Below are 131,503 nucleotides of genomic sequence, written 5' to 3' on the forward strand. Positions count from 1 at the left end.
AAAGAACCTGAAATAAAAGAAAAAGCAGAGTGAGAAAGATCACTTTTTTAACAAACTTGCACTCAACAAAGTGAGCAGAAAAGATCCCTCTTTGTTTACTTGGCTATAAAAGACAGCACAAAACCAACTCTCAGCACATTAGGATTTTGTATATATAAGCCAATCTAGGCTTTAAAATGTACGGTGCCATGTATTTTCACATCAAGCAATATGTCTCATGAAAGACCCAATTTCACACTGCATGTGGAAATCGTTGCTTATTTTCTCAATGCTCTTCGGAATAATCAGCTGAATTCATCCTTTAGTTAGGAAGCAATGGAAATGGACAGATGGACAAGTCTCAGAAAGGCATTATACTCTACAGAAAAAAGGAAACATAACTGTCTAACTGAGCTAATTATGTGAAGATTTTGAACGTGAAAGGTTATGGATAGGTTGTAGTGCTAGTAAGTATTTGCTGAAATGCGGAGGAATAATCTGGGGATGTCCTGTATAGCTTGGTGATGGTTTGGTAGTTCAGCTGCCATTTGTTGAGCACCCAGACCTCATTCTGGCTTATACTTGTAACTATTATTGATCACTGATGCCAATAAATCTCCAGTTACCTGCACAGATGACGCCGGCATCTTCCTGATGAAGGCAGTTGGTGATGAGCCATCCATCATGGGAGCACTGCCAGAGCAGAGCCTCGTTCCCTCGGCACTGCACTTCATCCAGCAGGATGTCTCCTATGCCCTCACCAAACTGGGCTGCCCCCACGGCACCAGTGGCCTGGCCACATCCGAGCTGAGCACAGACCACGTTGGCATCGTCCATGTCCCAGGAGTCATCGCAAACTGTTCCCCAAGCTCCATTGTAAAATATTTCAACGCGGCCCTGGCATCTGTTCTGCCCATCCACTAGCCTCAGGCTCAGTTCTTTGGAAGACAGAAAGAAATTAGGTCAACTGTTAGAGTGGCTGCCATCTCTATGGGACCATGAGGCAACCAGAGGAAATGCTCTACAGCAGCTTTCCAAGGAGCGTGTCCTCAAGGAAAGTGTGCTCCATTCTCTTCTGCTCACCAGTCTCGAGTTCCTGAGATCACAGACCTGATTTTAAAGCATCACCCAAGGATGAGGCATCCGAGTGTCCCTGTGGCAGTCACATTCAATTAGAGTTATACTGACACAAAGACATCATCATCTGGTGGGGACTCCAGCATAGCATATTGTGTTTCTCCTGGCCACCAGTGAATTAAATACGGAAGCCAATACTAAGAATGTAATAGCAGAAAGCCACTGCCTACAGTATTTCACTTTTCACCTTACTGTAAGGAACAGATTTGTCAACCCTCGTGTGTCCAAAGCAATAATTTTGACCCAGGCTGTGTCAAAACTGCCACCTGTGTGCACCATGCGCTTACCAAAGCTCCTACCTGCTTGCTCGCGTCCTCTTTCAATGCACTGTACTTTGTCTAAGACCTTCCAGTGGAATGCAAAAGAATAATTATTTGTTCTATGCATTTTTTTTCCAACAGTAATTAAAATACAACACAATATATGCTTTTTACATTGCATTAAATACACACCCAAGATATTTGAATGGCATCACCCGCCCTTCAGTCCTACTAACTCTCAAGATATCTACCAGTTACAATGGGCTTTGCTACAAGCTACAAAATGTGCAATATTGATTTTAAAGGGAGGTAGGGTAGAACAGCATTAGGCACAGTACCTGACCCCTGGAGATGCCCTCCAAGCAGAAGCAGCATGCACACGATGGCCAGAGTGCAACCCATTTTGCCTGGGATCCCCATCGTGCTGATAAAACCTGGTTCAGAATTTATAAGCATGAAGATTTAAAGGGGTGTGTTCTGCAGCTTGACCAGCCTGATTTTATTAAAGTAAATCAGTGCTTTCATACAACAGGGATACTTCTAACTTTTAAAAACATTCTCTCGATTTTTTTTGGCAGGACTTTGTTTATAGTAGCTTGATTTTTCGATCACCTTATCATTTCAATCCCTTCTCTGCACATATTGGCTAAACACTCCCCTTCACGGACCCAACGGCTCAAGAAGAACCAGCTTCGTGCAGCCAGGGAGAAAATCAGTGAAACCAAGCAAAAAGTGCTGGCAGATTTTCTTCACGTCTCCATTTTTCCCTTGTCCCAAAGTGGAGACAGGTGGCTGCTGTGTTCCCATCCTCTCACATCTACACCAGATGTCCACAGCTCTGCGGCTCTGCTCAGAGCACCAATGGAGACTGTGCCCTCCATGCTCCTACAGCCTGCATTACTACAGCAGTGAACTGCATTATCTGCTGGAAAAAATAGGATTTCTTTTAAAATGTAGTCAGTCATCCCTTCAGACTGTATTTTAGTAGTTAATGGGCATTTTGGCTATTAATTTTCATTTTGCTCTAGCCTCTGTCCTACCCAGCCTTTGGGAAGCACTTCATGTGTTCCCTGGATTAAACACTTCAGGCCTGGCAAAGAGAAGAGCACTTGTCTTCCTCCACATCACGTTCCTTACAGACATCCAACAAACTCTTACGAAACAAAGGCGGCTTGTTCCACACTGGCACGGCTCACAGTGAGTGTTTTCCTGACACACGCTGGGGCAGCTTCCAAAAACGCGCTTTCTAGGCTGCCCAGGAGATCGAAGAGAAAGGGGAGCAGCAGGTTTGGCTGTCCTCCTGCATCTGGGGTTCACAGTCAGGTGTCTGAGCCTGTGGCAAGCAACAAGCAGAAGTGACAAGGGAGATATGGAATAACAAGATCTCGACAGGTATTAGAAAGTTATCTGCAGTGCTTTCAAGAATGGAGAACAGGGTAAAGGCAAGAAAGGAAAAAGTCATATGGGACATCTTCTAAAAACATAGGGACTGATACAGAGACCCCAACCTGATACATGGGCTTATGTGCAGCCTCTGAAGCTACCAGGCAGCACTCATCTGACTGCAGCTGTTTAAAAAATATATGTTTTATCTGCCCTGATTAGTTACTCACACGTCTGCATAAAACTGCCTTACACTTGGCAAGTTTGCATGAGTACATCTGAGGACAACACAGCCAGAGGACGTCACTGGGGGAGTCTGCTGCAGCCACCGTGCCAAGGTGGCAGCACCAAAGAACTGTTCTTTGAGGAGCAAAGGGATACCTCTGGATCAGCCACCCTTGTCCTTGCTGGTGACCTCAACTTGCCAGATGTTAACAGGAATTACCACACAGCTGTGGTAATGGAGCTTCCAGGAGATTCCTAAAATTCCTTGATGATAAGTTCTTGGTACAGGTACTGAGGGAGCCAACTAGGAAAGCTGTCCCCCTGAATTTGTGGTTTGTAAACAGAAAGGTTCTTATGGGAGAAGTGATAACTTGTGGCTATCTTAGCCATCGCGACCAAGTAACTGAGTTTAAATTTTGCTGTGTAAGATGGGGGTTGGGGAAAGGCTTTGCCCCAGAGGGCAGTGGGCATGGAACAGCTGCCCAGGGCATGGCCCCGAGCTGCTGGAGCCCAGGGAATACTGAGGCACCACTGTCAGATATAGGGTTTGGGTGGTCCTGTGTGGAGCCAGGGGTTGGGCTGAATGCTCACTGTGGACTCCTTTCTACTTGGGGTATTCTATGATTCTACAACCCAGCCCTCATAAAGAAAGAGAAGGAATGGAGAAGCTCTCTCTCCAAAGATAAATTTCTGAAAAATGAAAGAATAAACAAGAGAGAGAAGGCAACAGCCATTCAAACTTGTCTTCTTCAGAACAGTGGTAATGCAATTCATTCCTACTTTACAGCTTGTGACTAATTCACTCCTTTGAAAAAGAACAAGGAAAAAGCTGTTTGGATGGGTACAAAGAGGTTCAGGGCAAAAGAAGTGATCCAAGTGTTATTCCAAAAAATGAAAAACAGATGTCACTCCCAGTGCCCTCGCTGGGCTTCCTCAGTTTAGCATGATTTTGTAAAAATATGTTTTTCATGTCATAGTTCTTGAGCCTGAAATAGAAAGTCTCCCAAAATACACAAACTGCTGTGAGAATTTCAGTACCGCCTGGGTTTCTTTTCAGCTGGATATAAACTGCCCAAATAAATCAAAGTAAAAGCAAGTTTTTATTGAAATAAAGAATGAATAAATCAGGAAAACTGGCTATCCCTGTAGCAGAAGATATTTGACAGAAATTGTGCAAAAATTCCTGTTTGGATTCAGAGATGCTCACCAGCAAAAGGCTGCAATTCTTATTCTGAACTCACCACAGAAAGGGCAGCAGTGGGAGTCTAAAGAAACACATTTGCTGTTTTCTCTGAGTTTTTGAAGTGTGGTGTGCAACTGAGAAGCCCAGCAGCAGTGGCTGTCTGCCTGATCTCCAGCTCAGGGCAAATTCTAGTATAACCCTGCTTAAAAAAGCTCTGTTGGAGTCTGCTAGAGTTATTTCAAACAGTCAAGTGGAAATGATTGCTGCAGTATATTCATTTAGTCATTTAATTGGAATTTAGTGTAAGTGTTCCATCTGGGGTATTAAAAGAATACCTGATTGGAACCACGAAATAAAGGTTAATTGCTTATTTCAGGCTGGTGTCAATGGTATCTGTGGGCTTGTGTGGAGAGGCATGGGGAGAGAGTAATAAAAACAAGAAAACTGTGGTTCTCACCCATATCCTGCAAAAGCAAACTAGCTCTCCTAAGTCTCAATCTACAGAACTTGGGGATTTGTTACTAACAACTGGATCTGTTTGTTAGCTGTGGGATCCAGAAACAAAACAACATTTATTTATACCCTTTTATAAATATTTTCATAATACGTCCCTGGGAAGAAGGCCTGCAGAGTCGTATTATCTTCTCCATACTCCAAAATTAGAATAGAAAGATAAACAGGAGAGCAAAGTACGGGAAATTTAGCATACAAACAAGCAAATGAGTTTTGTTCCTGGGCTTTGCTTTAACCCCACGACTGGTCACATAGGTTCCATGATTGCGCTGGGAAAATTACACTGGCAGGAACCCAGATTGCTGTGGCTCCATCCTCTCTCCATGAAATACCATGAAGTACCACTTTGGGAGTTGTTATGTGCTTATCAGGTCTACATGCACTTCTAGTGACATGAGATGTACCTACGTGGTGTAATTCGTTACCTTCTCCCAGCTCAGATCACACTGCAGATGTTGACACTCATATTTCAGCACAGTGCTGCAAAAACGTTTACATGGTGCTGAGGTTGTTGGTTGAGTGAATGAGAACAGACTGCATGATTGAGTACATGCCATTGAGTGACAGAGACAAGGAAAAAATAAAAATACCAAAGTCAGACAGTTATTCAGAGCAAAAGCCTGCCAGATGATGGTTGGTTGGTCTTCTCTGAAGGAGGAGCAAACTGCCATCTCCAGGGAGCTCATCTGAACAAAGGCAGCACCGGATTGTGGTAGCACTGACCCACACAAAGCAGACAACCAACACCCCCAAAGAGGTCAAATGAACAGTTTTAGTTTGCATTTTGGTTTTAATTCCTTGTATTTTCAACTAAGACATAAAAGGCAAAAGTCCCAAACCTTGCTTTTCATGTTTTCATGCACCAGTGGTAAATGCTTATGTAGGATTTGGCTGTTTCAGCGTGTTTCAGTCTGATTTACGAATGTGTGCTACGCACTCAGAAGGGCTGGGTAAGTCCAGAGAAATCACACTCCTCAAAAAACAAAGTAAACAGTTGTGGGGAAAAAAAGAAGTTAAATATTTTTGTAGTTTGATTGGCATCCAAAAGTGTTTAAAAAAAATGAACAAGGTTATTTCTTCTGGAAAGCAGGTGTGAGATTTCTTTTGATGTTAAAATGACATTTTGGTGAGACCTTAAAAGACCTCTGATTGAAGTTCGATCTCTTGAATGAGATTTACAGTTTTGCTTGGTTTAGGCTGTATCCAAAAGCCACTGAGTCAGAGGGAGTTGACAAGATTTTAGATCAGATTGTGCAGTTCAAAGGTTGACAACACCTTTAACAGCTCAGTGTTTTTTAATTTGGATTTCGTTGATGCAGAGAACAGAAAATGGAATGGAAAAGCATCAACATAATGCACCTAAAGAGAAAGGTGAGAGAATTTATTCTCATGGCCAAGAAAGAGAGGTCAAGAACTAAACAGGCTTGAAAAGCAAGAGTGAAAATTGAGAGGAAGCATTTTGAAAAGCTTTTCCACAGTGATGTCAGTTTGAAGTGTGAGCCTTGTTTAGCAAGAGGAGAGATTGCCTAGGCCAAATGGAGTTTTGGAAGATTTGGGCAAAATCTGTCAGGAAGACTTTGGGGTGGTGACGATGAGGGTAATACTCAAAGACTAGATCAGCCATCTGCTTTGGAGGGAACACTGGGATGAGGGCTGATAATTCCCCTCAAGGCCCCAGAACGACGTGGATGATGTAGTGTTTGTGTGTGATACTCAGGAAGGAGAAAGTACTGGAAAACCAAAAGAGGGTATTTCTGCATCAGACATCACCAGCCTATTCTCTGGCTTCCTAAGGGCAGAAATTATCTGTAAACTTCCATGTTCTTGGCAAGTTTTTGTCCAACAGACCACAGTCCTCAACACAACAAATTATTCATTTGTATTTTAATCACATGGATATTAATTTGAAACCAAAAGAGTGAATTATTCCTTTGTAAACATTCCTTCCTTTGATTTTAGGTGACGCTCCTTGTGCAACAGATTTCAGCTTAAAAATCTCTGCATTTTATAAATAAGCACAGATCGATTATTGTTTCAGTGAAATTTTCAGCGTTAAAAACAATGCTTCCAACAATTAGAACAGGGTACAGCTACAACACCAAATGGCATATTTCTTCTCCCAGAACTAAGTCTTCCTTTCTTTCAATAAACCTTGAAATATTTGTTATTGCCTCATTCATGTTTTTTCTCCAGCTGGCATTATTTTAAGGTATCTGATGAACTTTCTCGGGAGAATGTGAGGAGATAATTAAAGAGGAGAAAAACGGTAAAATGACTGCACCAAGCAAATCGTGCAATGATTGTTGAAATTATTCTTAAATCATTTAAGAGGAATTAAGACTACAAAGTTATTTTGGAGCTTGCAACAGGCTAGAATTCACTCCATCTTGGCTTCTTACAAATGGCACGTATGTGATTGCTGTCAGTGAAGCATTTTGGTGGCTCACAGTATGAGATTGTCTCGTAATTGGCCTTTGTTTCACATTATCCTCTGTAAAAGTGGTTTCTTCATTGCAGGCCTCAGAAGAAAGCCGGCAAGAACGAAGACAACGATGGCCAGGACAGCAACAGCAGCAGTGAGAGGCCCGAGCACATTACCCGCAGTGGGAACCGTGTTGGGAGGAGGCACGGAAACATCCAGTCCTGTGAGGGAAGAGAGGAGTGTTTGGTGTTGTGGTGTCAAGGAGCAGGGCACAAAGAGCTGCTGTGCTAAAAGGGATGCTTCCTAGATCACAGCCAGAAGTTCTAATTTCATTGCCCTTTGAACAGGAGTTTTGGTAGCAAGGACGACAACTAAGCAAGCTTCATGAGCAGAAGACAACTGAAGGAATTAAACATTTCTGAATAGATCTGGGAACGTGCTTCTCAGGAAGCAGAGCTGGCAATCAGTTTACACCATCAGATTGGAGCTAATTAGTCCAATGGAATTATGGCACTACCTTGGGTTACTCTTTTGGGACAGCCAAAGCAGCTATCATTTTTCATGCATGCAGATGAAAATAGTTTGCAAGATGTTGAAAGAAGAAGGATGTTGAAGACAGGGTTCTATGTTCTTGACTTAATATCTGGCAACTCTACCTGCAGCAGAGAGATTGAAACTTTATGATCTTCTATGGCCTTTCCAACCTAACCCATTCTATGATTCCACAATTCTGTGATTCTATGATTCTACGATTCTGTGACAATCGAGCCAAACAATCCCTTCCTGTTTACGGTGAAGTTAACACAAGCAGATTTCAAGGACAGATGTCAGAAACAAATAGAGCTATGGCTTTTTCACTTGAGCAACTAAGTAAGGCTTAAAATAAGAACGAGATAAATTTACTTGACTTTACCAGTATTCCTGCTCTGAGCATCTCCTTCTCGAAGCTTTAGCGGTCCGACAATGACGTCTACTTTCTCGTGGGCAGGACTTGCCTCTCTCTTGGAGCGTCTCAGGCAGCCCTGGTAGCAGCGGGAGGAGTAGTCGCCCAGCCGGCACACCGCCAGCTCGCACCGCAGGTAGACCGACGCGTGGCGGTGGATGAACTCAAAGGCATTGAACTTGAAGCGAGCAAAGTGGCTGTAGGGGGAGTAGTACGAGGCATAGGAAGAATCTCTGATGCATCTAGAAAGAAATAAAGAGAATTAGTCTTTATGGATTTACACGTGGATTCCTTCAAAAATACAGCAAATTAGAACGCAGCCAGGTGCTGAGAACAAAAATAATGCAACTTTTAGACTGTGTCTAAGTATACCTAAGTCCTGTGAAGAAGCTAGAGAGGGAAGTATGCCAAGCGGTGAAGAGGGGAGAATGGGCTCCTTGCTCAATGTCAGTTCTATGTGAGGCACAACGAATGGGCCTGACACTTGACGTGGTTCTGCTGGATTTACTAAAATATGAATGCCTATGATGATAGATTTCTGCTCCCAGTTTTCACCATCTCATCCATCCATCCCACTGCTCACTGAGTTTTGCATATAAGGACAAGGACAAAGCCAGCCAAACAAAATATTAGTAAGGTTTAAGTTTCATTTCTTAGGCCTAGGTTGTAAAAAGAATAAAAAAAATCAGAGAACTCTTTTGACAGTGCATTGATAAGAAGACCCAAACCAGTTCTCACTGTCTCTATTCTTTTAAAATAAATGCAGGAAGGACATTACCACTACACATCTAAAGACTTGCAAAAGCTCTTACCCATCCTTGATTATATCGTAGGCCAGAGTGTTAAAATCATGAGAATCGGGTGATGCCACACATGTGTCCACAAACATCATCAGATTTGGGTCAGAGCTGTGAAGGTAAGCTTGAAGGTACAAATTTTGGTTCAGATCAATGTAGTATGGAGAGTCACGCACTGGCCGCAAGAATGATGAGGAATCATAAAACGTAATGTTTACAGCATATCTTCCAAACTGATTTTCATTCACATCCACAGTATCGTCAGCAACATACATCACTTGCATCCATGTGTTTTGTAGCATTTTGCAACTGATGTGTAACAGAAGATCCTTTTTCCTCTTTATTATGTGCCCAGAAGAGATAACTTTGATCACGTTGGAATAGTTGATTGTATCATTGCTTTCCTGTAATGTAATTTAAAAAGAGGAATTGAATTTCTTACACATCCTGTATTCTAAGCTTTGATAAAGTAATATGCAATTAAAAGGGTAGTTTCATCTTAAGCTCTTTGAACTAAGCTTGGTGTTGGTTATTTCTGCTGAGATGTAAATAAACTTGCTGGTATTTAATTAAGCAGAAATTAGTGGAGAAAAACTTCTGAATTCACAGCAGAGCCAACTTGTTGCACTTCTGTACACTGACCATGAAATGCACAATCACCCCAAATCTGCACGGCACTTACAATGATGATTTTCCTCCCTGAAAAGTCATTTCTATTAAGCATGAAGATTCCATGAGGCAAGGAATGCTGAAGCAATTAAACCTACAGGTTTCATTGCATTTCTTAGCACCGAGGACCACAGCAGTCCTTTCAGGACTCATTTCAGTGTGCCCTGCAGTTCAGTGCAGGGCTGTAAGCTTACCTCTCTCGTCGTCCCACAGCTGTCGTAGGGAATGTTGAACACAACCTCACGTGATGTGAGCATTGGTTCACAGCCAGTGTCATTCAGGGTGACCCCCTCTGCATTGTAGCCCTGGGACTGGAGATAGTCCCTGCTAACCACTGCGTGCATGTAGTCTGGCAAGCACGTAAGGGCTGGTGGAAGAAGAAGGTAAGATACATTTGTGAATTAGGCAACTGGTTAATGATCAAAGGGCACAACTGAATCAAATGCTGATTTTTACTTAAAGCAGCTCACATTAGAATCCAGAATATTTTGCACACATCACTTCCTTTCCCTTACAACTTTAAATACCTGCACATGTTTATTTTACGAAACGACATGTTTTATTTTAAGAATCTATTACAGGCCTGTCTGTTGAGCAGCGGTGTCTATTCTGAACAGGAACTTACCGATGTTGTGATCTGCTGGAATGGAGGAGTAGTGGGCTTGAAACCCTCTAGATGTGTATCTTGAATCGCTGTGAAAGCGAACGCTCATCAGGTTTGAAGATGACGTGTACGTGCGAAAGGAACCGGCACAAATTCTCCCAAGAAGTGGAGAAGAGTGTGGGGGCCCATCATAGACTTCAATGTAGTCATACTGGCACCTGCTGCTCTGCATCCTGAGAAACAAGCATCAGCACCTGTCAGAGTGTTCTAGAAGCTCGGGCTGACCTGATGAAAGCCTTCAGCACTTGAAGCTTTTGGGGCAGAGGTTTTATTCATTGTGCATGTAGTTGCAAGCAGAAAACACCTCACTGATCCAATCTGTTCAAGTCTTCCAAATGCTGGAAGACACTCTTCAAGTTGGGAAAATGTCTCAAATATACTTTCAAACTCTTCAAGTAAGTTTTGGCTTTGTTATCTGCCTGGGGAATCAATGATTTACTTACTCAATATCTCTAAATGTGAGCATAACACGGAAATTATTCTGTACTTGTATTTCCCACACACAGTCAGCGTTGTTTGGATAATTTCCAGGGTGGTTTGGGCTCTGCAGCATCCCAGAGGAATTTGAAATTAAGCCACCACAAAAGTAAGGTGCTGCAAAAGGAAGTGGAAGAGAATTTACTCGCAGTAACCTTTACAAAACGTAACTTTTGCTTAAAGTAACTACTCTACAGCTGCTGAAAAGCAGCTCTCCTGCTGGCTTCAGGTCATATTCAGTATGTTTCAAATCTAAACAAATATTTGGTTTTGCTGCAGGTTTACTTTCACATTGCTGGTTCGTTGTCACATCTGTAGTGTCAGATCACCATCTTCAGGCTGCTCTGATCTCTTCTTCCTGAAGTCAAGGTCTGGTTCTGGGAGGGGCCATGAGAATCAACATGGAAACACCTTCCTGAACAGACAGCATCCCCTCACACGGAAATAAGCACTCCAAGCAGCTGGGCAAGGCCTTAAATGAATTATCTCTTGCTTTGCCCATGAGGGTGGCTACAAAATGCCAGCATGAATGTGTTCTTACATAAAACACACAGATAAGCCATACAGCTTCCTTATAGGAAGGTGGGCATAAGCTCTGAACTTAATTCTTACAGCATGCAACATGCAAAAGGCAATTCTCCATTTTGTTTTCTGTGAATGCTCAAGTTCTGAATTCTGCTTCTCACTGCAGAAAGAGCAGGACGAAGGCAATGGCAGCTGTACAGCCAAACAGGACCCAATGTGCAACACTTGACTGATAAACTGCCTGCAGCTGTGAATGCAAATGGTGAACATTTCGAGTAAAACCGTATCAATTTGAAAAATACTATGTGAGCACTGTATAAAAATCATCACACTAAATAAAGGGTATGACACACACACAACTAATGTCAGTAGAGTAGCAGTGTGCTTGCAGTCTTGGCATGCCTTGATGTCAGTGCACTTTGGTTTGTTAGCTCTGAACAAAACAACATGAACACCTTGGCAATACCAGTCCATGGTTTGGTCCAACCAAAGAGCTCAACAAAATGCAAAAGATGAGAGCCACGGGAGAGTCTTACCTGCATCTGGTGCTGGGGTGCTCACAGCAGCTGTGGGGGAAGAATAGGAGCCACGGGTGAGCTGTGATGCTCAGATGAAGGAGCACCAGGATGGGGCATTGGATGGAAGGGATGGAGCTCAACGAGGCGCTCATGGAGCTGGATCTCCATCACCCACATACCTGCACAGATGACACTGGCATCCTCCATGTGCGCACAGTTGTGCACAGCCCAGCCACCATGCCGGCAGTGCAGCAGGGAGGTCTCGTCCCCACGACACTGCACGTTGTCCAGCAGGATGCGGCCTGTGCCAGCACCAAAGTGAGCGCTGCCCGGGGCGGCGATGGCAGGCCCACAGCCCAGCTGACGGCACACCACCTGCGCATCCCTCACGCTCCAAAAATCGTCACACACTGTGCCCCAGCGCTGCCCGTCCTGCACCTCCACGCGGCCCTCGCAGGCATGTCGGCCGCTGGCCAGCCGCACACGGGCGCCTGGGGTGTGGAACATTGAACACAGTCAGGGTATGTCAGAATTCCCCAGCAGAACCCATCTCCAAGGAGCTCCCATTCCACGGCACGCTCATCATGCAGAACATTTCCACAAAAGACTTATGGAAATATTTATCCATGGAAGGGGCACACACTCCATGACCCTCTTCTGCAGTGTCCCCAGCTGCCAGCAGTTTCCTTGCCCAATAGATCCTGGCCCCAAGACACAGGCTTCCAAACTACTAGCTCCTCCTCATGCTCTGCTTGCATCCTCCTTGCAGATTTGACTGCCAAGAACGCTTAACTGGAATGCATTCAAGACTAGACTGGATGTGGCTCTGGGTAGCCTGGTCTGGTGATAGGTGACCCTACATATAGCAGAGGGGTTGGAACTAGATGATCACTGTGGACCTTTTCAAACCAGGCCATTCTGTGATTGTATGACATGAGAGGTCCAGGGCAGGAAGATCACCTCCATTGCTAACTGGTGTGGGAAGAGACATCGGGGACACAAAGAGGCACAGTGGGTGACAGTGGGCACACTTACCTGCAGTGCTGTATTCCTCCGGAAAGCTTGTTTCTCTCAGCAATATTTCTGGAACAGGGGAACTTGTCTCTGTGGTGGCGGTCACTGCTACAAATACAGAAGATAATACCAGCCACAAGAGGATAAGTGGAATGATGGGAATGCCCAATATAGGGTACAGACAGAGTCCGCCAGGAATGAAATCAGGACAAATTATTATTCCATAATATTCCAGCTTGACAGAAGTTAATTTATAAATGCATAAAATGGGTGCAATTTACAGAAAACACTTTGGAATAGTAAAATGTTGCAGTACCTGAACAGACAACACTAGCATCCTCATGGTGGCGGCAGTTGTGTCTCCCCCATCCAATGTGACTGCAGTGCTGCAAGGCCAGCTCATTTCCCTGGCACCGCACGTTGTCCAGCAGGATGCTGCCTGAGCCTTGGCCAAAGTAAGCACTGCCCGGAGCTGCAATGGCCTGGCCACATCCCAGCTGCCTGCACACAACCTGGGCATCAGCGAGGTCCCAGAGATCATCACAAACCGTTCCCAGCTGGCCTTCATAATACAGCTCTACGCGGCCCTCACATCTGTGCTGTCCATTGACCAGGTGGAGACCGGTTCCTATGGGAGAGAGGGAGTTGAGCACAAACACAGTTGGATGAGTTAGCTGGGAAGGACCTGTAGAAGCTGCTTATCTCATCTACCTGCCCCGGGGTACCACCATTCCCCTTGGGTGCCTGTCTGGCCTAGTATTAGCCATCGGTGTGGACAGGGATGGTGGTGGAGGAAGAGACCATATTTTCTTTCTTCCCATGGCTGGGAGATAGATATCCTCCAATGCAATTGAGTTTAGGAAATTGGATTGAGGGCATGAAGGTGCTTGGTGAGTGGTGCTGGGCAGTTACCTGCTGTGCTGTTCTCCAGTGGGGAGGTCGTCTCTGGAATTGGGGCACTTGTCTCCACTGCGGAGGTGACCGGTATGGTGGCACTCAGTCCTGCAAACAGAGAGAATAAAATCACTCACGTCAGCATTGTCTGTATGATGGGCATGTCTCATGTAGGCTACAGACCCCTCAGGAATGGGATTGGGTCTAATTACCCTTTGTTACATTCCACCTTGACAGAAGATAATGGAGAGAATGGGGGTGGTAACAGCCTGTTTGAAATCATCATTAAATTGCAAGTGGTATTTGGAGATGGTGATGGCAGGGAAGGGCACAGCTGTAGCACCTGCCCTAAGGCCCAGACATTTTGAGCCAACTGAGGCTGGAGCTCTCTCCTACAGCTTCCTGCCCTGGAGATGTGGGACTGTGGGACTGTGGGACTGTGGGACTGTGGGCAGCTGCAGGGCTTGTCCCCATCACCACCACTCCTGCAGTAGCTCAGCTCCTTTGTGGGAGCAGCTGTTTGCTGCTTGGGGCAGAGTGTGCTGCAGGGCCAGGGAGGCATGACTCACCCATTGAATGGGGCCAGTCTGTCGTATTCGGTGGACCTACAGGTGCCAGGTAAGAAAAACATGTCACTTGGTACAGCTCTAAAGACTGCATCCATACAGCAGTAGAGATATCACGGTAAGTCATATTGCTGTCTTGGAGGAAGGATGACTGAATAACACTACACTCAAATCAATTGAAAGCATAAATTGGGGCCATTTATTGAAAACACTTTGGAATAGTAAAATGTCCCAGTACCTGCACAGACAACACCAGCATCCTCATGGTGGCGGCAGTTGTGTCTCCCCCATCCAATGTGACTGCAGTGCTGCAAGGCCAGCTCATTTCCCTGGCACCGCACGTCATCCAGCAGGATGCTGCCTGAGCCTTGGCCAAAGTAAGCACTGCCCGGAGCTGCAATGGCCTGGCCACATCCCAGCTGCCTGCACACAACCTGGGCATCAGCGAGGTCCCAGAGATCATCACAAACCGTTCCCAGCTGGCCTTCATAATACAGCTCTACGCGGCCCTCACATCTGTGCTGTCCATTGACCAGGTGGAGACCGGTTCCTATGGGAGAGAGGGAGTTGAGCACAAACACAATTGGATGAGTTAGCTGGGAAGGGCCTGTAGAAGCTGCTTATCTCATCTACCTGCCCCGGGGTACCACCATTCCCCTTGGGTGCCTGTCTGGTGTAGTATTAGCCATCGGCGTGGACTGAGATGATGGAGGAAGAGACCACAATTTTTCTTCCCCTGGCTAGGAAATATCCTCCAGTGCAATCAGGTGTGGGAAGGAATATTGAGGGGATGAGGTAGCTTGGTGAGCGACACTGGGCAGAGTTACCTGCTGTGCTGAAGTCCATGGGCAAGCTCGTCCCCAGCACTGTAGTTGTTGCCCATGTCGTGCTTGGTGTTCTGTCGGTCGTTGGCACTTCAGTACTTGTCTCCAGAGCAGTGCTAGTCTGTGGTGTGGTTGTCATTTCTAGTGTGGTGCTCCACTGTGACATGCTGGTTGCTAACAGTCCTGTGCTGGGCATTGCTGCTGTGGAAGTCTCTTCAGCCAGTGTAGTGGACGTTGGCCATGAAGTTGTCAAATCCAGAATGGACGTCATTGGTGCTGTGGTGTGGGTTACAGCGGTTGATTCTAATGTGGAGCTTGTCTCTGACAGCCACATTGTGGGCAGTGTTGGGGGTTCAGTGGAGCTCCATTCTGTGAATATAAATAAAGGACAGTTGCCATATGAAGAAGTGTATCTGAGTAATGAGTATGACTGTGTGTAAGCTAGAAACCCGGCTCCACACGAATGAAAGACGGACAAATTACTCCACCAGCATGCTCTATCTTGACAGAAGTCAACAGAAAGAATGGAGGCAGGTGAGCGACATGCTTTAAAATTATTACTAAATTGAAACTGGTATTTACAAATGGTGATGGCAGGGAAGGGCACTGCCGTGGCACACTGCTGCGTGGGACACCAAAGGTCAGGGGAAACCAGAGCTCTCCTCTAAATACTCCTGACAACTATAGATGCCATGTAGGAAATAAATGTCACTTACAAGTGCACTAAACAAAACATGCACATGGAAATAGAGATATCACAGCATGGGGTTTTTTTTTATATCTCAGAAGTATGTCTGAGTAACCCTACATCCAAATGCACCTGTTGTATGCACTTTATAGAAAAAGATTTTGGAGAAGTAGAAATGTCCCAGTACCCGAACAGACAACACCAGCATCCTCATAGTGGCGGCAGTTGTGTCTCCCCCATCCAATGTGACTGCAGTGCTGCAAGGCCAGCTCATTTCCCTGGCACCGCACGTCATCCAGCAGGATGCTGCCTGAGCCTTGGCCAAAGTAAGCACTGCCCGGAGCTGCAATGGCCTGGCCACATCCCAGCTGCCTGCACACAACCTGGGCATCAGCGAGGTCCCAGAGATCATCACAGACCGTTCCCAGCCGGCCTTCATGATACAGCTCTACGCGGCCCTCACATCTGTGCCGCCCATTGACCAGGTGGAGACTGGTTCCTATGGGAGAGAGGGAGTTGAGCACAAACACAGTTGGATGAGTTAGCTGGGAAGGACCTGTAGAAGCTGCTTATGTCATCTTCCTGCCCCAGGATACCACCATTCCCCTTGGGTGCCTGTCTGGTGTAGTATTAGCCATCGGCGTGGACTGAGATGGTGGAGGGACAGACAGTATTTTCTTCCTCCCTGCCTTACCTGAAAGTCAGCTAAATGTATTTCATGCAAAATTTCTACAGAAGACTAAGTGGGATAAGATCAAACTATTTTTGTAAGAAATGAAATTATTTGATCATAGGAAAAGCACAAGTAAGCGAGTAAAAGAAAGAAAATGAATTTCAATATCAGAATGAAATCCTAGGAATATTCAAGTAAGAAAAATAGCACTAAAATTTTTTGCTCTGTTGATAGGAAGAAAATAACATGCTTTAGAAACATGTGTTTATGTAGTTCTTTATTGCCTTCCAAATGTTTTCTGGTAAGAAGAGGGAGATGGAGCAATTTGCATTGAATCCCAGATAAGTTTAGAAAGTACGACAAGACTTTTCTTCCCCCAACCTGTGTCTTACCAGAAGCGTGTATGAGTAGCATTTCTATGTGCTGTGGAAAGAATGTTGAACTGGTGGCAGAGGCAAAGCTCAAAGTGGCTCAGGGAAATTGCTGAGGTTTCAGGGACACAGCAAAATGCAAGGACATCCACTACCACTTCTTCCTAAACCTATTCTCATTGGGTAACCACAGTGGTGGCATAGAAAAATTACCAGGCAAACAATTTGGAATTCAGAAGCCATTCCATACTACTGATGTGCGACATTAAGGACACTAAGCAGTGTGCTAGTTCACTTAAAATGACATCAGAATAAGACCAAATTAATTCTTCTGAAAAAAGAGTGGGATTTTACAGAAAAAAATAGTCATTCTTACCTCTTCTCCCTCGTTTATGGAATTTATATGGAACATGTCTTCCTGTAAAATTGCAAGGGAATTTTAAAGATCTAGAGTCCACATATCACAACTAAATCCTGTATTTTTTAGGAAAGTTCAAAAAACTGGACAATGAACACAATGGAATTATAAGCATTTCAGTAGGAATCCACTGGCTTTTACTTTCTTACATGAAGAAATGCTGAATAACTTTTCATGAACACACCTAGATAGCTGCTCTTAAAATAGATCTATTCATGTGAAACCCATCTGCTTTTCAGTTTGATTTAGCTTTTCCATAATTCAGACATCCTGCATAAACAGCCTGAAAATATCAATTCCTAGATCCATTTTTGATGAGTTTATTAAAATGTAAGTAAGTCCCCAAATAAGTATTGTAATATACTATCTCCAGGATTTATACTTCGGAAATCAAACTAGCAAGCTGCATTTGCCAGGATTTTCCTATCTGTCAAATCTATGTGTTGCTCGTTACTTGACACAAAGTCATCCAAAGCAAAAGAATCTTGAGAAGTTACCAGCTCCAGGATTTCTTCACTTGATCTAATTCACTGCTGATGGACTAGAGGAGCTGTCAAGACAATGCCCAAACTAAATATTTCCCTATTTATGCACTGTTAACTGTCAGTTCAAAGTGAGGAGCCACACATTTGGCCCTTGATTTCTATGGATCTCAATTGTTTCAAGCATTTACTTGGAGATGCACATTTATAAACCATACTTATAGAATTTCTTCAAACTGGAGAAGCAAACCTGGGGAGAAACAAACTTGGCATTAGGAAATTAAAAGTGATCTGAAATGATTTTACTTTCATTCAAGCAAAATAATTTGCTGGGAATCTAATCAGATACAATGCATCCTGCTTTGCACTTCAGAGGTGTCAAAACTGGAAAAGTCTTCAAAGCTACAAATGCAGCTCTTGCTGTGACCCAGGAGACAGAGGCAGGGCTGGGGAATGAAGGCAAGAGCAGAGAGAACAGAAAAAGAGACTGAGAGAAAGATGGCAAGGAGAGGACAGAAAGGACAGATAAAGAAAACTGGATGAGGGCAATATAAATTGCTATAATGATACTTTTATAACTACTTATCTAGCTATAACTAGAAAAATTACCTGCAGTTATTGTAGGTTATACACATTATTATTTACCTCAAAGGTACCTACATCACTTAGGAGACAGTAACTGTCGTGTAAGGAAAAAAGGTCCAAAAATTTTTTGAATGAAAGTCATTTCATGTCTTTGATTGTTGTAATCCATCACACAGTGATAGACTATGAAAACTAATCTCTTTCATATTTCGTTAAATTGTACATAAGGTGAAGATTCAAATAACTCAAGCAATATTTTACATGTAACCTATGTAGTCACATATATATTCTACAATAAGTATCTATTTTAGTAAAATATAAATAAATTCTTCCATAATTCCTAGGTCAAATTTCGGTAACGGGGAGAACCACACATACATTATATAGTCATAGAAGCAACTCTAACAATGATTCAAGGCACTGAGACAAGGACTGTCCCATGGGTGCAGAATGCACTCCGCTAGAAGATTTAAATAAATATTACAATTTAATATAATTAGGGACAGTTTTGTTCTACTAGAATTGCTAACATGCACTCAATTTCACCTTTAATCTTTTTCCCAAGTTAATACCAGCATGACTATCATTTTTGTCAACAGAATCAACAATCTTTATATCTCACATTTTCTATGTGCCTTAGAACAAGTCTAAGTGGTTTACCTGATCTGGCCTCCAGAACTGCTGCACCAAGCAAAAGGAAGCACATCAATATCATAGTGGTACCCATCTCATCAAGAGCTGTTGATGGAAAGAACCATCAGGATATATACTCTCTATTTCTGAAGGGGAGTGGCTTTATAGATCTCTTTTTCTACAGGAGGATGGTAAAATAAGCATGGCATGATAGTCTGAAGTAAAAATATGTTTGACTTGTTATTCAATATTTTGTCACATCCTGGTTTCTTCTTGAAGATAGTATCTCAAGAGTAACATTTTCCACTGCTTGGAAGAAAATATTTATGCTACTATGAGTTGTACAATCACCTCGTTGTACAAACAAAATGAGCTCTTATCCAAAGATGATTTTGATCTTGATTTTGGCTGATGAATCTCGTGTTTTTCTTTTATGATGACAAATCTTGGCAAGTCTGAGGAAGGTAGTGGGATCCTGAAATTCAAATGGGATTATCTCCAAGAAGGTTGTTAGAGAACTTCATACCTTGGTTCCAGCTACTGAGACAAGTTCCCCGGGAAGCCATCAATGGGGTACAGATTTGACATACTTTAAATATGATAAAATAGCATCATGATCAAGAACAAGTGGGAGTCTCTGAACATAACCCACCAGAACTGGCTGTTGCTAAATATAAAGTGAAGATGACCAACAGACACCTCATCTAGACACTTGGGTCCTACCAGCATTGCTAGCTTTACCTCAACTTCAGTGTTTCTACCTTCAGTATTAGAGCCAACAAGAAGGGGGCTGCAAGTGGCTGCAGGGTCTTGATGGTCAAAGAAGCCACTGGAGAGGCAACATGCTGGAGATACGAGGAAAGGAGAGGGGGCAATCAGTGATTCTGTGCTGAGCTGCCAGTTGCCAGGTGTTATAACAAGAGCAGACCTCAGAGAGGCATCAAGGCTTGCTTACTGATTTATTTTCTTGAGCACCTCAGCCATCAGCAGAGAGGATCTCACACCACTGTGAGTGACACATACTTTACCACACTATGTGGGCAACTTGCTCCAGATAACTAGTGAGGCTGTTCTGAGGCTTTAAGTGAATCACTGCGAGATATGTGAAGAACCTTGCAGCTCCAGCATGAGTATATTTGTTTTTGGAGTTTTAAGGTCATGCCAAATTCATACTCTGTTCACCATGAAACTGTTAATGGCAAGAAAACATGAAGAGAATCACGGTCAGCTGGTAACTTTTTGTGAAAACCAAGCAGAAAAATCAGTGGATTCTGAGCATATTTAACAAACTTATGTTTGTTCTAAAATTTGAAAAACGCATCCAAAGCTTTCCAAAGCATAAAATAATGTTGAATTCTCATTCATCATTCTCTTGTCAGAGTGGCTAGTAGTCTGACAACTATCCTAAGATCGAAGCGCCAAAATATCATTCTGCATTCGATTCTTACCTTTACAGCCATCAAGTCCTGAATGGCATTATCAGCAGTCAAAATCTGTGGCAAGGTTATTGTAATGCACAAATCTATTGCGTTCAAGGAGCCCAAGGGAAAAAAAAATGACCTGGAAGGTCTTTCCACAAAGGCCAGCATTATTGGAATGGAAGAAGGAAGTGCAAAACACAAGAGGCCAAAGATAAGGTTGGAAGCCTTGAAAGCAAACCTAAGAGAAGAGTAAATATATTTCTTCTTTATCCAAACAACCACATTCACACACGAATGAGGAAATGTACTCAGCACTTGGTATTCACAATTCATATTCTTCTGTTTTGACATTTTGACAAGAAGCTGAGAAAATACAGTACATTTGGCTGACCAATCCAACGTTGCAATCAGTGAAGCAAGAGTAAGTGATGGACAGCAATTCTCCAAACTCTTGTAATAACTGAAAAGGCGTAGGAGGAAGGGGAACACAAAAGTGATTCCCATATGGCTCAATGGAAAAAATACCCACTAAGCTGTCCAGGTAAATAAACAACACTGATCATTTATTTTTTCACTTCATTCTTCATTAATTAATTCTTTGTGACAAACGTCAAAGATCTACGTATTTCTAGAGCTCTTAATCATCAGACAATCAGCACAGTACAAATAGATAACTACTATGTTCAGATTATATTGAATTAATTCAGTTAAATACCGTAAAAAGGAGGTTTTCATCCTTCCCATTGGGTAGAAGGTCTCTAGCAATAATGTATTTTTGCTCTCTAGGACTTCTGGCAGCTTAAAGTGTTTCTCAGCATATTACTCTATGAAAGGACTTTGAAAACACTTTATGTTCTGCTGCCTGTTGTTAGGGAGCTTCTGTGGACATTTTGGCTTTTGTGATGTTCGGATGAAAACAACTGAAAGGACGTAGGACACTAATCAGTTTTCATCCATGACTACTCCAAGCATCTACACTGGAACGAGGGTGTCCACAGATTTCTACACAAAGGGGCAATAGTCTGAGTGTCTGTATTTTGATCCTGTGAGGCAGTTTAGTCAAATTTATCAGGTTCCTTGATGGCCTCTTGAACTCTGTTGCCTGTGTGACATGAAGCATGTCAATACAAATCAATTTGTGTTTGTTTTACAGTGAGGAGACAAGTGGATCAGAAAAGCTGAGTCATGTCCCTTGGGTTTACCAATAGAAGAGCTCCTGAATGCCATGGGTCAGGAGGTGGGAGGGAAGGTATTTAAGAAAAGTGCCATTCACTGAGCACGTTTACCTCAGAAAACGATTTTTTTCTTCCTCACCAAGCCTAGTTTTTTTGAATTCCACATTTCTACTTGTGGATCAAGGAAACTGTGGGGAGATTGGGACAATGGTTTTGGGACATCAAATAGTTGAGCAGTTTATTAGTGTTTTTCACAGCAACATTTAATATTGAAACCACTGCACTTGGTACTTCTACCCTGTATTCTGGTACAACCTTGATTTATCTTCATCTAGAAACCCTGGTACAGATGTAGCATGGGAAAACAATTCTGAAAAGCACAAGCATGTTGCTGATTGGAGGCATCAACATCCTGGGCCTAGGATATTTCTCCCAGTCTGATTACAGAGATACTCTGGGAATGTAAGATGTGGAAAAGGTGCCATCAGACTATGAAAAATTATGGGGTAGCACAACAGCAGTACAACAGCAGGAGCTGGTGCAAGAGAGAAAGTAGTAGGGGCAGAGAGGATGAGCAGAGAGTAGAAGAGAGCAAAGAGGATGGTCCTTTTCCTTGACTGCTTTGCCCTTCAAATGTGGTTGTAGGGTGGTAGGTAGAAAAGGGGAGGACCCTCCTCAGTCCTTGTTCCCCATGTGTGGGAAACAAAATGCACTTCCATTCTCTGTAGGCACTGGCAGTCCATCCTTGTTAGGTCCCTTCTCCACAGTGCATGGGGAGGTGAGGAGATGCCTGGGGTCACCTAGAAAAGGTAGGAAGAAATACTACAGGCTGAAATGACTGTTTCTGTCTATTCTTATCCTCCTCACCAGGACAAGATGTAATCTCAAGTATAAGTCACTATTTTGTCTTTGGCTCACCTCACAGGTAGTACTCATGCTGTTCCTAACAAGCTTTCCTCTGTCACTGCTTGCTAGAAAACAAAAAAGTCTAAAGAGGAGCATTTCTCAACTAAATACCAATGATCTTTTCACCTGTAGCAAGTGGGTTCTTCCCAATAGGTTCTTCCTTTATTAATGTTGTTATTATTTTGTTCTCACACAGGGATATGAGGCTGGTCACGCTTCCTTATGGCAACTTTCGTACATTCCCCTTGCCACTACAGGTTTGGAAATGCGTAATAGCAGGAGTACAGATTGCTCCTTGGCAAAGTCACTTTCTCAGAAACCATGTCCTTTAATCTGATAATGTATCAGCAGTGAGCTCAGACACATAGGCAGTGTATTTGCAAGACCAAAAAAAAAAAAGAAATATCTCTCTACAAATGCTTCCTCCCCTGTGTTTTTAAATTACACACTTACACAACAGGTCAGATTGTATTTATCTTCTACGCAAACATTTATAAATAGCCTACATTTTCTGAGAGAACCATATAAATGTGAAGAACCATTCCCCCCCAGTAAATTAACATTGTACAGGAACAATTCCTTATGTGCAATATCTGTGTATTTTATTCTATGGCTGATTACTGAGATTCTTTTCTCTAAAAGAAACGTTTTTCTTGGCTACTTATGGAGTTTCTAATACCAGTAGGACACCACACAAGTGTTCTATCTGCATGTAAGCAATGGCAAAAGAAATCAGTTCTTTCCCAAGCTGCTGAAATCGTTCTCCTGAAACACAACATCAACAAAACAGGAGCTCAGTTGAAATGCTCTGAAACATCCGAATTGCACCCTCCACCTGCAGACTCTTGGTCACCTCTCACATTATCTGGTAGGGGATGGGTTCTTGCATTTTGCGCTTCAGAAGAATTCCTCCCACTGTGAGGATGGCAGCTGCCAGCACAGCGGCGGCCACAGCCAGAGGAACGTGGGAGCTGGCAGCATTCACAGGGCTCTCGAGCTCTTCTCTCACCTGGGTGTTGGAGGGCAGCTCTGTGAGTGAGAGAGAAAGAGAGGGACTTACATTCGCCTCCTGAGCTAGTTCATTTGAAAGGTAAAGAGAAATTGATACAAAACGGATCTGATCGGATCTGCAATACGGATCTGAATGGAAAACAAATTATCAGGTGTTTAAGAAGTGATTCTGTGTCCATAGCAAACAAGCAAAGATTATGGCAAGAACTTAAAAAGTAGCTAAGAATGATTGAGCTGCAGTTGCCCTTGTTGACTGCAGGGAGTTGGACAAGATGGCTTTAAGGGTCCTTTCCAGCTCAAACAATTCTAGGAACTTGTAATAATTACACTCCAAGACCATACATGCTGTTTCCTAACAGTGGAAACACCATTTATAAGGAATGGGGAAACATTTTCAAGGGGACCTAAAGTGTGGTTGCTAATAAATAAGAGGTATACCAATCAGGCAGAAAAAAACATTGAAAATCTAATACAAATCCAGTAGGTAGATGAGCTACATCTCATTTCTCTTCTGGCAGAACTAAATCAATTGCTGCTTGACACGAAGAGAACAAATATTTGGCCTAAGTATAATAGAAAGGAAATTGTTTGTAAATACTATAAAATAACTTAATATACATTCAAAAAAATAGTCTTAAGAATTGTAATAGGGTTGTGCATAAGCCAGCAGAACTGGCTTTCTGAAATGACATGCAAACACACAGCAATATACAGAGCCCTACTTTGAATACAAGTTGTTTGCACTCACCAGCATTCCTGTTCTCACTGGGAGCCTCCTGAAGCTGAACAGGTCCGATGACAACGCTCACTTTTCCCTGGGAAGATCCTGCATTCCTCCTGAACCTGTTCACACAGCCTTGATAGCAGCGGGAAGAATAGTCACCAGAGCTGCACACCACCATCTCACACTGCAGGTAGACTGATGGGAAGCGGTTGACAAAGGAGAATGCATTAAAAGCAAACCGACTGACGCTTGGGTATGGTGAATAGTAAGAAGAGTAGGTAGGGTCTTTAACACACCTAGAGAGAGAGAAAACTAACAGATTAGATTTCACTGGGCATCTTTTCCTCATAAAGATCCCAGAGTTCTCACAGTTTATGCTATATTGCAATGATATCCCAACACCTATGATATTTATAAGAGGATATTACTGATTTTAGATTTAGTAAATACACTTTCTTTTGACGTTGTTAAAGGTCAAATGAATAAAAATTAACTGTAAAAAGACCAGAATCTATTTGACATGTGTCCTGGTTGAGTGCCCTTTCTGTTTCTGCTTGATGAATAAGCATTTTCACAGGTAGAATCAAAAGAAATCTCAACAAAAGGAAAACCTTCCTCATATTCACACAGCGTGTAAAAGGGAGGACACTCATCTCACATGCAGGAGGCACTACGTCACTGCCCTAGCTTCCTACAAGCAATAAACTTCCAGCCTAATGGTTGGTTTTTTGACTTTGGTAAGGTTACCAATAAGAACTCCTTCTCAGGAGGTAGAAAGATTCAAGTCCCACTAAGCACACAAGCAAAATAAATTAGCAAGAGTTTTTCTTTCCTGGAAGAAAATGTGACACCAAGAGCAACACTTTTATGCTTCTAGCTCTTTGTCTATTTAGCATTACTGACAAGAGAGCACAAATATTCCATTTCAAATTAAAAGGCAAATTTTGTATAAATTCAAGGAAACAGTATTTAAAAAACTTTGATTTTGGAGTACAGAAACAAAGAGCCATCGGCATTCCAGTATTTCATTCATCTATGTCAGAAACAAGTCTAGACCTCAGTTTCTACACTGCCTCCTGGAGTGAAACTGGAGCTTGACTGCTACTTCTCAATGGGATTTCAATTGCCACATTTAATTTTATTTAGTATGTGGCAGAAAGTGTTTATTAAAAGTGTATTTGTATTGAGAATGATAACCAATGCACACTGGTCCTAAGTTATATCTTTCACAAATGACTCACTTTAAGATCTCTGTATCCGAATACTTTCAAAATCATTCCTAAGAAAGTTCTTACCCACTTCTGATCAAGTCGTAGGTCAGTGTTCTAAAATTGTTAGGATCAGGTGATGCCACACACGTATCCACAAACAGCACCAGATTTGAGTCATTGCTGCGAAGAGAAGCTTGAAGGAACAAATTCTGATTCAGCTCAACATAGTAAGGAAACTTATACACTGGCAAAAGGAAAGAGGAGGAATTGTAGAATGCAACGTCCACTTCATATCTGCCATATTGGGTTTCATCAATGTTAGCAACACCACGGTCATTAGCAATGTACATTACTTGTACCCAGGTTTTCTGGAGCATTTTGCAGTTCACATGCAAGTAAAGGTCCTTTTTCCTCTTGATGGTGGAATCAGAAGCAAATACTCTTATCATATTGGAATAGGTGAAAGTCTCGTTGCTGCTCTGTTTGACACATTAGATGAGTGCAAGATTATTGCGCGTAGTTAGGTTCACACCGTGCAGTACAAACTGTATGTGTCAGATCCTACTATTACTCAGAAAGGATGTGTCATACTCAAAAACCTAAAGCATCTTATATGTGACTGTTCACTCTATCCTACACTTTCTTCTTTAAAGCATCACTAAAATACATACAGATATTACTTAAAATCTAAGAAGGACAAGCAGGAATGTTTAATCAACCTTAGCCTCCGGAAAGACATGCTTCTTTTGTGTGTTCTGAATACTTGTAGACAGCAATGCCCCATGCAATTCTTGACAGTTTTCCAACTGCATATTAAGTTTCTGTGCCCAGACCTGGAGATATGTCCAAAATACACTGACACTCACCTGTCTACGGGTACCACAGCTGTTGTATGGAATGTTGAATATAACCTGGGTTGATGTAATTCTTGGTCTACAAGAAGAGTCAGACAAGCTAGCATTCCACACAGAGTAACCCTGTGACTGGAGGTAGCTTCTCTCTACAACTGCACGCATGTGGGTTGGGAAGCAAAACAGGGCTAGGGCAGAAAATATGAATTATTAGTGAAGTGATGTAATTAATAATGTTCACATGATAAAGTTTCACCAAATGCAAAAGCTTCTACCATTTAGGGAAGCTATTTCATTTTTACACCTGACGCTTAGATGTGAATAATCTCTGACAAACTTCAGTTGACCTTCAGTTACTCTCCTAGTAAAAACAAGTAGTATACCATAGTATTTTGATGACACCTTGATCCAGTATCACCACTCATGCAAAAATGATAAGAGATGGGAGTCTTTTCTAAATAAGCATCCAAAAGCTAATGTGGAAGTGGTAGAAATAAATGTACACTGTTTGCAGAAACACCACTTGCTTAGGGAGGAGATCTAGGAACCATCGTCATGACTGGGTCCATTACATGGAAAGGAATGATCCCAGGGAGATCCTAGCTTCTGGCAGAGATAAGTGTCCAGGGACAGCAGGTGTAAGTATTGTAAGTATTGATGGCAACTATTTGTGCTTGGGGTGGCTGTTAGAAATTAGAAATGCATTAGAAAAATTCCCCCGCTAGACCGCAATGGAAGAGATCACTCAGAGAAGTTGTGGCTATGAAAATTTCATCCTTTGGTGATTTGCAACTGATCATTATGTTCAATCTTTCATGGGATAAGGAAGCACAGATGAGGTTATGTAGCAGCCTGTCCAATCTCATCTAGAGAAACTCCAACGACAGAGATGCTAGAGATTGATTCTTCTCACTGAAATTTTTTTTCTTCTACCAAGACAAGACCTCTAACCATGCAACTTGTAACTGTTGCCTCTCATCTCCTCCATGTGGCCCTCTTGAAAAGAGCTTCCATCCTCTTTGTAGCCACACTCTTAGCACAGGAATACTGTGATGAGGTCCTCCTATCTAACTCCTTCAGTCTTTCCTCCTAAGTCAAGTTCTCCACCCTTTGAACATCTATGTGACCACCTATGGACACCTCTCCAGTCTGTCTACATCACTTTAGAACTGGTGGGACAAGAGCTGAACACAGTACTCAGGCTGCTGCCTGACAAGCACTGAGTAGAGGGAAATGATCACATCTGAGTCTCTGCAGGTAAGACCCCTGGAGATGCAGCTCAGAGTCCAATTTCACTTTCATTGCTGCTTAAATTCATAATGGATGTGATCTGGTGCTGGTGATAGTCCTGCTAGTTGGAGTAGGGAAAATTCAAATATCCTTTCTAATGAATTTTTGTACAAGAAATTGTCCACAAGAATAGAAAAAACGTGAAAATAATGAGGTGATAAGAATAAAGATGAGTTTAGACTGACCATCATAAAAAAAACCATGTAAGTGGAACCAACTTGATACTTGAAGGTCTTTATAAAATGAAAAATTAATTATTGTCTGGAAGTAATCAGTTAATAACCACTTATGAAATTCAAGTAAGAATGTCATCTTTTTTAGGAGTGGTGCAAAAACATTAACAAATACTTTGGCAAATAACATCAGGGTATAAAAGCCTTTTGGCCAAGAAAATGTTATAAAGTGAACGGAAACTTACTGGTGTTCTGATCTGCTGGAAAGGAATGATAATCAGCATAAAACCCTCTATTTGAATATCTAGAGTCACTGTGAAATCTGACAGTCAGCATATTTGAAGAGGATGTGTACATGATGTTGTAACCAGAACAAATTCTTCCAAGCAGAGGAGAAGTACTTGGTGGACCATCATAGATCTCAATATAGTCATACTGGCATCCACCTTGCAGCCTGGGGAAGGAACACGAACATAGGGTAAAACATGAGCAGTGGGGTAAAATGCATTTGGTAAAGTTCAGTATTATAAATGCTGAATAAACAACAAACCAAGATACTGCACTGACACAATTTCAAGGTAATGTTTATGATACGCGTTTAAGTATTGGGAAAATGTTTGAGAACTGTGCTTTTAAGCTGAAATTTTTGCCCCATTTACTAGTCAGGAAACAAGCAATTTACTTACTGAATACTTCCAAACGTGAGCATAATGCGATAATTGTTCACGACTTGTATTTCCCACAAGCAATCTGCATTATCTGGATAATTTGAAGGATAAAAGGGACTCTGAATTGTTCCAGATGAATTGGAAAGGAAGCTACCACAGAAATATTTTTGAGCTGAAAAAAAGAGATGTAAATGAGATTCACTTAGATTTCCTTATCAACAAATTGATATACAGTAAACGTACACATACCAGAGCAAATGATGGCAAAGTGTCCAGATGAAATGAATGGATACACTCTTCTTAACAAGGCTAAGGTGTAATCATTACAGAGCTATGAAGCTACACTGCTAATTAGCATTTGGCAGGCTTAAAGCATAAACATGCATGAAAGAAAAGAACAGAAGCTGGCTAAAATGGCATAAAGCATATGAGAGATCAGGAAAGTGACAGATGCCAAAATATTCTCACAGGACAATCAGAGTAACGGAAGGGTAAAAGGTAGGATTTCACAAGTTAGTAGATATTGTGGAAAATTCAGAATTTTATTAAAGACTATAAAAGACAAAACTTTGAGATATGAAATATAAACGACAACCCATACAAAAATAAGCAAAAACAAATAAATAAATAAAAATCACATACATACCAGGTGTGCCGGATGGTGGTGAAGTAGAAACAAGGGTTGAGGTATTAGCACCTGTTGAGGCAGGAAGAGAAAGAAGCAAGTAAGGGACACTGAGAGAAAGGAGAGCACCAGGTTTGCTCCCAGCACTGGGGATGGCAGTGCTGCCCTGTCACGCTGCAATGCACAGCGTGGGGGTCTCGGCAGGGCCATCTCCCATAGGAGCACGGCAAAACACGGGCTGCAAACATGGCTCCACGACCTCCCCATGCCAGGCAAAGTAGGGCCAATTCATCTGCCCAAGTAGCAGGACTTGGGAAGGACAATCAATGGTACCTGAGCAGATCACGCTGGCATCCTCAGAGTGGTTACAGTTGTGCACGCCCCAGCCACGGCTCCTGCACTCAAAGAGGGACGACTCATTCCCCGTGCACTGCACATTGTCCAGGTAAATTGTGCCTGTGCCTTGTCCAAAATAGGCATTTCCTGGCGCTGAAACTGCAAAGCCACAGTCCAGCTGCCTGCACACAACTGTGGCATCACTGATGTCCCAGGAGTTGTCACAGACTGTGCCCCAACTCCCATTGTAGTAGACCTCAACGCGCCCCTCACAGCGGTTCCAGCCATTCACCAAGCTCAGAGAGGCATCTGGGAAAGGAGAAACAAGGAACACATGGGAAAACACTGCAGCACGCACGCATCTCTCCTTCACAGGGCAATTTCAACACCACACAAGTTCAAGGCCATGAAGATTGCTACTCTCAGCTGACCTAGGTTCCTCATTTCCATTACTCTCCTCTCCCATTCCTCTCTTCTGCATGTCTCGTGCTTGTTGAAAGGATGTAGGAGTTCTGGTGGATGGAAAGCTCAGCAAAATTCATTTCTGTTCCTTGGCTTTCAAAAGGGCCAAGCCTATTTTGTGGTGCACTAATCAAGCTGCAGTCATCCTGTCAAAAAGAACACTTGTCCCTCTACACTCAATGGAGGTGCAGCTGCACATCCTGTACCATGTGAAGCTTTGGGCTCTGAAGTTTAAGAAGGATATAAAAAAAAATGACAATGACCTAGAGGCATGGCTTAATTGATACAGAGAAGTCTTTTTTCCAATGCAAACTGTGATGCTGTCAGGTAAGACACAGCTCCAGAAGTGTTTACTGGGTATATTGTGTATTCAAATATTAACTCCAGCGAAATATCAGTAGTAGTCAGAAAGTCCTCAGTAATACTAAATATTGGTTTCTCACAAAGCCCAACCTACCTGAACACAGTTGTGATTTGCAAGTGTAAATTTGCCAACTGGGCTTTTATTGTCTCCAGGTTTTCTTTCTATGTGTATGAAAGCCTCAAGGACACATCTGGTAGAAAAATACAAGTCCTTGAGACTTCATGATACCATATATGATAGCAGCTGTATCTTACTACTGTGTTTCCATTACATGATATAAAGCAAAGCATTGCTGCTCCATGTGCATCTGCAAGTTGAACTCTGAAGTCTTTTAAAGCAGGTATGCACAGGCAAGAAACTACATTCCTCCTAAATTTCATACTAATAGACATGGATTTATACAAATAAAGCCATTAATATTTTCACAGCAGTACTTTTTGTTTTAATCTATGCTACAGGACACTACTGTAAAAGTCAGAATAGCATCAGTTCATTGCACTAAATTTACTTCAACGCGAATAATTGTTAATCACAAAGTTGATTCATATTTTTAATAAGAAAACAATGCTATCTAATTGCAGTCTGTTTTACATATACAATCTTTGAACACAGTATTAGCACATGAGATACGTGTATGAAATTGGTGAAGAGGACTAAGCCCCTCTTCACTACCTGTTTGTAAGGATGTTTTAAAAGATTTAAAGTAGTTTACCTGAGATGGCACACAGAATTGCTGTGCTTACGAGGAAAAGCAGGATCTTCTTTGTGCCCATCGTGCACAAGAGGTGCCAATGAAGCAGAGCATCAGAATTTATACCCCCCACCTGTGAAAGGGTGAGGCTCCCAAGGCCAACCTGTCCAAACACTGGATGATTATGAAATGTAGTTCAACAGTCGTGATCCAATTTATACCTGACTTCTTATCCGGTGTTTTATGACAAACAGATCTGTACAGCAACAGAACCTACTAAGAACAAAGTTCCCGTTTCCTGGAAAATTTGTTCTATCATCATTATTACAAATTAACTGTATCTTTGACTTTTGAGCATGTCCAGTATTACCTTTGGAACCAGACTGGTGAACTTAGGTATTCCTTTCTTCCTATCATCCCAGTTTGATTTCTTTGCTGCCTGTAGCTAAAGACTTAATTAGGCAGATTGCAACACATATTGCAAGGCCAGGCAGCAAACTCACGAGCAGAGATTCCAAACTCACAAGCGGGGATTCTATGTCATAAACATAGATGTTTATGTTTCTGATGGCTTCCTCTTGAAATTACAGGCTTGCTTCTCTGTTGGCTCTCAACAAACAGCACATAATACATGGGATTAAGTCACGTATCAAAAATAAGGTATTGCAAGTTATTTGTTAAATACCCTAACTGGTGCTCATTAGGAGTCTCTGCTGAGCTTGCTCTGATTTAGCAATATCTGCCCCAAATCTACCACTGTGCTCTTCTGTTGAATTTGTCAGCAATTCTTTGAATCATAAAGCTTATCAAAAGGGAAGGAAATAAGGCCTGATGAAAAATCCATAGTTCCATGGAAATGGTTTCATCAGTTGGTCAGTGTGAAGTCTTAAAGCAGTTTTAGACAGCTTTGGGAACAACTGCCCATAATCCTGCCCTGCTAATCTCTTAGCTGGAGTCATTATATTGCAGTTCTGTAGTTTTTCCTCCTCACATACAGGCCAGCTCGTTTGTTGGTCTAATATTCCATTCAGTGCACTTCACCCAAGCTTTACCTGTCTGCTCATTTTGACTACGGTACAAACAGCAAACAAATAACAGCTGAAATAATTCATGATTCCTGATGGTATATTCCAACTTTTCTCCTGCAGCAAAACAAGTCTTGTGTGTAGAAACAAAAGGAAATAACAAGTCCGCTTTCTGCAAGGTTCACACTGCTAGAAGAAAGGAAGAAAAGACAAAAGGGCAGGGTCCAGCAACAGAATCAGGAATTATCAAAGCAGCCACTGAGAAGAGCAAACAATTGGAGCACAATGGTAAATACGACTGATTGTATTCACGTACTGATAAAGAAATGTAAGCATGAACATTGCTATTCACAGCTCTGCCTTCCTGACAAAAGCAACAGCACCATGTGCTCAGCGGAGTGATGGCACATTGTGTTTGGGAAGGGGCTACAGGCTCTTATTCCTTCCTCTAAATTCCTGAGAAATGACCATGACATGGGGCATCTTCAGGGCTCTCTCCTGATGGGGGGCTCCCCTGTGCCCCCCTGCTTCCAAAATCCAGGTAAGCCCAATGCAGTGAAACCCACCTGGGGTGCTGATTCCAGTCTTGGGTTACCCAGCTTGTAAGAGATATGGACATAGTGGAGGGAGTCTACTGAAGATACTAAAATGATTAAGGAGCATCTGAAGACTGGAGCATCTGTCTTACAGGGAGAGAGTGAGATATTTGAGACTGTGCAGTCTGGAAAGAGAAAGCTCAGAGGGATTTCATTTGTTTGTATAAAGACCTGGTGGGGTGGAATAAAGACACAAGTGGACTCTTCTCAGTGATGCCTGGTGGGATGGCAAGAAGCAATGTGCATGAAGTATGGTAAATTCCATTTCAACATAAAGCATTTAGGTTTGATAACAGGTACTTTCGATTTACGTCTGCTGAAATGCCAGCATCCTCTGTTAAAAAAAAGAAAAAAATCTGGAGTTTATTCCTCCTTCCTACTGTACATATTGAAATCACAGCAGGAGGAAGTGTGATGTAAAATGAAGTACTATGAAGACTATAAAACACCCAATGTATTGCACTGCAGTCTTGATAACATATCAGCAGTTAGCTGCTGTTCTGACAGCAGAGCTCAGCTTTTGGCCAAGTGTCCTCAGAGTACTTCCACTTGGATTAAAGACAAAATGTTGCATTTTTTATGCAGTTAAATTAAGTATTCCTCAGGTTTTTGTTCTTAGCCTGTTTTACTCTGCCTCTATAACATGAGAAAAAAAATGTTAGCTGACAGTCTACAAAATAAAATATCAGAGTTCTTAGAAAGAGCAATATACAGATGAAATAAATCTGTCTGGGCTCTAAGTAAGTCTAGCATTTGGATAGTGCCTGGCTGGGTAGGTTCTCACATCCAGGAAAACAACTGGGAAAGCTACAGATCTTTCAAGCTGAGAGTTTGCTGCAATGTCCCATTTCTTGAATGCTGCTTTCCATTCTGAACTCGCTCTTTCTGCCTGTCAGGAAAGCATATAGGGAACTAACACACATTTATCACTTCCTTTTTCAGACATCGTGGTCTTTCAGTATTCAGAAGAAAGAAACCAACCATTCAGTAAGGTCACAGTAATTCCCAGCACCAGCTCACTTACAACGTATTGCTCAGCATTTATGCTACTTTTCAGCTTATAGAAACTGTTGAACACGAAAGTCGTTCTAGAGAAAGCTAAAATTAGCCTACTTACATCATTTTGTCTAAATGAGAGTAGCCATTCCGACTCCTTTGATGTCCTGTTTCTGTGTATTTTTAACTACCCTACATTTTTTTCTTGTTCTCACCACGTTAACAACAATAATGTAATTCCAAAGACCTTCCATGCCTTGTGAACTTCACAAAAGCCTTCAAAGTGAGTTATCTCACTGCAATACACCTTTATTAAGGACTTCCTCTTCATCCTATGTACCTCCCTTTGTCAGCATCTAAAAAAATTATCGTGTGACTAAACGTAAAAATGCAAAGAGAAAGACGAACTGGGTTGCTTAAAAAAAAATAATAATAATTACATGGGATACAAAAAAAGTGACTAATTCTTATTTTTAATGTGTTATTTGAAAATCAATTGCTAATAGAGTAAGAATTCCTTTTCGTTACCTGTCACAGTGAATTCTAGCCCCATGTCTTTATCACATCTTTGTCTCTATCACACACTTCTGCAGAGAAACACTTGTAGTTCTACATGGAAAAAAAGCATTGTATTTACTTCATGCTTTTAATCATAAAGAATCCAACAGGATTAAAGGTGTTGATTCCCTAAGATAATGAGTGCTCATTTTGATGATCAGCTCGACTTGTACAAGATGATTCCCAAACTTTCCTACTTGGTGGCTGGCACAGCACATATCTACGTTGTGCTGCCCAGAAAAGTCTCTTGCAGGAATTTAATCTTATTTCACAGGTTAAAAAGCAGAAGAAACAAAGAGCCATAATGGAAAAGTCAAGATTACTGGTTTGGGATATTCTCATCTGAAAGGTCTCCAGCATTTAAACACGTCCAACAAGCTCTGCAGGGATAACAAGGAAGGCTTCCATCCTTGCACATGCTGAATTTCAGCAAGACCACCAGATTTCTGCCAGGGAAGCAAGCCATTCCATCCATGCAAACAAATGGGTACCAGAGAATCCCACAAACAATCCAGCTGTATTATCGAAGGTAATGGGAAGTTCCATCAAGAAATTTGTCTGCTGCACTAAGGCTGAGCCAAAACACAGCTCCTTGCCAACACAAAATCCACACAGCTAACACTGTGGCAAGAATTGATTGAAATGTGCCACTGGGGAGGCTGCTCATAGCTAATGCTATTCAGTGCACAGGTCTCGTATGGTTGTGTCACTGAAGATTTTTTCCAGCTAAATGGGCAGATTGTTTCCACCAGTGCAGAACTGTGCTTTTCATCATTTGAGGAGTGCCATGCATGTGATATTCTGTGAGATAACAGGAGCGTTGGACTTACTGAATGATGGAAACACAACCATCTTGTTCCCCCCACCTTTCCCCTTCATTACTATACGTTATAAAAAAAATCTGTACACAAGGAAAAGATGTTAGTGAATTTTGCCACACTAGATAAAGTCAATTTTAATTATATGTTGCTGTATCATATATTGCACTACTTACAGTTTAACTGGGAGTCAGGATAAGTTGTTAAAATTAAACATTAGAATTGACAATGAAATTCTGCAAGTGTTTAAGCTACTTGCATAACTTTTCTGCCATGAATGGTCTCCTGAAAGCTTTGGAAATATTTAGCACAGCTAACTGTTTGCCTATCTCTCTTCAAAATCAAGCCATCAGTACTTTCCCAAAACCATTATGAAGATATTTGCTGAAATGCTTTTAGCTCAAGTGATGCCTTCCATTCATACTTTACAAAGAGGGTGCATTCTGAGGGCACCATATCTCAAAATCCACGCTGGAAAACTTCCAGAGGCCAATCCAGCCTATGCAATAGGCTCCTACAAAGCCCAGCTTAACTGGAGCATAACCATAGCAATGCCAAACAGTAGGTTTTGTTCTTTAGTATGAAGAGAAAACACAGGAGTGATCTTGGGTAGGCTGAGTAAGCAATGAAATCTGCCCAGATAGCTCCATGGTGTGCTTGCCTTCACATAATTAACAGCCAAGCATTATTTTGAAGGAGAGAGCTTAAAAGCCAGCTATAGCATAATGTATGGCCAAGGACAGGCCAGCCAAGTTCATCAGCTGATTCACACCAGGTGGCCCAAGTCTGCTGAAAAGGCTTCAGCTTTCAGACCCAGTCACTTTGCACCTTGCAGCTCTATCCTCATTAGATAAAGAGCATTGTATCACTCCATCTTGCCTAATAAAAAAGCAGAAGGGAAGGAAAGGCAATGGAGGAAGTGATTAAAATATCTTCCCATCGTTTTCACTAACATTCAGTTTTATTAGATTGATAGCAAGCTCAAGTATGATACAAGAACAGTGCAGATCAACAGAAGTGTTTAAAATATCCTAAAAGGACTCCAATACCTTGTATTTGGAAGTTGTATTTGGCAAGATTCTAATGCATCTTCTTCTCTATAGGACCTGTGTTTCTATCCTGAGAACTTCAGTCATGCAAAAGCCTTTGGCATTCACTTGTTCATGTGAATACTGTAGTACAATGAATCTACTCTGTCATCTCTCATAAGGATGCAAGAATTGTCCTTTAAAATAGGAAAAATACAATAGCCATTGATGAATTTCATTGTGCATTTTCTAGCTGCCACCCTATTGCAGTCATATTGGTGTAGTTTCAAACCAAAAGCCAAAGCTAAGAACAGTAATACAGGGTCTTACTGAACTAACAAAAAGCACTGAAAAAGAAATAAGTACTACAGTACTCCATCAGAAACATTCTGCAGAAAATTTCCCCCACTGCATGCAGTTGCACTGTATCAGCGGTAAGTCAAGACACTGCATGCTGATCTAGTTCTTAGTTTGAATGTGCTCCAAAACAGGAGGGCTGTACCAGTAATCCTTTGCCCATTTACAGCTCCTTCCCCCAGTTACACCCAAACTGCTTAATCTTACGTGCAATGAAAGGCTCCGCTTCTCTTTTAAATGTTGCAATAAAGGTATAAAAGTTCTATCGACTCAGGTGAGACTGCCCACTCGTGTCCATTTCCACTGCCTTGGCCACATTACTGAGCCAGCCCCCAGTGCACACAATCCAGTGCTATAAGACAAAAGCACACAATCCAGAGTTGAAGTCCACCCAATAATGAGAGCCATAATGACACACTCTTGATTGCTAACAGCATTGCAGTGCCTCTGGTGTCCTGTTTTGTGCCAAAGACACTGGAGGCACAGTGGGGGAGCAGGCGGGGGACAAGGAAGCACAAAATTTCTTGGGTAAACCAGATCGTCCAAAGATCTTTTTAGAAGCCTCCTCGTGATGGGCTGGCAGAGGCAGATCTCCTGATATCTCAGCCCAACGTGTTCCATCCAAATCATCTCTTCCTGCTGAGAAAACTAAAGACAATGAATTGCCACAAACCAGATTACAATGCAGGCACCCTGATATCTGAAAGTTAACCTCTTGACAAAGATGCTATTCTTCAAAAGGTTCCTCATTTTGGTAAGTAGGAATGTTTGGTAGATTGCTGGAGTTGCTTATCTTTAGTGAGAGCAAGTTTCAAGTTGTAGTAGTAACAGCAGCATAATTAGCATACTGTAACACACTGTTGTAACCTTGATCAAAGGGGTTTCTACGGCCAATTAACGTATTTGAGCATTATCATTCATGCTTGACTCTTAAAAAAGAGAATTTACAATTGGCCAAGTGTTTACTACCACCTTTTATACTCTTTTGATGGTTATATGATAGTTAAAAGATTTCCCTACAGTAACATCTGGATATTGTGACATTCAGATTGTGATAAGATAAACAAAATAGCTACTATAATTTGTGTTGGCACGGGCTGCCCAGAGAGGTGATGGAATAGCCATTCCTGGAGGTGTTCAGGCAGGAACCATGGGGATGTGGCACTGAGGGTCATGGTCAGTGGGCATGGTAGGGGTGGGTTGGACTTGAGGATCTGAGAGGTCTTTTCCAGCCTTCATGATTCCGTGATTCTTTGTAATATTATCCTGTATAACATCACTCCACACTGCTATCTACAGATTAATAGATGGTTGGTCTCCGATGAGCCATCCCTGGGAGGTGTAGCTGGACCACAGCATGTGGCTCTATTCTGTCCATGCAGCTGCAAGTGGGGCCCACCAGCCAAGCTGGGCATTGATTTCAAAAGGGATTTGGATCAACTGGAATGAACCCAATTGCAATGAGGCCGTGTTAGGAAATCTGACCTGAGATGCAAAACAAAGTTAGTTTCCAGAGGATGGAAGTCCGAAGGGAAGCCTTCAAATACATAATAGGCTGCTGAGAAGAGGAAGCAGACAATGTATGATGTCCATGCAAATATTACATAGGTAATGTAGCAAAGTCATTCATTAACAGCCTAAAAGATTATTCGGTATCCAGACAAGAATGAACTTCCAGGTGATGGGAGTCAAAAAGTTGCGGATGTCTGAGGGGCTGATTCAAGTTCAAAGAAACTGAGCTGTGTACAGATGATGAAACCCATCTCTAGTCCTGTATGCCAGGAAGACATTATCTGTGGTTGCAGGAATACCCCTAGCTAAAAACATTCTCCTCTGCTCTGCAGACAATAAACCAAATTGAGCAGAGGAAGCCCTTGAATGTGGTGGTATTGCTTGCAATGGCCCTCAGTGCTTACAGGGCTGGAACAAAACCCAACAGAGCAATTCCTTCTGCACAGCACTCCTCCTTTCTCTTGTGAAATGCTTTTCCTTCAAACAAATTAGAAGAAAAAAAGGAAACTCTTGGAGAATAAATAAATAGATTGTAAAAAAGAAATAAGATGTGCATCATAGCTTCAGCACAGTGTTGTCCTTTATGGGCACAAGCTGGAAGACAGTTACAAGTGACTGGTTCCATCTAGACACTGGGCAGCACTGCTGTACTGTGCCAGTGCCAGAGTCCTGACACAGGGACCAGAGAGGTTGTGGGATCTCCTCTTTAGAAACATCCAAACCCACATGGATGTGACACTGGGCACCCTGCTCTAGGTAAGGTAGAACAGTGGGGGGGGCCAGAGGGACTCCAGAGGTTTGGGACTTCAAACCAGTCACAGCATCCTGTAACTTCCTGTGTTTCCAGTCCAGACTATCCACTCTCCTTCCTTGCTGGACACATGAACTTACACGAGATACACATCTCTTGTCAGAGATGCTCAGCCACTAAAAACCTGAAGTCAACTCTTCTGATGCAAACTTTCAGTTCTCATTGCTGAGCACTCGGTACCCACTTCCACAAAAATCTGCTTTTCCCATCTTCTCTCCCTATCTTAAGCTTGATCTTTCCCCTATACTCAACTACAGCACTGGGATTTTTGGCTTCGATTCGCCCCCTTGTGGACTCACCTGAAAAGAGGTGCCCATAAACACCTATTTATACCCTGGGACTGCAGATGCAGAGCCAGCCCCATGGGCTGCTTCTCCTCTCTAAGCTTTTGGGCTCTTTGGGAAATGGGGATGGGGCGAGACACCGCAGCCTAAACCACAGCACCCACAAGGGTGCAAGACGTGAGGGCTATCAGCCATTACCATCCATATTTCATCAGTAACACCACCTCACAGTAAAAATGCCCTCCACCACCTCAGTTCTGTCGGTGGGGAAGCAGGGGCTGTGCTAATCCAGAAAGCAGCCATACCTCAGAGATGGGAGACAGAAGAAATGCAGCAACCCCACGTGTGCTCTCAGCCACAGAATATCCTTAAAGCAGCACGGTGGAAAACTTTGCTTCTCGGGCAAGGCCTGCACAAGTTGCCAGCTGGAAAGCATATGAGGTTACCTTGGAGCTCAGAAGAGGATGAATGAGTTGAATTAGTCGTAAATCACGGGGCCTACGCTCTGCATGCAAGAGGGCTTTGAAAGAAAGCAAGGGAGCATGTTACAAAAACACCAGTACAGGATCAGATTCACTGCTTGCTTTAAATAGTAGTTGAAAGTATAAAGCATGGGGAAAAAGAAAGCATTGAAAAAGAAAGCACTTCAGTGAACTGAAGTGATGAAAAAGCTGGAAGGGAGGAAGAGAAGGGAGATGGGTCTGGTTTTATTAGTAGCATAGTCCCTAATTATTCAGGATATGTAGTTTTATATGTTCGTGCTCAAAAAAACCAAACCTTATATGAAGTAATTCAGGTGTTTCCATAATCACTCATCTCACAACCTGCTTTGAAAAAAAAATAGTTCTGCTTAATGTCGTCTTTCATTGAAGCTGGCCCATTGGAGCCATGCCTGCACAACAGGGCACAGCTGAAGGAAGCAGCTGCCATTGCTGTGCACTAATCCCAGCGGCTGAGGCAGATGCATTCCCTTTTTGATACATCAAAATACACCATGGGAAGGTGGTAATTAATGCAAGCAGTATCTTTCTGGCGTGTTCATAGGGAGCAGTGATTGCCACTGCTGACATCCAGTGAAGCACAGAGCAGCAGCTGCATGCCTGTGCAATGCACTCTGCGTCCCTCACACCTCCACACTGCAAACATTCTGACAATCACTGCACTTTCCCTACACAAACACTGAGCAGAGAAGCAACAAAGAGCATACGTGATTTTGTTCTCCAGCAAATTAAGCAGTACTTCTGAGCTGCTAAAGTGAATTCTTCATGAAATCCAATTGATTTGACAGCAGTTCTTTAGCTCTGACCTCATTTTCTCTCTAATCAATTCCGAGTTATTATCTACTCGAAGAGAGAGGTTAGGACGACAGATGCTACTGTGCCACGACCACTGAAAAACAATGACACTGACCTTCACATTATCACAGAATCTTTCAGGCTGGAAAAGACCTCTCAAATCCCCAAGGCCAGCCCGACCCACCCCGCCATGCTCACTGCCCACGTCCCTCAGTGCCACATCCCCATGGTTCTGAAGCACCTCCAGGGACGGTGACCCCACCACTCCATGTGCAGCTGTGCCACTGCATCACCGCTCTTTCTGAGAAGAAATGTTTCTTAACATCCAACCTGGACCTCCCCTGGAGGTAATAATGCCTCTAAAAACCACTGCTCTGAACTGATGGGTACTGCTTGACCAATACAACTGCAGTTTTAATCACCTGTATTTTCTTGGATGTAATAATAACAAGTGCACGTTCTCACGTGCTACTCGCAGCGACAGACCTCTAGTAAAACAGAAAGATACTTTTAAAACCATTCTCATCTCCCTTAACGTAAAAGAGAATAGGCATTGTAAAAAAATACCTTCTGGTAGAGAAAACACAGGAGCTCAGTGTATCAGCCACTGAATCCAGACAATTGTTACTCATTATTATTATTATTATTATTATTTTTTAACAGCTCTGCAGACATCTCCCTTATGGAAGAAATGACTTTGCTGCACTGAAGACATCTGACTGCGGCCACATGTAGCAATGTACTCAGCATCAGAGATTCAGGAGCTCCGCTTTCCATTCAGACATTCCACAGCCTGGAGGCCTGATTTCCCTCATTTAGTCTCCAACACTTGCTGGAATTTCCAGGAAACGGGTATTTATGCAAACTGTGCCAGAGTTACTCCATACAAAGTATTTTCAATCATACTTTGGAAAGAACTGTGTGAAAACAGCAAAGAAAGAAAACTTTCCAGTCTACAACCCAGCAATACACCTGAATTTATGCAAGGACAAATGCCATTTTGTTGTCTCTATCAATAATCTTATTTAAATATTTATAAACCACTCAGAGATGTTTTTAAGGAACCTTAAGCTACAAATGGGGCTGAACACAAGAGGGAATTCTAAACCTTTGTGAGGATGTTCGTGCCTTGCTGGGGGTCGGAGGCAATTACAAAATATAAATACATAACAAAAGTAATGCACTGGCACAGGCTGCCTAGGGGAGTGGTGGAGTCACCATCCCTGGTTGTGTTCAAGAAACATGTAGATGTGGCACTGAAAGGTATGGTTGGTGGGCATGGAGGGGGTGGATAGTTGGACTAGATGATCTTAGTGGTCTTTTCCAACCTTAATTATTCTATGGTTCTATGAAAAAAAACCAACCAGCTGCATGAGAGAGACCAGCTGGCATCCCACTAGATGGAGCTGTGGCCTTGAGAACACCAGCTAGAAATGCGATGAAGCCTGTCATTAACCCCAGATGCACGAAAACCACTTACAGAAGTGTTTCTGTTTGCCCCGAGTTAAATTTGTGCCTCACAACAGTGTGCAAAGCACAGGCCCTAAGGATGCACTGCATTTGTTGTCAGTGCAAGGACATCAGCAACAAACTGATAGTAGGTAGGTTAGAAACCATGCTGAGGACAGCAACAGAGGGGATTCCTATTGAGAGAACAGCACCACTAGGAATAGAGAATCAACCCACTTTGTAAACGATGCAAACACTTGCTTTGAAATAAAAAAAGGCAGATAACTTGTTTGAATTACAACTTCCCAGCTTCAGGGCTTTGGAGCTTTAGAGTGGCTAATGGAGCGGGGAAGGTAGGTGGCATATTTTAACTTGCTTTTGCTGAGTTATTTGTGACCACACTACGCACATCTGCAAAGCTCACGGCTTCAACAGAAATCTCAAACATTAATAAACGTGGATAAAATGAACATCCATTGCAAACATGTTAAAAAAAACAAAAAAACAGCTCTGCAAGGTGTTCTACCTTGTATCAGAGATGCTAGGAAGTGCTGCAGGCTTTCAGCACTCAACAGATCTTTGGGCACGTGCATTTTTCCACAGTGAGCAAACTCCATGCCCACTGTAACCTGGGTGAGTCTGGGCAGGTACTGGCACGTGGAACTTACCAGCAACGATGCTGAAGAGTTTCACTAAGAAGTAGTTTAAAAAAAGAAGAGAGTGCTTAGGAATGGCAGTCAAAGAAAGTTGTTGACTGACCTCACATTTATTCTCTGAAATGCATATTTCAACAGGGAAAGGAAAAAGCTGCTTATCCTGTTGTTTACCCATGAGTAATTGTTTAATTTAGGTGACCTTGACAGCAAGATTACCTCTTTCACCTCTCAAGCCTCAAGAGCATCCAGAAATTTAGTTTTTATGTTAGAATAACGCCCAGTACCCTACTCAAAACCAGTTCTTACCAAACACACACCAGCAATCAGATTGTTAACAGAGGAGCCTGTTTTAAAGTGTCTCAGGGCAGCCAGATCTACAAAGCTTACAGACATCCCACCATCTGAGAGATGCTCTGTGAGCACAATTAATGCGATAGGCAAACACTGTTTCAGGCAGCATTCGAGTCATAATGAAAACCAAATAAGGAAAACAAGCTAACAGATGGAAGACAGGCAACACTGGAGAGCCAACATGATGCACATACCAAAAAGCACTTTGCTTTGTGATGATTAAAACGAGGACATCCTTAAGGCAGATGTGCTGTTCACAAACAGAACGCTCCTCAGGGAGATGCGAAATGAATCACTCACAAAAAAGTACTGTTGAAGTCTTTTAATAACACTAGGAAAATATCATAATATTAAAATCCTGCTCTCAAGGGGTTATTTCGGTTGGGATATCTGTGTTTATAAGCCAAACTTTTTACCCAGTTGTGTTTTACTTTAAACCAACTACTCCTTTACAATGGCATTTCCAGTTAAAACACAGCTAACCTATAAATACCTGAATACCACAGCACACACTGCGTGCGTGGGTTTTGTTTAAATCTTAGTGGAAATAATGGAAAATCTATTCAACACAGGGAAGCAAATGTCGATTTGTTAAGCGGGGAATGTAATAGCCAGTAAAGAGTACATTGCATATATAATACAGAAGGAAAAATTATCGTCTGGAGTATGTGAAATTACACGGATCTTTGCACCTTAAACCTATTAGAAGTTATTCTGTTGGCCAATACTAATCCGCTGAAGAAGCAGAACGTTGGTCAGAAGTCTAACGTTTCCTGTACCAGCACAGAGAGAATATAAGCAGTCCAACGCTGTTAAAAGAAAACATGAAATCCAGCTCATGTTTCTGGTTAGGGATCAATTTCTTCAGGAATTACTGTTAACATAACATCTTCGTTACCCCTGCGAACAACCATGTTCAAAGTACTGTCCTTTTTAATAATGTCACTGACATCAGAGGCTGAAGTTATCGACTGTCCATTGATGCTTATAATCACATCATTGTCCTTCAGGCCACCACTGAAAAGACAAAGGAACAAGGAATTACTGTTACGGCCATTTCATTATCCTTGCTGTACTTTTGACCAAATCCAAAAGGCACTGGCTATTTCCAATTTCCCACCTGACAGCAGTTGGACAGAGACTCAGCAGGCCCCCAAAAAGCAAACAATTTACGTAGCGGCGCACATCGCTTGGCAGCCATTCATCCTACCTTCCTATTTTAAACATACACAGATCTAGCTCAGTCACCAGAAGCATCTGAGTGCCTATAGAAGCCAGACCCAACCACCAGACAGACACCAACCAAATGGGACCAGCCCAGCGTGGCTCCCCTGCCCAGGGCTGCCCAGACTGCTACTGGAACCAACAAACGGGGTGCTGAGGGATATCATCAACCACAGTGTCTTGCCTGGTCTTGCACAACAATCTGGCTCCAAGTCACGGAAATATTAACCAAGAAACCAGATCAGACATGATTCAGCCCTTCAGCATAATCCGTTTTTGCAAAACCACAGACCAGTCATAGGCCTCTTCCGCCCGCAGAAAATGCCTTACATGAGTGCCTCTTGTAAGCAGGTTGCCTCGGCCAACGTTGTCAGCCTGCTAACAAATCTGGTTGCCTACTTTTAGCTGTGACTTTCAGCATTTTCCCCAGAAAATCCATCCCTGAGTGCCTCACACTGACTCAAATCCCACGTAAGTGCTGCAGACTCCCTTGAACATCTGTCCAAATGGAGCGTCTTGAGTTTGCCTTCAAACTACAAGGCTTTGCCACCTCACTGTTTTACTCTCTTACTCTCACCCTCTGCTAACTATTGCTATCGCTGCAACGTTTTTTCTGCACCTTCAGTTTGGACCTGCATGTCAGGGCAGTTGGTACATTTCATTTGTAATGGAGCAAACAGCCAACAGAAGTTTTGGTTCACATTATAGACACACACTGGTATTCTGCATAATCAACCTTGCTAACAGGAATTATCTACAAAAAGCAGCAATAATTTAAAAAAACAAGCTAGACAGCTAACGTTACATCTTGTATTGACAAAAAAGGGATCATCCAACCATCCCCCTGTGATAAAATATGGTGGCAACGAGCAGCTTTCTCCCCACATCTTTGGTTCTACATTTGCTTCTCTGGTGCCACAAATTCTGTCTTTCTTAAATGACCTCCAGTTTCAGAAAATGGACAATGTTTCCTATTTCCTGCTCTGGATTACTGAGCGATTTCATATTGACCAAACTCCAGAAGGTAGGTGCTGCCAGCATGAGCCAGCCAGCCCAGTCCCACTGACTGGAAGCCTTCAGCAAGGCACCCCATGAAGCATGGCACTGAGCAGCCTTTGAGGTTCTGAGCAGTGCTGAGTAACACTAGGAAAATATCAGTTGGCCAAACCCAAAAGCTCTTCCCAGCAGCGTGGCTCCTGGAAAGGCTTCACGGAGAGGAATGTTCCATGCCAAAAGAGGATCTCACCTCAAACAGAGGTGCACCAGGAGAGCTATTAGGTTTGCCATTAGCAAGCACAGAAGTGCCTGGGATAAGTCAGCCACATCCTTGCAAGGCAGGAGCAAAATCTCCCCCTTTGCCCTCACACAGCAGTGACCTGCAGGGCTGCAGGAGCCATCAGCTCCAACTCAGCCCTGGCATTGGGAGAGCAGAGGTTTTGGAATTGATAGCTGAGAAAAAAGAACAGAGCTTTCATGCTCCCTGACTCCTTGCCCTTTCAGCTGGGAACTCTGACAGGGCTTTGCAGCAACGTGCTGGCACATCTACATTATTGCTGATCAAGGAATGAATGAAAACCACAAACTGATTTCAAGCTGACAACCTAATAACTATCAGATGGTCACAATCCTGTTCATTTAGCTTAACCAGGACAGCCAGCTAAGCATGGAACATTCTCTCCTTCAGACAGTGGCAGTGGTTTTAAGAAAAAAAGCACTCCAACTTACGCTTCAGCTGGTGTTTCTGGAATTACATCAATAACATAGGCCCCAGAGACAACGTCAGGAAAGTCTTTATGGCGATCTTTCAGCTCTCTAGCTTTGCTGGAAAATGAAGAAGCATCCATAAGAATATCGTGCCAACAGGGGGGGGAGAAAACCATGGATTTTTATTCAGTTAACATTTGCCAGCTGGGATACTTTACACATTTTGATGTGACACCTCACAATTCATTTTAACCCTTAAAAGTATATCTAGAGTTATTACACTTTTCCATGCAAATGGCTTTTACTGCTCATTTCTGTCAGCAGAAAAGACCAGCTGTTTTAAAACTTGGACTTTAGTCCTAGAAGATTCAGAACACCTAAAAAAAACTTTCAGTTTTCAGTGCTTTGTCATGCTGCTGATCCTTAGGCATACTGAAATGCAAACTGCCTGCTTGCTCTACTACAGAAAGTAGTAGCAGTCCATATTCTGCAGCCTAGAACACACAACGTGTTTGTTGACCATTCCTATTACCATAACTTGCTCTTTTCTGATTTGAGTTTGAAAAAGCAAGTCTACACAGAAGCTTCATTTCACATTAAGGTATCTTAATCAAAATCATTTCATACAAATGAAGCTATGCAGGGAGCTGCTGTGACCCTCGACCACGGTGACAATAGATGGCAGCAATAGCAGTTGAGCCCCAGCACAAATTAACAATTGCTGCATCTTCTCTTCTGAAGTGCTAAGGGAAAAAAATCAAAAGGCAGGGAGTTGCTGGACAGCAGTTCATACAAGAGCCCATAGAAGAATCCAACTGTGTAATGGACGCAGCAACAGAAGGGAACAGCAACTGGGAGGGTTGGCACCAGCACTCTTCTGTAGATTGTTAGCTTGATCCAAACGCATGTGAAACGACCTCAGCTCAGCAGGATAAAAACCATTTTTCTACTTTTACTTACCTAGGAGTTAGTGACATCATTCGTATGCCAATGTACTTCTTTTTGGTTACAGCCTTTCCTACAAAAAGTAAAACAGGTCTTCATTAATTTCTCTTACCAAAAAGAGAGCCTTGGGGGCTGTTGGCTCTCTGTTGGATCACCAGTATTATATCCATCTCTTTAACAGCAGTGCAGTACATTACCTTTAGCTTGTCTGTCGTGGGATTCCGTTAGGAATTTCTTGATTTTATCAGAGGGAATAGCAAATGAGATCCCAGCCGTAACTTTCAGTGTGTTGATTCCAATGACTTCACCGTCCTGGGGAAATTAGGAATTGTTGTTAGCAAAGGTGAAACATACATCTCAAAGTGAAAGGGATTATTTCTTCTGAGCAATCACAAAGACAAAGGTGCAAAACAATTCTGTAGCTGGTCTTCAGTCTTCTGAAGTTCCTTTTCATAGAATCATAGAATTGCTCAGATTGGAAAAGACTCTGAAGACGATCAATTCTACCCACAGTTTCATCCCATTTCTCTGAATCACCTACTGATATGAAAAGTATTCTACAAGTTTTGGAAAAGCAAAAGCTCTTCCCGGCAGCGTGGCTCCTGGAAAAGCTCTCAAATGGAAGAGCATTCCATGCCAAGACGATTTCACCCCAAGCTCTGTACCAGCAGAGCCAGTGGGTTTCCCATTAGCAAGCACTGACGTGCTGGGGCTGAGACAGAAAAAGGCTCTGGATTGAAAGAGCTAACTGTCCAACCACAACTTTTAAATGGCAGGTTACTAGTGCTGCAGTTTTTTTGCAAGTCAAGTAGAAAAAAGTTGCCAAGTTTCCAACGCAGAACCTCTGAGAAGCATTTTCTCCCCGTCTGGGGCTGACAGAGCTCCTGCATGGCCAGCTGGTTTTGCACCAAGTGCAAACACCTCACATTTAAAATGCACTTATTACTTTTCTTGCAAAGTACAGGCAAATTACTTGGGCATTACAAGTACCCCAAACTATGCAAAGTGTAAACACCTAAATAGTGAAATCGTGGTGCAGTTTGTGATTTGACAACAAAAACACAGACAAGCGATTAGTAAGTGCCATGTGAATTTTGTGTAGTCAGGCAAATATCAAAAGCTCTGAATCACACTTGTGGTGCACTTGTTTTTGTTTTTGGACCAGAAAGTAACAGGTTTCACACTAAGCCAACAAAAACTCTTACCAGGTTTACTAAGGGTCCTCCGGAGTTTCCATACTGCAAACAAACATGGAAAGAGCAGATTTAATATCCACCTTTTAATTCACGGCTCAAGGAATTTTTGAAATGTTTTCGTAGCAATTTTTTCCATTTGCTATTAAAGATATGCAATTTACAAATCCAAACTGTTGGTTAACATGCACTTAACATCCCCCCTTTTGTGCAAACACTTCAATCATCCTTCTCTTGCTAGGGTAACCTATGGAAGCTGGGGCTTCTCATTGGTTTTAACAGTAGTGCACTAGCAGCATAGAAGACTGTAATACAGCTTGGGAGCTGCAAGCAAAGACCCCCTACAAGGCCAACAGTAGACAAAAACTATTGTTTTGCCTTAATGCTGAAACAAACTTGAGTCCTTAAGCTAAGCGTGGCTGCTTTCTAGAAAGCATGGCAGATTTTGAGCAGATACTTATTTGGCAGAGAATGCTGCCTCCTCCCTTGCAAGTGGTAAGAAGCCGAAGGGAAGGCAGCCATTAGACTTGGTGTGGTCCCTTTGGGATTTGGTTTAATAACAATCAGGCACTGCTGCACTGCAGATGTCCACATTTGCGAGGATGAAAGAAAAGCCAGCTCTGCTCACTGTACTTAAGGACTGCATTACTGGAGGAACTTTCAAAGCAACTATTCCAGAAATCTGAGAGCCCAACGGGCCGAAGCTCGAGGCAGGACCTACATTGATGATGGCATCTGTCTGAATGTAGTCCATATCGGAGTTGCGGAGCCCCAGCTCCTTCCCTCCGCGCTGCGTGGTGCTGACAATCCCTGTTGTCACCGTATTTTGGAGCGAAAATGGACTTCCAATGGCAACCACAAACTCTCCAGGCCTCAAGTCTCCAGACTGACCAAGCAGAAGGACTGGCAATTTACCCTACAAATGGAAATAAGAAGAAAAGAAACATTCATACGTCGTTAGGACATTACTATGCAGGCAGAACAGAACTGTTCTTTAACGGAGTAGAAGAAAAAAGACTGGAAGGGTGCTTTTGCCACAACAGGTACCCATTAAATCAAAACCAAATGAAGACCAAAGGAATATTTGTGTACTGCTGTACAAAGCAAACATTCGTTGATACCAGGAAGGAGTTGTTCCCAGCAGCTTCTTGAAGTAATTAGCCAACAGCTGTTGATGTAAAAATAATATATTCCTTAAGAGTGAATTCTAAAGGGAGTCATGAAAGCAACAGCCAGAGTGTATCAAACAAACATGTGTGTAGTTAAAAGCATTTCATATTCCCCTAAGACAAGAGCTAACGTTTCATCTATTGTTCAGTAGACAACTGGATTGCCTCCCACATATCTAGGTGTCCTCTGAAGATGTGAGGATTTAAAGACTTCCGAGTGTTTTTACGACAGTAAGGGATGCCGTTCTTTCCTTTCAAGATCTTATCTCTAAACATAAACTATCACATCATTAAACTTTTTTCCCCCCCAAGACAGAAAACATTCCTAAACCCAGCATCAACGCAGAGCGCCGCAATTTACAGCAATTAGAAAAGAAACGAATTAAAAAGCAATGGTTGGACCCAACACCCTTGTCAAGGCGGCAGATAAACTCAGCATCGTTTCTCCAGGCCATCTGAAGAGGACACAGCAGATGGTTCAAACAAGACCAGTAATGTCCCAGTGTCCCTTGAGAGCTGCTGATAATGGCAGGGAAGTCCCGCAGGCCTCCTGCTCACAGAGTAATTAAGGGCATTCTGAACGTGTTTCAAAGAAATGCTTTGCACTGATGTATCATCCGCTTGCACAACACTGCCTTGGGTTTGCTTCATGTTTTTAAAAGTCAGTCTACACTCTTTTAACGATGTTACATGTTTGTAACTCTTTCATGCTTAACCCTTTGTCTAAAGGATCCTGACCATTTCCAGGTACTTAACCGCGGCACCAGATCGTTTCCATCATTATCAGTGGATTAGGACATGCATCACTTGAGGCTTCAGTTTAAGCATCCTGCAGGAATAGAAAGGTACTGGACCCTAAAAGAAAACAGGAATCCCCCAAGACAGATCTTTTGCTTGGTAAACCTGAAGACAGGTTTCCTCCATGCCCATCCAACTGAAAAATCCTTTCCTTTGCACAACAAGCTCAGCCTCCCCCCTTCCTACCCCCCAAAAAAGGCATTAATACAAACTTCCAAAATAGGTGACTAATTCCAGATGCAGTGGATGCCCCATCTATGGATTAACTTAAACCAGTTTCGAAGAAATGGGTAGCGTATGCAGTTTTAATATAAAAGGTATCTTTAAGGTATTCCTGAGCTTTGTCCCTAAAATGAAGGTACAAATTGGCTTAATAATCACACTGCCATTGATCTCTTACTGGAAGCCAGCAGAGGTTGTCTTTTTAGCCTGTATTTATCCCAAAGCATGGGACTTACATGCCTAAAGTAGAGGGGTTTATAAAAGCAGACTGTGTGCTTACAGAGCAAAAAGGCAAGGCAGCATTTAGTATGTCCTGATTATTTGTAGATAGCCCAAGGTAGTGATGATAACTTTTCTTTAGAAGTCAATAAAAGCTGAATCACAGCTACACTTTGGCAAAAGAGAAAATATTACACATTTGATTTGGAAAACAAGAGCTAGCTCGTTAGTCAATTTTTGTCATCAGCAGCTTGAAAGACTGTACCAATAAATCACCCACAGGGACAAAAATCCACTGAGCAAAACTGAACCAAACGCACATCGCTTTGTATTTGTCACCTCTGGTTTCAACATCAAGTGTCCCAGGAGATGCAGTGTCCAAAAGTAAAAACAGGAGACAGCAGTTGTGTCCCTATGTGCTGCCACAAAAAGACAGGACTCACAGCTCCAAGATTCAACCAGCTTCATTCTGAGGATCCTTTATCCAACTGCGTTACAATTCCACCAGCACCACTATGCTCAGATGAACATATTGTTTTAATAAAGCCCATTGCCAAACCCCAGACAAGATCAGATGCTCTATGGAAACTCCATCTCTCGGTCTCAAGATGACAAGAAATAATTAGCCAACTGCTTGTTAAACAGAATGACTTGGAAGAGCAACAGAACAGGCAATGCAATAAAGAAGAGAGAGAGAGAGAGAGCAATCCCAAGCTTGCAACCAAGCAGCACCATCCCAGGTCAGCTGTGCTGAGCAGTTCATAACCTCAGAGCACAGCCCTGACTCCCCTAGCACAGGACAGCAGCAGCACGAGCTGTGCTGGAAGCACACAGCTCCATATGGGTATTGTTTGCACAGAGGGAGCACCCTGGCCCTTCCTTGCCTCCAGATGCTATTAAGCTGACGTAGCACGTGTTTCCAAGATGCCGTTGATCCAGAAGTGCATCTCTTTCTGGCACTGCTTTGCAAACAAAAAAAGACAAGTGGCCAATGCATGGAAAGCAGATGCTTTATAAAGAAGGAGGGCATTTAATCAGTAAACAAAATAGACAAGGGACTATGAAGAAAAATCTTTCATTAACAGAAACACCTGATTGGTCGCACGCAGAGTTAAGACTTAGACAATCTTTCTCAGTCACAAAAACAGTCAGAAAGCCAAAATTTTGGCAGCAGAAAGGCAAAACACGGAGCAGTCTCTGACTAACACAGTTATTTCTTATTGTGCTGAGTTTTCAAGCCTGTGCCTATACTAGTCGGGCCTCAGTTCAAAGCCCAGCGCTGCACGGATTGGCGTGGGCCATCTGTGTGATTCAGCACGCCTTCTGGAAAGAGTTAGGGCTAACCTTTCGTCTGCTAGCAGCAAAAACCTACTGCAAAAACTGCCTTGCTCTGCACATTGTGACATTCAGCTGTGGAAAATGTGCCCTCTGTGCAGCACATTTCTAGAGGCGATGTCGCCTAATGTAAAAATGCATTATGCCAAGTTAACCGTAAGTGACATTAACACAGTTGGTTTGCCATATTGTGTTCATCAACGCAACAGAACTGCTTCCTGTTTTATAGCCCCATGCCAACACACCAAAAGAACGAGGAGGATGCTGAGCACACTTGATAAAGAGCTACAGGACCCATGCTAAAAGAAAGACAGAGGGACTCACGCAGGTTTTCACAGAACCAAGGCTGGAAATGACTTCACAGATCTCTGAGCCCAACTTCAACCACCCCCACCATGCCCACTGCCCACATCCCTCAGTGCCACATCCCCACAGCTCTGGAACACCTCTGGGGATGGTGACCCCACTGCTCCCTGTGCAGCTGTGCCAGTGCATCACTGCTCTTTCTGATAAGAGCTTTTTCCTAACATCCAACCCGAACGTCCCCTGGCACAACTGGAAGCCATCACCTGTCCTTCCAAACATCATCTTATCGTGTTCTCTGCAAAATTAACAGCACTGCATGTAAATATTCCCATCAGCACCTCTGTAGGTACATGTCAGGGAGAACTGGTTACGACGAATATATCTACATCTATATATTTCCAATGGTTTTAAATTGGTGAGCTTGCTCCCTAACAGTGTGATGCAGCTGCAAATCATAATTGTCTTCACTCAGCTACGGATTTGCCACAGCAGTTAATTAAAAACATAGGCTAACCAGCATGCCCTGCAGTGCTTGAACACAGAGCCAGAAGCACCCAGCACCTAAACCCAGCTTTCCCAGTGACTCACTCCATGACCTTGGGCAACACATAACTTGCTTGCTCTCCCTCCATCTTTCATTAGATTAACCCTCAGGCGCCTGCTGATCGGCACTGACTCAACCAGGCAAATCTGCAAGCGCACAGAAATAGGACTAAACATGCAAACCCATAAGTGGCACATGACTCACTGTTTACACCCAGCCGGAGAGGGAGCCATTAATTAGCGCTAATATTTTAAGCCTCTCTCATCCCGAAGTGCTCCACACATTTTAATATAGGGTTTTGACTCAAGCCTTGGGTAAACAGAACTCCCACGAGATGTGGCTTCACCCAGCACCAAAATGCAGCCATTGCATGTGCTGAAGGGCAAAACACACAGCCAGATGTTCACCAGGGACAGCAGCAGAGCTGGATTTGGGCAGAGGACAGCCACCAGTAGTGTCGGTCATCAGTGAGTGTTGGGTTGGAAGCTTTCCATCCACAAAACGTGTGAACCTGCCTCTACATTGGCACTGAACAAAAGCAAATCCCATCTCTGCACAACCATCTCCTTCCACCAGGGATCTGAACAGTTCACAGTTCAATAAAGCAGTGAAGAGGAGACAAACGTTTTGGGCTCTATTTCCGTTAAGGAGTGACAGATTGCCTCCATGCTTTCCATGTTTAGGTAGAAAAGAAGCAGATGTTTGTTGTGGTGCTCTAATTCAGCTGTAAGCAACCCTGGCAAAGCACGCAGCTTCACTGGGAACTGTATTCTGCTCTCATTAACAGAACTATTTAACTTTCAGAATACGTTATGGCAAAACAAAAACACAGGCCGTGAGCTTATGAAAATGTGGAGTGTCATCTACAATCTTGGAGCTATTTGACCGAATGCCAAAGAAAACGAAAAACCCCAACTGAACACATTACAAGTCTCCAAAAGTATTTCATCGACAGTTAGAAAAACAAAACTGAGTTTCCTTATCTAAATATGGAGCATGGGAAGCTTGCAGGAAAAAAAGGCCAAACGCTGTCTTGCCATGTCTCTGGGACTTCAATGGCCTGGCAAGGCACTGCTGCTCTCCCTTGAAATAAGATGTAGTAAGGATGAAAGCTCTGTCCCTTGCAAAGGCTGTTTTCAACACGTGGGGAAGGAAGCACACGTGACAACATCCTCTGCTCTTAAGATGGAAATAATAAAAATAAAATTAAAAAAAGCTTTTTCATGGATAAGAGAGGGGCACAGGGCAGACAACCACCCCCATGCTGCCACCCAGCCCAAGGAGCATCTGGAGCTCACACCCAAGCCTTTCCCATGCTGTCCCATTTCCACAGGTCCCAAATGCTTCTGCGACGAAGATGAAGGCTTCCTTGTGGGAGACTCGGGAGGAAGCAATGCAATATCCAGTGACAGATTTCCAAGTCAAAATGAATTGGAGAAAAGCCACTGACATCTGGAATTCAAGTAGTTTGGTTTCTAAAAATGCGAGCTATTAGAATACTGATACGTAAACAGGAACGCTTGCTTCCCAGCTTCCTGCAGTGTGTACACACAGGGAGAGAGGCAAATCCCCTCTGACCACAGCCATACAGAGCCTGCATTGCCTCACGAAACCACCAAAGCAGTGAGGGCAGGAGGTCCTGTTGACTTAAGAGCACTGAACCGAGTGGCTGTTAGTACAATGTTGGAAAGAAGCACAAGCAAAGAGCTGAAACACGACCGCAAAGCAGAGGTGCAACACCAACCCGCTGCTGCTGTGTCGCTTGGGTGCCAAACCCTTTCTAGGAATACAGAAGCACGCAGGTCTGCTTGCACTGAGAAAAGAAAGCCTTCACACCTTGGCAGTCAGTGGCGAATACCTCAGGGCTGCTTTTTAATTCTGCAGAAAGAAGATATGCCCTGAAAGAGCCATTCGTAGGGACCAACCCATGGGCAGAGGCAAATCTGCAGGGTGAAACAGGTCCCCATGTGGAAGGATAGTTCCCATAACTGTAAGCCACATCACCTTCAGGTTTAACACAGCTGTCCCCAACATGCTGCCTACTTTCAATATTTCAGCAAATTGCTCTGGTTTTCAATGGACATAAGAAATCATAGGATGGCTTTGGTCAAAAGGGACCTTAAAGATCATTGAGCTCTAGTCCACCCCTGCCATGAGATGGCTGCCTCCAGAACCATCCAACCTGGCTGTGGGTACCTCCAGGGATACCACTTCTCCTTTTATAGACTGTGAAAATAAACCTCTTTGAGAATTGGAAGAACAATCCCAGCATTTCTGTTCCTCACTGACTTTGGTATGTTTTTAAATGAGAATTTCATCAGGGAAACTGTTTACTCTTGCTGGTGCCTAGATTTCACCGTCCTCTTTAACTCCCTACTCCACTGAACAAAACCAAATATCTTTTAGAGATGTCCTTGGCCAGATGTTCACAGCTTAAAGAAAAATACAGTGCAAGCTGCTGTAAAATCTTAACAGCTTTAGGAACACCAGCTAACAGCCTCAACTCATACTTCAGGCCCAGCTCTGTTCCTAACCACAGAGGCATTCTTCAGCCTTCAGATCCTGCCTTAACACGCCACAGAAAAAATAGAAAAAATAAAATGACATCGTTGATGTCACCTTCAAATAACATGTTCAAAAGAGACTTTGCCTCTCACTTCACAAACATTGTTGGGGATGGCTTTCATGCTGCATCTAGCTTTGTAAGGGGTTATTTGTACTGTCACACTGACTTCCTCAGTTATCAAATAAATCAGAACTCAAGAGCTCCTCAGATGAAACAGGCAGGGCCAATGGGGGAGCAGCACACCAGGTGGAGTTGTACAAAGGATAGGGTGCTTACCGAGCACACAGCAAACTACAGCTATCAAGTTATGTTCTGCCCAATTTAGAGCAGAGTCCTGCTGCCCAAATGAGTGTGTCCAGTTGCCATCACACAAGTAAGGCAGCAGAGCCCACTCGCTTCCTTCTGCAGCAGCTCTGCCTCCAGGCATCAGCTCTTCCCAACGATCCTTTCCATCATAGATAGCAATGTCAACATGTCAACACATCAAGAAATCTCCTGCTGAGGTAGTGCTGGGTGGTTCCAAAACAAAAAATGCTCCCCAAGAGAATCTGCAAACATGAGTGAGCTGGGTTGCAATGCTCACAATCTGAAGCACGCACTGTGCTGGCCAATACATCAAGCCAAAAACACCATCTTGTATCCTCAGTTAGCACGCTGCATTCAGAGAATTCTGTATAAATAATACCTCTAAAAGACACTGCTTGTCAGATCAGAATCATCTATTTTTGTCTGTTCTGTGGCTGAACGCTGAAAGAGGATTATTCCTTGGAATGATAAACACATGCAGAATGACCTGAGGTGCCATTCTCAAAGGAAGGACACGCTTATGCCCAAAAGCTCAAGTGATGGAATAAGACTGTGATCGGCACTTCATTACATACCTGCAGAATTCTTTAAAAAAGAAAAAAAAAAGAAAAAAAATAAAGATGAATATCTGTCATCTTGAAGCCCAACCAGAATCACCAGTTCAATCCTGCTCAGCAGCCCTTTCCACTATCGGCGTGAAATCTGCCTGCCTTCCCTTTTTTCCAAGCCACTTTCCAGGCTGCAGGTGCCCGGCTCTCCCTGGGGCTGTGCTCACTGCTGCTCTGCACGAGCTTCCCTGGGTCCTTAAGCGCTCACTGTTTGCACAAGTGAGGCCTATTAGTTTTTAATAAATGCACTCAGGCTCTTCCATCAGGCACTGCAGTGCCAGGGAAATTTTGGAGTGATTTTTTCAGGGTGTCAGATAACACAAAACTCAATGCCTGCTCCCTCCTCATGGCCTCAAAACAATGTGTTGCATCAGCTCAGTGCCTCCTCCCCCTCTATCTCTGAGTTACCAGTTACTCCCTTCTCTGCAGCCCGCTTTCATATTACTTCTTTAATCCTCAGCAAAGCAGGAAAATATTTTGGGGATAATTTTTTTTTGGCCACATTGTTGATAAGAAGGTTTTAAATAAGAAAAACCTGACAGAGCCTTTAAACAACAAAGGTGGCGAGGGAGCAGCCCTTGGGTCATCCAAGAGTTCTGCATCAGGCATCTGATTTAGTCACAAACTCTGGAACAAACACTTCTGCCTCGCTGGGGAATAGCTCTGAACTAAAACAACCCTGCAAGGTCTACTGAGTCACGTGTTTCAAACAACAGATGACTGCCCGTCAGCTTTGGAGGTCGTTAAGCAGAAGCCCAAAGAAGGGAAACCAATATGAGCAGCACCTCAAGCCATCACATGCATCTGTGTTATGCAGAAGTGTTTCCACACAAGATCCCCCGTGCACTCCATATGCACAACCACGTGACAACTGTTCTGCTATTGCAGGAGGCAGAGTAGCACTGAGAGCCACAAGTCTGACACTGCTGAAGACTGTGGGAGGGAGGTTCCATTCCAGCTTCTTTAGAAAACCACCTGCAGTGGAAGAACATCCTTCCACGTTGGCTTTAGCTTGAATGTTTGAGATACGTCCTACAGTAGTTCTGCATTTTGCTATCTACATCTGTGTGGTGCAGTCCTTCAGAGGCACAAACCTACCTTCCTAAGCCTACCTTCCTATCTCTGCCAACCGCAGGGGAGTCCTCCCACATCTCCTCTCAAAGCAGGAGAGCTGCACTGGCAAAGCATATGCAGATTAGCCATCAAGCTGTGCTGCTGCTTGTTTTGAGGATGCACACTAAATGCTAGGTGCTTGTTTGCATGACACAGAGAGGTCCTAAGATAAACCATTACCAAAGCCAAGGTTGTGGCTGAAGAAATGCATGCCCACCACATTTGCTCCAAGATTTGTCAAAACTCAACACCAAACCATTGCTCTTTCCTTTAAATTAGCAACAGGACATCCTCTTTTCTGAAACAGAGGGATAAAATGCGCCTTGCTCACTGCCTTCACTCACCTGAGCATCTATTTTAATTAGTGCAATGTCAGCTTTCTCATCAACGTCTTTAATTTTAGCTTCGTATGTTTCCCCGTTCTTCAGCTCCACCTTCACCCTGTTCTTGTTGGTGACCACGTGTGCATTGGTCACTATCAGCCCATCCTCTGAGACGATGAAGCCCGAGCCACTGGCAACAGGGATCTCCCTCTTGGAGTAAGGAAGTCTGAAAGACACAGGGAATAACAAACATTTATCTCTGCAAAAGCTTGCAGGACCACAAACAGTGCACAGCCAAAAGGAACATGGTAGATTTTGATGCTTTAAGGTATCTGTTGTTACTTTCTGTCATTAATAAGGCAATGCACATGCATTAGTTTAAACTGGGGTGGGGTTTCTTATGCTAGTTTTTTTGTTGTTGTTGTTTTTTTTGCCAGGACTCTGAAGTTATTTCTAATGCTTCAGCATGACACATCTGTCAGCTCAGAACCCTCTTTGCTGCTGTCTCACAGTCAGCTGCTTGCAGGAATACAAAGTCAAGCTGGGCATGGTGTTTACTTGCGGAATAACTCGATGTGAACCACAGCAGGAGCGATCTTCTCCACCACATCTGCTATAAAGTTGTACTTGTGCCGCAGGCTATTAGGATGTTCTTGGCCTGAAATAGAAACAGAACACATGTCATGAGTTCTTCAAGTGACGGGAGAAGGATCATTGCAAAACACCTGAATTGAAAGCACTGTGTGGGTCTCTCTCCCTTCCTTCCAAGTCAGTTGCAGCACAACCCTTGCTCTGCAGTTTCCCTTCTGGCTTTTTGCACAGCAAGCTCTGCTGTTACAACAGAAAACCCTATGCAAACTTCTCATTTCCAGTGCATGCAGCTGGGCCATGGGGCTGCAGATCTGCTGCACTGGTGTCTGCGGGCTGCAGCACCCTGCATGGAGCAGCCCCTGCTCCAGCCCGTAGGTGATAAGGCCCTAATCCCTATCTAAGCCTAAAGGTGGGAAAGGTTAAGGTGGGTACAAAGTTTGTGTTGCCTCCCAGTGAGTCTCAAAGCCCAGCCCTTCCCAGGCACAAAGACACAGAAGCTCCATGCATTGCCCTCAGTCCACCAGCCACATGGAGGAGCAGATCCCATGGACTTTAGAGCTATGGAAACACCCCTAAAGCTATAAAAATAGATACGCACATGGAAACAATGGGACCACAAAGCTTTGCATTCCTGGGCAGTGTTGGAACACAAAAGCCCATGGTCACCGAGTGTTCAAGAAACGTCACTGGGATTTCCAAAAGCAACTGGATGCTGAGCTCCTATTGTAGCCAACAGAAGACCTGTCTGCACCATCAGATGTCTAAAAAGCTCTGGAAAAAAACAGACTGGTCTGATGCATCTCCCCCTTCTCACAGTTCAGAACTTAGGTTAAACCAGGAGCAACTCAGCAGTCTGGCACCCTGAGGAGCACCAAATATCACATTTCCATAGAAGCAAGAGAGAACATCCCCTGTTGTCATCAGCACTCTCATTTTCTGTGATATACATGTAAAACACAAAGGTGATCTGTGTGACTTCCAGATGAGCATTACGTGCCACGCTGCACCGTCCACCCCTGCCATTTGGCTCCTAAATCTGCAGATTAAAGCAGTAAGCAGCTTGGGGATGCTGCAGGTGCTCGTGACAGCTTAACAGGAGGATTTATTTGCAGAACCCTGGGAGACATGGGACTGTGCTCTGAAACCATCCTGTTTATCCATATCCGAACCACTTGCATTACCTGTTGATACCAAAGCAGATAAATCTGAACATTTTTACCCAGCTGATGGAAAAAAAGTAATCAGTTTCCAGAGGAGTAACTTGGGAACGAATCATTGGTGCTCTCAACCAGATACTGGTTTGTTTCAGGGTGAAAACCAGGTTTCAGCTGACTCAGTAACACCAGCTGGCACATATTGCCCTCAGGCACTGCATGATGCTCAACCCAACCCAACCACTCACAATCCTATCTCCCCATTTGCACCCTCTGAAGCACCTCAATTGCTTCTAATGCAATCAAGGAGCAACAGCAGCAGCCACCTCATCTACTAACAGTTCGGACATGTTAATCTGCTCAACGACTCAAGCACGTGCTCCCACCTATTTTCCTCTAAAGCATCGTCTGACTCGTGCTTAAGCGGCGATCCTTGGATTTAGCACCAGAAAGGCAGAAGGATTAGCAACCTGATTAGCCAACACCTTACCCACCACAGGATTTACATTTCTCTTTATTAGAAACGCCTAGGAGAACCGCATCGTAAAGCTGGCAATGTTAACTGGAGTTTCGGGAAGCTGTAGAAGAATGAGAACCACGCTGAGAATGAGCTTGAATCCATTCGCTCCCATCAAACAGAAGCTCAGACAGATTATCAGACTGGATTAACGTGACGTGGGGATAAAACACCACGGGGCATGGCCGCATCCATCAATATGCTTTTTGATCACAGCTTCCAAAATCATTTTGCCTTCGTTGCAATGCTGCAGGCATTTAAAGGTCACATCCTGCCCTTGGGAAAGAGAGCCGCCACAGATGGGGGGGGATCTGCACAGGGAACACAGTCTTGTTTTTTTTTTAATGCTCTCAACCTGTTTTTCTTTCAGCATTTAGCTATTTGAGAAGAGCTGTGCATGGTGAGACTGCTAATGCTCCATCAGTTTGAGCCTGGAGCTGCAATGGCCAAGACCTGAGCAGTGATGCTCTTCTTGCATAGAAACCAGTGTGGGCCGTCCCAGACGAACTGAGTGAGAAGGTCAGAATTTTGGACTGTGAAAAAGTTAGGTAATAAATACTGATTCATGGCATACTGACCTAAAAAGCTTACACCAGCTCACCACGCCTGTCCTTTGCTTATGTATTAGGAATTCTTGCATTGTGTAACACGGTTTTGCAACAGCTCTTGACTGAGTGCCCACTTAAATGGAAAACACACCTTTTTTTTTAAGCAAATAAACAAAAGTCAAAGTACTATTCAGATGGATTCATTGAGGAACACCAGCAGGAAAAATCCCTCAGAACTGGTTTTCAGCATCATACAAAGAACATAAAATCTACAAGAAATGGTGCAAGAATTAACATGTTGAAAAACTCTTGTGTATCTGTGGAATAGTGCCAAGGGGGGATAAAAGCAGACCAAAATGGACACCTGTGTGCATCCAGTTTACCATTACATATGCACTCAATGCTCATCCCAGAGCACTGCTCTTTGGGATTACTGAGCAGTGAGCTGAGAGGTGCAGTTCCCTTTCCTCCAACAACAACTTCTAGGCCCAACTTTATCTTGGATTTGAACCACCAGCAGGCACCAGCTCCTACAGGGGAGCCCAAACTGCCCTGCAAATTGCAGCACTACCAACCTAGCACGAACTAATGCTCATTCCTCATCAACAACGTGGCAGCATGCAACCATCAGCAGCCACCAGAGAAAAAAGCAGAGAACTTTGGGACTTCTGCAGGAGATGCATTTCTCTTCTCCCTAACGAATGCATTTGTCAGCTCTGGTGATAGCTCAGGGCTTAGCAGAAGAGACTGTTTGAAGAGTGGAGCAGGTTGCACTCAATATCCTCTGCGTTCTGACTTATGGGGCAGGTCAGAAAATCATAGAGTGGTGTGAGTTGGAAGGGACCCTTAAAGGCCATCTGGTCCAACCAGCCCTGCAGAGAACAGGGACACCCAGGGCTCCATCAGGAGCTCAGAAGTAACCCCAACCTGTCCCCTGACCTCGGGTGTCTGCAGGGATGGGCACCACCACCTCTCTGGGCAGCCTATGCCATTGCCTTCCCACCCTTATTGTGAACAACTCCTTCCTTATATTCAATCTATATCTTCCCTTTCATTCCCTATTTCAACTGATCCCTAAAACATAGATTTCTCTCTTAAAACACACTTCTTAGGGATAACCACTGTTGAATCCATGCTACCATTCTTCCACAGTTTCGTGCATCTTTCTTTTGTATTCTAACCCAAACCCTTCTGCAGTTAGGTTCCTAGTAGACTCACTTTATCACTTTGTGGGTTTTTTGGTAGGTTGGTTGGATGTTCCATTTTAAAAATCAAGAGTTGGCTTGAATAAAGCTCTAGTTCCCAAATACCTTCAGGCTTCAGTGTTCAGATCTCTGCAGCCTGCTCTCTGCCTATTTATATGCTGTGATTACTTGTTTTGTATCGTTTTTATTGAACTATTGCACAATGCCCCAAATGCCCACAAGCGTGGTTAAGAAACTTTCATTAATGCCATTAATAAGATGATTGTTGTGCATTCACTTAATGACCAAAAACTGCCTAAGAAAACATAAATAGGTTACAGCATGAAAAATTCCCAAGGCAACTACATTTTCAAGGACTTCAAAAGGTGTGCTGGCTGCCAGCCTCTGACCAAAAAGGAAAAACCTCTGCCAACTGCCATTAATGGCACTAATATCAGTAAACAAACTGCTGAAAGGAAAGGCTGAATCCCAAGTCATGGAAAAAAGCACATGAGGCTGTAAACAACTGAAGGAACGTGGTTTCACATGGAGGAGCCAAAAAGCATGCTAAGATCTAGGTTTTCGTTTCACAGCTGCAATGATGCTGTAATGCTGATACATACTGCTTTTGGTAGTGTTTGGAGCTAAGCTGAAAAGATGCTTTGGAGATAGAGATCTAGCAGATGTCACCTCTCCCCTTCAGCTGTGAGAGCTGCATCTGCTCACACAGGTGGACCCACGTCTCATGAGAGACTCTGCATATGAAGTTGTAGCAGTAGATCTTCTCCCCATTCAGTTTTCCTGAGTTTTCAAGGGGAAACCATCACCCAGGCAACTGATGAGTTTCAGCTCTAACTGAATGAGATATGAGAAAACCTCAAAGTTTCACACTTGTCCATAACACAACTCACCTGCGGGCAACTACCAGCCAATTTCTGCCTTGCACAAACCCCTGGCTGTAATCAACCCAGACATCTTCATGTTCTTTTTTAAGTCAAAAAGCTCAGATTCAGCCTGGAACGAAGACTTCAGTTTCTTTAAAACCTTAATTCCCCTAAAGATCAACAAACTTCCCACGAAACAAAAGTCATCTAGGCAACTACCCAGGAACAACACGTATATTGCAAAGGCTGCTGCAAAAGATGCTTCCATGCAGGCTGCAGGGAGGGTGGAGCACCTCCTCCCACTTCACCCTTAAAGGTGCCTCAATGGACAAGCACTACGCTCCATCTTTCCTGGGGAGCCAAATTTGGGCTTGCTCCGTGAGCAGTGGGAGGACTCCATGTTCAAGGCCAGGTTGGATGGGGCTTTGGGCAACCTGGTCTGGTGGGAGGTTTGTCCTTACCTATGGCAGAGGATTAGAACTGGATGACTGTTAAGGTCCCTTTGAAACCAAACACTCCTATGGTTCTATGACAATCACCCCATCCACCAGACCCATTGATAGCACCCTGAATATTGAGATCTTGGGGTCCAGGGATCCAAAAGCAAAGCCTTGGTCTCCCTATGGCCCCAGCAGAGCTCCAGCACTCATGGGGACAGCAGAACCGGTGACTACTGACACAAACCACAAGATCGTAAAGTTTGACTTGGAAAACTTCCACCCTCCCAACAGCACTGCAGCCATCAGTGTCTGCACAACTGCCATTAATACCATATAGGAAAACATTAAACCTCTGGCACTGCTATGGAAATAGAAAGTGGAGGAAATGTGCTTTGCTCACACTGAGAACGGCGCTATCAACACTGCTGGAGAGGCAGAAGGAAAAAGTGATGTGTGGGATGATCCTGCTGCCACTTCTTAACATAAAACTGCAAGCCTGAATATTCTGCTTCCTATTCAAGGGTGAGTTGTGTAAGACGCCAAGAAAGGATATTATGCAATGAAAATAGTAGGGAAAGAAGAAACAACACTACGTATTGCAGGCAATCTGCTCAGGAACAGCTCTGAGATCAGAGGAGGGAAGTTTGAGTGGTCTAAACCGCAGAAGCACGGTAATAAAACCACCATTACATCAGTATTATTTTTCCTGCATAATCAAAGGCGAAAGAAACAAAACGTCACTGATTTCTGAGAAGAAAGTCTATATCTCCGTGACATCCCCAACAACAACAAAAATATTTTCATAGCACTAAACGAGGGCCATTTCAAGCACCTGACTCTACCAAACAGTAATGTGAACAAATCCAGCATTCAGTCAACACATCCCCTGCAGCAAGAACCAGGACAAGACTGAGGTGAGAATGGGAAGTGAAGTTGCTTTTTGGCATGAATGCAACTTGCACCAGGCTGGTCTGGGCTCTGAGCACCTGATGGAGCTGTGGCTGTCCCCGTTCACTGCAGGGAGTTGGGCCAAATGGCCTTGAAGGGTCCCTTCCAACTCCAACCATTCTATGATTCAAAGGTGAAATAAAGAACCCCCTCGAGGTAATGCGCTCAGCTTTCTTGTCAGGAATTCCTATGCAATTTCAGATGTAAACCTAAAAATTCAGGCCAGCCAGGAACACTTGGCCTGAAGGCAGAATAACATACGAGTCAGGGAGAATGCTGTGTTGCAAAAAGCAACTGCTGAATTGCTAGAGAGATGTCAAACAGTTGGAACATTCCTCAGGAGCAGCAATAGCTGTGTGCATCCACTGTATGGATGGATGCCTTTTTTCAATATCTTACTTGAACAATATTTTAAGTCAGCTTTGTTACTTACACACACTGACCATACAACGTGTTTTATATGTGGCTCGAGGTGATTCCTCGACACAGCATGGACAAAGCAGGCAGTGGGGCACCCGTGGCTGCAGCCCCGTGGGAGCAACCTCAGAATGAAGCACTTGAGAAAACATAACACATCCATAACTCTCTCAACTGTAATTAGCAGAAATATACGACCAAAAGCTCTGTAGCTGGTGGGGGCAGAAGCACGGGAAGGCTCCAGCAGCCTCATCCAACGCAAGAGGAAGCAGCATCTCTCTGTAAACAAAGTGCAAGTGAGCCCAGCTCCTGCCAAGCTGCTGCAGGAACACGCCGTCCCTGGGCACTGCTACACAGCAAGGACAAGTGATGGGGACAGCAAAGCTTGGTGCTGCTTGGCTGTGCCCTGTCTCAAAAGCTCAGAGGCCACAACACTGGAGAGGGGGGGAAAAATATCCTTTAAATTTAATTTAAATAAATTTAAAAAAAAAAATAAGCAAACAAAACAAAACAACACAACAGCGATTCAGGATGAGAGGGAAAAAAAAAAAAGTGCCAGGTTCGAAACCAGCATTAACAGCAGTCTTGTCTGAGCTGGAAACTAGGGAATATAAGTCAGGTTATGGAAAAGAGTCTGCCTTATTTCCTGCCGGCAGATGAAAAGAGTATTTCAGGCAACGGGTTAAGGCGGCCGTGGCATTCTCTCCTCTGCCGAAGGCTGAAAATACAGCAGATGAGTCAGGAATTGCTTCTCCGCTGCTTTTTCCAGCGTTCGGCCCCTGGAGCTCAGTGCAGCTCAACGAGGCAACAACGAGCCGGTAATGCCGGTAACCCCGCCGGCACCCGACAGCCGCCAGGTGCTGAGCATCCCCTCCTGGTTCTCAAAGCTTCCGAGTCTCCTTCTGAGTACGTGAGAAACGTCCGAGAGGAGTGCCCAGGGAAGAGACGATTGCTTAATTGCCTTCTGCTCATAGAAGCCAGGGTAAGAAGGCATCAGAGAATAAAACGTCGAGTTTTCTGTCGTGTTTTGTTGGATGTGTTTACATTTTCTCCAACGAGAACCCTTAAAAACCCCTCGTTAGATGCAGGCTCTCCAGCCACAGGCATTGGTGTCACCACTTGGCAGCAGCAGGACTCTTCCCATGGTGACAGCAGAGAAAGACTCAACCCACAGACAAAAAACCCCAAGCGGCCATAAAACCTACATACCATCCTTAGCCTGGGGTTCCTAATGGTACAACACATAAATCCAGCGTATCTCCATCACAAAGGCCGAAAACATCCACGCATCAGACAAGTCCCACCACCTCCACCAATACTTCCTACACACCTTTAAAAGCCCTCTTAGGAGCAGAACAAAACAAGGCTCAGCCACGCTCTGCCTGTACAGAATTCTCTCTTTTCCCAGCACAGAAATGGGCTCCTGGGGGCTGCATTCTGGGGTGGAATGGTGAGACTTGGTTGGTTTTCTTGTCCCTCCCCCCACCCAGTGCTTGGTCCCACCCGTTTGCCTTCTCTAAGGTCACTTTCCGCGGGAGCAGGCTGGCATCCATCAATGCTGCTTGCAGACCTTCCCCCAGACAGCAGAAATACTCATGGAAAAGAAAGATCATGGAAAATGGAGCAGCAGAAAAAACCAGCAGAGACTCAGAACGGCTCTATCTGCTCCCAGCTCTGCTCCTGCTCGGTGCTGACCCTGAGCAAAGCTCTCTATCTTCCCCTGCTCCACCCACTGGTTATTTGTCAGCAAAAATCAGTGCAAACGCAACTGCTATCAGAAGCACGGGGCGATTTTTCGTTCTTACCATAGTAACTCTGTACAACCAATGCTTTTACTGCAAAGTCTGCAAAACTTATCCAGGAACTGTCCCAGTAGAGTCAGTTTGGACTGCAATTGGACTTGATGATCTTTTCCAACCTTAGCAATTCTATGATTCTGTGATTTATCTCCAGGCACTAAATGGTAGCCGAGACCTTCCTTATCACTGACACTTTAAAGTGACACCATTAGTGACTTGAGTCCCATTTTAGAAGCTAAAACATAAGTCTCCTGCTACAAATGTGAGGGAGATGTCTTCAACCTGCACGCAATCAATGCATTCCACTACAGCCCTCAGACCCGAGTGGCTTGAGTGTGAGATTTTAGTTCCATTCTGCTCTCTGGAGCAAGGAATCACAGGGAATCACAGTGACCTGCATCCAGGAGGCTGAACCGATTCTCACCGCGTTCCCTACATCCTGACTGCACACCCACTGCTGCTCATCCATGGCTCCTGGGGCCCTGGCATGGCATGAGAGCAAGGAACGACTCTGATTTACCACAAAAGTCACATTCCACCACGCTGGTGTCTATTTGTAGCGTCATTTTCTTTCGCTCTCAGCTCATGTAAACTCACATTTGAAAAATATTTTCCAGCTTCTATTTCTTGGACAGCAGATTCTTTCCTCTGACTGCTGAGGACAAGCAGCCCCATCCCATCCAGTCTCCTTAATGGGCTCCTGCTTACTCACAGCTTTTAGCACTCCTCAGGTACCTTTACATCTCAAAGCCCAGAAGATGAAAGCATGGAACCCTTCCTCGTTCCAACTCCACACTCCTGTTTGAAGTCAGAGTTCCTCCCAGTTCCTGGGAAGGAAATCTGCACACGGGAGAGGGAAGAGGTGAGACCACAGCTCCCATCACTCCCAGCCCCCCCTCACAGAGCACAGCACTCAGCTCTGGAGTTTTTCATCCCTCTCTGGGGAATTGCTTCTCTTCTGGAAATACGTGGCTGTTTATTTCCACTGCGCTCGGCTGCTTTTCCCTCCCTCCCATCCTCCTGCTGCAGAAGTGGAGCAGAGGACGAGGCCTTAAGACCACCCAGATGTGAGCACTGAGCAGATGGAGGGGCCCAAAGCCACCCCTGGGGCAGGAGCCTCTGTGCACACAGCCCCTTCCCAGCCCATTTCACATGTGCTGAGCAACCTGCAAAGCTCAGAACATTTCTCCAGCACATGTGTCCATGGTCATCTTTAGGGAAACAGCTGGGAGCCTGATTCACAAGAACAGTATCTGCTCTCCTCTTGATACATCTCTGGCTTCTTTCCTGACCTCCCCAGAATGCTGAGTCTCCCTTCCTGCCCTGATTACTCATCACTGCACATCACAACACTGCCAGAGCACTTGGCCCAACAAGCACTGCAGGCAGAATTTAGGCAGCTCCTACTACTTTTCCCCATTCTTTGCTGTGTGGATTTCGTTCTAATCTTGTTTTGTTGTTAAGGGATCAATTAATGACAATTCTAACGATGTGAGTTACAAGCAGTCAAGAGGAAAGTTGGGAACTGAGATCATCAACGAGGAACTTTTCTGTTTCTCTGGTTAAAGGTCAGAAGAGGAACGTGGGTTCATCTGCGTGCAGCTCTCGGAGCAGGACACAGAATCACACAACCATAGAACCTTTAGAGTTGGAAGAGACCCCTGAGGGCCATCTGGTCCAACTCCCCTGCCATGAACAGAGACATCACAGCTCCATCAGGTTGCCCAGGGCCTGATGCAGTCTGGCTTTGGAAGTCTCCAGTCTGGGGCATCAACCACATCTCTGGGCAACCTGTGCCAGTGCCTGTGCCTCACCACCCTCACCTTAACGAGATTTTGAGAAAAGACCTGTAAGATCAAGCCCAACCATCAACCTATCACTACGAAGCCCACCATTCAAGTGGAAGGAACATTGGAACCACAGAATGGCTTGGGTTGGAAGGGACGTTAAAGATCACTGGGCTCCAACCCCTACTGTGGCTCAGTGCCCCATAACTCAGGCTGCCCAGAGCCCATCCACGGCCTCAGGCACCTCCAGGGATGGGCACCCACAGCTCAGCACAGCAGTGCCAGGTTTTTCTTACATCAGCTCTAAATCTCCACCTGTTACGATGAACAGATAGAAATATTTTATCAAAGATAGCTCCACTGAAAATGGGACTCGAAATAAAACTAAAAATCAACAACTCTTTGGAGCTGCACATGAGGCATTGCCTTCTACCCCCGGGGAGCACAGCACTGCAGCCTGCTTTCATTTATTTTGGGTCCTTTACATATGAAACAACTTTGTTGAACGCTGGGAAGAACCACATGCTGCTGCTCATCCTCCAGCACCTTTCTTTTGTCCCTAATGACTGAGCAAGAGGAAGTGTTCAAGTCCAGGATGGATGGGGCCCTGGGCAGCCTGGTCTAGCATTAAATGGGGAGGTTGGCGGTCCTGCATGCAGCAGGGAGGTTGGAGATTACGATCCTTGAGGTCTCTTCCAACCCAAGCCATTCTGTGATTCTGTGAACAAGAGCTGCAGTCCCTACAGCAGTGCTTCTACAGCAGGCAGCCAGGAGCTGGGCTGGGTCAGGTCACGTCCAGCATCCTTCATGCAGCAGAGGGAATGTCCTGAGCTCACAGCCCAAATTCTGCCCATGCTATGCAGAACAAGGTGTAAAGCAACGCTATCAGTTTCATTAATTGAGAATTGAAAGGGACAGGAGGGAGGACAACAATATCACGAGGCATTATGTTACGCTGCAGGTCAGGAAACCTTAGCGTGAAAGCTGCGATTGTGTCGGGCATTAAATGCCAGCAATGTTTCCAGGAGCACAATGCGGTTCTCACACAGAGGGGGAACAGAGGGATGGAAAATGGGCTGTATGGATGGAGACATTGGGAGCTGGAGCTGTACAGCAGGACCGGGCCCTTCTCTGTGTCCTGCTGGGGATTGGGGGGAGGTGGAGAAAAGACTACAAGCTGCTGCTAAACAAAGTGCACAACTGGCTCAACCCATACTCAGAGGGTCAGTCCTAAGGGAAACGGAGCTACTCAAACCCTTCTGCCACTCAGAAATAGGCTTAACTCCTGTTAATTAATGAGCACGTGTGCACCGAGTGGCTCAGAACGAAGGCGCAGCTGTAGCTTAACAGATTTAATCCGATCGGTGTTAGGAAGACATCCTCCAGGCTCATCCTGCTTATCCCTGCACCCAGCAAAGTGAGAGCAAAGCCCCGGCGGTACATAATAGTACACAGCAGAAATACCGAAGGAAAACCACGCCACTTGTTGCTGCTGGAGATGCTGCTGCTTCTGGACCGTCCTCTAGAAGCACTGAAGTCAGCCTCAGTGCTGCTCAGCTCCACGTTCCCTCCTCTCCAACAATCCCATTATTAATGAGCACCGCTCTGCTAAATCGGGCGCAGTCCTGCTGCAGCCACTGGCTGTGCCCAGCTCTAACGGCGGCTGCATTCCTGGCTCGATTTCCCATGGCATTGCACGGACACAGCGCTCGGATGAAAGGCTGAAAGCGCACTCGGCATTTCATAGCATCCTTGGAGTTGGAAGGGCCCTTTAAAGGCCATTTGGTCCAACTGCGCTGCGATGCACGGGGACACCCACAGGTGCTCAATGTCTCGTCCTCTGACCTCGGGTGCCCGCAGGGACGGCCCCCCACGGCACCCCTTTTTGAGGCAGAGGAAAGCAGGGCACAGCGGCCGATTTTCCGAGCGGGACGGCGGATTCTTTCCCCCTGACACTTGGCAGCCTCGGAGCGCTGCATTCTTGCTCCGCTTTCTCACCGCGCTCCAGCCCCGACCCGAGCCAAGGTCCTCCCCCCCGCTCCACGCACTCTCACCCCTTACCCTGCCCGCAGGCTCCGCGCTGGATGGCGATGATGGGCGGCTGCCGGAGCCTCTCGGCACGGCGGCTGGCGGCCCGCAGCTGGCAGGGGCTGGCGTAGGTCACGGCGTCGCTGCCGCACACGGGCTCGGAGCTGGCGCACACGCAACGCCCGACGGCCGCCCGCTTCCTCACCGTGCCCGATGCCGGCACCCCTCCGCCGGGCGGCACCGAACACCGCAGCCCCTCTCCGCAAGGCGGGCCGCCCTCGCCGTTCCCGCACGGCTCTCCTTCCTCCGCCCCGCAGACGCGGCAGCAGCCGCACGCGTCCAACACGGGACCGCCGGGGCAGGAGGAGGGCAGCGAGGGGCAGCGGGAGCGATCGCAGCGTTCGGGGCAAGCGGGCGGCGGAGGGGCGGCGAGCAGCAGGGCTGGCAGCAGGGAGAGCAGCACGGCGCTCCGGCACCACGGCGGCAGCATCGCGGCGGTGACGGCGGAGGGAGGCGGTGGAGCGGGATTTAAGCGGCGGAGCGAGGGCGGGGCGGGAGGAGGGACGGCCGAGAGCACGGCCCAGGGGGGTTGAGACCCCTCCGGTTGGGGTTTGGTGGATTGGGGGCGGGGGGGGGTTTAGGCTGGGTGTTAGGGAAGGATTCTTTGGGGAATGAGCGGGCACGGATTGCCCTGGGAGTGAGGGTTGTGCGACGCGGCCAGCGGGCGTGGAGGGGTCGGACTCGAGGGTCCGAAAGGTCTTTTCCAGCCTTCATGGCTCTGTGCTCGTGGCCCCCGCGTTTATACCCTCGTATTACAAATACCAGCGCTCAGACCATAAGATAAGGGCGGGATGATGGGGACACGATGCTTACCGTGCTGCCCGGTTATCCGAGGGCACAAAAGCACCGTCTGCAGAGCTGCGATCAGAGCCGCTCACAGCTGCTGCCTCCCGCTCTCCCGACGTGGCAACAAAAGAGGAGGAGTTATTGCAGAAGCAACCGAAACTAATAATATGGCAGAGTGCAGAGCAAAATCACAGAATCACCGAATGGCCCGGGTTGGAAGGGACCTCAAGGATCATAAAGATCCAACCCCCCCGCCACAGACAGAGCAGCCAACCTCCACATTATATACTACAGCAGGCTGCCCAGGGCCCCGTCCAACCCGGCCTTGAACACCTGGCTTGAATCACTGAAGTGGTTGTAATGCTAAAAATGATTAAGAACTGCTTAGAAACGTACACACATTGATTTTTCTTTAAGAGGTCACATATATATAGGAGTTGGAGTCAGTGATACTCCATGAGACTCCTCCAAAATGGGATATTCCGATTCTGTGATACATAGCACAGGTATTATAGCAACATTTCTCCCAGTTATTTATGCATCCGTTACTTACTGGCTACTTTTGACCAACTCCCAATTGGAAAGAAGACAAGGCTGTGAGATGAGCACTAATCAGCACAAATACGTAAGAAATTCATGTGCAGAGTGACTGCATCAGCTCTGATCAGCCCCAGCAGCACATTCCTCTGCCTTCCCCACCCAGGCATCGTGCATGGCATGGTCTATGCCAGATAACTCACAATGGCTCTTTGAAGCCTCAGCTGCTGCAGGACCGACAGGGTTACAGCGTGACAGCTCCTTGTTCCTCCCCCATCCGTGCTGGTACTGCTGGCATGGCATCACTTGGGATCTGCAGCGGGAACAAGGGTTTGCTTTCAGCTTATTGGAGAATGTTGAAGGCCTCCTGCTGCCAGCCGTGGAACCAGAAAGGATTGTAGAACCATAGAACCATGAAGGCTGCAAAAGACTTTCAAGATCTCCAAGTCTTGTCTCAGCCACCCCACTATCTGTGTTCCTAGGTGAAAGGTTGTGTGTGGAGTACTTTATTCTATTCATTTTATAGGTTTCACGTGGACACACCAACATAAACACCCCACTTTTCAGACTAACCAATATGTTTGGGCTGTTCGATATCCTGGTTTGCTGACAGATTTGCTAATTACCCCTCTGTGTAGAAGTGCCCAGCACTCAAAGGGCAATACAAACCCAGCCACAGCTGCAGCTCCCCCTTGCTGTAATGCTTCCACCCAAAACAACAATCCAAAGCCAGGAGACATCTATCAGAAGGGGCTCAGCATCTGAGAAAAGTGCACTTTGGAGACCCGCCTGTAGCATCTTGCATCTCCTGCTCTCCCAAAGGAGCACCTCGGTTCCAGTGCTGGGGTTTGCTGATGGCTGGGTTAGCAGCAGGAATGCAGTGCAGCAGAGTGGTTTGGATTCTTGACAGGTGTGCTCACACTGCACACACAGATATGCAGAATTACAGTGCTGATGGACGTTTCAAATGCAAAGCCCTTAATTAAAAAGTCAAAGGTACCACTTTGAAGAGCAGTATATCACTGCTGCTCCATTAATTACCTTTACCAACGAGTTCCAGTTGCTTTCTTAGGCAGCACAGCAAAGCCAAAGCAAAAAAGCAAGGCATCCATTTGGAACACAGTTCACAGAGCAGCCCTCATTACTTCAGCAGAACATCCCCGAAGTGCTGCAGTCACACTGGCATCAAACAGCTGCACACTGTGCTCCAAAGCACAGGTAGGAATTACAAGGATAAAAGCAGCTGATGGCACCAAAGCACTGGAACAGGCTGCCCAAGGAGGCTGTGGATGCCCCATCCCTGGAGGCATTCGAGGCCAGGTTGGATGTGGCTCTGGGCAGCCTGGCCTGCTGGTTGGAGACCCTGCACAGGGCAGGGGGTTGGAACCAGATGGTCAGTGTGGTTCTTTTCAACCCAGGCCATTCTGTGATTCTATGACAGAAAGCACAATTTCACTCATCGCAAATTCCATTGTAAAGCCTGACTGTGACCTCTAGGTGGTGCTGGCATCCCGTCACTGCAGGAGCTCAGACAAGCACACGCACTGAACTATATTCTGGACCACTACGTTTGGCAGCTGCCTTCAGAGCAGCTGAATCGCAGGTTTAGGAGTCAATACTGCAGCAAGAAACTGAAGGAAAGGTATAGCTGTGAAGAATTAGTCAATTTCCTCTCCAATAAAGGAGAGGCAATAGCAAACGCTTAACGAACAGATGTATGACAGCACACAGCAACACATCTCACTTATTTCAGTGCCCACGGCTCAGGTCACAATGGTCCCTGAAGAAAAGCTAAGATGCATTAATTCTGTCAGAAGATGTCACAGTCTATAACTATATACCACCTGTATAAAACATTGTATTCAGTTACATTCCTTTATCTGAAGCTTGCATGTTGTTGAGACCCCAGTTCACTGCACCACATTGCAGTGCAGTCACTCTGGTGTGACAAAAGCCTGCTGCTGCACAGCGAGCTGCTTCCAGGTGTCACAGACATGATTTCTCCTGTGTAACACTGAAAACACCACAAAAACATTCAATGCACTGCAAGAAAACAGAGGCAGCAGTTACTTTAAGTTACCCAAAGTGATTTATTGACAATTTAAATGTGACATATTTACAGCACTGTTTCTAAAATAATTTAACAATTTTCATAGATTTATAAAAGTACTGATAAATAGGAGACCCTGACAATTACCAACCACAAATATTTCCCTATTCTACTGAGCTACATCAGTAGTTCTTTCTGTTGCCCCCCTCCCTCTCTTTTTAAAAGATCCACAATGGAGCTGCTTCACCTCCACCCGATGTGTAAAATTGCCAATACCAAAATATAGTAAAATGAACATGCAGTGTGAAAGCTGTACCAGAGCAAGTGATTTCAGATGTTAGACTACAGTAAAAATATTTTAATGCAAAGTGTCTTCCACACCGAATGTACTTGTGAAAAAATAAGCCTTTGAAGAGCTATTGTTTTGTCTCTAAAGAAGTTAAAACCTACAATACTAGTTTAGACACTTACAGAAGCTTCCAATTCTGTGCTAGTTTTCACATGTATCTAAAGAGTCAAAGAAAACCAGTAATATACAAACACCACTGCCTTAAGACTGTGGTTAGTTAGCTTATGGATAAAAAATGAAGGTGCTGACATAACTTAAGGTTCTGAAATTAGACTATATTTCACTGTTCCATCCTTGGATCAGCAAACGATCACGGTAAAGCCATCCGTATCTCTCAGGCAGGAAGTCAGTTTGGAAGTCAGAGAGCAGATGGACTGGTATGATATGTATCTTAGGTCAGAGCAGGCAAAAAAGTAACACAAAGCTGGACTGAACCACAGTAAGCAGCAGCAATGACACATCCGTGGGCTTCTGATTAGAACAGCTTTTCAGAAACGATGAGAAGCACACGCTCAATCTAATGCAATGCTTGAAATGTAAAGGTTCCTCCCCTCTGCACCACCGAAGCCCCGTGACGCAGTGTACACAAACGACAAGCATTCATTCTCTCTTTCCCAAAAACATCTATTGCACAGCCAGTAGATGCAATACCAGAAGCCTGGCATCCCTAGCGCAGGCTTTCTATTTCTAAACAGCCGTTTCAAACAATGCTATTCAGAACAACTCTCAACCCGAGGTCCAAAGCCACTGAGAATGGTTTGTGTACACACCTAATGTGAAAGTGTTTCAACAACGTGAGAAAAAACACAGGCACTTAAGATCGTTAGTGCACCAAAAGTTATAGGCCACAATTGCATGACTGTGAACAGTTCAGTACCAATAAGGACAAAACTAAACGAGGAGGTCTTCCACTGATCCAACACAGAAACAACTGTTCACAAAGCACTGATGAGAAAACCATCCTCAACACAGTAATCAAACGATACGTTCAGACACTGAACAAAAATAATTACTGCAAAGCCTCATGTAACACAATATAAACCCTACGTAGTTCAAAAGGTCCAAAGTGTCCAAACTCACAAGTCCAATTTCCCTCCTCCCCCACTCCATAACATTACATGCAGTCCGTTAAAATCCAAATGTGCAAAAAGTTATAACCCACCTTTAGGAGTGCATCAAAAATAGACTATTCAAAATATTATTTTAGTGGAAATTTTTCAGCACCATAACTAGAATTCCAAGGGAGCCCAGAATTCTTATTCTGATAACAATTCAGTTGACACTTTTGATCCTAAAGAACAGAAGAAACATTTTGTGCATTTCCTGCTATCTGAAAGCCATGGAGAGAAACAATTCTCACACATGCATAAAATCTTACCGTAGTTCAGAATGAAGTTTAAGTAATCACATATTTTGGCAATCAGGTTTTCACAGCACAGCATTAATTGTAAATTTAGTTTGCCAGATCAGGAATGAAAAGTTGCTGGTACTTTGCTAACCTGCAAAAGTACATTTTTGGTTTTGTCTTTTGTTTAGTTCATTGTAAATTGTGCAGTTTGGCCCCTCCCTGGTGATTCACTATCAGGCTTTGAGAAAACGCATGAGGTCCATTTTTGACCCTCGGCTGAAAGGCAATATACAAACAAACATATATATATATACACATATGTGTACATAAACACACATACATATATATATATATATAAAAATCAGTGTTTGCTTTTTATTTTCGTTCTTATTTCCTGTAATTTTCTTTGGTTAAAAGTCTGAGCAAGGAAATTAGAGGACCGAACAAATGGATCATTCTCCAAACACTTCCATCATTACACATCGCTAACTGGAAGGCTGGCGTCATCCAGATCCACAAGGCCAGGATCCTGTTCCTGAGTGCCATTTTTGCTTTGGGGTTCCCAGAGGCCCTGTTCAGTCACTTTGGCAGCTGATTCTCTTGCAGCGACAGCCGGGATCTTGTAGCTCCCTGGCTTGGCCTTGGTAAAAGATTCGTGAAATCCTCGCTTCTCCAAGGCAGGGTATTTGGCGTGAGGGTTTGGGACCAGAGGGCTGTTGTGAGTGGCTGTGGAATGTGAGGTGGCTGGGGCTGGGAGGGCAGAACGGAGAGCATGGTTGGGGTCGGAAGAAGACTCGGGATGCTCCTGGAAAAGAAGGGCACGCGTCAGATCAAGTCACTGACACCGCATTGCAAAGATGCAGTCTCAGATTTCACTCTCAGAAACAAAATCAAGACAGGAAATACACAAAGCAAAGCATCAGCCATAGCAGGAGGAGGGAAGTGCTTTCCCAAGGCAGTGTATTAAGTGTGAGCCTACAGCAGTGTGTGACAGCAACATCCATTGCTTCATTTGAAGAAACTACATTTCTCAAATCAAGCGCAGCAGCTCCTTACACTTTATAATGTAGTCCAGCAAACTGAAGCTTCTCATTTTATTAAGACTTTTATAACCTTCTGAAGACGTGCACCTTCAAAACTACTGAAAATGACATCTTTCAGAAATAAACTGATTCCAACGTTTACATACAACAGGCACTTGCATCCTAAATCCTGAAGCACTTTTACAGGCTGCCCAAGGAGGCTGTGGATACCCCATCCCTGCAGGCATTCAAGGCCAGGCTGGATGTGGCTCTGGGCAGCCTGGGCTGCTGGTTGGTGACCTGCACACAGCAGGGGGGGCTGAAACTAAATGGTCTTTGAGGTCTTTTTCAACCCAGGCCATTCAATGATTCTATGATGCTCTTCATTCTTCTCGCAAGGATCAATCTCCTTACTTTATTTTGGGGACTAAAGAGAAATGGCAACTCTGCTTTGCTATTAAAACCACATAAGAGCTCCAAAGTTAATGGCCCAGAAAAAAAAAAAATCTTATTCCTTTCAACTGTCAAGTTACTTCCTTGGGTTAATAACTGTTACCTGCCATTCTGTCGTCCTTTACAAACCGCTTCATGAGACTGACACTGTAGAAAATAATCTAACATTCACTTCCTGAAAGAAATAAATTACCAAACCATCTAGGTACTATTTAGAAATCTAAGGCACAGAGCTCACTTTTAGACCTGCTAGGTGATGGGAGCAGTAAGGGATGCAATTTAACTATAGTGAGAAAATACAAAAAAATGGCTGCTTAATGCTGACAGGAGAAAAGCTCTAAAGGCTTGGAGGCTCAGTCTTTGACTGGGAGCCTGGAACATCTTTCAGCAGTGCAGGTGGCATCCTGAAGGTACCACTAGTAAGGATGAAACAAAAGAACTTAGGGACAATTGATCTTAGAAAAGCTGGAATCGTTTTGGATTGGCTATACTTGTACTACCTACTAAACACATCCTCACACCCAGGCAATAACTACAACAGCTTTTATAGCTGTATCTATCCATATTGGTGATCTACAATGAACAGACTTTAAGAAAATAAACCTTCTGTGTCCACAAGCATGTGGAATCAAGCGAGCCATCATCACAGCAACTTCTATGCAGCCAGGGGCTAGGTATCCCTTTGAACCATGACATGAGGACAGCCTACCTGACCTACACCTCTACCTCCAGAAGACAACGTCTCAGATTCTGCATCCTATCTGTCAGCTCTGCAAGGATGTCTCAAAGACCTTGGGACAGCTAAAACAGCACAGGATGTTAAGTTAAATAATACGACCAGAACAACGTGCAGTGATGCACTGAATACTTCACTGCATGTATCAGGAGCTGCTGCTGCTGCCACTTCTGCAATGCAATGTTCTTCTGTGTTAGTGCAGGAACTGAAGAAACCGGCAAACCCACGTGTGGACACAAATCAAGGCACTTCTCAAGCACTTTATTAGCAAAAAAACCTATCACAGATGTGTCCAAGATGCAAATACGTATCCTAAATGAAATCATTTTTCCACAGCAGTTTCCAAAGTTTCTTTCAGAATGCTATGACAGCAATTCATAAATGCAGTCATAATGGATTCTGCCAAATAACATCATATTTCTTTTCCATATGATGCAATACTACAGGATGAAGGAGCTGTTCATCTTTCTCTGGACTTCAATTTTGTGCTCAAATTCAATAAAGTTTTACATATTAATTGCACTGCTGTATATCAGACCTGACATGACAGCTCACTTTAAGAAAAACATTTGCTTTAGGAGATTGTATGATTCAGCATATTACTACTGCTCATCTTTTTAACAATGCTCACAGGTGAACACATGGACAGCAGTGAGGGAGCTGAGAACGAGATCTCTACACAAAACTTTCTGATTATATCAGCCAAAGGATACTTGGATTTTACTACCCACACTAATTTCACATTTAAAAGACTCTGCTGCTAACGTTACTCTCAAGCTGCACTGCTTTGAACGACCGCACATTACAACGCTGCTACGTTTGAACTAAATTTCATGCAGACACTTACAAGCCATGCAGATCAGGCTGCAGTATTATCCTTCCAATTGCTGGAGTTAAGACGTGCAGTTTTGTGTGCACGCATCTGCATTAGTTTGTGGGTAGCTGAAGTTTAATTTTGCTTTTGCGCAGTTTCAAAACAAAATTTGAAGTAAAATGGCAACATGAACTCTCATGCAAATTGGTTTCTGTACTTTCGTTTCTAAATTATATTACATAATTTGCTGTGTTTTAAAACATATTCTAGTTTGAAGTAAAGGTTTTTGTCACTTTTCAACTCCAATTATTTTAAAGGCAAGAGAATACAGCGCAAACCTGTAAGTGAATGATGTAATTTATGAGTTAGTTCTCAGTAATGGTAACAGGTAGCATTATTTTTAGTTTCTTAATAGCGCAAATTAGTCTCTAGATCTACGCCCTCTGTTAAGAAGGCAAGTTTCCATGAGAGCCCACATACGTGCTGCATTCACCAGTTCTTGATGTATACCTCTGTATACAAGGATTCGACAGCCTTCTGGCCTGCCGCATCTGGAACACAGTGCAAAGCTAAGATTAGAGTAACCTATACTTGGGGAAAGAAGAGAGGGAGAGAGAAAAGGGATGCAGACAGTAACAGCGAGGTTGCTCAGTTAGCCCCATGAAGGAAACAAACCAGCATACACAAAGAAAAGTTATCTGCACATTTTCATGCCCCCCGAAAGAATTAAGATTTACGATAGGAAGTTATTATTTAAAACCAGCTCTCAGCTGCAAAAATAACTGGCAGCTTAGGTTCAGTTGACAGAAACATCAATGCAAATACGTAGTCAGGTGCCAGATTTAAGTTACTGGATTTCAGATTATGGGGGTGATGACATATTCAGCTTATTACAAAACACCCCATAGCCAGAAAGTGAAGAAGCATACCTTGCAGCATCTGAACTGTACAGTATTCCATTTGTTCTATCTGGCTATACGTGGGGACGCTGTGACGTAGTTTAAATGCAAGTATGGATGAAATGCTGGCATCCTTCACAAACATGAAGGTTTGTCACAGTGCCTCAGTTCAGTAATGCTAGATGGTGTTCACACTACGTTTCCAACAGCAAAGCCTAATTCATGCGAGCAGACATTTCTTCAGAAAGTGTTTTAAATGTGAACCTGTATCTGCATATAAAATGAACTACGAGCAACAGACAACGAGAGTCTAGCAGCTAGAGTTGTTGCAAGCACATTAGGATTTCGTCACTGGAATGCAAAATTCAGTTACCAAAAATGCCTCGCAGGAATTAGGAAGGTTCCATTTTACTCATAGCAGCATAGCAACAAAAGATCCAACTGAACTCAGAAGAATTCTTCTATGTTAGCACTTGCATTACCTACATGTTCAAGACAGTACAATGCATGTAAAGCAACATATAGATAAGACTAAGCTAAGTGTTCATTAAAAACACAAAATAATTTATGCCTGTCAGTAGGAAATTTCATGCAAAGATGCCACATTACTACAGGACAGAATGGAAGACAGACAAAAAGTAAAAAATCTAGAACCTCGTGTGCAGCAGTGAACACCAACTAATTGCATTTCTTTAAGTTTCAGAGTAACATACGGAAGCTGCTGATCTTCCAGGTCCCCGCTGTGCTACAATGGCCCCAGAAATGGCTTTTATCCAGCTGTGCATGTCTTCTGGGCTGTCGGCCTGGATCAAACAACACGAGGCAGGTTTAACTATCAGCTCTTTTCTCAGCATGCTGACCATCTGCATAAAAATCAGAGCCTTATCCCACTTTAACCGTCTCTTATTTAAAGCCGCATGGACTTGTATTTCTTAAAGCTGACATTTCTTAAAATTTTGCCTTGAATTTACCATTATATACTTATGTTCCTATAAAATAATAAGCAGCAAGTGTATAAATAAGTACTCACACAAATACTATTTACATATTCTAGGTTCATTTTTTTTTCCTTAGTTTAAACAAACAAATTAAACCACCCACATTAATTGTTACAGATCTGCTGACCTCCCTCAGGGGACTCTGCACAATGACAACTTCTGCATCTCAGTCACTTTACTTCTATGAGGTAATTACTGAAGAGCTACAGCAAAATAAGAAGCAGTCTATATTCAGAGTCTGCTATACATTTACATAGATCAAGGGTCTTACAAAGATGAAACAGATTGACAGTGAGTGTCTGAGACAAAGAAGAAGCTAAAGCTCCCTCTATTAGATTGCATTTGACTAAAACTAGCATATACACCATCAGAAGCACGTGTAACATGTCAATTCTGTTCAGCTATGAGACAGCCCAGAACTCAGCATTTGGCTCCAAAACCTTTATCAGATGATACAGGCCATTCTGATCCTACAAGAGAAAGCTGGAAATGATTTCCTCCTCCAGAAACAGGAGAAATAGCACTATAAGCATCACACTCCCACACAGCTAGACAATGCAAGCCTTTGAGATTTACACTAAATCAAACATTAAAAAAATAACATGGTAAAGATGCAGTGAATAACATGCATACAGATACATACTGCCAAAAACACTTTCAGATACAAAAACTGGGTGTTCCTGTGCTATTTTCATGTGGCAACTAATTTCAATCTGAGAACTCGATTACTATAAATAAAGATTCAGTACCTCAAAGTAAAAGATTTAGTATATTGAGTGGATACTATGGAATTTGAAAACCCAAATACCAACCAAATCACACTAGGATTTACTGCTTTATACTGTATTGCTCTGTTATTCAGAGTACCTCTCACATGCATCTTCTAAACATAATGAAAATTGTATGCCTTCTGAAAATTACAGTACATTTAAATCCAACTTCAGAAGACAAATGGCACTGCTTCTTTGTTCTGACAATGTCAATCTGTTTCACCCAAAGTTTAGAAGAAATTACCTGTACATAAAAGGTTCGAGAAGTAGTGACAATTTCAAAGAGATTGTCTCTCATCATGATATCACTGCAAATGAAAGAAAAGAGTTCACCAGGAAGTTCAACTTTCCCAATTCACTTTAATACTCTAAAACGTGCAGAGAACCAAAGCATGTGCTGTCTAAAGACCTCTGCATTCTTCATCACCCTGTATTTTTTCCTTAAAAAAAAAAAAGTAGAAAAAGAGCAACTCATTGAACTTAGCCTGAAGACTCTTTAGTTCACTAGTGACACGCATGCTTGCTCAATATTTTTAATCTGAACATTCAAATTCCTATTATATTAAGTTCAAATACTGTTTTCGCCAGATTTCTCCTAGACTTCATATTTATATTTTGGTTTTGATTTGGCAAAACATTATTCCTAAATAGCAGCCTGCTTAAAAGAAAAAAAAAAACCACAGTATCTATCTCCACAGCTACAGAGCTGATTCATTCCTTATATTGCCACTCATTAGAAAGCAAACAGAAGGAGACAGTGAGTTCTCATCTAAACTTTGGTCGTTTGGCTTGAGTGTTTGAGTAAGACAAAGGTCTAAAGACTGTAAAAGCAGAAAAGGGACAACTAGAATTGTTGCCCCAAATCAGACAGTACTTATGCTTCTCTGACTCATGACTGTATGATATTCCTTTATTCTGCCCTCATCCAATCTATTTGCATTCTACAACAGTAGTCAAACACTGTACGTGTGGAACACAGCACTCCCACTTTCAGTTTTACACACAAACTACCTGTTGCAAATGAAGAGCATTGTACATGTATAGTAAACTGAAGCTATTTAAGTTCCTCCATGTTTCCAACAAGCAGCCCAGTCACAACATGCAGCATACTGTGTCCCAAGCACCAGCTCTTCTCTCCTCACCTTTGTTTGCATTCCTGAACTTTATGGACCTCTTTAAGTGGTATAACTCTGAGAGGTTCCTTCTCCTGAAAAAAGATAGAAATAGTACTTTTAGGAAACACACAGCACTGCTTGTGAACAGCAGATTTCCTTCCCTGTCTTGGGTGCCATGGGGAAAGATCCCACCATTTGTATGATAAGCATCCCCTCATCCTAACTTCAGATCAAGAACTGCAAGATTAGTCACGTCCCTCCACAAAATGAGCTGCTGTTCAAGAATAAAGTGTATGTGAGAATGAAGTGACAAGATATTAAAACAAAATCAAGGTGATTACAGAATATACCCTATCATTCTTCAGTGCAGTACTGGCAGAACCCTAAAAAGAAGACTGAAGTCTGATTTAACAGCCACTTTAATCATTTTTAGCATTAATTGTGGAGGTCGGTGGCCCTGCATGTGGCAGGGGGGTTGGAGATTCATGATCCTTGAGGTCCCTTCCAACCCTGGTCATCTTGTGATTTTTTTTCTTCTTCCCAATCATGAAGTTATTATAAGACACTGGTACAAGTTTCAAGAGTAGAATGACACATTTTTCAAAAGCATTTTGGATTTTCTTGGAAGTATTGTCGAGAAGCAACAATCAGAATCTTACCAGTTCGGACTTAAAATATCCTATTGTGTTTTCATCCAACTGAAAGTATCTTCTTTTCCAGTTCTTCATCTGCAAAAGGAAAATAACTTCATATATAATACATACACAGTAATATATATATATTCCCCAAGACTGCCTTTTGGCAGGGGAGAGCACTGAAAAGATTTTATAGTAGAAAATACTAGCTTCTGAAAGATTTCTGTGCAAAAACCTCCACTTAAAATTGTAGCAGAAATGTAAGAAGACACTAATTAAGTTAAATGCTTCTAGTTAATTTTTAGTGAAAACCTGAAATGCTACCAGAAGGTTCATAATTCAAGATAAAATGACTCTGAGGGCTCACAGTATGTATATCTCGCCTAATCTGAAGAGTTTATTTGCTTTTAGTCAATTTAGCAAGGCACCACATGAACAGTTCCACTTGTATTAATCAGCCTAACAAGTGGTACAATTCTTCCTCTGAACTACAGTAAAATTGTAGCACACTAAAATAGTGTTTTGTAAACACCTCAGTGATTTAAAAAGGAATTGATTTCTAATTCAGACGCTTCTAGGAAACAAAATAAGGAGCTCAACATAACTGCAGTAGAGCAGAAGTTTTAGTTGAATGCAGTAACCATAATGTGAAAACCTATGCGTGAACAAATTTTTCTCTCCAAAACATCAACAACGTCGAAGACCATGAATACAAAAAAGACAAATTATATTCCACAGTAGGACACTGCTTACTTTTAATCATCCTTCATACTGGCAGCAATGCTGTAATTGCTGGTAACCATGTTTTTTTCTTTACATCTGCCTACTTGGTAAGTAGAACTACCACGTTTAGACCTTTGCTCTCGACTAAGGAAACATGCTGATCTCAAATGCTTACCACTGCTCCTTGTTTTACACAGTAGCCAGCTTTGATAATAGCATTATCTGGGGGATGTTTGGCAGTAAAATAAGGAAGGTGACTTTGTGATCGTTTCAGGTAACTCCTGTCACCTCCTTCACTGCACTCGTTGACTTCTTCTTTCTAGAAAAGAAAAAAAAAGAGGGAAGTTCAGCATATTCTCATTCTTTTTTCTAATGGTGAACCTACACTACCATGCTGTTGTCAGGGTCTGGGCAGGGAAAGACAGGATTTAAACAGCAAGGATGTTTTCTATTTGTTTTTTTTTTTTTTTTTTTTATTGTTGTCCTACAAACTCCTGATGTTTCTGTGTGAATTTCCACCCCTTCCCCCACCCCAAATGTTACTGTACGTCAAGATGATGCTTTTGTGCAAGATTAACTCTTACCTCTCACTCAAGAGGAAATGGTTACCTTAGAACATAATAATTTCTAGGCAAAACTAGGGTTACTTCTGAAAGAATGCTTTACCTCACATATTTTCAGTGAACTTCACTTTCTGTCTTCACAGGCTCATTTCCTAAGGTTCTTTGTGATAGTTTAATCTGTTGCCATCCTTACTACCTCTAGTAGCATAGCACAATCAACTGACATCAACTCCTTTCACTCCACTCTTCCTGCCCATTAAGATGACAGAACTTTGGCACCATTAACCCCAACAACTCATTTCAGACACACCCAAAAAAAATAATACCCCCCTTCTCCCAGAGGTATTACCTGGGTAGGGGTAATGATAGGAACACCACCAACAATTTCTGTCCTGTAAGACACTTGCTTCTTTCCACCTGGGCTTTCAGCTTGACGGTTTGCATTATCCATTTGACACAGAGGATCAGACTGCTTTGGTACCTCAAATTGAAACACAATAATTAACTACGTTTTACAAAATTCGTATGAAAACAGAAAGAAAAAAAAAACAATCCTAAGAAATACTTTCAGTTTGCACTCAGCAGGATTCAAGAAATGTTTTCTAATTGTACAGGCTAGAAATAGTTTACATGAAAATATGTTGCAATGGCTATTCTTCAGTCCTCAGAAGAAGACCAATTAAGATGCCACCAAGTTGAAATGAAATCTAAAAATCACTTCCAAGCTTTGCCATGATCGCTAGACTTGATCTTCCAGAAGGATGTCTAATTTGTAGAACTTGTTCTTTATATCCCACTTCCTTTCACATTCCCTCAAATCAGTAATAAGTGCTGAATGGAGACTCCCCACTGACTGTGGAACTAGCAACTAGATAAATATACAGGCCAGCCAAATTCCTTCAGGAAGAAGTGGCACCCAGATTCTCTTTTTACAAAGTGAATTTTCACGCAAGTCTTTGGTACACTCAAAGCCTGAAATTGAATGGATCTAGCCAAGAACAGCAGCTACTTTATAGTTTGCTGTGATTCTAGTCTGTACAGCCAGGACTGCACGTTTTACAAACAAAAGAATCACAGAATGGCTTAGGTTGGAGAGGACTTTAAGGATCATCTAGTTCCAATCTGCAGAGAAGTATGAGCAATCCTGAGAGCACAAGTGTCAGCCTGGGACAGCTTTCCCCTGCTCCTCTTCATGAAAAACAGAAAACCACAAAGCCTTCTCACTCCGGTTTTATTTATTATTAATAGTGAAGTTTTTCTAAGTCCAAACAAATGCCTGCATTAAAACAGTTCCAACAACTCATAGAAACATCACATCCCTAGATAACCCCCAAACATGAGAAAGCTACCACCATCAACAAGAAATGAACTGTGCTCTGCTCAGAACTCTTTCTTGTAAGGGTATGCTCTTAAAACAGCTCATATCATCACTTCCTCAAATATGGACAGAAACAGAACCATCACTTCTGTCTCTTAACAGACTGAGGTAATCCACAGATGTTTTCCATGATGTGATAACCAGCTGCCCTGCTACAAACCAGGAAAGCAATTTAGCAGTTTTAAGAACACAGTTAATAGCTTAATACTTCTCTGAAAAGATATTACTTGAAATCAGGTAAGAGCCTTTGTAACACAGTATCATGTATCTGTTCACTATTTTAATAATACTTTATGAATTATTAAACTTCAGGTGACATCAGGTAAATGCATGAGTACATTTCTTTGCCTGCAAGCATTTTTCAGATATTTCAATTAATACGACAGCATACAGTAATTTAAAACCCTTATTAGAGACTATCACGTGTTTTATTCAAGTTAAACTCACATTTTTGTCCAATTTCCAAAGCAAAAGGCAAACAAAAATGAACAAAAATGAAAGTTTAGGAGGGAGTTCTGTTTGGTTCCTTCAAGTCTTGGAAATGAGCCAACACTTGTTTACAGAGATAAAATGGCCTCTCCAGTGTGAAAGCCAGAGACATGCAACAGTTGACAAAGCTGACACTTGAAAACAGTGCTACATAGGAATGAAACCACTTACTGTGATTTTGGTAGCTTTGTTCAGAACATTCACCCATTCTACTAGGTCTTGCTGATCATTGGCTTGTAGAAAATATTTTCTCATCCCTGCATTCATAACTGTTAAAAAGCATTACAAAAAGTTAAGAAAACTGAAATTTAAGAGCAAGCCTCACACCACAGTAAGAGCTACTTCAAACAGATAAGCCAGTTCAAGTGATTAAGCTCAGTGCTGCATTTCTTCTTAAGAAATCATGGTAAGATACACATACAACCACTGACTGGCTTCCTTTATTCAGAGGAAGCCTCACCTTCTTGCCTTTTTAAAAACAAAAACAACTGCAACACTTAAAATGCAGCACACATGATCTGTTCAATACTTTTTATTTAAAAGGAAGTACTGGATTTTAGTCAGAATGGTTTTTTTATAGCTGTTTCCTTTTCCCAGTTTCAATTTCCCCAAGCATCAGGCATTATACTTCTGCAGTTTTGACTTTCAATCCTCTGCCCACCATCTACCATCCTTTGCAATAAATTCATTAATGCAATACAATCTCAGATTATTAATTAATGATCAATATTGATTTTTCCAGCAATAAATACATGATGGCCTGGACCACACACCTTTAAAAGAGTCAGGAACACAAAACTTTTATTTTATTTTAGTAATTTGACAAAGAAAGAAGAACTCTAGTAATTCTGTATTTCCACCCAGCAACACCCAGCAGACTTTTATCCAAAAAGGACAAACATCCTTCTTTCTGAGTCACAGTGAAAAACCATCACTAGGGACCTCACAAACTAAGAATTTACACTGAAAGAGCATTAAGATAACCTCCAACTAAAGCTCTCCCAGAACTGCAAGGTATTTGCTGCTTTACTTCACAGTTCAAGTCATCACTAACATACGTGCTAGAAACAGATACTTCCACAATGCCTTCACCACTTCCCCCAAGTAGGTGGCTTACAGCAAATATTATTAGATGCAAATATCAATTCAAAATGCAGAACTGTAGAATGAGTTGACAACAAAATTCCTTCAAAATTTAAAAGAATGACAATAAATAGGGCTTCTTTTTCCCCTCTCCTGAAAGGTTCAAAGACTCTTTAATGAGCCAAGAATATTAGAAGCTGTAAGTCAGCAACCTGGACAATTAAGGCTTCTTAGAGCTGGCCCAGCATTAAATGTAGCTTTACTGCTGATGAGGATAAACATCTCTGCATGTCGATATGGAGAGGAATCTGTAGATGGCACTGAACTGACACACGAGGTACAGAATCCCTGCAGCTCTACACACAGGGTGATTTCCAAGAGTTTCACGAGCTCCAACACAGGCACCTTAGAGAAACCCAGTGCAAAGGAGGCAACTCCCTCCAGGGAGGAAACAATACATTGCATGGGTCACACCACGTGTTAACCTTGTATGGATCTGCACAAAGTGCAGCAAAGCTGCCTCCTCTGGGCCTATGTGTAACACTACCCTTGGCAAAGGTGCTACCTAACTGCCAAAAAAACCCTGCAGGCATTTCCAGAACCTTCAACTGAGATAAAGCTCTTTTGAGAATGCAGTCATAAAGAAAGGTTGCTTGTGAACAGAGTAGTGGCCAACGACCACCTTTATGTATCATTTTGTGAGTGCTAATAGCTTGCTATGAAATTCTGGAATCATGTTAAGCTCTGGAGAAGTGACTTAGTTATAAGCAAAATTATTTAAAAAAAATCTAAGGGATTTCATGAGCTGCCAAAGCTTTATCCAAGTTGAAACAAGCTCAAGCATCAAGAAACCTAGAAGGTACCCCAAGCGAATTATTTCCTTCATTGAAGCATCATAGGCTGAAATTTAACCCAAGAGCATTGGCAAGCATTATGGTGTTTTAATATCCATTAAATGTACTCTTTTATGAGCAATACAGATTAAAATAGTTAGATGACTTGCCTCCATAGCTGACAGGCATGCTGTATCTCTGAAAACAGCCATCATTTTTAATTAGCTTATTAATGTCTCAAAAACTTCAAAAATCTGAAGAAACAACTCTTACCTACTCCTCATTAAGCTGAAATATGAAAAAGCCATAAAAACACATCATGAAGAAACCAGCATCACACCCGTACTAAAGAGGAAATGGTGAGCACAAGCCATTTCTAAAAACAACACTACCAGCTGTATCTAGTAATAGAATTGCAGAACGTTTCTGCAAGTTTCAAGTTTCTGAAGAACTTACTTGGCACGCATGCTGCACACAAGAACTTACCAAAACAGAACTCTGCCTTTGGCCTCAGCTTAGTTGCATCGCTAACCTAGCAGGAAAATTAACATTTTAAATATCACTGAGTACACAAAATATACATCAAACATCACCACACTCTTGTAAACGGCTGAATTTGAAGATGAGCAACATAGTGTGTGCTATAGATCTCATTATACCTATGATGATACACAGACAAAAAGAAAAACATTACGTAATATTCAGTTTAAGGTGTACATCCTATGGCAAAAAGACAGCTTAAGCCACATGCTCCTATTCCTTAAATGTTAGGATTCCCCATCCTTCTGAAGAAGGGAAAAATCTCACAGACAAAATGCTGAAGTTGCCAAATGCAACGCTTGTATTTGCATTTTAACTTCTGTATCTCAACAGAACTAAAAATTTAAAAGCATCTCCTACTGCTCAGGGCTTCAGTCACTAAATGTGAGCTTTCAGTCAAAGCAGTAGGAAGGAAAAAAATAGGAAGGAGATGGGTACAGAAATGTCTGTAAAGATGTGCCTGTGGTATCGATGTGGCTAGTTATATCTCTTTCAAGAACAGAAAAAGTAGGTGATAAGATGAAGGAGAAGAACAAAAGGAAAAAGTTACATGCAAAGAAAGGCTGATTTTTTCCACTTATTTCTTAATGCAAAATTTGCTGTAAGTTTAAGCATAGAGACTCTTTAGTTTCCCTGGGCAAGTAAATGAATAAGAATTCAGTATTTACTACAAGTTTCACTGTTCTGTTATTCAAGATCATTATTACTGCAAACTATCACACCCAATGATTTATCTTCTACTTCATATCCATATCAATATCTACCAACAGGTGTCCTACGTGCCATCTTACCTTTGAAATATAGGTAAGTTTAATGACTCCAACAGGCGGAGACCCAGAGGGAAGATTCTGAAACAAATCAATGTTACAAAGTGAGACTAAACCATTGTCACTTCACGTTCAGAGTTCACAGATAAAAAGCGAATCATTCAGTGCCACAAACAAAGAAAATCCAACAGGTTTTTACAGACAATACACAATGTACGCTTCCAACAGGATCTAAACCACTTGTTTATTACACACATCTGGTAATAAACTAAAAACAGAAAGACTGCTAGAAACAATACAAGCAGTAATTGTTTCAGAGGTGTATGCATTTGACTAGAGGAAAAAAGGATTCTTGCAGGTCTCCAACCAGGAAATCCGGAAAGAATACTTTTTCCTTAACAGATGTTGGCATCTTATGTATTTTGATCAGGGCAGGCGGAAGGGACAAGAAGTGACATTTAGCTGTTATGCCACATACTTCAAAGGCTGCCTCACGTATTTTCTAAGAGAGATGGAAAAGCTGTTGTTTTATATATACATTTTTTTCCTTTCTTAAAGTTTCCACATGCACAGAACTAATAATAAAGCACTTGTTCAACTTTTTAATACACGTACAGAAGGAAAGAAATCAAACTGATCCATTTGGCCTAATAACTATTGCACCTCACCTGGGGGTTATCCATGTACCAGACCAGACTGTCTTCTCTCGTGTCCAGAATGAAGTACCGCCGCAGAAACTTCCCGCTATTCTCATTTTCTTCAATGTCTAAGAAACCACAAATGCGATTCTGACGATCCACATAAGGCATTTCTGACCCAGAACATCACACTGCAAAACAAGAAGCAGACAAGTAAAGCAAAGCTCCTCAGAACTGCTTTTAAGACCACTCCAACTTTTCAAGCAGTTTCAGCTCAGACCCAAAAGAGATTTCTACAGAAGAATCAGTGAAGTGTAGCTGTTTCCTCCCACAGATGGCTCGTCCTTACTTCCTTGAAGCACACACTCAGGATATCTAAGCAGTAATTAAAGTGCTTGTTTTTACATCAATAAACAATAACCACCAATAGGGCAAAATTGAGATAACGTTAACTTCTTTACAGAGAGAGAGGCCGTGGATGTCCTGTCCATCCCTGGAGGTGTTCAAGGCCAGGTTGGATGGGGCCCTGGGCAGCCTGGGCTGGTATGAAGTGGGAGGTTGGTGTCCCTGCATGAGGCAGGGGGTTGGAGATTCACGATCTTTGAGGTCCCTTCCAACCCTGGACATCCTGTGATTCTGTGATGTTTTTTTTATGCTTTTGTTTTAGACATTGACCTCCGTGACCAAGGATCTTCGTCAGCAGCACCACCATCCAACATGCTTTTTTTTTTTTTTAATATATATTTTGCTCAAGCAAGGCCTACAGAGCAGCTTTTGGAAATACTGCTCACATTTTCTCTTTATTCCTCAAAAAAGAATTTCATGGCTGACAATGGTGCAAACAGACAGCTCTTCATCCTTGTACATCAAGCAGTAAAAGCGACGTGTGCAGCAGAAACGTGAACACATTTCCCAGCCTTAAGCAAAAGTCTCAATATACACATGGCACCATGAGGGTCACCACGGGCTGCCATTCTTTTGGGTTTTCTTTGCTGCCAAAGAATCTGCACTACTGTCCACCCATTCCCATTCTGCCTGCTTCAGCTTTTAAGGCTCCACTCTTTTTGGTTTTGCCTTCTCTTAAAGGACAGTTGCTTTACCTTGCAAGCCAGCCCTGCAAGACTAAAAGCAAACTTCGACATTAAAAAAAAAAAACACAAAAAATACCACCAAAATCTAACTTAAAGAATAAAATCAGGCTGGTGCCAACCTTTACTAGGTCAGAACCGAAACAAAAAAAGCAAATTCTTCTTTGCATTTTGCTAAAAACAAACAAACCAAACCAACACAACAATATTAAGTTGTTGTGCTCAACAACTTAAAATATTAAGTTGATGCATGAAAGGTTTAAGCACTTGAGACTTTTTCCAAGAACTTTCAGCTTCCACTGTGTAATTTAATATTTATTAAAATTGCACTCCATTTCCATGCTTAGTTACTTGATTTAAATAGATATACATGCATATAAGGAGGCAGACACCTGATAACTGTCTGTGTCTCACACAGCACAACACAAGACACTGGTAAGTACATTTTGAAGTGCTCATGTTTGGCAATCAGATGTAGACATAACATGTACTAATTTCTGGATATCACATACACAAAAACACAGACAAGCTTGCATTTACAACTGTCCTTTTGTACCACTGGTTAGGATTTGAATACCATTCAAATTTTGCACCAACCACTGAGAAATAACTTTTTTTGCTGACACAATCCTGACACCATGCAAAAAGTTGTTCAATTAACCAGTTTTAAGGCAATTTATTCCATCTGTGAGGTAACAAACTTTTTTGCACCAGCACCACATTAACCTCCTGGTGCCAATTCAAGCCTGAAATGCTGCCCAGCAGGGACCAGAGCTTCCCAATTCCATTCAGCAGTGGTTGCAAAAAAAAAAGCTGAAATAGACTGCAGTGTCAGAGTGAGAGGGCACTTTAAAAATCCAGTTGTTTTTCTTCCTTTTTAAATTCTTTAATCCTAAAGGCATATACATTTTTGCATATGATGAAGTCTGCACACTTGCTGGAGATGCAAGCCGTTCTTTGCAGAGTGGCAAGGATGTTACTTGGGTATAAGCCTGCTCTGAGAACCTGACCAATTGGTTCTTTTCCCCCTTAAGAGGCAGAGGAGTGCCCACATAAAGTATGCAGTGGTGGTTTTAAACTTCAGAGACACCAGTTTGATCTCTAGTGAAGTATCACAATTTCCTAAGGTGATTAAATTTTCTTACCGTGCCCTTGCAATGCAAGTACCACAGAACTCAGACAAGCTCTGTAACTCAGTTCTGCTTGTAACCACGTGTGACAGCAGACACTTGGGCACTCTCAAGACTCTGTCCTAACAGTAACCCCACCAGCTCTTGGGATCTCTTTACACTGGAGGAACACCTTCTCACTATGCACCCTATACAAACAGCAGTAGCTAGGGGCAAGCTTTAGGGCGGCTGTTTTCTAAACTATATCTCTAAACTGGCAGAACTTGGCATCACAGTTTTAATTTAAATAAATGCAAAACTTGTTATTTACCACTGCTCTCCCAAATTGTGCCAGGCTGTCCCAACAACACAAGTAGTGCTTCTGAGACACAAGTCCAGCTTAGTATTAAGTGCTGAAGCTCTCAGAGAAGCTGATAAGAAGTATGTGTCAGTGGCTGGTTTCCTGCTGGAGTAGGCTGAAGCTGCACTTCATAGGGTTTCAGAAACCTACCCGATGCTAAAAAGCCTTAAGCTTCATTATAAAATTGAAATCCAACATGAAATCATGCAGTCATCCTCCAGCCGCAGAACTCCGCTTCCATCCTATTATATCTTGGCAAGAATCCACCCCCAATTAATACCAATTCCATTCAGCTTTCATTAACAAACCATAATTTGATAACGCACGTAACGATCAATTTAGGCCTTTCTTCCAGTTATAAAGCAGCTGAACACATGACAAAACCTCACTGCAGCACCCTGCCTGGCAGCTCCAGACAGACAGCAAAGCAACGAACGCAGAATCCTGCACTGCTAATGCCACTAATATCAACGCCTCAGGTTGGAAGACCAACCTAACAATTCTTTACAACATCAGCTTAAAAATGCTCTACGTAATACAGTGTTATGTAAGATACCACTTACTGTTAGTGACATTATTTCAGTGGAGCAGCTCTTCCAACCTCACAGCGAGGGCTGTGCTATAACCCAAACAGGACGCCTCGCTTATTTTTGTAGCCTTACATCCCTTTTTTCAGCAGCAGAGTACTAAATTAAGAAGGTACATACCTCAGCCCAACTTCTCTCGGATTTCCCCTCTCACCACTCTTTTCCTCTGTGTACCAACATTCCTTAAGATTTATATCACAGCTGAAGGCTTTTGAGCCTCCTGGGCACCTCCATCTAAAAGTTACTGAGCGCCTTGTTCCAGCCTGCAGCTGGGTTATATGACCAGAACCCCAAGAGGCACACCAGCATCTTGCCCCACCAGCTCAGAACAGCCTTTTCTAACTCTCCTACACTATCTGCTATTTTTAGCTTCACACCAGCACCTGCTGAGCTCAACTCCTTTACAGTTTGAAGGCTTCCTCCACCTTTTCAAGTCCAAAGCCTTTATAAGACGAAGAAAGCATGCAAGGTAGCATTTCGATTACTTCAACTTTCCTTTCACAGTCAGTGCTTAATTTACACAAACAGAAGGGGAAAGGGAAGGGGAAAAGCTCCAGCAATTGCCTGTCTTTCCTGCAGTTCCAGTGGCAGCTCAATCGCTGCCAGCTCTTTGCTTCTGCCTCAGCAATTACCACCAGCTTCCCGCTGTAAATCAGCAGCTCACGAGTTGGTCATCATTTTTACTGACCACTTACTCCATTTATTGATTCCCATGGGTAAAGGATGAGTTCAGACTGTCCCACTTGTACCCCGCAAACCACAGCAATGAAAGCTTTCCTTCTCACATGCATACTGGACAATAAAGAGGAGGAGGGAGAAAACCCTGAGACAAGCAGTTCTGAAGAGCTTTGGAAAACCATGTAATCTCCCAGTACAGTTGCTTAAACTTTGGACTGTTCATCCCTTGTAATGTTTTCCAGCAGGGAGGCAGAATGCTATGTTGATAACTTCAGCCCAGCAACAAATTCTCTCCCATCCCTCACAGACCCCTTACAGTTTTCTGAAAAGTACTTAAAACATGCAAGAAAAATAAAGCAAAATAAAACCAAAACCCTGGCAGCTAGAGAGATGGATGACTGGGGCACTATTTTGATGATAATTTAGGACTGACTGTTCCGAAATGACATGCTAAGCTTCCCTATTTCCCAAAGATCCATCACTGTTTCTGTTCCATTTCTGTCCCAGACGGTGCAGCAAACTGAGTGCTTCTGTTAAACTGATGACATGATTGATTTGCTAGAAGCTAAAGAAGCTGTTAGCAGTGATCTGCAGATGAGAACTGGAAGTCTCCAGGAAATGTTGATCTCTACATTTAGGCTCCTTCTCCAAAGTCAAAAATAAAAGCAGCTGCACAAGAGAATTCTTAAATACACGAAGAAACACAAACAAAATTAAAAACAAAAATAAAAATCAAACAAATAAAAGCAGCAGAAGCCTCTCCTATCCCTGATCAAGCTATGAGGCATGTCTAACAATAGAACCCTCTGCTCACAAGCATCTAACCCAACTTCCAGCCAAGCCACAATACAGAAGCAGCCTTACTTGCACTGATGAATCACCTCTGAAAAAGAGCAATATTATCATGCACTTAAGCCTTACTCAGTCATCACCATCTTTAAAACATCTGATCTATTGTTTTTCAAGCCTTGTTAAGTCACAATAAACCAACTATTCCACTCCTCTCCTTTCCTTACCTCAGTGAGACAAATGCCCATAGCTGTAGTCCACATTATCTACAACTTGAATGCTACAGCATTAATGTGATTTAATACTCACATATGACAAAGTCCTAAGGAAAATGCTCTGATGTTTCTTGAGTCAGTCAGCTACTATTTATTATATTGACAACTAAATATTCATTCACTGTGCAAAGCTTTGTGTAGGTCAGAATCCCCAGCACTTGGAAGGCCGGAGGGCTCCTCCAGAACCAGCCTTACTGATTGCATCCCATTAGTGTCACATGAGGATTCACGGTGGCGAGGAGTAATCTTGGAGCTCTACAGTAAGAACAAATTCAGTGGGAGCTCTTCAGCGAGAACAAGGCTTTGTCTGCCTCATATAAGTGAGCCAATACTCCTTTAGAGAACACATGCCAGATCTCCAACCATCAAATAGCAAAGTTTTCAGGTCACTGTCTTCCTTTTTGTCTATTGTTTTCCCCTACCAAATTAAAGAAAATCCCATTCTCAATAAGAAAGAAGCAAGCTGCAAGCCTACAGAATATGCCTTGCACCAGGCATAGCCCACAGCTGGTTGCTGGCTCCCCCCCTCATGCACTGTACTGCCATGTCATAAATACCAGCTCACGGTGCGGCTGCTGGCTGTGCTGGCACCGGTGTTCCTCACAGCATGAATTACAAAGCATGCAAAGAATAACCACACTCCACCTACAGACTAATCCTAACAGCACCAGGAAGCCATTGGGCTCCTGGCATTTTGCAGGATTGCCCCATGACCTACACGCAGCAAGACGGAAATACTCCAGAAGAATCATAAATCCTGTCTATGTGCAACAACATGCCTGGAAATCCTGAACTTACCATGAACAAACAACAGGCTGGTTTTCAACTTACTGCCTTCCCCCAAGGAGGGAATAAATGGACCTCTCACAAAGCAATGCTGCACCTCCACTCTTCCCCTGCACCCCCCAAAAAAAGAAAAAATAAAATCAGAGCAGCAACACAAATTAGCCAGCACAAATGAAGAAGCCAGTGTACTTACAGTGAACTTCATTTAAGGAGTGAGGAAATGAAAAGGTTAACGAGGAAAAAATACAACAAAAGCCTGAAGTTGTGACTAAGCAGGAACATTACTGAAGCAGAAATATCCTTTAAGCATCGCTACCTAACTCTGCAGCACAAAGTCTTCAAGCTGAAGAAATTAATTTGCCAGATGAACTATTAGTACAGCCTAAATTCCCATCTGGTATCATAAGCTTTCCTAAAGAACTAACCAATAATTGAACAACGTCCTTTGAAGTGCAGTGCTGGGAGGACTGCTCCCTTACACCAAACCTGGCGTGTAACTGTTCTAGCACTTAACAGAAGAACGCTTAATTAAATCTCTAGTCTGAACAAGTTCAAATATTTTATTGGACAAGGGATGTAAATGTGATGGGGACCAAAGCACTCATACACATCAAAATAACTGCATATTAAACTGATGAATTTATCACATCTCTGTCAGTGCAGAGACTGCTCCTGGGGGCGTAGGCTCTCAGCAATAAGAACTCATGTTTGCACAGCTTGATAATTGCTGTCTAGTCTGCACTTTCAGTTTACAGCAAGGACAATTCCATCTTTAACTTCCAGCAGAAGGATTTTCAACCAAAATACTTTTAGCTCAGTGGTGCGGTGGAAAAACTGATCTGTTCTCATCTTCTTTCACCTGAAAAGCCAACAAAATCAAAAGGAATTTAGGGCATTCTACCGTGCCAGCAATAACTAATAAACAAAACTGATAGCTAAACCACTCAGATGTAATGCTTACCTAGAATTAATGGCATTTTCCACACAAAAGGAGAGTTGACAGTGGAACACAGTTTTGCTGTCGTTCCTTGGATCACAACAGAAAGACCTGGCCAATTCAGGTTTTTAAGCACTGCTTTTATACTTTTGCTTTTAATACACAAAACAACGCAGTGCTCCTCCAGCCTTTAACAACCTGCTTTCTACCTTTAACTGACCCAAAAGGTTTTCTGCCGGAATTCTTTCTTCCTCGACTTCACACTCAGCAGGGAGCTCACCTACCCTCTAACTTCCAACATAAGGAAGCCCTAGGCTCCAGGCACCTCAAAGCCTGACTGCTGTACCTTGTAACGGCTGGTGATGCACTGAGCTCTGCAGCTCCAGCTGAACGTGGAGGGACAGAGCAGCAGTTTGTCCCAGGCCACACAGAGAGCTTTGGCAACGCACAGAGCTCAACCTGTTTCCCAAGTCTCAGCACAGCACTCACCATTGAACCACCTTTCTTCTACATAAAATACCTAAACTATTCAGATTTTCAAGGCAAAGGCATATGTTCAAACCTGAAAACTGTTTAAACTGTTAAATGCCACAAACGTCTACCAGACCTGCAACTCCCTACTCACGCAGATAACATCTGTTAAAAGTAAGTGGCTCATACAGTTCTGCCCCAGAAAGCTTAATAAGTTCCTTCTCCAAGATTAAAGTAACACCTACACATTCTAGATGCTTCTGCAAGTCCCTGGAGGGAGAAAACGCTGCTCAGTGCTGAGACAATGAACCAAGCTTCCTTCCTCAGCAGCACAAAACCCTGCTGCTTTACCTAGCACTAACAGGAAGGTGTTATTTATAAAATTGAGCCATACACTAATACATCTCTAAGTGTTTCAAAATTAGACTACAGCATATCAGACAATGACCTTTGACTTACAGATGTACAAAGTCCTAGTCTCAGAGAGCAGCATAGAACTCTTTTTTTCTAAATAGTTCAGCCTTATCTCTACTATCAGTCGTTTTGTACATTAACACGTATTACTTCAAAACCCAAACTGAAACAAGTACTTGTTTCTCTAACCTCTTCAGCATGCTTTTTTTTTTTTTTTAAAGAGAATGCACATTATTGTTATGTCAGGTGAGCTCACTGGGATTCTGACGTTCCTGTTTCTTACGCAGTTCTATAAAGCACTGTGAGCAGTACGTCCCACCACGTCTCGCTGCATTTAGACTCAATGAAACCAAAGAACAGACAGTTTTATCTCTTGTTCTGAACTACTTACTCCACTTTGTAAAAACGTTCTGTGCTAAATCCAGTTACCTAAATTCACCTACTTTGGCACTGAAACAAATGACTGCCCTCTACTTTCACGCAGCCGTACAAAGGCTTACTCAGCTCAGCTCCGAACCCCCGCAAGCATTTTCAGAGAACACTTTCTGTTGCTCCTGACTATCAGGAGAAAACAACTGTTGTGAAGAAGGATGCTTTCTCTTCTATCACAAGCCATTGTTCAGACTAGCAGTGACATACAGCTGGCTACAATGGAGCACATACCACCACAGGCTAGGGAACTTCACACTTCAGACTCGCTCTCACTTTCCAGTGCTCCAGGCTCGCTGCATTTTGAAGTGACTCCATTTACTGTGATAGGTGTCAGCTCAAATAACCAGGGCCATTTAGTAATAAAGACACTGATGGAATTCTAAATCTACTAAAATAGATTAAGAATTTTGCAGGCCTGGCATTTTGGACTCTGTCCAATCCTGCGCTGGAGGCCGTACTGCAGGCACAGATCAGGTCACATTTTAGTAATGTCCTAAAGCTTTTTTCTAATCTGTTACAGTCAATGAAAATGGACTTTTGCACTTCCTCCCTTCTGCATTAACCCTCTGACATACAGTCAGCCTTTATTACTCCTGCTGATAGAACTTAGTTGTCTTCTGAAACAAGCCACAGCTATTTGGAAAAGTCAAGGCCTTTTCTCACATTCAGGTTTTTTCCCTGCATGTACACATCTCTGCACGCCATGGCACACATCTTCTCTCTATCATTCAGTCACTGCTCCTAAGAAAGGACAACTACAGGGGAGAGGTGACAGGGAAAAAAAAACATTAAGGTGCTTCCTATTTCCCGTACACACTACTTCTTTTGTCCTCCCTCAAGTTTATATGTAAGCATCTCTTCTTCCAAAACACTTTAATGCTGCAATATACCCTGTTAGTCACCTACCACACATCCTTCTCCTGATTTCCATCTTTGAAATGCACACAATGGAAGCTTGTGCCAGCTGCAGTTATGTAACACAGAAATAGCTTAAGAAAACAGATTTCATCTGTACATTTTACTAACTCAGAACTGATTTTTCCTACAGTAACAAAATAGCAGCGCTGAGTAACTGCAGACACCAGATTCATGACAAGTTTGACTTTTTTTTTATGTTAAGCTGTCTCTGGCAGCCCAGTACTCAGTGATATCATGCCAAGTATTAACTGTTAGAATGCACAGAACCCAATATAAACTCTTGAATTAATACTTTATGCCGTATCAGGGCTTATTTACCACTGAATTACAAGGCTGACAATCCCTCTAAGCGAGACTCCAGCCCACCCCCTAATGCTTACGGATGTGACAAACAGGAAAGCAGAACTTCCACGCTTCTCTGCTTTAGGAACCTGACAGTGTCATGCACATTGTTACTTGTGTGAATTGATCAACATGTAAAAATAATAACCAGAAGTGGGAGACAAAACTGCAGGAACCTAAAAGGCAAATCCACTGCTCCAAACCCACTGTTAACGCTTTCTAGAATGATTTCCTCTCAATGTATCCAGCATGGTACATCATAAGAAGCAATGACTAAGCTCAGAGGAAGAATTCTTTCCATAGGTGATCACACTCCTGCATGTACCTGAAAGATTCACCGTAACTCAGTTGTGAAATAAACTGACACAAGCCTTCATTGTATTTCATAACTCTTTTTACACCAAAAGAATAAAAAAAATCCTTAAAAATTTCAGTCTGGTTAAGTTTGTTAAGACAGCCAGAAGGAGTACCTTGTTGTACAGCATCCAGCCACAGACATCCCCCACAGCTCTATCATGGTAAAGACTGGGTTTGTGCTGTATCACAATGAACATGGTCAAAGTGTAGAAAAAGGAAGTGGATAAAGAGAAAAAAATAAAAAAAGACAAAAAACCCTTCTGGACTCAACAATGCAAAGCTATTCTAACACCTCACAGAGGCAAACTGTGATCAAATACGGTTCTGTTTTCCAGTGTCACATATGGGATTGGGTGAAGGGGAAGAGAACAGGACGTGCACCTTTGCAGATACAATGGCCCCTTCGTAGTGAAGTAAAGCAATGTGTCAGAAGGCAACAAAAAGCTTACAGCATCCAGAAGTCTGGATTCCACGCACATCTTTGTATATATACATAAATGGCTGGTAACCTCTGTAAAAGCACGCCTTTGCATGGTGAAGCACAAAGAAATGCAGGTCTTAACAACTGAAGAAAAAACACCAGTCCCATTCTCAGCTTCACTCAGTCAAATGAGAGCACTTTCTACCTAACGATCAGCCTAATAAGTTGTGTAACTGAACTTTTCCCCACTTGACTATTAAGTGTTCTGTCAGAGCATTTTTAATCTCCCCCAACGAACCATGAGAATTAAGACAGAAGACTTTTCAAAAACAGGCCTCAAAATAACAGCCTGCTCCTCAGAGACAAAACGCTGCTCTCTTGAAGTCACTTGGCAAATATTTTATGCAGTAATACAACACCTTTTGTGCAGGTTATGCGTTAATTACTCCCAAGGCATCTGCAGAATTTAAGTCTTAAATTCATAACACTCCAAACGCACATTTGGAATGATACCTGTGCTACAGAGTTTAACACACATTTAAAGGCAAGCTGTCCACTCAGAAACCGTCTGCATTGAGAAACAAGCAGCACAGGTGGCTGAGCAGCACGCTGCTAACCTGCAGCTCCCTCCAACAGCCGGTTTGCAGCCACAGCAGCGCTCAGGATGAAGGCTGGGGGCTGCCACAGCCACCACAGCTCCGCACATCACAGTGGCCCACGCCCAGCACTGCAGGCTGTGCCCTGGTAACACCTGAGAATACAGAAGGGAATGATAACAAATAATAATAATAATAATAATAATCAGCACCAGCACTGTAGGCTGTGCCCTGGTAACACCTGAGAAGACAGAAGGGAGAAGTAAATAATAATCATCATCATCATCATCAAAAAATAAAATAAAACGCGGGTCATGAGATCATCCTCTTAGCGCTGGGGATGTGACTGAGCCCTGAACGCCCAGCGGGGCGATGGTGCCATCGCCTTTTGTACCTTTCGTACAGCTCCCTCGAGGTGAAGCGCCCGCAGACCCTCACACCAAAGCCAAGATTTCGTCAGAAAGTTTTTTTTTTTTAAAAAAATGACATTCGAAAAAAAATAACCATAAAAGAAGGAGAAGGGAGAAGCCCGAGGCGACCAGACGGAGCGCTGCGCGAAAGCGGAGGGCAGCGCCTGCCCCGCACGGCAGGAAGAACGCCGCCGCCGCCGCGCCCTCGGGCCTCGGGCGGCCCCACGTCGGCCCTCCGCCCGGCCCCGAGCACTTACTGGAGGCCGGCGCAGTCCGGGAGCTCCGTGAGGAGCCGGGCCGCGCGCGGGTCCCGTTCGCCTCCTCCTGCCGCGCTCCCGGCACGTCACGACGGCAGCGGCTCGAACTCGCTCTTCCCTTCCCCTCCCCTCCGCTTCCCGCCCCGCTCAGGAAACTCAGCCGCCCGCCCCCCCCGCCGCTGTGCGCGGCGACGCCGCCGAGGTCCCCGCCCTGCTGTGCGCATGCGCCGCAGGTCAGCCTCCATAGGCGCAGCGACGCCGCCGAGCATCCTGGGATATGTAGTGCGCGGGCAGCGCTTGGCGGGAGTTGTAGTCCCCGCCTGAGGGGGAGGTGGGCCGCAGGCAGGCGGGGTGCCGGGCGTGTCATTAAATCAAACACGGTGGTCTCCTACACACACACACACAAAAAAAAAGTACAGTCAAAAAGGGGAAGGATATGTACAATAATTATGTACAATAATTATGCACAATAATTATGCACAATAAATATGACAATACAGAAGGTGACGCGCTGCTTGTGCCTCATGCCAGCAGCACCATTTGAGCAGAGCCGCACACTGCCCACGTTCATTGCAAGGGAGTTGGACTGGGTGACCTTTAAAAGTCCCTTCCAACTCAAACGATTCTACGATTGCTGCCATGTGACAGAGTTTTCAGCAGTGGTTACAAAACGTGAGCAATGACGCTGCAGCCATTTTGTCCCTGGGGAACTGAGGCAGGCAGTGTGCAAGTCATCGCGGTGTGGAATGCAGTGGTGGTGGCACAACCTGTCTCACGGAGAACTGTGCTACCGACTGCACTCTGCCTTGGAAAGAATTCATTGTTTGGGCACATGAAGATTCCTCTGCTGCACTTTTCCTCTTGGTTCAGGTGCTGCCTCAAAGCCTTTTGAAGCCATAAGGCACAATGGTCCGAGTGGCACATAACAATTTCCAGTAGCAATATTTAGCCAATTAGAATGGGAATATTCCTATTTTAAGCACATACTAAACTTGTTCTAAAATTTTTGGTTGCTTTCCAAAATAGTAATAGGAGATTTTTTATTTTTTTTCCTAGCTCAAAGCAGTGATATCTCCAAAAAACAGAATTCATTTGAACTCAGTTCTTGCATGTAAATGCATCTTTGTTTCAAGCTGGCATTTAACAACTGTACTTTTTACAGTCAAAGAAAAGCTGTAATCAGAGTACAACAATAAAAGCTGAAGTCAGCTACAAACAATGCTTTACAATTCCCTTGGCAACTTCTTCCTATCAAATCCTTGATAGGTCACATACTCTGTGGCTGCACAAGCCAAAAGCTTTTCAATCTGTACTCCATTCACAGTCATTCAAACATTTTTTGATGATTTTCACATACCAGTACTTTACTACAGTTAATGTAAGATAATTGACAGTAGCCAGCACAATGCAGTCCTTCCCCTGCTTCGGTCCCGATTTGTCATTTCTGGTGCTGACAGAATGATTGCAAGCGTGGCAGTTCCCCACAGGGCTCCAGGTTGTGGCCTGACGTTGCACTGTGAGTGGAAGAGCCCTTTGTCAATATGAAGTGCTATTTCTATAACCAAAACCTGAGCAGTCAAAAGCCATATCATAACACACATGCAGAAGGTGAGGAGAAAGTAGTAAGGTGAGGAGAAAATCGTGTAAATAAAGAAATATCTGCCTGTAAGTTGAGATACAAACTTTTAGAAATAGCCACATGCCCTCTGGTAGTGACACAGCTCACAGAACTTTTGGAATACGCAAGTGGAGAAGCAAGAGATGAAGAGCTCATCCACTGATCAGTGTGAGATGGAAAAGACAATTGCCACTTACACCCATCCCTCTATATCCAGAGTGTCTCCATCTCATATGTGTTAAAACCTGGATGTAGTCACCTCGAATTCCTCTCTTATAGGGAAAACTTCCTTTTGGTAGAAGGTTGCTGATGGCTTCAGTGTTATAATATCATACAGGACATTGCTGCTACATAGGCAAGTTAAAGCACTTATCAACACAGGCAATTCAGTACTCTTAATCTTTTCTATTAAGTGTGCCAGTGTAACAACTGAGAGAAATTGTAGTGTCAACGAGGTAAACTTCAGGTATGAAGTGATTAGGTCCCTTAGTTATTTCCTTCAGATATTTTCCCATTCTCCTGCAACAAAGTACACGTGCAAAGATTACAAAAGACAGAATCTGTTTTTACCTACCCTGCAATTTCTTTAGATTGTCAAGAATGAAGTCGGCACTGGCTTACCACCTATGCAATGCCATTGACTTCCATTTAGAAGTTGGCTCAGAGCCTGGTATAATCCAGCAGAATTGTAAAGCAGACTTTTATTCCCTCTCCAGTTGTCTCTATTCATACTTTTCAAATCTGGCAGGTATTCTTATAACAGTCTTCAGGCCTGTGGAAAAAAAAAAGTGACCCTTTTGAACTCATCTCTTACTCAGAAGTTGCTTGCGATTCTCGTCATTGTAATGTAATACATTTTGGATTTAGATTCCTGTTGGAATTCCAGTTACTCAAAATACCATGCATAATAAATTGTTTGTTTGGTGACATATGGGATTATGCGCCTAAGAACAAGGAATGATAGAAAAAGAACTAAATGTCCTGTTGTTTCCTACCCTCGCCATTTTCACTGGTTACTTTATTCCAAATGTAGCTTTGCCGTGCTCTGTTCCTGTCTTTCTGAGCGGAGTATTATTTTCTGGAACCCCGTCTTCATCCTTTCTCTTGGAAGGAGATTTACCAGGAAACAGCAGGTAAAGGGCTTCTGCTTGTTGTTTTTTTTTTCTCTTTTAAATAATTACATTTCCTTATGGCAGCCCACCATTATCATGTGACTACACCTGACTTGTGGGCTTTTAGTCTTGACTCAGAAGGCATGTTATCTCTGTCACCTCTGCTCTTTGGCAAAGGCTCACTTTGAAGAGCCGTAAAACAAGAGCTGTTATCTAGTGCATAGCAAATAGATTCAAACACTGCACTTGGATGAAGAAATCTCATTCAGTTCAGGCATGTGTGTTCTCACAGTCATCAAAATAGTAAAGCTGAGCTAAATACTCCTTTCCACTTTTACTTCAGGGCAGTTTTTACAAGACAAAAGGAATTACAGCTTTCACTGAAGGTTTGCTGGAACATCTCATTCTGATCCTGCAGTGCTGTGCCATTCAGTTCAAGTCAGGTTGAGCATGACTTATAAATGAGATCAGAGGCAGAGAGAATGAGAGAATCCTCATGCATGTTCCTTCCTGCTGGTACCAGGCAGAGCCATTAAAACTCCATGTTCACCCAAGTGAGCCCCAACCCCTGCCATTGCCATTGGAGAGCTCTATAAATTCTGAAGTTAAATAAAAAAGAACCTGCTCTCAAAACAGTAAAGTAACGTTTAGGGGGCCCACTGTTCTTTATAGTACTTGCGTTTAAAAAATTAAGGAACTATTTTATTTAATTAATTTTGTACTTTTTTTTTTTTTTAAATTTAATTTACACAAGTTCCCCATGTAATAATTTTACTATATTGTCGTTCATGTAGTCAATTACAATGCATGGTGCTATTCTTTGAAGTATTTTTTCATAAGGCAGGAAACTCCCAGTGGAAAATGGATCTATAACAGTAAAATCAGAAAGAATAATAGGCGTATATACAAGATATAAATGCATATATACAAGTATAAATAACACATGTATATCCTCTACGTAGAAGTGGACATTGCGTTCCGGTGAAGAAGCAGAAAGAAATATCCAGTGATTCCAAAATATCACAGTTCTTAACTTTCCTAATTGTGTTTTCATGATGGATAATTTTATCCAGCAGAGGAAGTTCAGCAACTTTATATACGCATGGAAATAAAGAGCTGTGAACAGAACCTCACTTCATTGCTATGAAGAAATTATTCTGCCTTAGACAAAACGTTTTTGTTAAAACTAACAGTTATGTTACAGTGGAAAACAGGAAAAAGCCTGGCCAGCGAATTGCTAAGTGTGCAGCAAAATGCTCTCACTATATTCCTTTTCTGTGGGTTCAATATTGCAAATTCCATCCGCAGGCAGTGGGTCTCCTGTGCACTATTTTAAGAGGGGTGTTACTGGAATCAATGGGACTCCTCTTTTTAGAGGTTATGACCAGGAAGCTGTCATGCTGCTGATACCTTCACCTTCCACCCAACCACCTGCATATTGGCAACCAAGGGAAGCTTTCCTGCTGTTAAATGTTACTATAAAGGAGGAATTCTGAGTTTTCTGCAGTGGCGTGGGATTGATTCGGTAATTACGTTATTTGCCATAATGTAGAGAGCCTTGTAGAGTTCTCTGAGGTTCTTGTCAGCATGACCTGGGCAAAATCCACCCTTTGCATTTGGGGTTTACTCACAGCTGTGACTTCAAACACGTGAGCAAGGCCATCCAACAAACAAGGTGCTTCTCCACCTCGGAGCACACTGCTGCTCATCTCCAGTCACGGTAGTTTCTGAAACTGGAGAACATAACAACCAAGATCCCCAGTCCCTTGCTAGCTAACAGATGGTGAAAGGAAAATGCCCTCTTGATTGCCGCCGGCAATTAGCTAAAGCTGTGAAGCACAGGATTTGCCATAATCCTTGCCTTGCAGCAAGACTGTGTGTGATTAGCGCCTTGAGGGGAGTGCAGACAAAGCCCTTCCCTCCTGAAGCCAGAGAAGGAGCAGAAAGCATTCAAATCCCTGCACATATAAGTACAGGCTTTAATTCAGAGGCTCCTTCAAAGCATAGATAATCGGCATTTTAAAGCCTCTAATGTGAGAACTAAAATTTCACCTCTTCTGATAAAATTACATAGACAGAGCTTGGAAATTATATCTCACATAGAGTTTGGATTCATTCATCCAGTCACTCGATGGTGCTGGAACTTGGTGCTGCTATAACCACAGTATGAGAACTGGCACACAGCAATGCAGCGAGTTCTCAGGCTTCTGAGTGGAGAGCTCCATTTCCTGAAAGTCACATTCAAAGCACTGTGGTCTTATTAGCACTGGAAGCTTCGTATGCTTATTTTGCAATTATTTCACTCCTTTGTATGTCCATAGCTTTGTACTAAAAGTGATGTGATGATAGTTCAGTTTCTATGAGACTATGCTGTTCTAATTTTCTTCCTTCTTTTTTTAATTCTTATTATTGAAAACCAAGAAGCCCTTCCTCTATTTTAGTTCAGGGCCATTTTGCTAAAAAAGTGAATTTTCTTTAAAGTAAGTGTCTACAATAAAAAGTTTGAAGTGTTTTATTCGGTTGCAGACTCTCCCTTTTTTCCCAAAGATGAAAAGATGAAAGCTTAATCTTCAGAAAAGGGCGTATTCCGCACTGAAATCTATGCAAACCGCCAGGAGGGCTCTCAGCTTGCATTGCTGTTGCCACCACTTACTCAGCTCAGAACTGTTCAGTGCCTCCCTTTGTTCCTGTGCCCAGAGATAGTCACAGTCACGGCCTGCTGGGTAGAAGTTTGAAAGCTTTCAGTTTGTTACAACAAGACCCTGAAGGCATTTGCAATGCCCTGCCCTTAGCACACCCCTCTTGCTCAGCTGTGGCTGCTGTTTCTCATGCTGGGGAATCCCTCGATGATGGCACTCTGGGTGTTTCCATCTGTCTGTGGGAAGCAGCAGAGCAAGGCAGCTGCAGTCCCATTGCTGGTACCTAATATCTTAGTGTGGTTTCTCTGCAGATCCTATAATGTAAGGGCTCCTGACACAACTATCCAGAGAGGCTGTGGGTTCTTCTCCTTGGAAATCTCCAAATCCACCTGGATACGGCCCTGGACACCTTGCTCTGAGTGGAGCTGGAGTGGGGAAGTCCCTCTGGTCCCTGCCCACCTCAACCAGTCTGTGGTTCTGTGGAGCCCATAAGAGCCTCATCTCTGTGACACTTTCTTGCTGGAAGCTTTCTTGCTTTCTGTATAGACAGGTTGGATGTTAGGAAAAATCTCTTCTCAGAAAGAGTGGTGAGGTATTGGCACAGGCTGCTCAGGGCAGAGGTTGGGTCACTGTCCCTGGAGGTGCTCCAGAGCTGTGAGGATGTGGCACTGAGGGATGGGGGCAGTGGGCACGGTGGGCTTGGTGATCCTAGAGGACTTTTCCAACCTTAATGATTCTGTGATTCTGTGAGAGGAGGAATTTGTAGGGCTGGAGAACAGCTGATATTGGTGGCCATTAAAAAATGCACGAGCACTAAAGAGTGGGAGACTCTGCTTAACAGCTGACAGTGTAACTTGGAAATTCATAATATGCAATGAAGAAAGCAGTTATTACGGATTTATTAAAGGATAAGTATACTTTATAAAATCCACAGTATTAAATTACTTCAAAGTCCTAGAGAAATCAGGCCTACGCCTGAGTACTGATGACAGATGCTGGAATTGCCCAAAACCTTCAGTTACATTCTCGTGTCTTAGCAGCAACAGATAATGAGATTTAAATTTGCTGCTTCATTTACCATATCAAGTATATACGAAATTCTGAGGTTTTGGAGACTTTCCCAAATTCCAGCATTTTAGCTCTTGATGCCTCCTTCCTGAGTTGTTCCCTGGGTGCTGTTTTACATCTTCAGATAAAATCCTTTTGTAATGTCTCGCGTTGGTTTCTGAGCAGAGGAGCCCTGACCATGTAACTGTTACCAAGGTTCAGGCTGGGATCCAGCTCGTGGGAGGTGGGGATGGGTTTGGCACTCAGATGGCTGCCCTGTTCCTGGTAGGCACAGCAGTGCCCACTTTGAAGCATGAGGCAGTTGGGGCCTATCCTGCTGGGCACCACAGGATGCTCAAAGAGATGATTTCTCTCCAATGCCATTTTCCTAAGCCTCGGTCCCATCAACAAATACAGCCTTGTTGAACACTGCATTGAGAGTCATTTAAGTGAAAATACACGCAGCACCATTCCAGATGCTGCTCTAGATTGTCTGACTTCTGAGCATTTCTTTTCCCTCCACAGATCTTCCACTCTTGCTAAAACCAGCTCCACTGGTTGTAGGAGTAGCTTTGATGGGTTGTGTAAGAAAAGGATTGCTGGGTCATCTCCAGCTCACCAAGCTGATGGTGGTGCTGGCGTCTGCTTTGCATGCAGTCTGTCATCGCAGAGGTGACAGATGTTGACAGCTGTTTGCCATTGGGCTCATCTCCATACCATGCTCATCTCCAGCAAGAAGTTCTCTGAGTCAGCCAGGTGGCTTTGCGTTTTGGAGGCACAGTGTATATTTCCATGGTAATTTGGCTGGATTTTTGTTTCCCCTGCTATGTGGGATGGCAGCATTTCCAAAAGGTACATTTGGCTATACTGTAACGCTCTGGGATTTTATTATTGTTATTGTGTAGGTAGTTGGGCTATAAAATTCTTCAGTCCTTTTTGCTTTCTGACTGCGTGCAATTCTGATATTAATAATGAAAATGTGGCTGGTTCTGTCAGTCCTACTCTGTCCCAGGGAAAAGATAACAGGAGTGATTTAGTTCTTTGAATTATTTGGTAGGCTCATCGCACTCTTAGAAACGTCCGAAAGCAACTGTAATGGCGTGGGCCATGTGCACGACCTCAGTACAATGAAAATACATCCTCAGATGTTAAATAATGTGTGAGGAACAACTGCACGCTGGGATGAATTAAGGTTAGAAGGGAGCAAGATAGGATGATGCTGGGAAAAGAAGATAAATATTTGATGGCAATGAAGATGCACATCTCCCATTTTAATAGAGGTTAGTTAAGGTTTTGTTAAAAGCAACTCTCAGTTTTGTTTAAAGAAACTAAGTGTGGTGCTGGTAGCTTCTGGGGAACCCCAGAGTGCCCGCTCCTGCCCAGGGGAAAGCCGGGCACCAGCTGCCCCCGAGCTGCTGGAATTGAGAGCCTCAGCACTGTAGAACTGCCCACTTACTGAGAAATCAAGGCTGTGATAGGAAGCCAATTCCACAAAATGAAAGAGCTGAGATAAGGAAGAACAAAGGACAAAAGGAAAGAAAGGCAGAAAATAATGATGGCTAACGATTATATGACTAACCAACACCCCCGCAATGATTAAACATTAAACTCCCGCAAGCTAAGTAAACACAAAAATACCCTCCAAATTCCCCAAAGGCTTTTTTTAGCAGCAAGGGCTGAACTTGAGAGAAGAGCATAGCACGTGGTGCCTATGGCTCCCATAAAACCCCTGTAGGCGCTCATTAGAGTCCCCCTTCCATGTCTGGTTTCTAGCCCAAAGAAGCAACGTGGTGGTATTTTTCTCCCTAAAGGAGTGATTTGGGGTCACGCTTCCTTAGCATTGGAGGTTTCAAGGCAGCGGCTTCCCATGCAGCCCCAGCATTGCAGCACGCATGGGCACGCCGGGGCAAGTAGTGCTCAAGCACGTCCTCCTTGCCAGGCTCCTTGCTTACAGAAAACTTCACCTTCCCACCTCCCCTTTGGTGTGCGGCCATGTTTGTGTTGCAGGCTGGAAGCGGGGGCAGCAGGAGGTGCTGAATGGTGATTCAGAGCTGCTCCGAGGTTTTTTCTGTGGATGGCAATGAGTCACCGCAAGGAAGAGGGGATGAATTGTTGGTGAGGGGGGGTTGAGGCCATGGCAACACCTCCTGGAAGTGCTGCAACACCATTCCCAGTCACCTTTAGGCATGTGGAGGAGGTACACGTGGATGCCCTGGCCGCTGTGTGTTGGCAAACACACCGGCTTGGTTAAAGCTGTGCCAAAAATCCAAGTGGGCAGAAGGTCAGATGTGCCAAAGTGATTTCTGCTTGCAAAGTCTGAAAATAGTTCACTCCTAAAGCTCACCTCCATCCCTTAGAACAAAACAAGGCATCCAGAATCAAACTGTTACACATGATATAATAAATGCTCATTTCTTTCAGTGCCGCAAAAAAGAGGGCAAATCCATGTGGCACTGAAAGTTTGCCCCATGCAAAAGTGGAGCTGTGCACAGTGGGACTGTTCTTCAACAGAGCAAAAGTCATGGCTAGACAGATGTGAGCAATTGAGTTATTGTGGCTAGTAAATTAATTCAGCCCCAAGGAAAGCAAGTTTATACATAGATACGTAGATGTATAAACATATGTATATATACATGTGTATGTGTGTGTGTAGGTATATATGTATGTGTAAGTATATATATAGTATGTGTAAGTATATATATATATGTATATAAGTATATATATATGTATGTGTAAGTATGTATGTGTCTATATATATTTTCTTATGTTTGCAGTAGGCTGTGGCCTGCTCACAGCTAGGAAATATGGCTCAGTGAGTGAGGAGTGGTGTAGAAAGCTCAACTTAGTTTGGACAAATGTCTGTGCAAATGACAACAGTGTGCTAAAGACTGTTTTAAGGCATAGAAATGTGGGGAGCCAAAGAGGTTGGCTGGCAGAAGACAAGTAAATGAGAATAAGAGGATAGAGGAGCAAAGAAGAGAATGGGAATGAATGTTAGAGGAGTTTTAAGAAAAGGGAATTATGGAATAGACATAACATCAGGGGAGATTATAGGGAGAAAGCAGACTAAGTTGACCTCTTTCCGATGGCAATGGTGAAACAAGATCTGTTATTGGTACCTATAGTGATTGTGTAGCTCACAGCTTGGCAAAACCAGGCTGGCACAGCCAAAAACAGAGAGCTGAGTGCTGCTGCTCTGCTGTTTTGCTTCCTTGGACAGAGGCCGTGACACTGCTATTTTCCACTAGACTGCTCAGCTGTTTGTTTACAAACAGAGCAGCGTCTCCCACATCTGTCTGCATTCTCCTCGCAGCTACATCATGTTCTCTGCAAGTTCCCACACTGCACGCTGCCCTTCACAGGACGGTTACTGAGCTGGTGCTTGTCAAACACTGTCCAGCTTAGCTCACCTAACAAAACAGAAGGGCAAAATCGCATCTGATGAAAGCTGTCTTAGCTGTGACATCATGTTTTGCTAGTTTGAACAAACAATTTGAGAAGGTTGAAGAGGAATGAAGAGATGACACGTAGGATATTTCTGGAAATGTCTAGATTTCTACAAATACAGATGAAATCATAACCAGAACGAAGTGCAGCTGTGCAGGGAAGAGGCACCTCTTGTTTCACCTCTGTTCTCAGGCCAAAAGGAACCCAGCCTGGCTGGAGAAGAGATGTGGCTGCTCAGCATCACAGCACCCAAAGCAGCCTTAGTTCTTCTTTAACCTTGGGTTATGAGTATGAAGAATCATAGAACAGCTTAGGTTGGAAAGGACCAAAGAGATCATCCAAGCCCTGTGCTGGGCTGGCTGCCCCCCAGCAGGGTGCACAGGGCCCATCCGTGGCCTTGGGCACCTCCAAGCGTGGGGCATCCTCACCTCTCTGGGCAGTCCTGCATGTGAACTGGAGAGCGTTCTGCCTATAGGAGTTATCTGCTAGAAGGCATCCCCAAATGTTTTACATTTCCTGAACTACACCGGTGTTGTAATTACACAAATAACCAAAGAGAGGTCTTATTAGGAACAGTTTAGACTTACATACTCAGCCACCTGTTATCTGCTAAAATGTTGGCAGAAATGATTGCTTTAATTCCCTCTTGGAGTAGTGATTTAGTGCAAGCACGCTGCCTTTTTGTTCACAAGCAAAAAATAAATCTTATGCTGAAATGAGCATGTGGTATTTGGCACGGTGTTCTCTTGACCCCAGAATTACCGTGAAACGTGTATTTCAATGTTGACAGCAACGTATTTACAGGAATAGAAGTCCTGTATGCAATGATAGGTGAATCGGGTTTAATCAGAAAAAAAACAGTGTCCTATTCATAGCTTCAAAGCAGCAATAATTTTGCAGAGGTCATTATGTCAAGTTATATAAAAAGATGGTTTATAACAAGCAGAATGTGTGTACTAATGTCAAGGCAAGCCCTCTTGGCTACATGTTTTTCCCATAGCTAAGTGACCCTATTCCCAGGTGGCCTGGAGACAAACTCTTTTCCATCTGTTACCATTGCCCTACGCCCTTTGGGTGAGAGAGGGCTGGGGAGCACAGTGGGAGTATGGAGGGACATGGGAAGCTGCAGCTGGGCCTAAATCCTCTTCTTAGCACACCTGAGCCACGTTCAAACAAGCTTTGCCCCATCCAGAGCAAAAGCCACTCTGGTTTTAGGCAGGGTCCAACGTAGCTCTGGCACATCCATACGTGCATCCCATATGCTGGGACATGCTTGCTCAGAGGATTTGCCCTTCTAGAAAGGACATCTGGTAAAAAAAATAATCTGCACCTTTATGGCAGCATAAAATGTCCCGAATCACATCTCTGCTGTATGAAAGTAGATTGCTGAAGAGGAAGAGATGGCCATGGTTGATCAGCGTAGGCCCAGAGCGTGGATCCAATGGCATGAAGAGTTCATACTGCAGTGACAGGGGTGGCCAAAAGCTGTGGACCAAAATTCAAACTGCAGAAGCAGGGGAGGAGGAGGGGATATGGGATGGAGGTCAGCAAGGGCACCAAGCAGCATGTAAACCTGCAGCAATTTGCAGAACCAGTTCCACAAGTTATCTAGATGAGGCTCATTCATGGCTTTTATAAAGCCATCTCGCTTGGAAAATATCATTCAATTAAAAAGAAATTAGATAATATATGTGGAACTGTGGGAAATCTGAGATGTGAACGCCTCCAAACTTTCTTTTCCCATAACCTAGAGCCAGGTTTTGTCATCTGAGCCCATGCCTAATACAGAGGAAACTGCCAATTTTCAGCAAGAACCTGTGGGTAATGGAAACAGGCTGCTGGTCAAATTTAACCTTCAAATGAGCATGACATGAGGAGAGGCTGCAGTTGTTTGTTTTCGCTGTGACAAAATGATTATGGGGCTTCGCCAGTCCTATCAGGTGCTAAAATCAGTTCTCAAGTGAGGAAATAGCAGTCCTTATTTACTCAAGAAGGTAGTACAGGATGAGCATGTGTCATACAGACTGGAATGGAGGGATGTGTCCATGCTTCAGCTCCTGTATCCCAAATCAAATGAGAATCCATATTGCAGGAACTGTTTTAATTTATTACTGATTTAAAATTCTAATAGGTCTTCTGGCTAAGGACTTGGGTTAGCAGAACAGCTGCAATCTCATTTCTTTGAACTTTTCCAATGACGGAGAGGTAAGCCTGGGCCCTTTGCTTTCCTGCCATGAGGCAGACAGTGCGTAATCTGCACCTGAAATCTGAGTTGTGCAGACAAAGTAAAAAGAAACAGTCTGACTTCTGAGTAACTCCTCAGAAGTTCTAAGGTGCACGCAGACAGTGTCTCTTAAATAACCTTTTGCAGCAGCCACGCAACCTATTCAAAGGTTTTCACAAGAAGCTGGCATTTTGCTGGGGAGCACAGCCTCTTCTGAACACTAAGTGCTAAATTTTAATAAGCTCTTTCTTGCCTGGTGGTTAAACCACAGCTCTACAAGTCCCAGCGCAGGGGTCCCGTGCCTGCTCTTTGTTAGCCTCCTCTTTGACCTCAGATAAGACCTCTGCACCATCAGCACTAACATTTTAAGTATTCATCTATCTCTGCTGCTCAGCTGAAGTCACTTTGCAGAGCACTTTGGCTTTGTTGGATGAGAGACATTATTCTTGGTGTAATTTCTGATTTCAGTTCCTCCCACACAACCTGCTTCTTCATGCGTAATAGCATCATCTCTCTGACTTCCTTTCTGCACAAAGGTTTGGTGTTATCTGCACTAGGAAGCACGATTAGGGAAAGAAATACGCTTCTTTATAAACGTTTTCTAATGCTGAAACATGTGAAAAACGTGCTTCAGTGAGCAGCTTTGCTGAGATAACTCATCGGTATTTTCCATGAAGGTTTGATTCCATGTGCCACCAACATTTTCTTCAGGGCGCTAAGCATCCATTTTTATCATCAATTTCCATTTCCACTCCTTGAGAGGATTCCAGGTAGAGGAATCCATCTCGGGCAGCAATTGCATAAAGCACTCATGCACGGAGTGTTGCATTTACAGAATCTATGCTTATCAGCCATCTCGCTAACTGTCACTCTTGAAACATTGCTGCTCCTATGAGTCAAGTAAGTTGTGGCTGTGTGTTAAGTGTGCTGAAGAAGTAAGTTGAGCAAAAGGCCCATCAGTGTTAAGTGTGCTGAAGAAGTAAGTTGAGCAAAAGGCCCATCAGCAGCTGTTGGAATCTTTTAGCAAACTGCTAGAAGTTGATGTGGACATTTACGGTGTTCTGTGCTGACAGGCCCTCATATCTGCCTGTAATTGCGTTTGTCATCAACACTGAACAACAGTAATCAAAGCCAGCTTTTTGTCATTGATTCAGTAGGTGTTGCAACACACTGGACTTTTCTCTGGTAATCTTTCTTTGCAACCACATTTGAAAACTCGTGGACTTTGCCTTTTTAAAATTATTTTTCTTTGTCTTGGAGTCCAAGCTCTTTTGTTACAGTAAACATTTGCTTGCCGCAAGTGCCACATCAGTGCTCAGACATAGCAAGAATAACTGCGGTGGAGTTGATGCTTTTCCAAATGCCTACCTGGCTTTTGCAAGGGAATCGCATCGCTCCAGTTTTGTGTGAGCTATTCAGTACTGTGTCTGTGGGTCTGACTTTTTGAAGAGGCATTGAATAAAATTCACTCAAAATTCTGTAATGTGTGTGGGAAAACCAACTGCCACAGTGCCTCTAATTTGTGCCAAAAATGGCCATCAGCTCTGTTAGAGGAGAAAGCATTCTCTGGGCACTGTGTAAGTAGTGGGTGACCTTGTTAATGAAGTTCTTCGTGGCGGCAGGAAGAACACTGTATTCCATGCCAAGGCATCCATGAACGCATCTGATTTTCCCACCTTTTTGGCTGTTTTTCCAAGTTAATGGGATGCTCTGGAGTTTTCACTCACAGTCATGGGACCTTGCAGGATATGCGGAGAGCGAATTACAGCACAGGCAGATCATTTATGCACTTTTGGTTCAAACTGTGTCTCCTTTGTGCTGAAACTCTGCTCTGAAGGCACCTTCCTGGCTCTGAGGGCACACAGCGCACCTTGGTGAACATTTTGATTGTGAGGAGTAGGCCACTGGTGTGCTGGAAAGCCCCAGCATCAGGCTGGCAGCAGAACCTGCACGGTGCAGGAAACCCATGTTACCACCATCACCAATATTATTAATCAGCCCACGGTTTGCTCAGGCAGGAAATTGTTGCTGGCCACTTCAATTTAGCTAAACAAATGAAACCACCCCATTACTCATTCAAATCTAATAAACCACAGAACACACAGGAGGAAGTGAGCGCTTTAAGATGGCTTGGAGAAAAGTCCACACGTTGTTTTGCCATTTAATTAAAGCCAGACTCTTTACAGGAAAGAGAGTAATTAAATGGCAACAACATGTGCACGATGATAACCTTCTCAACTGGCATCTCAACGTGCAACTTTCTGCTGGAGGTAAAGGGACTTTTAATGCTGCTCTTCACATTCCCTGAACATTTTGTGCACCTCAGAAGACAAGAATTAGAAAACAATTGGGTACCAGGATGCACCCGTTCTGTAAGGCACTGTTGGATATATGGAGCTTCATTAGTAAGGGATCCTCACACTTCAACCATCTGAAGACTGGCCCTACAAAACATCTGAGATCCATCTGTTTTCTGAATATCTTGGTGTATGCTGATCATATTGTGGGTACCCCTGCCTGGAGGTGCCCAAGGCCGTGTTGAATGGGGTCCTGGGCAGCCTCAGCTGGTGGGGGGCAGCCAGCCCATGGCAGAGGGGTTGGAGCTTGGTGATCTTTAAGGTCCCTTCCAACAAAAGCCATTCTATGATTCTATGATCAAGGTTTTAAAATGTCAACCTAATATCACTGCGGTTTCAGTTGTTGCAGTTCTAGTGTTAGCTAAATACGTGATATATTTGTATGCATATGTAAATATTGTCTTTGCAGTCAAAGCATGAAAATGCTTGCACTGCAGGACGAGGTTGTGGTAATTGTTTGCTTTCCTTCTCGACATCCAAATGAAGGTACTCCTCCACATGAAGGTAATTTCACAAACAGCAGAAAGGACCATTTTGGCTGTGGGAATTCTAACTTCAGCATCAAAGCGGTGTAATGAAGCTTCGAGTGCAACTTCTTTCACCTGAAAGAAGAGTTCATAAGTGGAAATTACTTCCTTATGGTATTTTAGATCCCAAATACAAGCACATTTAGACACAAAGGTACTAGCAAGGGAGATATTATTCAAATGCTGCAAAAAATGCTGCAAAAACCATGAGGGCTTTTTCTCAAATGTATCTGAGTTTGTTCCTCTCTGTACAAGGCTCTGCTTGGGACTGTTCACATGTGGCTCCTTCATGCTTGGGGGATGCTGGGTTTTTGTTGGAAGGTCGTTGCCAGTTTGGGGCTGAACTGACCCAGCTCTTTCACCTGGTTTGCTGTAGGCACTTCACCTGCTGCAGGATGAATCCAACACACATGGGGAAGGTCATCAGGAAGGTGTGTTAGTTGTATTATGTGTTAAAGAAACTCACACATTTTGTGAAACCCCCTTTCAGTCACCATCGGAATTCACTTGTCCCCTGCATGGACTGTCTTATCCACACAGCACTTGCCTGTCTTTCACCTGCCACAGGTAGGCTACCAAGTGGAATGCAGTCTGCTCTACTTGCCATTCTTAAAAATACCCTCCTTGCCAGCCTGGATAGTCATACCTAATTTGTTTTGCTATTTGGAAGGGGTTCCAGATTTGACATCCTAGAAAACAGCTGTAACTTTGACGGGAAAAAGAACGTGATTCATGATTTTCCAGAAATCCGCGCATTGCATTTGTAACATATTGGCATTCCCAGGACAACACATTAACACTTACAACTCCTAAACATCGCTTGTGCTTCTCTGCTGTGTGCACCTGTTCCAGCACCTGTGCCCCAGCTGTGGGGTGAAGCACGGCTGACGGAAGCAGCCCATCACAGCGAGGTGTGGGGCAGCAGTTTGATGGGCAGCTCTCCTGGGCAGAACGGCTCCAGCTTCCCCCTTGTTGTTGGAAGAGGTGCAGCTGCACACGTCGCACAGAGAGGAACAAACTCAAAGGAACTTGAAAAAATATCAATAATTAAATACAGTGACTGTCAGAGCGTGACTCAGTCCCAGAAGGAATAGTTGGGTGTTTTGAATAATGCACTCTTTGGAAACTTCCAGAAAGTGAAACAAAAATGATTTATAAAATGCACGCAAGGATAAGAGCAGTCGATTCTCTAGGCTGAAAATACATTTCATTCTGTCCTCATTTACATTACTGACAGGGCTCCTAACATCCCCAGGTGTGTCGCCGGAGCTATTTCACACCTGCAGCAGGGAAGTACAAGCTTTTCAGTTCAGAGCTTGTTCCTGACAGCCCTCTGTACAACTTCTGATGTATCACAACCCAAACTCATCCAGCCCTTCGAGCTGCTTCCTGAGGCCAGCATACAAAAAGCACTAACTCGGTTTCGAAGTATAGAGTTGGATGTTTTCTATGTCCAACCCATTGTATGGTGCTGAGGGAGCTGGGGAAGAGCTGCCCCTTGCCAGCCCACAAGAAGAGATGGCAGAGCCTGCTTAAACAAAATAATCCAAGACCCCAACTTTCAGAGCATGTTTAGAATCCTTGCTGGTATACTTCATGCTTCATGTTTGCTTAAACAACTTTTTGAACAGTTTGGTTTTGCTTAAGCAGCCAGATTTATGTCCTGGATTAGTAAATAAACTTGTAGCAGTATGTTTTGCTGCAGTCACTTCTACCCTGCCTATTGCAAAATGAAACAAAACTAGTAGAAAGACGACATGCATACACTGAGCCACAGTACCTAAATTGACATCTTTAATGGAAAAGATTAGAGATTTTAGATTTGGTTTGTTGTATGTGAACAGCCCATCATTTGCAAGTGCTTAGCTCCGGGATTCAGGCTCAGTAGCATCACTCTAAGCAAAAGCAAAATGATGCCAAAGTGAAAATGTTAGGGCGGATGCTAAAATGTGAATCCAGAAGCTGTGTGGCTTAGGGTTGACTCCTCTTCCCTGTTGGGTTCTGAGCAATTCTAACTTGGGTGCTTCATAGCAGAGCCCATCATTTTCAGTCCATTCTGCAGTGTCATTCTGTGATAAATACTCATTCTAATGACTGGATGAGAATAAATGTTTTCAAAGAAACATTTGCTTTGTCCACACGTGGGTGAGCATTCAGAAGAAAGCCCCACACGGGAGCTGTGCTGCACACTGACCTGGTACTGGCACTCCAAACCCTTCTGCTGAAAGGAGCCGGTAAGGTTTAGATTACAAACACACGATAAATTGTACTTGAAATAATGCCATGTAGATGAAGGGATTGAAAAACAGCTATGTATCTCTGTCCTATTTCCCTTTCCAGGAAGGAACATCTCTTGGGTAATCTAAAAACAAAACAAAGTAGCTGAAAACTTTACTTAACCTCAAGCTAATTTCCTATCCGGACTAAATTTAGCCGCTCGGATTCTGTTTGGTGTGTGTGCCTCCCAACGTACTGACTTTATGGGGATGTTTGCCTGCTGCAGCTCAGGGCTCTCCAGCTACAATGGGCTGGCTGTGTGCCGTGCCTCAGAGCTGCCTTTACCATGAGACTTCCCTCTGTGGGTGGAAGCAGCAGCGGGGCATGGCTGGTAGAGCTGCTTGGTGGACTTCTCTCTGGCAAAGGCCCTGTGTAGTAAACAGCTACTGAGAACTGAGAACGCACTTGAGATGGCTTCTGCTTCTCAAGGAGCAGGTAAGAGGATAAAAACATTATCATAAAAGCTTCTCCACGCTTATTTTGAAACAGCCATTAAATTCAAGGAAGATCAAGTCTGGGGCCAGCTCAGATTACTTAGGTTATTTTTCCGTGAGTCAAGAGTTATGCTCAAAACAAAAATTAGCCTACAAACACCAAGGCCATGCTGATGCACTGAGCATTTCCCAGCACAGGTCACTGCTGCCAGGCTCCCGCTGCAGGAAAAAAGCCATCTGACAAATGGTCTGGAAAGTTTGCAAAACTTTATTCATCCCGCCCGTCTCTGTCTTTCCTAAACCTTTAATTTTAAGGCCAGAAATTATTTGTACCGTTGTCAGCTCAAAGCGTATACAATCTGGAAGGACCATCAAAGACTAAAAAGTGCATTTGAGGACTCTCTAAAATTGAAAGCACTTCACTGTTCTGGATGCAAGGTTCTGGGGAAGCCAAATGCTTCTTTCATACCTGAGAACTGCACCTTCTTCAGGGTGGTAATCTGGCCAGGATAAGGACATCCAGTCACCAGTCTGTCACTGAAAATAGGACTCAGTGGTTTCTGCTGCACTTTCGGTTGTGCTGGAAGGACTAACATCTGACACAGGTGTTCCCAACACAGTGCTGGACATCCTGCTCCTGGCAGGTTGTCACAGATCCAGACAGCCTCCAGTAGGGCCATGCGAGCTGGAATGGAATGTAACATAGCATTCTTTTCCCTCTTGCAGCAGTGGCTTCCCTTTGTGTCCTTGGCAGTAGCAAACAAACACAATCACAGGCAGGGCAAGCAGATGCAGCCAGTTACTGGTAGGACATGAAGTGGGAAATGATTCAAACAATTAGCTTTAGGAAGGAAAATATCACAGAATCACAGAATCACAGAATCACCCGGGTTGGAAGGGACCTCAAGGATCATGTAGTTCCAACCCCCCTGCCTAGCAGGGCCACCAAACACACACATTCAGATCAGGTTGCCCAGGACCCCGTCCAACCTGGCCTTAAACACATCCAAGGACGGGGCATCCACAACCTCCCTGGGCAGCCCGTTCCAGGGCCTAACCACTCTCCTTGTATAGAACTTCCCCCTAACATCCAACCTAAATCTTCCCTCCTTCAACTTCGATCCATTTCCCCTAGTCCTGCTGTTGTCAGCCCTTTTGAAGAGTTTACTCCCCTCCTGGGTGTAGGTTCCCTTCAGGTATTGATAGGCTGCAATGAGGTCACCCTGCAGCCTTCTCTTCTCCAGGCTGAACAAGCCCAACTCCCTCAGCCTGTCCTCATAGGGGAGGTGTTCCAGCCCCCTGATCATCTTAGTTAAATATCAGAATAAATATCAGAAATTATTTTACTGTAACAGTCCCATTTTACACCTAGTGACAACCTAACCTGGCTGAGGGCTGTGAACGCTGATTCAGAGCTGGTGATATGCAGGTGGTGTCAAGGACTTGAAAAAAGAGAGCTGTGCCAAATACATAACTAACCACTTCACTGAGTAATTCGTAATAGGAAATAAGTGATTCAAGATAAGTCACAGGTGGCAAAATGTGGTCGTGTGCTGCCAGTGGTAGAGATCACAGTCCTGTTGAAGTTACTGATCCACAGAGCTGAGATGGTGTTCTGCTAAAAAGGAAATCTATTTTCCCCGCTGTATCCCCAAACATTTGTTAGTGGAGCAAATTATCTTCCACAGAGGAGAAGTCTGTTTCTGATGTAACATCCCATATGTTTCCAATCAGAATTTTCCATATGCTGCCTTTTGCTGATGTATTTTCAAGCCATCTAAATGGCTGGTTGCAAACAGTATGCACACACCACTTGGCTGAACACTGCCGTGCAGATTCTAAAGGAAATGAAAGAGAAGTGTGAGTTATTTGCCTCTCCGAGCAGCCTGCACCCACAAGCCCTGTCTGTATTGAGGCAGGGCATGGCTTTGCAAAGGGATCGTTGCAAATTGCCCAAGAGCTGCAATTCCTTCACTTTCATCCAATGGACAATGCCAGGTCTTGGTTGGCAGTGTCCATGTGAAGCACTGGAACAGGTTGCCCAAGGAGGCTGTGGATGCCCCATCCCTGCAGGCATTCAAGGCCAGGCTGGATGTGGCTCTGGGCAGCCTGGGCTGCTGGTTGGTGACCCTGCACATGGCAGGGGGTTGGAACTAGGTGGTCACTGTGGTCCTTTTCAACCCTGGCCATTCTATGATTCTATGTCATAGAATTGTTGAATCATTTTCAGTTGAAGGGCCCTTACAGGTCATCTAGTCCAACTCTCTCGCAATAATCAGGGAAAATGTTATTATATCTCACCTCAAAAAGTGTTAAAGGATCCTAAATGCTGTTTTTCCACCCAAAAAGAGAAAAAGAAAAAAAAAAAAATTGAATGCCACTTCGATTTTCTGAAGAGGTTATGGCCATTTGTCTTAGCCGAGCTATGCCTGGGAGCTTGGCAGCCTTTGGTGAGAAAAGAGTTAAACAGCAAGTCTGTGCTAACTGGAAAAAAAACCCATGTTGGAGCTCCTCCTTTCCAGGGTAAATAAGCCTTGGTGCTCCATAGCTGCTCTTCTCTTTGAGGTGCTGTGCCCATGGCTTGGCTGGCTTTTGTTGAGTCCCAGCTCAGGTCTGACACAAATAATGCACCACATCTGGAAGATGTGGAAAATACCAGCCTAAAAGAAACAAGAAAGGCCCTGAAATGTTCTGAAAAGCAGACTCCTCAGCACGAAGTTCAAGGCACAAATTATTTACATTATGAGGGCTCATCCAGTGAGCTGTGCTGAAAACCTGGACAAGCATCCAGCAAACAGATTTTTACGCCATGGCCTTTTCTAGTGTTGCTACAGCAACTGCATGGCTGGAAAAGTCCCAGGTCCCATTTCTCCTTTTTTTTTTTTTTAATTTTTTATTTTTTTTTCCCCAAACAGCACCTCCAAAACACAGGACTACCTCTCACTCCAGGTCCATTTGTGTTCAGACACAAATCCACTCCATCCCCTCAAGATGCAGCTCCATGTGGTGAGCCTCTCCTCTGCCTACTGGAGCATGATGTGGGCCACATGCTAAGGACTTCCCAGCCCCAATGTAACATCAGCTGTCCTCGTGCTGCCATCACAGCTAGATGTAAAGGAGATTCCCATAGATGGCTGAGGCTGGAGGCCCTTCTCGGTCTCTCTGGTCCCCCTGTCCCAGCCCCTTCCAGAGCAAGATGCCCATGGCCATGTCCACACGGGTTTGGACATCTCCAAGGAGGAGACCCCAGAGCCTCTCTTGTCTATAGAGGTGCATTAAAACATGAAATTAAATCAAGAAATTAAATTAAATTTAGGGCACTTGTTCAGTGTTAAATTAATCTCAAGTAAGGCAACACCATGAACCCGCAATTCCATGACACCACTTTTTCCTACGGGACGCCCGCCTGCTTCACTGTGTTGTATGGACCAGTTGTGGGCATGAACCAGACTTGTTTAGGAAAAGAGTGGGTTGCCTGTAAAACCTGGCCCCCTGGTTGAGATAAACTAGATGCTTATCCCAATTCCCCACGGAGTCACCAGTGACTCACACTTTATTTTTTAGAGACCTCTGATTCAGAGCTTCAGAACTGTCAAAGCTCACCATAACAGGAGTCACCTCAAGATGCATGTCATGTAAATCGAAGTTGATACAGCTCTAAATCCTTTGCAAAGACTTGTGTTGTAGCCAGCCACCCAATGCAGAAAGTGGACATTGCTGAGCTTTGTTTCACTCTTTCCTTGTTCCCAAGGGGGGAATGTGGAGGAGTTCAATCTTCACACCTCAAAGTGGTGTAAAAATGCATAATTAATAAACATATCCAGTGTCTACTGAGCAAGACTGAGGGGATAGTTGTAGTAAACCTGATGGTGATGTTAATTACCATGTTTTCAAAGAAATGGTTAAACAGCATATTCCAAGATGCAGCTGGCAACAAGAAGCAAAGGGAACATACAGAGACCTCATATTTTGGATGCTTTTCTACTCCGAGGTCTGATGACAAAAATGGTTCTTTAAATATTTAGTATAAGGCTTTAGTATGTGCTTTAAACAAATGAGTCTGAGATTAAGATTGCATAGGAAGTTTTAATCATGCCACCTCATTGTTTCTATGGGTCTGACTGTGCAATAGCTAATAGTGTTATCACTAATAACCAATAGCACTGTGTTGTACATTCTGTGCTTACAGAACGCTTGCAGGTAGTCAGCTGGTGGCTTTACAGAGGAAGCTGTGGGAAGCACTGTATTTTCAACTGCCTTAACAATGAACAAAAACATAGCTTATGGTACTAATGTATGTACAGCTCTGCACATTGTTCCTGCTCCGAAAAGGAAGAGGAACGTGGTCGGCTTGTTCAGAAATGAGGCAGAAATGCCATAGAGATTTCATTTCCTGTAAATTAGCTCGCAGAAGCTGCAGTCACTGCAGTCCTACCAGGGGTTTGAGTAGTGTCTTGTTTTGTAATGTCTGCTACATCTTTCCAAGATCACTCATCCAAGGTTAAAAAGACTGAAAACGGGACTGCTTTTAATTAGTGAAATAACCCAACAGCTCGAGAAGGTTGGTGAACTGGTTGGGCTGAGGTCAACACCTTTGGATGGGGAAAAGTGATCATTTCCCCTGATCTGACCTGGTGAGGGGTGGGAGGGAAGTCAGGGCTTCTCTGCAGCCACCGTGGCCTTGATATGTCTGGTAATTAAGAGAGTCATTAAATAATCATCCCTGATGTGTCCAATGACGGTCAACAGGCCGCTGTTCTTGCCACAAGCGGCAGTGCATGTACCCAGTTGGATGTTAAACCCTTCTGAAGTAATTGTTTAAAGTACACGCAGCCAAGCGAAAATAGGAAAATGTTACATGCTGTTTGTGTGCTAGCTGTACACACCACCGTTCAGGCCCATTAATCAGACTCCAGAAATCATGGGATGGCTCAAAATCTCATTGTTGTTTGGAAATCATCCTTGAGGGGCTCTGCTTGTTTGACTTGGGCTTTCTGTGATTCTAGATGTTTGCATGGCGCTGCGTGCCAATTTAGCTGCTTCCAGCTAAAAGCATTCTTCTTCCTATCCACAAATCGTAGGACTTGTGAAAAAATACTCGGTGACATTGTCCAAGTATTTGGTTGGCTTTTATGGGAAGAGAGGTCACCAATGGCTTCTCCTTCCTTGCAAGGAGCACAGAAAGGCAAGATTGCAAACATAGTGGCAAATCAGAAACTGTCATCATATCACAGTACATCTTGAGTTGGAAGGGGCCCACAAGGATCATTGCGTTCAACTCTTGGCTCCAAACAGGACCACCCAAAATTTAGGTAGAAATGCCATCTCTGCTTTAAAAAACCCTATTTGACTCCAAAAGCCATCCTGGGGGAACTGAGCTGAGAATGATGCTACAGTGGCCACTTGAACCAAGAGAAAACACTCTGATAAGTGTTTTAGCTTATACATATTTATACATTTAAACATATTCCGGCCTTCTTCTGGGAAGTTCATTTCCTCCTCCCCTCTTCCTTCCCCTCCCCTCCCACCTGAAGCGATGGCTACCATAAAAGAGACGCCTTGGTCCCGGATGTATTGCATTTCCTGCAGTAAAAATTAAAATCAGCGCACTACTTAAGAACTTTCTGTAACTGCTTTAGTTCCAAGTGAATAAATCAGTAGGATTTGGTGAGCTTTCCAGCGTTTTCTAATTTGTTTCTACTGGCAGAAGCTCTGCAGTGAGTTTCATCCAAACAAATTTGGTGGCAGCATCTGCTCTGCAATGACCTACATGTCTAACTCTAATTTTAGAAAGCGACTTGTAAAGGGTTCAAGGGAGGCTTTCACAGCTTGATCCTGATTTTATTTTCACTCCTTTGAGTGAAGAGCTGATTTGCGGCCTTTACGTGGGCAGCACTGGCTCACAGGCCCATGGTTGGCCCCACTTGGGATCAGTTCGTGTAATCCACGTGCATTCGATACCCTCCAAGGGGTACCTCTGTGTTCCTCCAGTTCTTCACCTTTTGGGGCTTTTTTCCCCCATTCCTTTCAGCCATCCCTCACAGAAGCTGCTTCTGGGGCCCTGCCTGACTGTTTGTTCAGATTTTTGTTGCAGATTTTGCTCTGATTTGCTCCTTTATTGCTGAAATTCTGTTATATTCCACATCTGGGTTTCTAAGCTTGGATGGGCCTCAGTGCCCAGGACTTCTCCAAATATATATATATAAATATGATTTTTACACTTATTCTATGAAGAGTGTTAAAAAATGCCTTTTTATGTTATATCATACTCAAGTGAAAAGCACAAACAAAGCCACGTTTATGAGTCCTACAAGAAAATCTCAGAATCATAGAACCTCCTGAGTTTTAACAGCTGTTTATGAGGGTGGATAGCGATAGGACAAGGGGGAATGGTCTTAAACTGAGACAGGGGAGGTTTAGGTTGGATATTAGGAGGAAGTTTTTCACACAGAGGGTGGTGAGGCACTGGAACAGGTTGTCCAAGGAGGCTGTGGATGCCCCATCCATGGAGGCATTTAATGCCAGGCTGAATGTGGCTCTGGGCAGCCTGGGTTGGTGGTTGGTGACCTGCACACAGCAGGGGTTGGAACTACATGATCTTTGAGGTCCTTTTCAACCCAGACCATTTTATGATTCTGTGAGTTGGAAGGGATCATGGAGCCCAGCTCCTGGCTCCACACGGAGTCATCCAAAAATCAGACCCTGTGTCTGACAGCTGTGTCCAGATGCCCCTTGAACCCCATCAGCTTTGTGTTCTTGAAGGTTATTTTACAAAACTAAAATATTATTCTGAAATAAAATTAGTTGCATTGATGATGCTAGTAAAATGTATCAACAGATATAAGGGGTTATTGCTATATACAATGCAAATAAACTGTAAAGAACACGTTCAGTCCCATGGGACACGTATAGGTCTGGCCTTGTGTTTCAAGGATCTTGTCTGATTTTCTTTTTCCTTTTTTTTTTTAAGCTAGTGGTAAAAACACAGTTCAGGTCAAAACAGTAAATAATGAATCACCCAGAAATCCATCTCATTTCCTATCTCTCAGTGAAAAAACGTTGATCCCAGGCATGGGAGCATAACTTTGAGCCAAACAATAATTTCTTTATGGTGCGCGTGACTCATAGGAAAGAATGCCTCATGGGGATGGCAGTAGAAAAAAAACTAAATAAGAAACCCCATAAGTAAATGCACTTTAAAGGAACAAGCGTTCAAGTAAAGGGCAAAAGGTCAGCAGCTGTGTGCTCTTGCCTTGACATGTCCTCCCCTGGAGTGAGATGGGGCAGGGGCCAGAAGGCACTGTGCTATGGTTGGGGCCAGCTTGAGCCCACCCTCTGGTTAAAGGAACCAAAAGCAGAACCAAGACAATGATGTGACACTAAGCTGCAAGGTAGCTCATGCTTTGTAGCAGCTACATGCTTCGTTAATGCCACTCACTTAAAGCCATGCAGAGGACCAGTTAATTTCAGGCTACGACTCATGAATCATAGAATGGTTTGAGTTGGAAGGGATCTTTAAGGTCACATAGTTCCCACCCCCTGCTATAGGCAGGGACATCTCCCACTAGACCAGGTTGACCAAAGCCCCATCTAGACAGAGTCCTTAAAAAATCCTTTATAATATCTGACTACAGCTGACTGATGTCTCCTACCCACTGTAGGAGCTTTCACAAAACCACGATTCGGGTCCCAGGAGGGCACAGCGTGGGACATTAAGCCTTTCCTGCTCACAGCAAGTGAATTATGTGCTTCTGTACCATAGCTGCTATTAGGCGTAAAGCAGATCAGTCTGATTCTCAATTAACACTTAAAGGGAAAAATAAAAAGTTGTGCTTTGGAACAGTTTCTTATTTAAGAATTAATTCCTGCTGATGTAGGAGAACGCAGAACAAAATTAACGTTTGTCTTTCAAAAGAAGGTGACGGAGATAATGCCGACCTACTGCAGTGCACTCCTTCACCTTCTAGACAGGTAGGGCTCAGCTCATCCAGGTGCTTGGGTTGGGCTGGGAAGGTCCACCAGGGAGGCTCACAGAGAGCAGACAACCTGCAGGAAGAAAACAGCAGCTGAGTATTAACTAATTATTGCCTTGTAAGGGTCAAAGCCTTGCATCTAAAGTCTGGAAGCCTGTTGCCAGACCCTTCTGAATACGTCCTTTTGAACTGATAAACACAATAGATTTCTATGCACAAATGTAGATTCTTAACTACTGGAGATGTATTGGCCTTCCTAACTTATTAAATGGTGATATCTTTTAACACAAGGCACAACAAGCTCCAATGGTGCTGTGCTTGCAGGGACTCACGTCTCACATCCTATTCTTTCATTTCAGGTTAATTTAACATTCCTGAAGATTGCAAAGTTTACACAGATTAAGGGATGGCTCTCGGGCTGGGTGTACCATTGGGTTGGCTGCCACCGTCCATCTGTCCATCCATCTGTCAAGTATATTTCAGACCAGATTTTCAAAGCAGGACCCTAGCAGGATTTTTCCTACATCAGTGTTCGGGGTGAGCAGCTTACAGCACTCCAATTATTTCTAACTTTCATTAAGTCCCAGTTTCTCCCTTATTAGGACAGCATTAGCCAGATGGGGTTTTGTTAGAGTGAAACCACGCTGAGCCCCAGGAAGGTGCGAGCCTTCCTGCAGCCTGCAGACAGCTTTGCCTGGAGGGGCAGCTGCAAGAAATCCCATGGAGAGCTTTGCCTTCGTGTTTTCGTGCCCATCGTCATGGTGTTTGTTTGTTTTACAAAGCTTTGCTCCACTGGTAGATGTGGTGCGCTGCGTTACAGCACAGTGTTTCCAGACATGGAAGAATGTTTATAAATCTGTGGGGAAAGATTTAGCTATCTTTGAAAAACAAGCTATTTCTGTATCTGGGTGTCAGGGTGACGCTCCTTCATGAGCCTGCTCCCATCAGCTCCCTGCTGCTCTGGGTCACCACGGGCACTGCTGTGGGACTGCTCAGGCCTGTCCTTGAGGAAAAGACCTTTCAGATCCCCTAGCCCAACCCACCATGCCCACTGCCCACATCCATCAGTCCCACATCTCTGTGGCTCTGGAATGCCTCCGGGGATGGTGATCCCAACATCCCCTGGGCAGCTGAGCCAATGCATCACCACTCTTTCAGCGAGGAATTGGTTTCTTGCTACCCAACCTGAACCTCCTCTGGCACCGTTTCATGAGGTTGCACACCCCCAAAGCAGCGCTGGCACAGCCTCCCTGTGTTGGGCAGGATGTGCTGCTTCTCAGGACGGGAAAGCAATGCTGCATTCCTGTTTCTGGGGGGGTTAAATAAGTAGCAGAGGATGCAAGCAGCGAGTGGGGACATTCGTGAGCCCCGGGTACCCCCTGCTGGTAGATGTACTAAATTTCAAACTAATTCTGTCGTACTGTTTGTAAATCTCAAACTGCAGGAGACGTTCAGAGTCTGAAACCATCACACTCCAGGTAGGCATAAATTGATGGGCGACTTGCTCAGCATCTTACACTTGGATGGATGCCATGGTTTACAGGCTTCGAGGCCCACTTTAGTCAAGTCATTCAAAATTCCTCTCCATCACTTCTGTCACTATTCCAGATGTGCAAAACATGAGGTTTCCAAACCAGACATCTGAATCAACCCAATAAGGCACATTGTACACACAGACAAAAGAAAGGCACCGTTCACTGTCTGATTGCTGCTTTCCACGAGGTGTTTGCACTCTGGTCACTGAGGACAAATAGCACAGTGCTCGGGGTGGGACACTGGGAATGGTGGGTGGGAAGCTGGCACTGCTGCCCATTTGCCATCAGTGAGTGGGCCTCATGGGGGTTAACACAGGGCTTTTATGCACTGCTATTTTTATAAGCAATTAAGATTCTGCATGCTTTCCCACAGCACTCTCTCAGGAGTCTGTGCTGATCGAGGTGGTTACCTCCAGCTAATGGTGATGGTTGTGATTCCATGGAGAAATGCAATTCAAGCTTCAGCAAACTAGTTGGAGCCATGTTTTACCATCAGACGCTCACCTCAGTGCAGGGCTGAAAGCTGTTCTGGTTATAATACAAATGCAGATATTTCTGCACTTGCTGAACAAATGTAGAGAAAAAAAAAAAAAGGAGAGGGAGAACTATTTTAAGAGCTGGAATTTGCTCCTGGAAAGCACTCAGCACCGGCCCAGCACAGAGCAGTGAGCATTTGTTGGCCCAGGGCGATAATCTGCCACTCACCCTGAGCAAAGCAATTGCAGGAGCTCACCGGGATTTGCCCCGAATAGCTCTGGGTGTCTGCAGAGCCAAAGTTTGGATAAGCATAAATCGCTTTGTGTAAGCCACAGGGAAGGAGAGGGGTGGTGAGATCACAGGGCTGTCTGGTCACGTAGGAGCAAAGTTTTATTTTCAGTTTCCGCAGAGATCCTGAGATTTGAGCAGATAGAAGACGGCTTCTTAAGGGCTTGGGTGATGCTAACAGTTTTCTTTTTCTTTTTTTCTCCCATATCTGTGCACATCCTCCCACCACGGCCAGCTCTGAAAACCTTCTGGGTGTGCACAGCTCCTGCAGCTTCACAGTTGAAGCCAGGAGGCAATCAGCAGCAATTGCAGAAGCCAGCTGGGCTGCACAGCTGCTGCCCATTGAGCATTCCCCTGGGCTCCAGAAGATGCAAAAGGGGCTAAGGATGATCTGCTGTGGGAGGTGAGGAAGCCCCTTCAGGGATGGGAGGAATCTGCAGTAAGAACCTCCAATGAGATGCTTATACTCAGCCCTACTTCCCACCAGGCCAGGCTGACAAGCATGTTCTTCTCTCTGACCTCAATTCCACTCAGCTCCTCCCTTATCGCAGAATCACGAAGGCAGGAAAAGACCTAAGAAGTGTTTGAGAAGAATGGGAGAGAGGGAATCGCTGTCTGCACTGACAATAGCAGGAGGACAGAAAGCACCCATGGAAACTATTCGTTTGGGCTGGCTGTCCCTACATCCTATCAGCTAATAATAAGCAAGATTCTTTCAGTAATAAATAAATTTTACTGCAGTGCTTACCCAACTGACCCACCACACCGATCCAGCGGGCAGAACAGAAATGCCACCATTCTGAGTCACAGCAGAGCCCACCTCACTGCCTGCTCTGCTCCTCCTCTCCCAGCTCCCAGCATGAAGGAAGCCACGAGACTTTGAGACTTCACAGCAGCCGAACTGAAGATGATTATTTTCTGCCTGGAATAGCTTTGCACACTCACAGCAATGACAGTTTTAAAATATTCCATCTATTTTATTCTGCTTTGTTCCTGTGCTCATCTCCCCGTTAAAGTTAATGCCGAGAACTGCTGCAAAACACCTCTGATATCTCCATGAACCAACAAACACAGTGTATCATTCATAGATATCAGTACACGTGCACATTTCAAATTCATAATTAGGCAGTAAAAGCATCAGAGTGCTGGATGGCACGTGGTGGGAGCGCATGGTGACAGCTGGTGCTTGGCAGGGCACACTGCCTCACCTGGTTTCAGCAGAGAAGCTTCACCATAAGAAATCATTTGCAGTTTTATCTAACACATTGAAGATACAGATCCCCGTGGAGAATCTCCTGATGGAGCAGAGGCCAACAGAGGAGACTGGCCATCACAACACTCCTCCCATTTATCCAGAGACACTGTCAGAGATTGCATATATTTTAATTTGTCATTAAGGAAATGCATGGAGCATCACAGAGGTTGCATTCTGTAGAGTTTTATCATTACAGAGCAATCAGAAAATAAAGGTACCATCAATACATATTTTGCATAGCAGAACAGATTGAAGGAGCTGATTCAAGCTGAGAATGAAATGGAGAATTCTTATCAGCTCAAGTGATTTGTTACACATGTGAGATATTTAAGCCTAAATTAATATTCTCAGCCAAGGTGAGGCAGTCCAGCAATTTCTTTTTTGACAGCTGTATCAGCCTTGTGATAACAACAACCACAGAGCAGAACCCCCAGGTCTGAGAGCCCCTCCCAGCAAAACCCCAAAGGAACGGCCCCAGTCTGACCCCACAGCCTACAGAAGATGATGGAAGGATCCATCCAGAGTGAGCGCAACAGAACAAGGAGACAGTGCAGCTGTAGGGCAGAGTGCCCTGAGCTTTCATTGATTTCTTTTGCAGAAGCTCTCAAGAACCTTGACCAAATTTTGGAAGACGTGCAGGATCCTACCATGTGCTGCCTAGTGCTGATCTTGCAAAGAACAATACTTAGAAACAAAGTCACAACACGGAGCTAGCAGAAAATCTACTTTGTCACATAGTTCATGAGTTCCATAAACGTGCTTGAATTCCAAATGGGCAACAAAAAGCAGAACTCCTCACTGGAAGGCCACCTCTACTGAGGTGACACCAGCTGGGCTGAAAGCCGCTGTGTGCTGGAGATTAGACCTGGTCAGTACAGCTGGATGCTGACACCTTCACAGATCAACCACCTGCCTACGTGTCACTGTGCTACGAATCACCTCTGCCCTGCCAGCTCCTTGCCAGCATCACCGACCCAGCAGCAGCTCAATGCAATCACGTTGTGGTACATCACTATGGCCCAGGTTGGGCACCCCCACTGTTAGCAGCTGCCCACAGCTATGGCTGCGCAGTGCCATGGCCCACTTTGGGTCATCTACGTGGTAAAACTGCAATGAATGGGATTATTAAGCATGTTAATTTAGTTCCTCAGCTCTCTAGACATCTCCGTGTAATTTCACTTTGCAAAATTAAAAGGATTAGATAACCCACCACACAACACTCTCTTAATGACACCAGTGCAAGGAGGGCTATGCACCACTTCACTCTTTAGGACAGTGAAGAACACAGTTGAAATGCATTAGGAATTTGGGTATATCAAAACATTGTTACCTGTGTTATTAGCTGCCTACAGCACAGCGACTGACCAAAGCTTTCCAAAAGTAGCAGGAGAGACAGGCAGTCTCCAGTAGGCAGCCGACCTGCTGAAAACAGCACCCAAGCTGCTTTTTTAGCTGCTGCTCCCAGTGTTGTGGTAAGATCTTCAAGTATCAGAGGAAAGGAGACTGGGAAAGTTCTTTTATCCCTATAAATGTATGTAATACAAGTTTCCCAATTTTTTTTTTTTTCTCTTAATAGCTTTCTCTTAGCACTTTGTATCAATACTAAACCACTCTTACATCAGGTTTTCTGCCACTGTCCAGACTGGATATATTCTCTGAACAACTCAAGAGCGTGCTAGAATTCCCAGTCACTTTGTGCCTGAAAATTGGAGCTTGCTTTTGAGTGCGTGCCAACAGCAGACAGCAGCTGGAGCACATCACTCCTTACCTTCACTACAAGGCTGCTACCTGCAGCTAAGTCTGCCTACAGCTTCTTCCTACTGAGAAACACGGTACGTGGAGTAACGCGGTACAGGAAGTGTGATTACAACCATCCCTTTCTATAAAGGCAGTTTCAGGATCCCATTCCCCCTCATGTCAGCTTCAACAGCGGGTGCCAACACAGGGACAAGAGGAGGAGGACGAAGCAGCCGTTGGAGGGGCCGAGCCTCGCGCCGCGGCTCTTGGCGTTGCAGTGGCTGGAGTAGCAGCAGTGGACGCTCACCCCGGGTGCTCTGGCTCCATCCCTCATCGCCTTCTCACAGAAGGAGCGGAACGAGCAGGACTTCATCACACCGCCT

General features: G+C 43.7%; 4 protein-coding genes across 7 annotated transcripts in view; all 4 read right to left on the minus strand.

Moving 5' to 3' along the window:
• Positions 1-1,796, minus strand: part of LOC122160011 (deleted in malignant brain tumors 1 protein-like) — a 25,810-nt gene extending 24,014 nt beyond the window's left edge. The window contains exons 1-2 of the mRNA XM_042818197.1: positions 1,715-1,796; positions 606-917 (exon numbers count right to left, since the gene is read on the minus strand). Coding sequence (XP_042674131.1) covers positions 606-917; positions 1,715-1,796 — 394 coding nt within the window. The remainder of the gene's footprint in view (positions 1-605; positions 918-1,714) is intronic.
• Positions 1,797-6,666: 4,870 nt separating this feature from the next.
• On the minus strand, positions 6,667-30,928 carry LOC122160012 (deleted in malignant brain tumors 1 protein-like). Its single transcript, XM_042818198.1, has 22 exons — positions 30,773-30,928; positions 29,232-29,543; positions 28,920-28,970; positions 28,292-28,445; positions 27,851-28,059; positions 26,158-26,330; positions 25,376-25,770; positions 24,105-24,376; positions 23,206-23,374; positions 20,017-20,032; positions 15,869-16,226; positions 14,408-14,719; positions 13,026-13,337; positions 12,731-12,817; positions 11,875-12,186; positions 11,714-11,743; positions 10,619-10,769; positions 10,137-10,348; positions 9,706-9,878; positions 8,858-9,246; positions 8,016-8,287; positions 6,667-7,323 (listed from the first exon to the last, which is right to left on the minus strand). Exons 1-22 carry the CDS (start codon positions 30,831-30,833, stop codon positions 7,160-7,162), a joined length of 4,584 nt encoding a protein of 1,527 aa, XP_042674132.1. The 5' UTR covers positions 30,834-30,928; the 3' UTR covers positions 6,667-7,159.
• An 11,866-nt stretch (positions 30,929-42,794) lies between these two features.
• On the minus strand, positions 42,795-69,849 carry HTRA1 (HtrA serine peptidase 1). Its single transcript, XM_042818750.1, has 9 exons — positions 69,393-69,849; positions 57,621-57,720; positions 57,084-57,288; positions 48,275-48,469; positions 47,566-47,598; positions 46,558-46,672; positions 46,376-46,433; positions 45,437-45,532; positions 42,795-43,504 (listed from the first exon to the last, which is right to left on the minus strand). The coding sequence occupies exons 1-9, from the start codon at positions 69,847-69,849 to the stop codon at positions 43,336-43,338; spliced, it is 1,428 nt and encodes a 475-aa protein (XP_042674684.1). The 3' UTR covers positions 42,795-43,335.
• Positions 69,850-72,812: 2,963 nt separating this feature from the next.
• PLEKHA1 (pleckstrin homology domain containing A1) lies at positions 72,813-100,261 on the minus strand. Of its 4 annotated transcripts, none has more exons than XM_042818391.1 (13): positions 100,174-100,261; positions 88,976-89,136; positions 88,332-88,388; positions 87,487-87,532; positions 85,256-85,353; positions 83,567-83,698; positions 82,830-82,973; positions 81,956-82,024; positions 81,324-81,388; positions 80,426-80,489; positions 79,127-79,216; positions 78,025-78,065; positions 74,986-75,294 (listed from the first exon to the last, which is right to left on the minus strand). In XM_042818391.1, exons 2-13 carry the CDS (start codon positions 89,114-89,116, stop codon positions 75,069-75,071), a joined length of 1,173 nt encoding a protein of 390 aa, XP_042674325.1. In that variant the 5' UTR covers positions 89,117-89,136; positions 100,174-100,261; the 3' UTR covers positions 74,986-75,068. The 4 variants fall into 4 exon arrangements, with proteins under 4 accessions (XP_042674322.1, XP_042674325.1, XP_042674323.1 ...); XM_042818389.1 differs by having other exon boundaries at positions 77,995-78,065; XM_042818388.1 differs by lacking the exon at positions 78,025-78,065 and having other exon boundaries at positions 72,813-75,294.
• Positions 100,262-131,503: the final 31,242 nt, after the last annotated feature.

The sequence above is a fragment of the Centrocercus urophasianus genome, unplaced genomic scaffold (genome assembly GCF_019232065.1).
Source record: "Centrocercus urophasianus isolate 14NV4802_14NV808 unplaced genomic scaffold, USGS_Curo_1.0 seq_17, whole genome shotgun sequence".
In the NCBI taxonomy this organism is placed as follows: Eukaryota; Metazoa; Chordata; class Aves; order Galliformes; family Phasianidae; genus Centrocercus; species Centrocercus urophasianus.

Excerpts from the sequence above, each read along its gene's own strand:
- LOC122160012 (XM_042818198.1), bottom strand. The coding sequence starts at position 30,833 with ATGGGCACAAAGAAGATCCTGCTTTTCCTCGTAAGCACAGCAATTCTG. Across the intron at positions 28,971-29,231 it reads TGCCAGCGTGATCTGCTCAG|GTGCTAATACCTCAACCCTT; the intron begins GTACCATTGATT and ends CTGCCTCAACAG. Across the intron at positions 11,744-11,874 it reads TGCCAGTGTCATCTGTGCAG|CTGCTGTGAGCACCCCAGCA; the intron begins GTATGTGGGTGA and ends CTTCCCCCACAG.
- HTRA1 (XM_042818750.1), bottom strand. The coding sequence starts at position 69,849 with ATGCTGCCGCCGTGGTGCCGGAGCGCCGTGCTGCTCTCCCTGCTGCCA. Across the intron at positions 57,721-69,392 it reads GCGCGGAGCCTGCGGGCAGG|GCCAAGAACATCCTAATAGC; the intron begins GTAAGGGGTGAG and ends TTTCTATTTCAG. Across the intron at positions 46,434-46,557 it reads CCACGACAGACAAGCTAAAG|GAAAGGCTGTAACCAAAAAG; the intron begins GTAATGTACTGC and ends TACTTTTTGTAG.
- PLEKHA1 (XM_042818388.1), bottom strand. The coding sequence starts at position 89,116 with ATGCCTTATGTGGATCGTCAGAATCGCATTTGTGGTTTCTTAGACATT. Across the intron at positions 85,354-87,486 it reads AAAGGCAGAGTTCTGTTTTG|TTATGAATGCAGGGATGAGA; the intron begins GTAAGTTCTTGT and ends GCTTTTTAACAG. Across the intron at positions 79,217-80,425 it reads CTCGAACCTTTTATGTACAG|GCCGACAGCCCAGAAGACAT; the intron begins GTAATTTCTTCT and ends TGTTTGATCCAG.